At 45.7% G+C, this 139,172-nt stretch overlaps 5 protein-coding genes across 5 annotated transcripts; 2 read left to right on the top strand and 3 right to left on the bottom strand.

The window, feature by feature from the left end:
• The first annotated feature begins 3,121 nt into the window (after window positions 1-3,121).
• Window positions 3,122-4,069, top strand: LOC146341442 (olfactory receptor 11A1-like). The gene has a single exon (XM_084807451.1). It carries the CDS (start codon window positions 3,122-3,124, stop codon window positions 4,067-4,069), a length of 948 nt encoding a protein of 315 aa, XP_084663577.1.
• Window positions 4,070-19,097: 15,028 nt separating this feature from the next.
• LOC146341441 (olfactory receptor 6B1-like) lies at window positions 19,098-20,063 on the top strand. Its single transcript, XM_084807449.1, has one exon. It carries the CDS (start codon window positions 19,098-19,100, stop codon window positions 20,061-20,063), a length of 966 nt encoding a protein of 321 aa, XP_084663575.1.
• Window positions 20,064-42,067: 22,004 nt separating this feature from the next.
• Window positions 42,068-46,421, bottom strand: LOC146341440 (vomeronasal type-2 receptor 26-like). Its single transcript, XM_084808350.1, has 3 exons — window positions 46,295-46,421; window positions 44,820-44,946; window positions 42,068-43,192 (listed from the first exon to the last, which is right to left on the bottom strand). Exons 2-3 carry the CDS (start codon window positions 44,836-44,838, stop codon window positions 42,291-42,293), a joined length of 921 nt encoding a protein of 306 aa, XP_084664476.1. The 5' UTR covers window positions 44,839-44,946; window positions 46,295-46,421; the 3' UTR covers window positions 42,068-42,290.
• Window positions 46,422-83,176: 36,755 nt separating this feature from the next.
• Window positions 83,177-112,832, bottom strand: LOC146341439 (vomeronasal type-2 receptor 26-like). Its single transcript, XM_084807448.1, has 8 exons — window positions 112,755-112,832; window positions 112,384-112,539; window positions 94,817-94,962; window positions 92,656-92,947; window positions 88,877-89,737; window positions 85,957-86,184; window positions 85,403-85,529; window positions 83,177-84,078 (listed from the first exon to the last, which is right to left on the bottom strand). The coding sequence occupies exons 1-8, from the start codon at window positions 112,830-112,832 to the stop codon at window positions 83,177-83,179; spliced, it is 2,790 nt and encodes a 929-aa protein (XP_084663574.1).
• A 26-nt stretch (window positions 112,833-112,858) lies between these two features.
• Window positions 112,859-138,199, bottom strand: LOC146341438 (vomeronasal type-2 receptor 26-like). Its single transcript, XM_084807447.1, has 9 exons — window positions 138,156-138,199; window positions 133,302-133,593; window positions 128,708-129,568; window positions 124,294-124,521; window positions 123,744-123,870; window positions 120,728-121,613; window positions 117,244-117,271; window positions 116,182-116,205; window positions 112,859-112,993 (listed from the first exon to the last, which is right to left on the bottom strand). The coding sequence occupies exons 1-9, from the start codon at window positions 138,197-138,199 to the stop codon at window positions 112,859-112,861; spliced, it is 2,625 nt and encodes an 874-aa protein (XP_084663573.1).
• Between the last annotated feature and the right edge of the window lie 973 nt (window positions 138,200-139,172).

Genomic DNA, 139,172 nt, shown 5'->3' with positions numbered 1-139,172 from the left:
TGGGCAGCTTCTTATTTTCTTAGATTTCTATGGTTATTTTTGTCAAATATTATCTGCCCTCCCTATACCAGGTGAAAAACCACTTTGGATATCTGCACTTAGGGGTGGTGAACTAGCAACATTCGAGAGACCCAGGTTTCTCTGAATATCATCTCATAGCTTGTCTCATGCCTGATTCCCATTCTCATTTTGGATTGCTGGAACAGGGAAAATTGTGTGAATCGAGTGGAGATGAATGTGAAATTTTCCCCAATTTGCACAAATTTCCTTCAGAGACTAAAGCAGGGCTGAGGCAGTCTATGGGGGGAAATTGTGCCAATCAGGAAAGTTGTGCAAATTCATAGAATCATAGAATAGTAAGGTTGGAAGGGGCCTATAAGACCATTGCGTTCAACCCCTGGGGAACTGTGGAAGTTATGCAAATCAAAAGCGAGCTCATGTTTGGCAATTTATGAATATTTTTGGTGGACATGTGCTCACAATCTCATTTGGGGCTTTGAACAGGGCATGCTCACATGTTTTGCAAGCAAAAATGAAACTATCATACATCCCTATTTGTGATTTTTTTGCATCCATTTCTATGAGGAGTATCTTCAGGTGATAGTTATTTATTTATGTATTTACAATATTTGTATACTGCTCCATATCTAAAACAGATTTTGAAGCAGTGAACATAAAATATAAAATAGTAAAAGAATAAAAAGATTAAAACACCATATTGAAATTATGCTTTTTTAAAAAGACAGAATGCCAACAGAAACCATGGCTGGTCATTTAAGAAATGTTTCCTGGAACAGTGGTGTTTTCAGGAGGTGCTGGAAACAACATAGTGTTGGTGTCTGCCTGACCTCCAGGGGCAGGGAGTTCCAAAGAAAGGCGACCACATCCAACTGAGATGGATGACTAGAGCAGCCTTGACTAAAAGCAAACAAAAATATTCAGTTTTATGTTGTATATTTCTTCTTATAAGACTAAGAAGCCTCTTAGAATCTAGATGTCTGGCTTTCCTTTTATAACTAATTCTACAACTCAAGCCCACACCACACTCAACAAATGCATCCTACGTGACCTAATTAATAATTTAAAAACAACATTGTATTTCTATTTTACATTGTGTTTTATGCCTTAACTTGAAAACATAAGACATGACAGAGACATCACTGTCTTCATTTTCAAAATTATGTCTGCAAACATTTCATAACTTATAGTGAAATCCAGTTCACATCTACTCAGAAGTAAGTTCCATGGGGTTCAAAGGGACTTACTCCTAGGTAAGTATGTATAGGATTACAGCCTAAATGTTCTTTGATCCAATTGTTACCAAGGAGCTTTGTCCCTCCGGCATTTTCAAGGTATGTATCACACACTTTAATTCTAAGATATCCAGGCGGTCTGCAAATGCTATACAAACTAGGGGTTGGAGTTAGCCAGGAGAGAGAAGTCGTAGTTTGCATTATGCTAATCTTTAACTTAAATCACCAGGAGTAAACTCCACTGGCATGCAAAGAATGGGGAGTCTTAATACTAGGCAAAAATCGCTCAGGCTGCCTTATCCAATATCCTAGCTTAGCTATTCAAGGTACTTCCTGTGAGGTAACACCGTCTGTGCAACCCCGGTGGCTTCACCCCGGGACATGGAAAGTGCAACATAGGCACTAATTATCATACAATCTTTCAAAATTGAAGGAGACATGTTGCTGTGCTTCCTTCAAAAGTGTGGAGACATAATAACACATCTATGATTCCCATTGACTTTTCAATATACATGGCAATAAATTCAGTATCTCAACCGTATTGAGATTTACATTGGGAATTTTGGATGGTACCTTTGGGATTTCAGGATTTTGCCATTACACCATAATTGAAACAAACAAAAAAAACATTGGCTTTAGAAAAAATACCCTAATTAGTTCCCTAGTGTTGAGTATAGATTGTAGAAAGTTTTGTGGCTGTCATTATACAAATGATATAAATTCCTTTCTGGTTAACATTCACTCTTTTATGAAGATAATTAGATCTGTTGTGTGCAGTATATTTTTAATCTTTTAATCCAGTTTTTGTTTTGTTTTTTAATCCTGGACAGAAGGAACTGAGGAGGTGAAGGTATTGTCATATCAGCATTTCCCAAATTTGAATGAGGGGAGGGAGGGAGGAGTGTATTTGCTTGAAGTTCTTTGTTCTCATCTCCATGTCAGCACAACTGGTTTGCAATCCACAAAAGGGCTTCTTGATGGTGTCCATCATATGAACAACAACCAGGTTTCACCTGCATCTCAAACTATGGTAACATCACATGCCAAAGAGGGGAAGGCAATCTTCTGAATCACTGCAAGGCAATGTGTTCTGTGCTCATAAAAGGATTGTGTAGAAAATTAGCCTCTAAAGCAGATATCTTCATATAGCAAGGAACACATAAGCCCGATTCCAGCATTCTACATCCCAGTACAGTAAACACATGAAGGGAAGCAGTGCGGTAACCCTGTCCCCCAGCCCACTCCTCCTTGTGCATTTCCACCTTCCCCACTCATGAAGGGCAGCTTTCTGGAGAGGGGAGCCTCCTGTATCCATGGATACTCGCCACATGATTTTGAATGCTGATTTTCCAGTGTTCTGGATTGCCTGGAGTGCCTTCATAGATAGATACAAGGGGTTCTCTTATGCAGAAAGTCACCCTCTATGTGTAGAAGGTGATGGAAACGTGAGAGGAGAGGAAGGTGTTAGGGCACTCCCTCACCTCATGTGTTTATTGTACCAATGTTGAATGCCTGAATAGGGGTATAGTATTCTGTAAATGTTTGTGTGTGAGTGCGCCTGTGTGTGTGCATGCGCACATGTGTGTAAATATATGGAATCAAGGTCCTAAGTTAATCAGATGAATGAAAGGAAGATCACAATTCATTCTGTTCATTTGCTGAACCAAGGAACTCCCTATTAAAAGCATAATTGGCTTTTAAAATACACACACACAGAGAGAGAGAGAGAGAGAGGTCATGACTGAAGAGTGTAGTCGAAATTCTGTATTAAAAAATGCTATTTAGGTGTTTTACTAGTCTTGCATAATGACACCCTTTTCTCTACTTATTGCATTTTCCTGTTCCTTAAATACCCTGAAGAGTAAGCCATGAATAATAAAGACTGGGAGAATCAAACCATGGTCAAAGAATTCATCCTCCTCGGATTTGGAAATATCCATGAGTTCCACATTCTTCTCTTCCTGGTGTTTCTAGCAATCTATCTTGTGACTATGGTAGGGAACCTGCTTATTGTTGTCTTAGTTGCAGCTGATCAGCACCTTCACACCCCTATGTACTTCTTCCTGGTGAATTTGTCTTGCTTAGAGTCATGCTATAGCTCAACCATTTTGCCCAGAATGCTAGACAGTTTTCTAACTGGGAACCAGTCTATGTTGATCCATTCATGTTTCACACAACTATATTTCTTTGGTGGCTTGGCGACAGCAGAATGTTATCTCCTTGCTGCCATGTCTTATGACCGATATTTAGCAATATGTAAACCATTGCATTATGTGACCATTATGGATGTCAGATCCTGTCTGCAGCTAGCAACTGGTTCCTGGGTCATTGGGTTCCTTGTTAACTCTATAACAATGTCTTTAATAACACATTTAGTATTCTGTGGACCTAATGAAATCGACCACTTTTTCTGTGATTTTACACCACTACTTCAACTGTCCTGCAGCAATACTGTAAAAATACAGCTATTGATATTCATTCTGTCTGCTCTATTTGGATTGCTTCCTTTTCTTTTAACCCTCATGTCTTATGGCTATATCATAAGAAACATTCTAAGGATCCCATCCACTGTAGGAAGAAAGAAAGCATTTTCCACCTGCTCTTCACATCTTATTGTGGTTACACTCTTTTATGGAACGATTGTCATTGTATATGTTTTGCCAAAAAACAGCACACTTAGGGATCTTAACAAGGCCTTCTCTGTCATCTACACTGTCTTGACTCCATTGGTGAATCCTTTTGTGTACAGCCTGAGAAATAAAGACATTAAAAATGCTCTGAGTAAAGCTGTCAGACATTTTATTGATTGCTCATAAAGCATCCCCAGACTCTTTTGCCTCCCCTTTGCTGCTAAAAAAAAGAAGAGGGGGGGACACACAAAAAACTTTCACAAACATTAAAATGATTTCAATGCATTGTAATGACTGGTTCATTTTAATTCTTTAATTTTTGTGGGTGAAACTGTCTGATTTGTGACTTCAATCATAAAGCATATTCAATACACTGATAAACAGTAGCTAACCTAGGCAATGGTATCTATGGCTGCAAACTCCGAGATGGCTATCACCATCCTACCTTGCTTTCAGGTGGGCACTGTGGTTTGGATCCAGATCTAGGCATGTCATGTGCAACTGGGATGATGGAAATGGACTTCCTCACCCTCAACTCCCCATGAAAGCCCCTGAATATGCTGCACAGAGGGTTCGTGGACCCTGCTGAATGGGGTGAGCAAGGGTGTGGGAAGATCCTTGATCTAACCCAGTATATCAGGTGTAGGGTACTTGTGGTGCTCTGGTTGTTTGGACTGCAACTACCATCATCCCTCAACACTGACTGACTATGTTGACTAGGGCTGATGGGAATTTATAATGCCTTTGACTTTGCCCAGGATTTCTATGAGATGGGATGTGTGGACAGTTAGATGAAAATGTCAATCCAGTGTGTGGAAACTGTGAAACAAGGCAAATTCCAGTGTAATTGGAAAAGGAATTGAAAATAAAACTGTCAATATTTTACTGCCTTTATGAGTTTACAAATCTATGGTGTGACCATACTTGGGATATTGTGTACAGTTCTGCTCACTCCACCGAGAAAAATATTTTGTAAGGATGGGGGGAAAAAAGTGCAGAAAGGAGCAACTACAATGATCAAGTGTCTGGAGCAACTCTCCTACGCGGAAAGGTTACAACATCCTGGACTGTTTAGCTTAGAAAAGAGCCGAGCAAGGGGAGATCTGATGGAGCTGTTCAAAATTAGGCATGGTGTGGAGAAAGTGGACAGGGAGACATTTTTTCTTCCCTCTCTCATAATATTCACAGGGGTCATCCCATGAACCTGATTGGTGGCAGATTCAGGGAAGATAAAAGGAAGGACTTCTTCACACAGCACATAGTTAAACAATGGAATTCACTCCCACAGGATGAAGATATGGCCACCAATTTGGATGGCTTTACAAATTCATGGAGGATAAGGCTATCAATGGTTCCTATTCCTGATGGCTGTATGTTACCTCTAGTATCACGGGCAGTATCAGGAATGTTGGGAAAATCTTCTGCCAGATTAAATAAGGCCAGATTCCCAAGAAACAGACCTGTGGGGTCTGCAGCGGACTGGGTCTCCTGGGTCTGCACCTGCCAGACTTCCAGTGGGATGGTTTCCAGGTTTTAAAAAGACAAGTTCAAAAATGGTGGCTTCCATTCATGGACCTTTGGAAAATTATGGCCATAAATGGCATATTTTATGCCATTTGTGGCCATAAAACACTTTGTTGTTGTTGTTCAGCCGTTAAGTTGTGTCCGACTCTTTGTGACCCCATGGACCATAGCACGCCAGGCCTTCCTGTCCTCCGCACTCTCCCGGAGAGTGCTCAAGTTCATATTTATTGCATCGGTGATGCTATCTAGCCATCTCATCCTCTGCCGTCCCCTTCTCCTTTTGCCTTCAATCTTCCCCAGCATCAGGGTCTTTTCCAGTGACCTTTCTCTTTGCATTAGGTGGCCAAAATATTTGAGCTTCAGCTTCAGTATCTGTCCTTGCAATGAACATTCAGGGTTGATTTCCTTTAGGATGGACTGATTTGACCTCCCTGCAGTCCAGGTGACTCATAAGAGTCTTCTCCAGCACCATAGCTTTGATTATATGAACCTTTGTCCATAAAACACTTACATCTATGTAAATTGCAGCTGTAAAACCAGTTTTTAAAACTTTTTTTTTTTAAGGTTTGCCTTTTTAAAACTGGAAAGTGCCACACAAAATCTGGCATGCACATGCAGGGCTTCTTGTAAACTGCCCTTGGTGCTCAGTTAGGCTGGAATAAAGGAAATCCAAACACTGCAAATCACCAACATGTTGAAGGTGATGAACTTGGCTTCACTGAAAGTGTCAGGTAATTTTCTGGCTAGAAAAGCTATAACAAATAGGGATGTACAAAACCACTTACCTGTTTCATAAGTGGCATCCGCGGTGGGGGGGAGGCGCTCCGTCCCTCCCTCCGGAATCCTCCCTGGCCAGCTCCGCTCTGCGGCAACTCTGCAGAGCCGCCGGCTGGGGGCATCCGCAGCTGGACATCCGGCTGCAGCAGGTCTGGGGACAAAAATGGCGGCTGGCGTAGCAGCCACCATTTGCGTCCCTTTGCTGAACCGTGATAGGCTACATAAATATTTATGTAGCCTATCACGGAAAAGAGCGGGGATTAGGGATGTACAAAAGTGACTTACCTTTACCAGATTATGTTGATGGAGGGGGAGAGGCGTTCCGTCCTTCCCCCCAGAATTCTGGCCGGGGGGGAGGCACTCCGTTCCTCCCCCCAGAATCCTCGAACAGCCAGCTGTGCTCTGTGGCAGCTCCACGGAGCAGCAGACCAGGCCCGGCCCAGTCAGGCCAGAGCTGTCTGCAGCCGGATTTCCGGCCGCGGAGGGCTCTGGGTAAAACAACAACAACAACAACAATGCGTACGCAAATGGCGGCGGCTACGGCCGCTGCCATTTGCGTTCCTTCTTTTTACCATCTTAATCTATGTAAATATTTACATAGAGTATAATGGCGAAAATCAAGGGGAATTCAAATAGCGTAGCGGGTGCCATTTGCGTCCCCTTTTGATTCCCCGTTTTAGCCTACGTAAAGATTTACGTAGGCTAAAACGGTGAATGAAAAAGGGATGCAAATAGCGCCCGCTATGCTATTTACGTTCCCCTTGATTTTCGCTGTCATAGTCCATGGCGTACACGTTTTTTTTTTTTAACCCACCCCCAACCATGACAGGCTACGTAAAGATTTACGTAGCCGATCATGCCTTTTTTTTCTTTTTTTTAAAAACCTAGCCATGATAGGCTACGTAAATCTTTATATAGCCTATCACGTCTTTTTTTTTTTTTTAACAAGCCTGGAAATGGTGTCTGCAGCAGCTGGTCAGAAGACCGGCTGCTGCCGCCGGAGCTGCTGCCAGAGCCGCTGCTGCCCGGAAGATCCACCCCAGGTAAGTCTCATCCCGGGGGGATCCGCGGGGGGGCCGGGGGGTGGCAGGCCATTCCACCACAGATTTCGGGGGGCCGAATGCACTGGCATTCGGCGTCACTGAGATCCATGGCGGAATTCTCTGACATCCCTAGCGGGGATGCAAATGCCTTAGCGGATGCCATTTGCATCCCCGCTCTTTGCCGTGATAGACTACATAAATATTTATGTAGCCTATCACAGCTCAGTGAAGGGATGCAAATGGCAGCTGGTGTAATGGCCGCCATTTGCGGCCACCGCCCGGCAGCAGCCAAAGCCGCCTCCACTGCCGGAGCTGCCGCCAGGTAGGCTCCATTCTGGGGGGCTTCTGCGGGGTGGTGGGGTGGGTTGCTCCATTCTGCCATGGATTCCAGGGGGCCAAATTCATTGGAATTCAGCCTCCCTGGGATCAGTGGCGGAATTCTCTGACATCCCTAATAATGAAGCTGATAATTGCCAGAACACCCATGTAGCCCAGAACACAGTAGAACATGGTGAGGGACACTTCATTACATTCTAATATGATCTGTCCAGTCCATAAGTGCATGTCAACATCTGGGAATGGAGGGGAGGTTGAGAGACATGCAGTACAAATGCACGCTTGAATGAGGGAGCAGGAAAAAACAATGGTGCTGGCTACTTTTTGCCCAGGGCAGTAGTGAAGGAGGGGGAATCTCATCAAACTCTAAACCACAACCCATTTTCAAAAGTGACAGGTGCCCCACCCCCTGTTGTGATGGGAAGTCCCAGCCTAGCCATATGTCCCACCTATGCGATAAGCTGACCCTCTCATATGACCTTCAGGGTCACCTGATGGGGGTCATGTGACCCTTCTACGAACCCGTCATGCCACCATGGACCAATAGGAAGAGGTTTTAGAGTCCTAGTTGGTACGGATGCGGAAATGGCCCACAGGGCCATTTCCAAACCCTCCCCGGATTGGCCCAGAGGGGTAATGTGTAACCCATAGGCTAAAACATTAAAATGCACATTTTGGGGGAATTTGCACATTTTCACAACTGTGAATTTGTGACGGAACAAAAGGCACCTAATAATTTGTGAAACATAGACAGAATGTATTTTAGACAATCTGTACATCTGTAGTCTAAATTTTTATTTTCATGGAGCTTGATTTGGAGAGACTACAACAAAGATAATAAATGGAATCTGTTAATCTGGTACGAATTTACAGAATCCATTTTCTCATGTCTTCTTAAAACAGTTTACTGTAAACATGAACAATACAGAAATAAGGCATAACAGATTGCCCTCAGCAACCTAACAGCTTATACAATGTGACTTACGAAGGCTACCTAGAAGTGTGTGTATGTGATTCTCTACCCTACATACTCTACACAGTTTCCTTACAACAATTTTGCTAAAGATGTTAAGGAAGCACATATTATTCCACCCATACAAAGAAGTTCATTTAGGATGCTGATTTCACCTGCCATGGCTGAACATCTGATCTGAATGCTCCAATTTGCCTTTATCCCACATGCTTATTTGTCTGAACAAGTATATGTTATGTAAGGTATGTGCAATAGAATAGACAGAATTGTAGATACTGTAGCTCTGACCAGACATAGCCACCTCAAACAAAGATGGAGGAAGTTTCTTTAGTTTTTCCTCTCCTCTACAGTTCATGTACTTTCAGTGCAAAGTGCCAAAACAAACAGAAGACATGCATTAATGTCTCATAGGATTTTATGTTATTAAGAAAGTCCTGGAATCCTAGCATGGCATTTGTGTGTGGACTAGGGATGTCAGAGAATTCTGCCATGGATCTCAGGGAGGCTGAATGCCAGCGCATTCGGCCCCCCGAAATTGGTGGTGGAACGGTCTGCCACCCCACCCCACCCCCTAGGACGAGACTTACCTGGGGCGGATCTTCCTGGCGGCGGCTGCTGCGGCGGCTGCGGCGGCGGTGCGGCAGTGGCGGCGGCAGCTGCAGTGGCCGGTCTTCTGACCGGCTGCTGCTGCCGCCATTTCCAGTTAAAAAAAAAAGATGTGATAGGCTACGTAAAGATTTACGTAGCCTATCATGGCTAGGTTTAAAAAAAAAAAACTGTGATAGGCTACGTAAATGTTTACGTAGCCTACCACGGCTGACTTAAAAAAAACAAAAAAAACCCAACGTGTGTATGCAAATGGCAGCGGCCATGGCCGCTGCCATTTGCATTCCTTATTTTGGCACGTCTTAGACTATGTCAAGATTTACGTAGACTAAGACGGCGAAAATAAGGGGAACGCAAATAGCGTAGCATCCGAGCATTCACAGTACCATAGTACAGAGATCCCCCTCACCAAATTTTCAGTTGTCCTATCACCTAGATCCCCCCAAATGTGCTCAAAGCAGTCTCCTTAGCTGTTTCCCTTGTCATTATTGCCACTGCCCCCACAGCTCTGGCTCCAAGGAAGAGGAGGACTCTGCAGGTCCATCTTCATGCCATTGATCGGGGCAGTGAGTAAATATCACATGACATCATCATGCAGGCAGACCATGTGAAAAAGACCAATCAGAATGGGGGGACATAACAAAGGGACACATGACGTGCTTCCAAAGTACAGCTCCCAAGATGCACCTTGATATTGCACATCTGCAAAAACTCATACATGGAATGAGATTTCGTAGTAAAGGAGAACTCTCGTCTGAACTCATATATATATATTTATTGCTTTCTGAGTAAAGAACAAATTCACCCAGGGTAAGATCACTAATTTTGAATGTATTTACTTTATTTTTCTACCAAAAATGGCACTCAATATGGCTTACAGAAACCATTAAAATGTATTTAAACAATAAAACGATACATTACAATATAATAAAAATATAACAATTACAGATAGACAGACAGATAGACAGACAGATAATCAGCACCCAACCCAACAGATCTACTTTCAGCCTAAGGGCCTTCCTAAATAAAGTGGTCTTTGCCTTACATTATCTGCCTGTTTCCTGGAAGTTTCCTGAACACATGGTCAGCACACATGGAATTTCCATGCCCTTTTGACAGCTAAAAGACTGATATCACAACACTGGAAGGATAAAAACTCACCTCCTATAATGCAATGGATTGACAATTGTACAGCACTTTCAACATTTGAACGGGTGGTATATAGATACCACTTGTGAATGGATACTTATATGGATATTTGGTCTGCTTTTGTTAAAGTTTATAATTCTTAGAAAGCTGCATTTTCACACACATACACACACACACTCACACACACACACTTCATATGCATGCACTGAAATTTCTATATTCAAATCTATGTAGCTACAATTTCTTTCCTCTTTTGTTTGTTGTTTTGTTGATATTTTACAATAAAAATTTCACACACACACACACACACACACAAACGTCACAATTCTAGAACCTCAGAACTAGTCCTTTAAAACCTCTATAAAGTCCCCTTAAAAAGACCACCCCAAAGCCTGAGAGAATAAGTTCTTCACCTCATGCCAAAAAGAATACAAAGAAGATGGCAGGCAATCCTCTCTGAGGAGGGTGCTACCACTGAGATGAGCCCCTGCCTGCTGGCCACATGTCAGATCTCAGTAGGAGGGGGAACCCAGAGAAATGGCCTTGAATGTTATCAAAGCCGAGGTAAAATCAAATGGGAGCATGGTCTTGATGTGATCAAAACAACTAGTCCCATTTAGCAATCCTGCATCCCTATTTGGACTAAATGAAGTTTCTGGACCATTTTTAATGGAAACCCATGTAGATGTCACAGTAATCCCACTGACAGATTACTAGAGCACAGAGAACTGTGGCCAAGCTATCTTAGTCCAGATAAGGTTTATTAGTGATGGAATGTCACCTCACAAGGTAAGAGTACATGTTACTACACAGATCAGGACCATAATGTGGGGTGGCATGGGCATGTAGAGAGACTTCATTCCCCTAGCTGTGGTCCCAAACTAGATCAGGCACCACATGCCTCCAATTTACATTGCCAAAAAGGAATCCAGTTGTAATGTAAAGCAGGCATAAGGCAAAGGGTTAAAGTTCTCTATCCCCCACTCTATGGTCATGTTCTACATTAGTTCTCAGGACTTGCTTTTGGGTAAAAAAAAAAAAAAAGTGGGGTGGGGGGAGCTACACCTTTAAAGTAAGCTGTAGTTTGCCCATGAATTCTTCTTAAAACCTCATTAGGTAGATCATCATGGATGCCAAGTTTCAAATTATTTGTGTAAGAGGTGTCATTTTTTATAAGAAATAGAATGATGAGGCTTATAATGGCAGAAGGGACCACTTTAATATATTTGGCTTTAATAAATTAGAATTAGTGATCAGTTTAATTTGATGTAATATAATTTTCCCAACTGGGGGGCAGGGGTGATATTTCAAGTTTACCCATTTGTCACTATTGCTGTTTCCTGTTAGCTAAAAGTATGTAATTAATTCCTTAGATACCTCAATTCAACTTAGAGGATACGTAACTACTGTGTGTGTGTGTGTGTGTGTGTGTTGTAAATATATAAAGTCATGGTTCCTAGTAGATACACCACAGTTTCTTCTAGTGCTGTAAGGATGTTGTACTCAAAAAAGTCATCAAGAACAGGTAGCAAGCTGAATGAGTCTTGATTCTGCAAACTGCAAAAGAAGAAGCTGTACCTGTATTGTAACTTGGACATAAAGACAGCATTCTTTCCAGTAAGGTATGTTAATACAGAAATAAGAAACAACATGATTATTTTATGCAGTATGTTTAGTCCAGCCTTCCCCAACCTGATATCATCCAGATGTTTTTGACTACCACTCCCACCAATGGCCAATAGCCATTCTAGCTGGGTTTGCTTTCGTGTTTTGTCCTTAAGCATAAGAGCAACCATGGAACATAGGTTTAATAAAAGAGCTATCTACTAATCTACAAATAGTGTTGGGAGAGTGTTTTATACCATGTAGACTCATTCATTAGAAGTGCTTCAACTCTTAGTTCTTCAGAACTTGTCCTTGCTCAGTTTGAAATGAGTAAAAACCAACTAAGGAATGGCTGATCTCTCAACCACTGGTGGTGGAGCACCCCTTGTTCATGCCTTTACCCACCAGTGGGGTGCAGGGCAGTATTCATGTGTGGAAGCTGCTGGCACATGTAGATCTTATGCTGCATTGACTTCTGGCAGACCGGCTGTAAGCAGGCTTTATTGGACACTCTCAGGGGTATGTTAAAAGCTAATGAGGGCTGAATTTTCTGTAGGGATGTACGAAAGTGACTTACCTTTCGCAGATTATGTTGATGGTGGGGGGGGAGGGTTCCGTCCCTCCCCCCAGAATCCTGGCCAGGGGGGAGGCGCTCCGTTCCTCCCCCCGGAATCCTCGAATGGCCGGCTGCGCTCCGCAGCAGCTCCATGGAGCAGCCGGCCAGGCCTGGCCCGGCCAGGCCAGAGCCGTCCACAGCCGGATTTCTGGCCGAGGGGGGCTCTGGGTAAAAACAACAACAACAACCACATACGGAAATGACGGCAGCTATAGCTGCCGCCATTTGCGTTCCTTCTTTTTGGCTGTCTTAATCTACGTAAATATTTACGTCGACCATGACGGCGAAAATAAAGAGGAACGCAAATAGCGTAGCGGGCGCTATTTGCATCCCTTTTTCATTCACTGTTTTAGCCTACGTAAATCTTTACATAGGTTAAAACGGCGAATCAAAAGGGGACGCAAATAGCGCCCGCTACGCTCTTTGTGTTCCCCTTTATTTTCGCCATCATAGTCTATGTAAATATTTACGTAGATTAAGACGGTAAAAAGAAGGAAAGCAAATGGCGGCGGCCGTAGCTGCCGCCAACTGCGTATGTGTTTTTTTTTAAAAAAAACCCACCCCCAACAATGATAGGCTACATAAAGATTTATGTAGCCTATCACGTCTTTTTTTTTTTTTAAACCGAGCCATGATAGGCTACGTAAATCTTTACGTAGCCTATCACGTCTTTTTTTTTTTCCCACAAGCCTGGAAATGGCGGCGGCAGCAGCCGATCAGAAGACCGGCCACCGCCGCCGCCGGAGCCACCACCGCCTGGAAGATCCGCCCCAGGTAAGTCTTGTCCCGGGGCGGATCCGCGGGGGGGCAGGGGGTGGCAGGCTGTACAGGCTGTTCCGCCACGGATTTCAGGGGGCCGAATGCACTGGCATTTGGCCTCACCGAGATCCGTGGTGGAATGCTCTGACATCCCTAATTTTCTGTGCACCAATGGAATTAACACAATGATTTGTATGCCATTTTGCAAGTTTGAATGCAATACAAACAGTGGCTATCCAGCTCAGTGGTAGGGCATATGCTGTGCATGCAGGAGATCCCAGACTGAATCCCTAGCATTACAATTTTTAAGAAATGGAAGGGCCCGTGGCTTACTGGTGGAGCACCTGCTTTGCATGCAGAAGGTGCCAGGTGTGATCCCCGGCTTCTCCAGGTAGGGCTGGAAAAATTCCTGCCTGGATCCCTTCCTGCAGAGCTGCTGTCAGTCAGTATCAACAATATTGGGCTAGATGGACCAATGGTCTGGCTCAGTATAAGGTAGCTTCCTATGTTCCTATGTAAGAAAAGTCTGGAAGCAGGTGCTAGAAAAGATGTCTGCCTGAGACACTGGAGAACAGTTCCCAGCCACAGTGGGCAATATTGGTCAAGGGATCAATGATATAACTCAGTAGGAGGCAACTTCATATGTCTGTAAATGCTGGAAAATCCAGCATTTGAGAGTCATACAGTATAACCTAAGGAGCGAGAAGCTCATAAATACTGTCGCCCAGTCAGCTAAGATCAGGGCTGGACAAAGACATTTTGCTGTCTGAGGTGAAGGACAGGATGGCATCTGGCATACTCCAATTCCCTGTACAGAAGTTAACCAGACAGACGATTGAATATTACTTCAAAATCGGCAATGATACACTGACTGTTGTCCACTGCTAGGGATGTCAGAGAATTCTGCCACGGATCTCGGTGAGGCCGAATGCCAGAGCATTCGGCCCCCTCAAATCTGTGGTGGAACGGCCTGCAACCCCCCGCCCCCCCACGGACCCTCCCTGGGATGAGACTTACCTGGGGCGGATCATCCAGGTGGTTGCGGCTCCGACGGTGGCTCCGGCAGCGGCTCCAGCTCCGGCGGTGGCCGGTCTTCCGACCGGCTGCCGCCGCAGCCATTTCCAGGCTTGCAGGGGAAAAAAAACATGATAGGCTATGTAATGATTTACGTAGCCTATCATGGCTAGGTTTTTTTTAAAAAGAAATAAAAGACGTGATAGGCTACGTAAATCTTTATGTAGCCTATCACGGTTGTTGTTGTTGTTGTTTTTAAATGCGTATGCAAATGGCGGTGGCTACAGCTGTCACCATTTGCGTTCCTTCTTTTTGGCCATCTTAATCTATGTAAATCTCTACGTAGACTATGATGGCTAAAATCAAGGGGAATGTAAGTAGCATAGCAGGTGCTATTTGCCTCCCTTTTTCATTCACCGTTTTAGCCTATGTAAATCTTTATGTAGGCTAAAACGGCGAATCAAAAGGGGACGCAAATGGCACCTGCTACGCTATTTGTGTTCCCCTTGATTTTTGCCGTCATAGTCTACATAAATATTTGGGTAGATTAAGATGGCCAAAAAGAAGGAATGCAAATGGCGGCGGCCATATCCGCTGCCATTTGCGTACGCGTTTTTTGTTTTTGTTTTACCCAGAGCCCTCCGTGGCTGGAAATCCGGCTGCAGATGGCTCTGGCCTGGCCAGGCCGGGCCTGGCTGGCTGCACCGCAGAGCTGCCGCAGAACACAGCCGGCCGTTCGAGGATTCCGGGGGGAGGAACGGAGCGCCTCCCCCCTGGCCAGGATTCCAGGGGGAGGGACAGAGCGCCTCCCCCCCACCATCAACATAATCTGTGACAGGTAAGTCACTTTCGTACATCCCTATCCACTTAGGGATGTACGAAAGTCCCTTACCTGATCCCGAAGCTTGATTCGCAGTGGGGAGGAGGTGCTCTGTCCCTCCCCCTGAAATTCTGGCTGGGGGGGAGGCGCCCCATCCCTCCTCCCCGAAATTCTGGCAGCGGGGGAGGCACCTCGTCCCTCCGGCCACGAATCCTCCTGTCCTGCCGGGATGCAAATGGCGGCGGCCGTAGCCGCCGCCGTTTGCGTCCCTGCAGTCAGCCGTGATAGGCTACGTAAATGTTTACGTAGCCTATCACGGCTGAGTGAAAAAAAAAACCCATGCGTATGCAAATGGCGGCACCCATGGGTGCCGCCATTTGTGTTCCTTATTTTGGCAAGTGTAGTCTACGTAAACATTTACGTAGACTACGGCGAAAATAAGGGCAACGCTATTTGCCTTGCCCTTATTTTTGCCGTACTCTACGTAAATGTTTACGTAGACTAGACATGATAAAATAAGGAACGCAAATGGCGGCGCCCATGGGCGTACGCGTGGCGTTTTGCGTACGCGCGGCTTTTTTTTTTCTTTTCTTTTTTTCACTCAGCCGTGATAGGCTACATAAACATTTACGTAGCTTAACACGGTGTTTTTTTAAAAATCTAGCCATGATAGGCTAAGTAAATCTTTACGTAGTCTATCACGTATGTTGTTTGCTTTTTTTACTTGGAAATGGTGGTGGCGGCAGCTGGTCAGAAGTAGGGATGGCGGAGAATTTCTCCCCGAATCTTCGGGGGGCCGAGCACCAATGCATTTGGGCCCCCGAAATTGGCGGTGAAATTCTCTGCCCCCCGCCCCCCCCCGGGATGGGACTTGCCTTTGGCGAATGTCCCTCCCGGCGGCGGGTCCCGGCGGCGGTTCGTCGGCCTTTCGTCGGGGGCAGGGGCGGTAGCTGGTCTTCCGACCGGCTGCCGCCACCGCCATTACAAAGTAAAGTGTAAAAAAATACAAAACCCCGTGATAGGCTACGTAACGATTAATGTAGCCTATCATGGCTAGATTTCCAAAGTCAGCCATGATAGGCTATGTAAATCATTACGTAGCCTATCACGGGTGACTTTGAAAAAAAAAAGCACGTACGCAAATGGAGTGTTGTTTTTTTTCCCAAGTCACCCGTGATAGGCTACGTAACGATTTACATAGCCTATGATGGCTGACTTTGGAAATCTAGCCGTGATAGGCTACGTTGATCGTTATGTAGCCTATCACGGGGTTTTTTGTTTTACTTTTTGTTTCGCGGCTGGGGCGCTTCTCCCCGGCATGAATTTCAGCCGGGCGAGGAGGGAAGCCTCGCCCCCCGGCCTGAATTTCAGCCGGGTGAGGTGAGACGCCTCCCCTCCTTCGCCTGAACTTCGGGAGGAGAAGCGAAGTGCCTTCCCCCCACCGCGAAGCACCCCTGCGAAAAGGTAAGTGACTTTCGTACATCCCTAGTCAGAAGACCGGCCACCACAGCTGCCGCCACCGAACTGCCACCGAACCGCCGCCAGAGCCACCGCCGCCAGGGACATTTGCACAAGGTAAGTCCCGTCCCGGGGGGGTGGGGGGGCAGACCGTTTCTCCACCAATTTCGGGGGGCCGAGTGCGCTGGCATTCAGCCTCCCCAAGATTCGTGGAGAAATTCTCTGACATCCCTATATCCACTGCACCTGATGGCAGCAGGGCAGGCTAGATTGGAGGAACAGAGTAGGTCATGTGGCACCCATACATTTGTTCTCCAGCAGCTCACCACTGCTTCCTGTCCACCTGATTCTGTCAACTGAGGCAGGTGCATCACTCTCTCTAATTGAACACAGTGGGACTTACTTCTGAGTAAACCTGCATTGGGTTGTACTGTAAGTTACTTTCATTTAGGTTCCATGGGGAAAAGTTGGATTGATTTGTTTGTTTATTTGATGTTAACATTTATAACCTGCTTTTCCTCTCAAAGGAGATGTCCAATGAGGCTATCAAAACAAAAGCAAAATCCTGACTAAGTTTCGACATTGGTTTCAATGAGATCGCAACATGACTAACTCAGTCTGAATCCAACCATATTTTGCTTTTCACTCCAAGGTGTGATGCCATTGGATTGTTCTCCTCTGCCACCTCAGGCTTTTTTGATCAACCATGATCTCCTCCACACTACTTGCTCAGCAACTGCCAGGGATATGTGACCCACTTTTCCGGACAAATTTTACTAGATTTATCAAAATGTATTTGGGTTTCATCAGAATTCCTCAGATGTTTTGCCTGAAGAGGAAGCTTCAAAATTTGCACTTAATTTTGTATTAGGCAAAATTTTGAGAACTGAGGAATATGTGGAATGCCCTGAAAATGTCTCTAACTATAGCAAAACATGTAGGGACCCCCTACAGTTTCCCAGCCATTTTGCCTAAGAAGGAGACCCCACATTCTCTTTGAATTTTTTTCCTTTAGGCAAAAGTTTATGGCAGCTGTAGCAATCAGCTTGTCTACAACACACACCAAATAAAATATGATATATAAAACATACATTCGAATAAGGGCCACAACTTAATCAATTAGCAGCTAATGCTTAATTTATAGGATATACAACAGAACATAACTAAGTTAACTCATTCTGATTTCTTCAGTTTAAGCACCTACTTTTAAAATAATAGGTAGTATTTGGTCTCCTTGTTTGGGTGATGACACTCTGACTCCATGTCTCAGATCAGTTCTGAAACTGATTCTTGCTCCTCATTTCCAGCCCACCTAAATGTGTGCTGAGGAGACTCCTAAAAGTGTCATAATTCTCCAAGCCAGTTAGTCTTTGATGTCAACGACTCCATCCGTGCACGGTTACATTTGAGTTGATCAGTTGGAAGTGATGATATCGATATGTTTCTTTTATGTGATGCCTCAGTGTTGACCAGTACACTCTCTATTTCTCATCCTTACCCTGCCTGCACTGTGTAACCTGCATTTGTGACACCAGTACAAATCTGAGAGGACCTTCCTCAGACACGTCATCACACTCGAACAATCCAGCAGGTCAGAGTAGGCAAAAAGAAAAGAATAGACAAAGGCAAAACCATAATCCAGGGAATAGAACAAAACATACCTACTTAGCCCCTAGGTAGCATGGTGAACCTCAGGCTTGCAGGCCAAATCTGGCCTGTCAGGGATCCCAGTCTAGCCCTCTGGGGCTTCACAGAAAGCCCCACCAGCTCCTGTGGCCATGTGCCCTTTCCCTAACCACTGATTGGTAGTTTCTCAGCTTTTCTGCTGTTGTTTTCCCATTCTAAATGGCTGAAATGCCTCTTCTAAGGCTTAGTTACTGTCAGGTAACAGCTTCAAGCTAGAATACGCCGGCATTTTGGTTCTTCCCTTTTTGTCTTTGACCCTGCTCCCTTTTGCTTTTGGCCCCACCCACTACTGGAATGCACAACTTGAGAGTTTTTCTATAATTCAGCCTTCATGCCAGAAGAGGTTCGACACCCCTGCCCTAAGGCAATCGGCTAATCCTATATTGCTAGAAATTGTGCGGGTGAGTTGCCACTTCCCCCAACTGAGGTGGATGTCGAGGCATGTTTATCCATGTATTTCTTTGTGATATTTATTTTTATGGCCCACCTTTTAGGAGACATTCTCCCTCTTCATCTCCCCATTGGCTGGCTGGCCCAGCTCAGTCTTCTGCTCCATGCACCATATGTGGTGCATTCTTCTATGGGGTGGAGGTAAAGTCAAACACACACCCTCACAAATGTCCTAGAACATTCTGACGGGAAACATTTCATGCACCATTCAAGACTCACCATTGCAGCATCTAAGAGGAATTCTGTTATCTGACCTCTTCATTTGTCATGTTTCTTACAGGTTTGAAACATTAAAGAGATAGATAGACCCAAGAATAAAGTAACTAAAAACCATGATATGGTGATCTCCGTATTTGAACTGCCTGTTCTGGCATTTACACATGGAAAATGCAGCAGGAATGCTGGAATGGAGTAACCAAACAGATTTCACAGAATTCATTCTCTTGGGATTTAGTGATGTTCCAGAACTGCAGACATTTCTCTTTGGGGTCTTTCTCCTTATCTACACTGTGACCATGGCTGGAAACCTTCTCATACTTGTACTTATTGCATGTGATCAGCATCTTCATACCCCCATGTACTTCTTCCTGGGAAACCTTTCGTGCTTGGAAACCTTCTACAGCTCAACGATCCTCCCTAGGATCCTCACCAGTTTCTTGACTGGAGAAAGGACCATTCCTATTTGGGGTTGTTTTTTGCAATATTATTTCTTTGGCTCCCTGGTGGGCTCAGAATGTTATCTGCTGGCTGCTATGTCTTATGATCGGTATTTAGCAATTTGCAAGCCTCTTCATTATCCAGCCTTAATGAATAATACACTTTGCATATGGATTATGACAGGCTCATGTCTGAGCTGTTTTCTACTTAACTCCATAACAACGTATTTGATCTCCCAATTATCATTTTGTGGTCCTCACATTCTTGACCATTTCTTTTGTGATTTCACTCCAGTGATAAAGCTTGCCTGTGGTGATACCCACCAGATGGAATTGATGGCTTTTGTCCTCTCTTCCCTAATAGCTCTTGTCCCATTCCTTTTGACCCTGATGTCTTACAGTTTGATCATTTCCACTATCCTGAGAATTCCATCAAACACTGGGAGACAAAAGGCCTTCTCTACTTGTTCATCCCATCTTAGTGTTGTGATGGTTTTTTATGGGACCCTTGTCATTGTCTACATGTTTCCTAAAACTAACACTCTGAAAGACCTGAACAAAGTGTTCTCTGTCTTTTATACCTTGTTAACCCCTATTGTCAATCCCATTGTATATTGTCTGAGAAACAGAGAAGTGAAAGAGGCTCTCAGCAAGCTTACTTGTCAATTGTTTACTTTAATAAGAGGAAGGGTGCAAAAGCACCTCTAGATTAGAATGAGAAAGGAGTGCTGCTGACAACATGATTTTATTATAAATCACTGGGCTGGATCCGTTTCTTCTACTACCACCTAGGGGTGGACGAAAGTCACTTACCTGTCCTCAAAGCTTTTCGTGGTGGGGGAGAGGCGCTTCGCTGCTCCCCCCGTGAAGTTCAGACTGGGGGGGGAGGCTTCCCGCCTCGCCCGGCCGAAATTCAGGCCGGGGAGGAGGCGCCTCGCCTTGCCCGGCCGCGAACTCAAAAGTTTTTTTTAAAAAAAACAAAAATGCCCCCGTGATAGGCTACGTGACGATTAACGTAGCCTATTACGGCTAGATCTGCAAAGTCAGCCGTGATAGGCTACGTTAATCATCACGTAGCCTATCACGGGTGACTTTAAAAAAAAAAAAAAGCGCGTACGCAAATGGCGGCCCCCATAGGGAGCCACCATTTGCCTTCCTTATTTGGTCGCTGTAGTCTACGTAAATCTTTACGTAGCCTACGGCGAAAATAAGGGCAATGCAAATAGCGTTGCCCTTATTTTCGCCGTAGTCTACGTAAAGATTTATGTAGACTACAGCGACCAAATAAGGAACGGGAATGGCGGCTCCCTATGGGGGCCGCCATTATCCGTATACGATTTTTTTTTTTTAAGTCACCCGTGATAGGCTACGTGACGATTTACGTAGCCTATCACGGCTGACTTTGCAAATCTAGCCATGATAGGCTACGTTAATTGTCATGTAGCCTATCACGGGGGCGTTTTTTGTTTTTTTCTTTTATTGGAATGGCGGCGGCGGCAGCCGGTCGAAAGACTGGCTGCCGCTCCCGCCCCGGATGAACACCCGCCGAACCGCCGGCCGGACCCGCCGCCAGGAGGGACATTCGGCAAAGGTAAGTCCCATCCTGGGAGGGGGTGCGGGGGGTGGGGGGGTGGAGAATTTCTCCCTGAAACTTCTTTGGGGGGCCGAACACATTGGCGCTCGGCCCCCCAAAGTTTCGAGGAGAAATTCTCCGCCATCCCTACTACCACCTCATATACCATCTGAGCTCACATGGACTATGAATGAAACATTGACAGGTCTTTAATAAAGCTTGACCAGCTATGAGAGGCTTGGATTATTTTAGTTCATGGACTAGGGATGGGGGAGAATTTCTCCCTGAAACTTCAGGGGGCCGAGTGCCAACGTATTCAGCCCCCCGAAGTAGTTTCGGGGAGATATTCTCCACCCCCCCGGGATGGGACTTACCTTTCACGAATGTCCCTCCCGGCGGCGGGTCCCGGCGGCGGTTCGGCAGGTCTTCGACAGGGGCAGGGGCGGCAGCTGATCTTTTGACCGGCTGCCGCCGCCGCCATTCCAAGAAAAGTTAAAAAAAAAAAACGCCCCCGTGATAGGCTACGTGATGATTAACATAGCCTATCATGGCTAGATTTGCAAAATCAGCCATGATAGGCTACGTAAATAGTCACGTAGCCTATCACAGGTGAATAAAATGGACCAGTTTCTTTGTTCCTTGGTCACTGGGGTCCCTGTCAACTGGGCATGCTGACACTCTGAATCCCCTGGCTCCCTTTTCCTTCCAAGGATGTCATCTGCCTTGGAAGTCTCTGTGACTTCTCCATGGGAATAAGTATTCTAAAAGTTTGGCATAGGATAGTAAGTTTTATTGTATGGCTTTATTTTCTTTGTAAAGTATCCTTTGCTTTCCCATCTTGCTTCTTATTATATTCCTTGAATTAACATCTTCTCTTAAGTTGGACTGGAGGTTTGGAATGGGGTTTTTTTCTGGCAAAGATCCAAAGGAGAGATATGGCTAGGGATGTACGAAAGTCACTTACCTTTCGCAGATTATGTTGATGGGGGGGAGGCGCTCCTTTCTTTCCCCCCAGAATCCTCCATGCCCGGCTGTGCTGAGCGGCAGCTCCGCGGAGCAGCTGGCCAGACCCAGCCAGGCCAGAGCCGTCCGCAGCCAGATTTCCGGCTGTGGTGGGCTCTGGGGAAAAAAGAAAAAAAAAACATGTACGCAAATGGCGGCGGCTACAGCCGCTGCCATTTGCGTTCCTTATTTTTGCCGTCTTAGTCTACGTAAATATTTACGTAGACTAAGACGGCGAAAATAAGGGGGAACGCAAATAGTGTCTGCTAAGCTATTTGCGTTCTCCTTATTTTCACTGTCTTAGTCTACGTAAATATTTAAATATTTACGTAGACTAAGATGGCCCAAAATAAGGAACGCAAATGGCGGCGGCCGTAGCCGCCACCATTTGTGTACATGCGTTGTTTTTTTTTAAGTCAGATGTGATAGGCTACGTAAAGATTTACGTAGCCTGTCATGGCTGACTACAGGGATGCAAACAGCAGTGGCTACGGCTGCCACCATTTGTGTCCCTGCTAGCCAGTGGACGGATGTCAGCGGAGCGGAGCTGGCTGCCCAGGATTCCGGGGGGAGGGACGGAGTGCCTGGTGGAGCCAGGTAAGGGCGATTTCGTACATCCCTACCGTAGCTGCTGCCATTTGCGTACGCCTTTTTTTTTTAACCAGAAGTTTTATGCTATGTAAAATCTTATGTAGACTATCACATCTCTGTAAAAAAACCCATAAAAACCTGCAAATGGCGACGGCGTCAGCCGGTCGGAAAACCAGCCTCTGCAGCCGCCGCTGCCGCCCGGAAGATCCGACCTAGGTAAGGCTCGTCCCGGGGGTTATCCACGGGGGGGGCGGGGGGGTACCATTCCGCCACAGATTTCGGGGGGCCAAATGCACTGGCATTCGGCCTCACGGAGGTCCATGGTGGAATTCTCTGCCATCCCTAGGTATGGCGATATGACCTAACCACTTAGCACTAGGGATGTACGAAAGTCACTTACTTTTTCAAAGGGTGACATTCGCGGTGGGGGGGAGATGCTGTATCCCTCCCCTTGAAATTCTCCCTTTCTGGCTCCGCTCCATGGCGACTCCACGGAGCCGCCAGCCGGGGCCGCCCACAGCAGGACATCCGGCCTCTGGGCTGCACAGGGATGCAAATGGCGGCCGCTGTAGCCGCCGCCCTTTGCGGCCCTGTATTTTGCCATGATAGGCTACTTATATATTTACGTAGCCTATCACGGCAAAAAAAGAAAGGGGGGGAACGCAAATGGCGGTGGCTATGGCCGCCACCATTTGCATTCCCCTTTTTTTTTTTTTTTTTGCCGTGATAGGCTACGTTAATATTTATGTAGCCTATTACAGCCTCTGCAGGGATGCAAATGGCATCCCTGCGTTAGCTGTGATAGGCTACCTGAGTATTTACGTAGGCTATCATGGCCACAATGAAGAAGCGAATGGTGGCCACAGACGCGGCCGCCATTCACAAAGCAGAGCGAACGGCACCAGGTAAGTGTCCTGTTTCACGTGCCTTTCGAGGGATGGGGGGGTGGGGGGCTTCGTTCCGCCACGGATTTCGGGGGGCCTAATGCACTGGCATTCGGCCTCACCGAGATCCATGGCGGACTTATCTGACATCCCTACTTAGCACTACTAGAGTACTCAGATCTATGCCTATGGGGAAGGAGGAGGAGAGAGGGCTGATGGCTCATAGTGATTGGTGCAGCTGGTCACTTCCCTCCATCCCAGTCAGATAACTGGCTCAGAGTGCTGGGATCCCCTTTCTCCAGGGTTAGAGGACAAGAAAAGGGGTGGTGGCAGTGACTACCACATGGTTAGAAGTGTATGCACCTGGCCTGGCCTGCAAAGCAGTGGTAGCACAGGAATTTCCAATGTATATTTACATTATACACAATGGCCTTCATAGAAATGATTTCCAAGCAATGCTTAGTTCCCATTTTCATGTACCCCATGCTGAGGTAGGGGCAGGGTGGAAGGAACACTGAGCATATGGTATCTGGGTGTCTCTGCCCTGTCAAGATGTGACCACTCTCCCTCTCTCCTCAGCAAATCAGGTGGCAGATGTAGGAAGGAGTTGTGTTTGGCCTGAGCAGACCAGAGAAGGAACTTCTCCCCTTTGGCCCACTCACTGCCTATATAGAAGACAGGACTTCCATGAGGAAAAGATCACTGAAAGATCACCTAGACTTACAGAGGGAGGAGGAAGAAAATGGAGGAAAAGGTTGCTGAATTAGGGCTGCTACTCAAGATTTAATAGGGATAAATGCCAAGTTCTGCACCTAGGAAAAAGAAACTAAATGCACAGTTACAAGATGGAAGATACATGGCCCAACAACACTACAAGCGAGAAGGATCTTGGAATTGTTGGCGATCACAAGCTGAATATGAGTCAACAATGTGATGTGGCTGCAAAAAAGGCCAATGCTATTTTGGGCTGCATTCACAGATCCCAGGAAGTACTAGTTCCCCAAATCCCAGGAAGTACTAGTTCCCCTCCACTCAGGAATGGTTAGGCCTCATCTGGAGTACTGTGTCCAATTCTGGGCACCACATTTTAAGAAGGATGCAGACAAACTGGAGAGGGTTGAGAGGAGGGCAACAAAGATCATCAGGGGACTGGAAACAAAGCCCTGTGAAGAGAGACTGAAAGAACTGGGCCTGTTTAGCCTTGAGAAGAGAAGACTGAGGGGAGATATGACAGCACTCTTCAAGTACTTGAAAGGTTGTCACAGAGAGGAAGGCCAGGATCTCTTCTCAATCATCCCAGAGTGCAGGACACGGAATAATGGATTCAAGTTACAGGAAGCCAGATTCCGGCTGAACATCAGGAAACACTTCCTGATTGTTAGAGCAATATGACAATGGAACCAATGACCTAGGGAGGTGGTGGGCTCTCCCACACTGGAGGTGTTCAAGATGAGGCTGGACAGCCATCTGTCAGGGATGCTCTGACTTAGGGATGGCGGAGAATTTCTCCACTAATCTCTGGGAGGCTGAATGCCAATGCATTTGGCCCCCTGAAATTGGTGGAGAAATTCTCTGCCAGCCCCCGCCCCCCCCCGGGATGGGACTTACCTCGTGCGAATGTCCCTCTCGGCGGCGGGTCCCGGCAGCGTTTTGGCAGCGTTTCGGCGGGGGCGGCGGCCGGTCTTCTGACTGGCCGCTGCCGCCGCCATTGCAAAATAAAAAAGTAAAGTAAAAAAACAACAACACACACCCGTGATAGGCTACGTAACGATTTACGTAGCCTATCATGGCTAGATTTCCAAAGTCAGCTGTGATAGGCTATGTAAATCATCACGTAGCCTATCACGGGTGACTTTGAAAAAAAAAAAGCGCGTACGCAAATGGCGGCACCCATGGGGCACCGCCATTTGCATTCCTTATTTTGGCACGTCTAGTCTCCGTAAAGATTTACGTAGACTACGGCGAAAATAAGGGCAACGCAAATAGTGTTCCCTTATTTTCGCCGTAGTCTACGTAAATCTTTACGTAGACTAGATGTGCCAAACTAAGGAACGCAAATGCGGCGCCCCATGGGCGCCGCCATTTGCGTACGCGCTTTTTTTTCCCCAAAGTCATCCGTAATAGGTACGTGACTATTTACATAGCGTATCACAGCTGACTTTGGAAATCTAGCCATGATAGGCTACGTAAATCGTTATGTAGCCTATCGCGGGTGTGTGTTTTGTTTTTTTACTTTACTTTTTTTTTCGCGGCTGGGTAGACGGGGCGCTCCTCCCTGGCCTGAATTTCGGCCGCAAGGGATGAGGCGCCTCCCCCCTGGCCTGAATTTTGGCCGGGCGAGGCGGGGCGCCTTCCCTCCCTCGCCTGAACTTCGGGGGGAGAACCGAAGCGCCTCCCCCCCACCGTGAATCAAGCTGCGGGATGAGGTAAGTCCCTTTCGTCCATCCCTACTCTGACTTGGATTCCTGCGTTGAGCAGGGGGTTGGACTCGATCGCCTTGTAGGCCCCTTCTCACTCTAATGTTCTATGATTCTATGCCATCAGGGATTGTTGGCCTGACATGCAGCCATCTCTCCACATGGTACTGTGGTCATTTTGGATCTACAGTCACCATTTTGGTAGTGCCACCCCATTGTTGTCATTGTTGTTGTCATTGTCATTGTTGTTGTTGTTGTTGTTTTTAAATAGCATTACTTATCATAGGACTCTAGGCCTTCAGTCGACACATGTGTTTCCAATTCTGGATACTGTTATGGTAGATAAAGGGGGCTTATGGATGCAAGCATGAGTTGCCTGAAGCATGCAGTTCAGCCATTTCACACCCAGCATGCAAAGAGAATTGGTGGGATGTTTCTTCATGGAGGAGCTCAACCCATGTTTCCCCAGTCTTGGAGCCCACTACTTGCAGAAGGACATCACATGATTATGTGGCATGGCAAAGGGGCTTCCCTTGGGAATCCTCCACCTCTGCCCCATTCTGTATTCTCTGAGAACTGCCACTCTGGGTACACAGCTGGAAAGCTTCGGAGGGGAAAACAATTTGCTGCTTCCATTGCACTCCATGCCCAGAAGCAATGACTTCTAATCAGACAGGTAGGCAACTCTGGAGGTTCCCAGAGTGAGTGTGTCAAATCCCTATATTCTAATGTGGCTCAAGAATGCCCCTGATGTTTCTGGTAAGTTGAGAACTTGCTGGGCAACCTGAATAGGTGGGGCTGGCCATGCCTAGATCAGAATTGGCACCCAGCTCTGCTAGCGGATGGCAGCATTAGATTCTGTCCCAAGACTGGACTTATGTAGGTAACATGTAAACAGCTAAGTTCGATTGACTTTTTTATTTTATTTGTGTGTGTGTGTGTGTGTGTGTGTGTGTCAGATTGTTGCCCTCCTTTGTTTTCTCCCTTTTTTCCTTACCCCCCTCCCATAAACTCTTTTTGTATATATATATGGACATTTGGCTGCATTTTTTTAAAAAATAATTCTCACTAACCCCTTTCCCATGCAAAGGACTCCACAGTTACAGAAGTATAATTTGTGTTCTTATAATTTTTGCAAGGCTTTGTTAAATTCTGTAATTCTGGGCTTTGGGAAAGAATATCCCAAATGCATTTCTTTTAATTCTTTTTCCTGGCGCTGTTGGGCTGAAGGGAAGGGTCCTTGACAGAAGGGCACAGAAACTGCCCAAGTAGCTGGATGGACTAGGGTGTGTCAGGAGGTTCATCTTGACTGGTCACACCCTATAAGTAATTCTTTTTTAGGGAGCCCTTGTAAATAAATTGGGAAAGTTATCCCCCTCCCCCCAGTACATAACAAATAGTCATTGAAATGGCATGTCTTATGGAGATGCAACAAGGAATAATGCACAGAAATTTATCACTTCTGCTCCGGGGATAGGACACGTATCTTGGATGGGATAGAATTCCCCTTGAAACCTCAGGTTCATAGCATGCAGTACTCCTGGATCTGGCCTTGAAACTGGATGCTCAGATGATGATTGTGGCTAGGACTTCTTTTGCCCAGCTCAGGTTGGTGTGCCAGCTATGCCCATTTCTAGAGTCCTCAGATCTAGTCATGGTGACATATGCTCAAATTACATTGTGATTGGAGAAATAGACATACCTTTGCTTATTAACATTACATAAACAAATAAAACGGTCAAGAAACATCAGTTAGTTCAGAAAGGTGTGGCCAGGCTGATGATGGGAACTAGGGATCAGGAACATGCTATTCCTCTATTACAGGCATAGTTTGATTGGTGCCCTGTCTGTTTCTAACTACAATTGATATTGTTGGTTTTGACCATAAAACCCCTACATGACTTGGGAGTTGGGACCAAGATATTTAAAAGACTATGCTCCTATGCCAAATCTGCTTGCCAACTAAGATTGTCTACAGAGGGCTTCCTCCACTTACCAATATATGTATTGTGTTTGGCTGGGATTTATCTGAGGGTGTGATCCTATACATATTGAGATAGAGAAAAGTCGCACAACTCCTAGAATTTGGACAAGGATATCCAAAAGATTTTTTAAAATGTCCCCCCCCCCGCAGGATGCTGGGACTTTTAGGACTTTTTTTTCCATCTAAACATGCATAGGATTGTGCCCTAAGATTCTATAGCTGTGTGTAGACCTGGAACTCTCTGCCAAGAGAAACCATTCTTGACCTCTTGCTGGCAAAGACCTTCCCCTGACCCCCAGCAAGTCTTTTGCTTGCCATGTTGGTAATTTGCAATGAAAAATATGATAAATCTTAATTTTCATATGAATTTAACACACAGTTGTATGAGAAGGAAGTAAACATTCTTTCCCATGATATATAAAATACCAAGGCCTCAGGGAATAATACAGGATGCATATATGTTAGCTGTTGTTAGTTAGGATGAGGAGAATGATGATTAGAATTTAATGTTAACACAGAATTTGCAATGCGCGCACACTTAAAAAAACAAAACAAAAAAACTAGATTCAATTTTCTATCTTGCCCAATGAGCAAATTTGGTTCTAATTAGCTGTATGGCCAACACCCAGCAATAGAGATAGAAAACACAATCTATTTATGGCCTGTGCCACCTTCACATGTGTTCACTTATAAGTTCATTCTGTCTTATTTCACCATGAATCTGCTTTCAGAAAATGTGTACAAAATACTGGATTTAAATACATACTGAAATACATGGGATTGGATCCAGGCTCTGTCTTTTGTGAAAGGAAAGGCTCTGCTTATGGAAGATTCCTTCACCTGATATTTGGGATATCACACACACACCCCCCACAGCTAACACTATTCAACAGGTTCTTCTGACTCTCTATATAGCATTTTGTGGGAGCTGGTGGGGCTGCTGTGGCAAGGAGGGGACAAGGATTTCCACTTCCAACAGCACTGTTGATTCAGCATAAATCTGGATCCAACTCATATCTCAAAACATATTTTCTCTCAAAATATAAATTTCTAAAGGTATCCAGATGCACACTGTTGAGTCAAAAACTGTGTCTGAACATTTAGGAAGTGTGAAAGCACTCAAACCCCTGGGCCTGGATGGATGAACCTGTCAGTTTTGGTTTCTCCCACATTCAGATCTGTTAAATATCATGTTCTTTTTGTCCCAATAGAATCATAGAATAGTAGAATTGGAAGGGCCCTACAAGGCCATCAAGACCATCTTCATGCTCAATGCAGGAATCAAAGTCAGAGGCATCCCTGACAGATGGCTGTCCAGCCTCGTCTCGAATACCTCCAGTGTGGGAGAGCCCACCACCTCCCTAGGTCATTGGTTCCATTGTCGTATTGCACTAACAGTCAGGAAGTGTTTCCTGATGTTCAGCCGGAATCTGGCTTCCTGTCACTTGAGCCCATTATTCTGTGTCCTGCACTCTGGGATGATCGAGAAGAGATTCTGGTCTTCCTCTCTGTGATAACCTTCCAAGTACTTGAAGAGTGCTATCCTATCTCCCCTCAGTCTTCTCTTCTCAAGGCTAAACATGCCCAGTTCTTTCAGTCTCTTTTCATACAGCTTTGTTAGAGACATTTGTGAATTCTGGTAAATTCTTATCAAAACCAAACTGAAAAGAACAATGTAATGGAACTACTTCTCATCCATCTCTACTTTGGACCCCATTTAAGAAATATCTGGCCCGCCATTTAAATTTCTCATCATCCCCTTGACATAGTGTTGCTGTAGTGAGACATTAAAAAAGTGGAAATAGCCAGCTAGCTAGCATTATTTGGGTTACTGCTGCCCATTAACAGGTAAGCCTTTTCTTATTTTTGGCCACTCACAGAGGGTGGAATTGGGGGGGGGGGGATGAATGGAGGCAAGGTTTAATCCTCCCCTCCCAGAGCATGCTGGTCCTGATCCAAATCAATGGAATAAACAAAACCTTCAGGCTCAGGTACATGCAATGTGTGTCATTTGGCACTAGGGATGGGCGAACTCCTTAGCTTACCATCCTAAGAGGTATTTCAAGTGTTAGGTTTATAGGCACATGATGAATATTGTCCAAGTTCCAAATGGTAAGGTTATTAAAACAACTGCAAATGGTGTAGTAAATAACAATCATAATAATCAACTACACTGGAAGCACAATGGGAAGCAAACATATTATCCCCAACCCCCACCCCATGGGTCACTGAAGCGTGATCCATTAAATATATTCAACTTCTGGCACCTGGAGAGCTGAACCAAGCAAACTCCTGATTCATTAATTTCAATTTTTTTTTTTTTTAGAGCTTCTAGAAAAGGCATGAGGCCCCAAACTGCCATCTTCCAATGTCAATAGTTTTGAGTTGAAGTACATTCTCATTTGGCCCAATCCTGGCATTAAAATCTCCATCTAAACTTATATCAACCAATGGAATAAATAATTTTGAGTTCAACAAATAATTTTCCACTTCTGCCCAGCAGGATCTCACCTTATGACTGTTTCCAACTGGGGGTCTATAGATGTTTTTAAAAACAATCTCACATTCTTGACATGCAGTAAAATCAACAAAACTAGATGTTTTCATGCAAATAGATCAGTAATAAAGACTTTAAGGGACAATGGAAATAGGAAAAGGAAGCTAGCACTTGGTGTCCCTTTTGTCTTAGCAAGATTAGCTGGCAAATATATTGCTTTAAACCAAAGGTAGATGGATGATAGAATGATGACTTGGTGCCATGTGGGGAATGAGGTTTTTCTTTTCTTTTCCCCATCATCATTCAACAGGAGTAAAATGAAAATACATGGGAACCACCTGCAGATCTTTTGTGAGGGTAAACAGAATGAAGAAAGAGACACAATGGCTAAGATTGGAGAATTATCATTTATTTTTTTCTGGGAATTCCTGCTGTGAAAATTGATCATAACCTTGGTTAAATTTTTACAGAACAACAACAACAACAACAACAACAACAACAACCCTTTGTGTGCCACTGGAGAAATTACCTGCCATTGTTGCATGTTCCAGGACTTCAGTCGGTCTCATTTCCCCAACTCTCTGTGTTTGGAACTAGAAGAATACATTTTATCGAAAGCTCTTGCCACAGCATGAACAGAATTGTAGGTACTTTAGCTCTGGCCATTCATGGTCATTTCAAACACTGCCCCTGGCAGGGACTCCATCTTTTCCTCCCCTGTACAGTTTATATGACCATTGGCAAAGCTTAGATCAGAATTTTGATAGCCACGATTGATTTGCGGTTGGGGGTAGGTGCTCCGTCCCTCCCCCCAAAATTCTGGCCGGGGGGAGATGCCCCGTCCCTCCCCCCTGAAATTCTGGCTGGGGGGGAGGTGCCCCGTCCCTACCCCCCAAAATTCTGGCCAGGGAGGGAGGCATTCCGTCCATCCCCCCTCGAATCCTGGCCGGCCGGGTGCGCAAAAGGCGGCGGCCATAGCCGCTGCTGTTTGCATCCCTGCAGTCAGCCGTGATAGGCTTCGTAAATGTTTACGTAGCCTATCACGGCTGAGTAAAAAAAAAAAAAAAAACAGCGCCCGTACGCAAAATAAGGGTTGCGTCTACGCTATTTGCATTCCCCTTATTTTCTCCATAGTCTACATAAATGTTTATGTAGACTAGACGTGCCAAAATAAGGAACACAAATGGCGGCACCCATGGGTGCCGGCATTTGCATACGCGCAGTGTTTTGTTTTGTTTTTTACTCAGCCGTGATAGGCTACGTAAACATTTACATAGCCTATCATGGTATTTTTTAAAAATCTAGCTGTGATAGGCTACGTAAATCTTTACGTAGCCTATCACTTTTTTGTGTGTGTGTTTTTTTTTTTTTTACTGGAAATGGCGGCGGTGGAAGCCGGTCAGAAGACCGGCCGCCGCAGCTGCCGCCGCCGCACCGCCGCTGCACCACCGCCACCAGGAAGATTCTCCCAAAGTAAGTCCCATCCAAGGGGGGCGGGGGGGCAGACCATTTTGCCACTGATTTCGGGGGGCCGAATGTGCTGGCATTCGGCCTCCCCGAGATTCATGGCGAAATTCTCTGACATCACTAATGCACGCTGGCAAAATTCCTGGATAAAATATATCACCATTGGGTTGCAGAGGATTTAGGGAGTGAAGAAATTCCAGGAATCCTGGGACATCATTTTTGTGAATTGTGAAAGACAAAGCACTGTGGAAAGTAGTTAGAAACCAGAGTCCCCGAGAGTCTACAGCTGTAAAATGCCACTATGTGTGCAGTCATAATCCAAACTTTCCCTATAAGAGCCATCTCTTTATATTGGTAATTACAATCCATCCATATTGTGAACAGAAGCAGGGCCTGGGAATCCCCACATACAACAGCCACATTGGCATTGCTTTGAGAGAAGGTATTGTCAATTTTTTGCAATTCCATTGGGATTTCTCTTACACTGGCAGGGGCTTTTGTCAAGATCCTTTGAGTAAATGTAACACAAATGCCATACTTGGGGAACAATGCCATCAGAGTCTGCACAAACATTTCTCCTCCATCATCATCTGGGGCAACCAAACCTGTCTACTTCCAGGAGAAATGAAGGAGTAATTGGACACTTCCTTTATATTGTAACAATAGCAAGGAGAGACAAGAAGGCCTTCTTAAATGAACAATGCAAAGAAATCAAGGAAAACAACGGAATGGGAAAGACTAGAGATCTCTTCAAGAAAATTGGAGATCTCAAGGGAACGTTTTGTGCAAAGACAGGCATGGTAAAGGACAAAGAAGGCAGGGACCTAACAGAAGCAGATGAGATTAAGAAGAGGTGGAAAGAATACACAGAAGAACTATACAGGAAAGATCTGAATGTCCCTGATAGCCATGATAGTGCGGTCACTGAACTTGAGCCAGACATCCTAGAGAGTGAAGTCAAGTGGGCCTTAGGAAGCATTAGTAACAACAAAGCTAGTGGAGATGACAGTATTCCAGGTGAGCTATTTAAAATCCTAAAAGGTGATGCTGTTAAAGTGCTGCATTCAATATGCCAACAAATTTGGAACACTCAACAATGGCCACAAGACTGGAAAAGGTCAGTTTACATTCCAATTCCAAAGAAGGGCAACGCCAAAGAGTGTTCAAACTACCGCACAATTGCGCTCTTTTCACATGCCAGCAAGGTGATGCTCAAAATCCTACAAGCTAGGCTTCAGCAGTATGCGAACCAAGAACTACCGGAAGTACAAGCTGGGTTTCGAAGAGGCAGAGGAACTAGAGATCAAATCGCCAACATTCGCTGCATCATGGAGAAAGCAAGAGAATTCCAGAAAAACGTCTATTTCTGCTTCATTGACTATGCTAAAGCCTTTGATTGTGTGGATCACAACAAACTGTGGCAAATTCTTAAAGTGATGGGAGTCCCAGACCACCTTACCTGTCTCCTGAGAAACCTGTACGAGGGTCAAGAAGCAACAGTAAGAACCAGACATGGAACAACCGAGTGGTTTAAAATTGGGAAAGGAGTACGACAAGGCTGCATATTGTCACCCTGCTTATTTAACTTATATGCAGAGTACATCATGAGAAACGCCGGGTTGGATGAATCACAGGTCGGAATTAAGATTGCTGAGAGAATTATCAACAACCTCCGATATGCAGACGATACCACCCTAATGGCAGAAAGCGAAGAGGATCTCAAGAGCCTCTTGTTGAGGGTGAAAGAGGAGAGTGCAAAAGCTGGTTTGAAACTCAACATTAAAAAAACGAAGATCATGGCATCTGGCCCCATCACTTCCTGGCATATAGAAGGGGAAGAAATGGAAGCAGTGACAGATTTTACTTTTTTGGGCTCCAAGATCACCGCAGACGGTGACAGTAGCCATGAAATTAAAAGACGCTTGCTCCTTTTAAATGGAAAGCTATGGCAAACCTAGACAGCATAGTAAGAAGCAGAGACATCACCTTGCCGACAAAGGTCCGTCTAATCAAAGCTATGGTTTTCCCAGTAGTAATATATGGCTGTGAGAGCTGGACTATAAGGAAGGCTGAGCACCGAAGAATTGATGCTTTCGAACTGTGGTGCCTGAGAAGACTCTTACAAGTCCCCTGGACTGCAAGGAGGTCAAATCAGTCCATCCTAAAGGAAATCAACCCTGACTGCTCATTGGAATGACAGATACTGAAGCTGAAGCTCCAATATTTTGGCCACCTAATGCGAAGAGAAAACTCTCTGGAAAAGACCCTGATGCTGGGAAAGACTGAAGGCAAAAGGAGAAGGGGACGGCAGAGGATGAGATGGCTAGATAGCATCACCGATGCAGTGAATATGAACTTGAGCACACTCTGGGAGAGGGCGTAGGACAGGAAGGCCTGGCGTGCTATGGTCCATGGGGTCACGAAGAGTCGGACACGACTGAACGACTGAACAACAATCTGAGAAATCACTTCGACATTCTCCGCTGCAGTCTTTACTTGAAACGGTGACACTGATCCTGAGCAACATTCTCATACTTCCTTTTCAGTTAGTTAGGGCGAGTTTGTTCTGTCATTTTCAAGGATACATAGATGAGCTTGGGTTACATCTTCGGCATTGGACCATAAGGAGTTATGGTATTACTTGTAAACAAGAGGACTTACTAGTAAGAAGAATCCACATATTTCAATCATCAGAGCTTTGCAAAATATGGAGTACTATAGTAACGGCAGCCATGTTGAGCCGCCTGTTTTCTGAGAAAAGTTCTAAGATTATTCCTTTCCTCACCACTCTAGAAAAGGATTCTGTAACATTTGTTGTATTGACCACTATCCCTCCCATCTCTCTCTCTCTCACACATACACACAAATACACAGGGCTCTGGAACAACACAATGGAGTATGCAAATAAAGGGCCAGGGTTCTGACACAGTTGCTGCTACTTTTTTTTTAAGAAAAAAAGTTGTGAAACTGTCATTGCTAATGGTGATCCTAAATATAGTTGAAACACATTTTCCAGAAAGAAAAGTCCCTGTATTTCCTGCAAACTGTCTCAGGTGTTGTGAACTAGGGATGTATGAAAGTCACTTACCTTTTCGCAGATTCTGTTCATGGTAGGGGGGGAGGCGTTCCATCCCTCCCCCTGGAATTCATGATGCCGGGGAGGTGATCCGGTCCTCCCCCCGGAATCCTCGACGGCCGGCTGTGCTCTGTGGCAGCTCCGTGGAGCATCTGGCCAGGCCCAGGCCAGGGCCATCTGCAGCTGGATTTCTGGCTGCGGAGGGCTCTGGGTAAAAACACGCACACACACACACACACATACGCAAATGGCAGCGGCTACGGGTGCCGCCATTTGTGTTCCTTCTTTTTTGCCGTCTTAGTCTACGTAAATATTTATGTAGACTAAGACGAAGACAAGAAAGGGAAACGCAAATAGAAAACTGGGCGTTATTTGCGTTCCCTTTTCTTTTCTTCGTCTTAGTTTACGTAAATATATACGTAGACTAAGACGGTGAAAAATAAGGAACGCAAATGGCGGCGGCCGTAGCTGCCGCCTTTTGCGTACGCTTTATTTATTTATTTATTTATTTTCCCCAGACATGATAGGCTATGTAAGTCTTTACATAGCCTATCACTTCTATGGGGGAAAAAAAGAAAAAAAAACACAGACTGCAAATGGCGGCGGTGACAGCCAGTCGGAAGACCAGCCGCCGCCGCCGAAGGGCCCCTGGAGCCACCGCCGTCCGAAACATCTGCCCCAGGTAAGTCTCATCCCGGGGGGGATCCGGGGGGGTGGAGGGAGTGGCAGGCCATTCCGTGATGGATTTCAGGGGGCCGAATGTACTGGCATTTGGCCTCACCAAGATCCGTCGCAGAATTCTCTGACATCCCTATTGTGAACTTCAGCCCCTGTCTACAAGACCTATACTGCCAACATTTACAGAATACCTTGCTAAGTAAGGGACCGATATTCAGCTAAAACAGCATTCATTTTATGCAGGGTGTGATCCCAGGTGTATGCCTATGGAAGCTGACAATCCAAGCATCATCACATTCCTCCCTGTGGTACCTTGTAGATGCCTACAATATTTGAGATTTGGATGGATGTTTCACAGCCAAGTCCCCCAACAATGGCCAAGAGATGCTCCTGAATGTCACATATGTAATTATGGGCACTTCTCCATCATGTAGTGAGCAATTCTAGTGTGCACAAATAGGTCAGTATTCCTGGGCAATAGTTATCAGATATGCGAAAACCCAGAGTGATGTTGAGTAAGAGCTTTGGATTCTAGTTGATCTCACTAACAGCAAACACAAAGGTCAATATATGCTGGTAGCTCTTCAGTTGCATCCTGGAATGTGAATTGTATTAAGATTTTTTAAAATAAATACAATAATCTGAACTATTTATTTAAGTGGAATAGACCTTCTCCTAAAATAGGAAATAAGTTCCTATTTTATACTTGGTAACTAGATGTCCCCCAGTAGTAATGTATGGCTGTGAGAGCTGGACTATAAGTAAGGCTGAGCGCCGAAGAACTGATGCTTTCAAACTGTGGTGCTGGAGAAGACTCTTACGAGTCCCCTAGACTGCAAGGAGTCAATCCTAAAGGAAATAAACCCTGACTGCTCACTGGAAGGACAGATACTGAAGCTGAAGCTCAAATATTTTGGCCACCTAATGTGAAGAGAAAACTCACTGGAAAAGACCCTGATGCTGGGGAAGATTGAAGGCAAAAGGCAAAGGGGACAGCAGAGGATGAGATGACTAGATAGCATCACCGATGCAATGAATATGAACTTGAGCACACCCCTGGAGAGATCAGAGGACAGGAAGACCTGGCATGCTATGGTCTGGATTAGGGATGTCAGAGAATTTTGCCACGAATCTCGGGGAGGATGAATGCCAGCGCAATTGGCCCCCCGAAATTGGTGGCCGAACAGTCTGCCCCCCCACCCCCCGGGACGGGACTTACCTTGGGCAGATCTTCCTGGCGGCAGCGGCTCCATTGGTGGTTCGGCGGCGGCAGCTGCGGCGGCCGGTCTTCCGACCGGCTGCCGCCACTCCCATTTCCAGTTAAAAGAACAAAAACAAAATGTGATAGGCTACTTAAAGATTTACGTAGCCTATCACAGCTAGATTTTTAAAAAACACTGTGATAGGCTACGTAAATGTTTACGTAGCCTATCACGGCTGATTTAAAAGAAAAAAAACACACGCGCGTACGCAAATGGCGGCTCCCATGGGCGCCGCCATTTGCGTTCCTTATTTTGGTACGTTTTAGTCTATGTAAACATTTATGTAGACTATGACGGCGAAAATAAGGGGAACACAAATAGCGTAGCGTCTCCGCTATTTGCGTTCCCCTTATTTTCATCGTCTTAGCCTACGTAAATGTTTACGTAAACTAAGACGTGTCAAAATAAGAAATGCAAATGGCAGCGCCCATGGGAGCCGCCATTCGCGTATGCGCATTTTTTTTTCTTTTAAATCAGCCGTGATAGGCTACGTATATACTTACATAGCCTATCATGGCTAATGCAGGGATGTCATTTGCATCCCTGCGGAAGCCGTGATAGGCTACGTAGGGATGTCAGAGAATTCCGCCACGGATCTTGGTGAGGCTGAATGCCAGTGCATTCAGCCCCCCGAACTCCATGGCGGAATGGCCTGCCACCCCCTCGACCCCCCTGCAGATCCCCCCCGGGACGAGACTTACCTGGGGCAGATCTTCCAGTAGCTTTGGTGGCAGCAGCTGTGGCGGCTGGTCTTCCAACCAGTTGCCACCACCGCCATTTCCAGACTTGGTAAAAAAAGAAAAAAAGACGTGAAAGGCTATGTAAAGATTTACGTAGCCTATCATGGCTGGGTAGGTTTAAAAAAACAAAGAAACCCGCGTACGCAAATGGCGGCGGCTATGGCCGCCGCCATTTGCGTTCCTCATTTTTGGCCGTCTTAGTCTATGTAAATATTTACATAGACTATGACGGTGAAAATAAAGGGGAATGCAAGTAGCGTAGCGGCTGCTATTTGCGTCCCCTTTTTAGTCGCCGTTTTAGCCTACATAAACATTTACGTAGGCTAAAACGGTGAATCAAAAAGGGATGCAGATAGCACCTGCTATGCTATTTGCGTTCCCCTTTATTTTTGCCATCATAATCTACGTAAATATTTACGTAGATTCAGACGGCCAAAAATATGGAACGCAAATGGCGGCAGCCATAGCCGCTTCCATTTGCGTACGCGGGTGTTTTTTGTTTTTTTCCCCAGAGTCCTCCGCAGCTGGAAATCCGGCTGTGGACAGCTCTGGCCTGGCTGGGCCTGGCCAGCTGCTCTGCGTAGCTGCCGCAGAGCACAGCTGGCCATTCGAGGATTCCAGGGGGGAGGAACGGAGGATGGAATGCCTCCACCCAACCATCAACATAATCCGTGACAGGTAAGTCACTTTCATACATCCCTAAGGCTACGTGAGTATTTACGTAACATATCATGGCAAAACTAAGGGAATGCAAATAGCGGCAACTATGGTGGCTGCCATTTGCGTTCCTTTTTTTTGCCATTTTAGCCTACATAAATATTTACATTGGCTATTAGGGCAAAAAAAAAAAAAAGGAATGCAAATGGCAGCCATTACCGTAGCCACCGTGGCCACTGCCATAGCCGCTGCCATTTGCCTTTGCTGTTTTTTGTGGGTTTTTCGCTGTGATAGGCTACGTAAATATTTATGTAGCCTATTACGGCAAAATACAGGGACGCAAATGGCGGTGGCTACAGCTACCACCATTTGTGTCCCTGCAGGCTGCCCAGCGGCCGCATGTCTGGCTGCGGGCGGCCCCAGCCAGCGGCTCCACGGAATCTCCACGGAGTAGAGCCAGCCGGAGAGAATTTCTCCGGCCGGCTCTGTTGGAGGGGGGCTTCTTAGATGCTCGACGCAGATGCAAAGAGCAATGAGTGATGGAGGGCGCAGAAAGGAGGCGTAGCGCCCGTTTGGCATGCAAGCAATGGCCGCCTCCCATGGACCCAAGGGAAAGAGGGAGGATCTCTCCCTAGCCCATAAGTTCTGGGTTTTCAAGTGACTCTCTTTCAAATGGGGATCAACTGACTACTTGAAACTTGGGCTACCCTGTTCCTTGCTTTAGTCGCTGGTGATTAGCATCTGAAAGAGTCATTAAGTTGTAAAAGGATTAAAGCTTTGAAAAGAAATCCTTTTGTCTGTGTCTTGAGTTGGCTATTGGGGATCTACTGGGAGAAGCTGCCGGAGCGCTCCTGATAGCAAGTGACTTTTGTACATCCCTACATTTGGACTACTGTAATGTTCTGCATATGGGTCTGCCTGTGAAAACTGTTCAGAAATGTCAGTGAGTCCAGAATGCTGTGGCCACACCAATGCATGACTCCTTTGTTACAACTTGGGATGGGTGGATTCCCTACCTGCTGGTCCAGGTGGGAATCCGCCCTTTGAAGGAAGGCAATCCGTCCCTCCCCCTGGAATCTGTCCGGACCGGCTGCACTCCGCAACAATCCTGCAGTGCCGGCTGCCATTGCCGTGCCATATCGCTGGGCTAACTCCGGACGCAAATGGCATCCACTATGCCATTTGTGGCTGTAAAACCACAATGCAGCCATTTATGTAGAGGTGTACGAAACACCACTTTCCCGGCTCCACCGGGTTCTGCAGGTGGGGGGAGGCGATCCGTTCCTCCCCCCTTGAATTCTGCCTGGCCGGCTCTGCTCCATGGCCAGGCCACAGAGTCACCAGCTGGGCCAACCCACAGTGGGGCCTCCAGCCGCTGCTGGGCTGGTGTGGATGCAAATGGCGTCCTGCATAGGGGATGCCATTTGCCTCCCTACACAAGCCCGTGATAGGCTATGTAAATATTTACGTAGCCTATCACGACTAAAGCAGGGATGAAAATGGCGTCCCCTACACCATTTGCGTCCCTGCTTTAGCTGTGATAGGCTATGTAAATATATACGTAGCCTATCACGGGCCAGCATAGGGACTCAAATGGCGGCTGCTACGATGGATGCCATTTGCAGCCGCAGCAGCCTGGCAGTGTCCGGAGCCAGAGCCGCGGCCAGGTAGGCTCCATTTCATGGGACTTTCATGGGGTGGTGGGGCAGGGGGCTCCATTTTGCCACAGATTCCAGGGGGCCAAATTCACTGGAATTCGGCCCCCCTGGGATCCATGGTGGAATTCTCTAACATCCCTACATTACGGCTGCATTTAGGTTAATCTAACAGCTTTATGGCCGCAAATGGCATCCACTACATCATTTGCATCCCTGTTTTTTCACACCATAGGCTTCCCAAATATCTACGTAAATATAATTTCCATAGCCTATCACATCAAAAAACAGGGACGCAAATGGCGTAGTGGATGCCATTTGTGGCTGTAAAGCTGTTAAATTAACCTAAATGCAGCCGTAGTGGACACCATTTGTGTCTGGAGTTAGCCCAGTGATATGGCACGGCAATGGCGGCCAGCTGTATTGCCAGCGATGCAGACCCAGCGGCCAGGACACTGCATGGTGGAGCTGGCCAGGACGGATTCCAGAGGGAGGTGGAGGTGAGTGCCCCATTCCGCCACAGACTCACTGGGTCCAGGGCAGAATTCTCTGCCATCCTTAGTTACAACAGCTTCACTGGCTACTGGTTTGTTTGTGAGAACAATTCAAAGTGCTGGTCATGATGTAAGACTTGGAACCAGGGTACCTGGAAGGGTGCATTCACCAATGCAAGCCTGTCTGAGTTTTAAGATCTTTGTGGAAAGCTCTTATCTCTGTCCCACTGCCACTAGGGGCTTCTTTTGTGGGGTCAGGAGAGATGGTGGACACAGGGAGGTGATCCATACAGAACAGCCTACCCACTACAGATATTGTTTTATTCTTACCATGTTATTCACCACTCCGAAATCTTCTGATGAGGAGCAGTATATAAATTAGGGATGGCGGAGAATTCCACCACGGATTTCAGGGAAGCTGAATGCACTGGCATTCAGCCTCCCGAAATCCATGGCAGAATGGCCTGCCTCTGCCCCCCCCCATGGATTCCCCCCGGGATGGCACTTACCTGGGGTGGATGCTGCAGATTCTGCGGTGGCGGCGGCAGTGCTTCCGGTGGCGGCGGCGGCAGCAGCAGCTCCGGCGGCTGGTCTCCTGGCTGGCTGCAGCCAGGCTGCTGCCTCCGCCATTGCCATCCTTGCAGCCGTGATAGGCTATGTAAGAATTTACATAGCTCATCATGGCTAACCCCCCCCCCAAAAAAACCCAGCATATGCAAATGGCGGCAGCTATGGCGGCCACCATTTGCGTTCCCTATTTTTCGCCGATTTATCTTACGTAAATATTTACGTAACATAAAACGGCAAAAAAAAGGGGAACGCAAATAGCGTAGTGGGTGCTATTTGCATCCCTTTATTTTTCACCGTTCTAGCCTACGTAAATATTTACGTAGGCTAGAATGGCAAAAAATAGAGGAACGCAAATAGCACCCACTACGCTATTTGCGTTCCCCCTTTTTTTGCCGTTTTATCTTACATAAATATTTACCTAAGATAAATCGGCGAAAAATAGGGAATGCAAATGGCGGCTGCCATAGCTGCCGCCATTTGCATATGCTGGGATTGGGGGGGGGGGTTAGCCATGATAAGCTATGTAAATTCTTACGTAGCCTATCAGAGCTGCCTGGCTGGATGCAAATGGCAGCTGCTACGGTGGCCGCCATTTGCGTCCGCAGCAGCCCGTCCATGGCTGGAAATCCATCTGTGGACAGCCCGGGCCGGCTTCTCCACAGCCTGGCTGTGGAGCGGAGCCGGCTGTCGAGGATTCCGGGGGGGGGGGAGGACTGGATCGTCTCCCCCCATCCCCCCCACCACGAAAGATTCCACGGAAAGGTAAGTGAGTTTCATGCATCCCTAATATAAATATTGCAAATAAATAAATAAATAAATATTGATGGAGAGGAGGACGGTGATAGAGGTTCCAGGTCTAACAGATATGTGCCAACTATCTATCATGGAATTCTAAATGCATGTAGGGGGGTAGGTAGGATTTGAATACCTGAATAAGTCTTTCCTCAAATCAGAGTCTGATGGCATTTCACTTACATATAACTGTTTCTTAGGACAAACTGAAGAAAAGGGGGAGGGCAGGAAAGAAGCAGCAGTAATCAGTCTTTCTTTCACAAGCAACTGTGCTGCATCCTTTTATCATATTTCTACCAGTTTCTGTTTCTTGGTACAGTTCAGTTTGGTTGAAAATTGAAAGATGAAGAGTAGAACAAACAAAAATATGTTTCAAGGATGGTGGTTTATTTTTTAACCCTTTGAAATATATTTATGGAGTTTTCTGTTCATATTTCTTTTACACTTTAAAATTTACATGCTTAATAGAGAGCTTACCATCAATAAACAATAGGGAATGGTGATCAGCTGGAAAAAGAGGCAGAAACATGTTTCCTTGGCTAAAGGGTGAGTAGTTATGGTGTGTGTGTGTGGGGGGGGGGATGCCAAGTTGTATATTAATCCAGTTTCCGTATGAGATTCCCTTTAGCATTAAGGTCAGGCCTTATAAGTAAAATATAACATTTTGGAAAGAAGATACAACCAAGTAACCCTGAGCCAGAGGCCAAGATGCAGAAGATCTCCACAGCTACCATGTGTTTCCCTTTGGTGCTCAGGTGAGTGGGAACGAAGCAAACCCAAACACTGCAAAAGACCAGCATGCTGAAAGTGATAAATTTGGCTTCATTAAAGCTATCGGGCAGATTCCTTGCCAGGAAAGCTACCATAAAACTGACAAAGGCTAAAAGCCCCATGTAACTGAGGACACAATAAAACATGAGAGCTGATCCTTCATCACACTGAACTATGATCAGTACACTTTGGGATGTCATGTCTAAGCTTGGGGTGGGAGGATTTGTTGCTAACCAGACAGCACAGATGGCAAGTTGGCCAAGGGAACAGAAAAGGACAATGGAGGTGGCTACTCTTTTTCTCAGCCATTTCCTCATCTTGCTTCCTGGTTGCGTGGCCTTGAAAACCAGAACCACTGTGATGGTTTTGGCCAGTACACAAGAAACTGCAATAGAGAAGATGAGTCCAAAACATATTTGCTGGAGAAGGCAGGTCACTCTCCTGGGCCGGCCAATGAAGAGCAAGGAAGAGAGAAAACAAAGCAGGAGGGAAAGAAGGAGGATGTAGGTGAGATCCCGGTTGTTGGCTTTGACAATTGGAGTGTCTTGATGCTTAATAAAGGTTGCCAGTATCAAAGCTGTGAGGAAAGTCAAGAGAAGGGAAGAAAAAGTTAAACCTGACCCCAACATTTCAGTATAAGAGAGGAAGTCTATTGGTTTTGAAATGCATCGATCCCGTTCTGCGTTGGAATACTTCTCATCTGGGCATTTGTCACAGTGATCTGCATCTTTAAAGAAAGGAGAACATAGAAGATTGTCTATTTTTTAACTTTAGTACTTCACTTCTTAATATAATACAGTATAAAATATTCCTTCATATGCAATTAAGAGTGCAATCCTATGCATGTTTAGACAAAAACACAAATGTCCTATAACTGCCTAGCATTGCTCAGCCAGCCATACTGGCTGGGGTATGCTGGGAGTTGTAGGATATTTTTTTCTGTCTAACCATGCATGGACTGCACCCTAAATAACTAAATGATACAAAAAAGGAGTGCTTCCTACCCCCCAGCAATCTGATAAGAAAATTAATTCTCAATTTCAAATTGGAATTCATGACTTTACCCCCTTTACATTTCAATTTCTAGGGAACTCTCAGACTGCAACGAATCAGCTAATCCACAAATCTACAAATATCAATAGAGGATATGGAGTGGAAGTTAGGAAAGTTGCCAGCAGTTTGGGCAAGAACTTCATGGCCAGACTAGCTTTGCAGGGATGCCTCTCCATTAGTGTGGCTCCATCCTACATTGGCTATCGCAAGTGGCCAACCTGGTGCAGTGTCTTAACTCTGCCCCTAACTTTTCCGGCTTCACTCTGCGATGGAGTTACATGTCCCTCAAGTCATGCTTTTGTCCCTCCTCCTCTTCCTCCTCCTCAATTTGCATTCTCATGGCGGAGGAATGTGGGAGCCATTCACCCTGTGCCATCTGTGTGTCAAGGACCTGGGAAGAAAGTCTTTCTGTATCTGGGCTCACTGGGGAGGTTACCTCCCCCTGTTCTGGCTGTTCCAATTCTGAATCTAAGCTGCCAGATATCGCCACATGCTCAGATTCATTCCTGACAATTTTATCTATTGTTCACCACTCTGGAATGTGTTTCAGTGTGAAGTGGTACACAAATAAATAAATAAATAAATAAATACATACATACATACATACATACATACATAAATAAATGTGCCTGTGTTTTTATGGCAGCTCCCAGCTCAAAATATTGTGAACAAAAAATGTGTTTTAGGGGAAATTTTACATATAATGGTCTTAATGATTTTTTCCCCCTGATACAGACCTCTGTGGATATTGGACAGAGCAGATGTATGATTGAATGCATGAAAAACTGACATGGACTTCAAAGAAATGGGAATCTGGTACTAAATCTGTTCCTGCAGAGCTGATAAAACTTTAAATGTGGTCCTGAATTACTAGTATCTGCCTACAAAAATGCTATATTATGTTTCCCCGATTCTGACAAAGCTCTGTTTGGGCACTGGATCAAGGAAAAGATCGACTATGTTCCCCTTTCCTGAACAGCGGATAAATGAGCCATTAGTTTGTATAAACAAGTTCCAATGTGTATTGCATTGGTGAAATACAAAACGTTTTTTACAAAAGGCATCACAGTTCTGAAAACCTATCGGCGGAATTACGGTTTCTGACCTACATTGTGAATCCAGGCAGCAGTCATGTAAAAACAAACACACATGCATACACGCACAGAGAGAGAGAGAGAGAGAGAGAGAGGTGCACACATATGCTTTGTGTCAAAGCTCATACAAACCACTGTAAATGTAAATATCGTATTATTTTAATGGAAAAAGGAGAAGCACCCTTTCTGTGCTCCTGTCTTGTCTACCTGACCACTCAGAAATCATGCCTTCTGGACATGGGGAGCAATCATAGCAGCAAACTGCTTCTCCCTCCCGAAGTCGCCTGTTGTATCCAGAGCGGCAGCTTTCAGTACATACAGAATGAGGCTGTGTCTAAACAAAAAAGGCGATTATCATGTATAACATTCCAAAATCCTCCTCACCCTGAATATATCAGGACATTTCAGGTCTGAACTGCCTTGTTTTCTTTGCCTGACTTGAACCAAAAAGGTATTAACTGTGGAGGAAAACTAAGGGGGGCAGGGGGGAGAGACACGTTACATTGGTCTCATTCCGGGAATTATTTTAGTATGTCTCCTATTGAAGATGGAAGATTCAGCAACTTCCAAGGACAGTACACAAGCAGAACAGATTAAAAAAAAATCCCCACTCATCACTATTTTTCTTTAGCGATGTATGAATCTCACTTACCTTTTCGCGGAATCTTTCCTAGTTGGGGGGGAGGCGCTCCGTCCCTCCCCCCGGAATCATTGATGGGGGGGAGGCAATCCAGTCCTCCCCCCTGGAATCCTCAACGGCTGGATCCGCTCTGCGGTCAGGCCGCAGAGCAGCCAGCCAGGGCAATCCGCAGCCGGATTTCCGGCCGTGGACGGGCTGGTGAAGACACAAATGGCGGCCACCGTAGCGGCCGCCATTTGCATCCAGCCAGGCAGCCGTGATAGGCTACGTAAGACTTTTACGTAGCCTATCATGGCTACCCCCCAAAAAAACCCAGTGTATGCAAATGGCGGCGGCTACGGCAGCCGTCATTTGCATTCCCTATTTTTCGCTGTTTTATCCTACGTAAATATTTATGTAGGCAATTACGGTGAAAAAAAGGGAACTGCAAATAGCGTAGTGGGCACTATTTGCGTTCCTTTATTTTTCGCCATTCTAGCCTATGAAAATATTATGTAGGCTAGAACAGCTGGAAAAAAAGGAACGCAAATAGCACCCACTACACTATTTGCGTTCCCCTTTTTTTCGCCATAATTGCCTACGTAAATATTTATGTAGGCTAGAACGGCAAAAAATAGGGAATGCAAATGGCAGCCACCGTTGCCGCCACCATTTGCATATGCTTGGTTTTTTTTGGGGGGGGTTAGCTGTGATAGGCTACATAAATTCTTATGTAGCCTATCACGGCTGCAAGGACAGCAATGGCAGCCGCAGCAGCCTGGCCGCAGCCAGCCAAGAGACCAGCCGCTGCCGCCGGAGCCGCCGCTGCTGGAACCGCTGCCACCGCCACCAAATCTGCTGCATCCGCCCCAGGTAAGTGCCGCCCCGGGGGGATTCCGCGGGGGCGGGGGGGGCAGGAGGCTGTTCTGCCACCGATACCGGGGGGCTGGATTCTAAAGAATCTGGCCTCACTGGAATCCGTGGTGGAATTTTCTGCCATCCCTATTTTTCTTACCTTTTGTTCATCACTGGGCAAAACTAGGGGTGAACGAAAGTCGCTTACCTTTTCTCGCAGCTTTTTTGCGGTGGGGGGGAGCGCTTTGCTGCTCCCCCCGCGAAGTTCAGGCCGGAGGGGGAGGCTTCCCGCCTCGCCCGGCCGAAATTCAGGCTGGGGGGGGAGGCTTCCCGCCTCGCCTGGCCGAAATTCAGGCCGGGGAGGAGGCTTCCCGCCTTGCCCGGCCGCGAACACGAAACTTAAAAAAAAAAAAAAACAACGTCCCCTGATAGGCTACGTGACGATTCACGTAGCCTATCACGGCTAGATCTGGAAAGTCAGCCGTGATAGGCTACGTGAATCGTCACGTAGCCTATCACGGGTGACTTTAAAAAAAAAAAGCATGTACGCGAATGGCGGCCCCCATAGGGAGCCGCCATTCGCATTCCTTATTTAGTTGCTGTAGTCTACGTCAATGTTTACGTAGACTACGGCGAAAATAAGGGCAACGCAATAGCGTTGCCCTTATTTTCGCCGTAGTCTACGTAAACATTGATGTAGACTACAGCAACTAAATAAGGAACGCGAATGGCGGCTCCCTATGGGGGCCGCCATTCGTGTACGCGCTTTTTTTTTTTTTAAAGTCACCCGTGATAGGCTACGTGACGATTCACGTAGCCTATCACGGCTGACTTTGCAAATCTTGCCGTGATAGGCTACGTGAATCGTCACGTAGCCTATCAGGGGATGTTTTGTTTTTTTTTCTTTCATTGCAATGGCGGCGGCGGCAGCCGGTCGAAAGACCGGCTGCCGCTCCCGCCCCGCTCGAACACCGGACGAACCGCCAGCCGGACCCGCCGCCGGGAGGGACATTCAGGGAAGGTAAGTCCCGTCCTGGGGGGGGGAGCGGGGGGCGGGGGGGGCGGAGGATTTCTCCCCGAAACTTGTTCAGGGGGCCGAACACGTTGGCGCTCGGCCCCCCGAAGTTTCGGGGAGAAATTCTCCGCCATCCCTAGGCAAAACCACTGATGAGCAATAGCTGTGTAGTGTAAATGCAGCCATGACATTGGCAGGTAATTATTGTACTGCCTGTTTACCTCTGCATGAGACAACTGCTTTTTTGATCAAAAACACTATGATAAATATTTTGGGCTGGAGTAAGATTCCAGCTGCAGCATAAGGAAAGAGGTGTTCTTATCCTGATACTGTTGGTTTCTATATGCATGATGCCTTTTTCTTCCCATTTTGCTGTAGCCTTACTGCAGTAGGTCATAGGACTGAAGTATGACTTTTCACTGGACTTACGACCCAAGGGCTTTTGATTTTGAAAAATAACCATGTTTGTAGCTTGAGAAGAATATTGCAAAAGAGAATTTTCCAACCTCTGTAGAGGAAGAAAATGGCCTTTGTTCTGTCTACAATATATAGATTTAAAATGAATTCAGAATTGAAATGATCCACCTCTCTGAACCAGCTGTTCCACGTGATTGTATCATCCTTAATGGTGAACTCCTGGCTTTCCTGAGTTTGGATGCCCATCCTTCCAACTTTCACCCGAATAAAAGACCCATTGGGAAAGACGATGCAATTCACAATATCATATCCAGTTGCAGACTCTTGGTTCTCATTTAAAAAGACCTCATCCCCAGCACTGTTGTTAAACCTGATGGACCTCAAAAGATGATGAAGCTAGATGAAAAGAGGTGGCCTCAGAGTTAGTCAAAGAGTAGTATGGTAAAACAACAACTGCATTAGCCATCTTGTGGAATCATATGAAACAAAAATCCCTGTTTTGTGTGTGTGTGTGTGTGTGTGTGTGAGAGAGAGAGAGAGGGAGAGGGAGAGGGAGAGATGAATGAATTAGGATATGAATTAAGTCCATCAATCTCTGCTATGGTGCAGTGGCACCATCCCAGGAACAAGAAGCCCTAGGAAACATTGTTTTCTATGGCAGCATAGCTTGTGTTATGGATTTAGGTGCCCAAAAGAATGATATTTTTCAGTATCCCTAGCATAAGGGACTCTGCAGTGCAACATTCTAGGCATCACTGACAGAATCTTCTGAGAGGCCTCCAGAGAATTTTTTTCAGTGCCACAACTACCTGCAACTACTGCTTCCCTACCAAATAGTATGGGGATCTTAGCACATTTGGGAGCAGTTCCTTGGGTCCCATCAAGTTCCCAGTAGGGCTGTGTACCACCTTGGACCTAAGCCTGAATAATGAGGCAAAGCAGCTGATTTGGAGGTGCCTTGTTGTGATCAGAAGCAGATCACAATAGCAACTAGGCACCTCCAAAGTAAAGCGGCTTGTCGACGAGTCACCTTGTCCACCTTGGAGATTCGTAGCTCTTCTTAAGACTTCTGAGCAGCCCAGACAGGCTGTCTCCAAAATATATCAAGTTGTGAAAGATCACAGGGAGGGAGAGGAGGAGGAGGGCAGGTGGAAGGGGAGAGGAAGTAGAGGCACCAAATGTATCATTCTGAGAGAGATCCAGCTACCGGGAGAGGCAGAAGATGAGGAGGGAGGAGGAAGTGGAGAGGAGGCAGAGGAGGGGGAGAAGGGAGGGAGGGAGGGAGGGAGGGAGGGAGGGAGCTTTGCTGTGAATCAGTCTCCACTTGCTCATTATGAGAGAGGAGATGTTACTGGAGAGGAGAGGACCATATGAACATTATTTGGCTAGAGCAATGGTCTCCAAGTGGTGTGCAAGACAACCCATTGAAGTGTGCAAGCTGCCTGATAATTGAGGACCCTCCTGCTGCCCTGACAAGTTGCCATTGTCTGGTGGCAGTGGTGGCAGCAGGGTGGGATGGGAGATGAGAGGGAAGCTCCATGGCATTTCTCTCTTGGCTCCAGTCCTATCCTGCCTCTGCTGCGGCCACCGAGAGCAACTGCGCCAGTCTCTGCCACACATAGCAGAACAAGCTGCAGCACTGGAGCACCTCGCATCCTGCCAAAGGAGAACGGGAAGGAGAATAACCCTTCCCACTCTGCTCTGGCAGAATGAAGCTGAGAAAGCGCATGCTACGCCAGCTATGTCAGTAGGGATGTACGAAAGTGACTTACCTTTTGCAGATTATGTTGATTGTGGTGGGGGGAGGCGTTCCGTCCCTCAGCCTGGAATCCTGGACGGGGGGAGGGAGGTGATCCGTTCCTCCCCCCCGGAATCCTCGATGGCTGGCTGTGCTCTGCAGCAGCTCCGCGGAGCAGCTGGCCAGGCCCAGCCCAGCCCAGAGCCGTCCGCAGCCGGATTTCTGGCCACGGAGGGCTCTGGGGAAAAAACAACCACCCGCATATGCAAATGGTGGCAGCTACGGCCACCGCCATTTGCATTCCTTATTTTTGGCCATCTGAATCTACGTAAATATTTACGTAGACTATGACGGCAAAAATAAAGGGGAACGCAAATAGCGTAGTGGGAGCTATTTGCGTCCCTTTTTGATTCACTGTTTTAGCCTACGTAAATCTTTACGTAGGCTAAAACGGCAAATCAAAAAGGGATGCAAATAGCACCCGCTATGCTATTTGCGTTCCCCTTTATTTTTGCTGTCATAGTCTACATAAATATTTACGTAGACTAAGATGGGCAAAAATAAGGAATGCAAATGGCGGCGCCCATAGCCACTGCCATTTGCGTACGTCTGTTTGTTTTTTTTTAAACTCACCCAGCCATGATAGGCTACGTAAAGATTTATGTAGCCTATCATGTCATTTTTTTTTAAAACCTAGCCATGATAGGCTACGTAAATCTTTACATAGCCTATCACATCTTTTTCTGCCACCCAGAAGATCCGCCCCAGGTGAGTCTCGTCAGAGGGGGGTTCCGTGGGGTGGCGGGGGGGTGGCAGGCCATTCCGCCACAGAGTTTGGGGGGCCGAATGCACTGGAATTCGGCCTCACCAAGATCCGTGGCGGAATTCTCTAACATCCCTAGCAGAATGAAGCTGAGAAAGCGCATGCTATGACAGCTATGTCAGTCTCTCCCCACTTCACCCACCCTTCTGTAATAAGTTTACCATTCATTCCTCTTGTTTGTTCATTTAAAAATCCAGAAGAATTCACTGTAGTTACTTATCCCACCCACCCCGCACACACAGACACGTTTTCAATTCTCTCTCAACCATTAGTATGCCCTTAATTTGATTATGTCTAGATAGATAGATAGATAGATAGACAGATAGACAGATGCACACACATGTGCGCGTGCACACACACACACACACACACACACAGAACACTTTCCTTTCCTTGTTCTTGGATCCCCTCCACCTCCCCTTCTCAGTTCCTGTATTCCTTCCCTTCCCATGTTTGATGTCTTTCCCCTAAATAATAAATAAATAAAACATTACAGAGAATTAAAAGTCCTTTCTCTTCTGTTAGGATTGTAGTTAGCATCCTGTCCCATCTCATCCTTGTTGCTTGTAGTTTAATGTTTGCTTTTTTTTAGCTCTTGTGTGTGCGTGTGTGTGTGTGTGTGTGCGCGCGTGCTTGTGCTGTGTGGACATGCATGCAGTGTTTGTGAAAGTACTACACACAGTCCACATTTCCAAAAACAGTGGGCAAAGCACTACACACAATAGCAGCTATTATTTAAATAGTATAATACGACACTGTGTGTTACATAGCAAGCAAGTCCAATATGAGGCATCTTCTGGGTCTTGGCAGGGGCAGAAGTGGGCATGGTGCTGTTGTGCCCTTCTGTCAGGCTTGCTGTGTTGCTTCCTGCCTCTGTCAGTCCAACAGACAACTGTCATTGCTCTTTGTTCAAGTCAATGTGTCCACCTTGCAGGGTTGCTGTCTTGGCTTCCTGCCTACCAGCCAGTGTTTTCCCAGGCAATTCAGCCAAAGAGACTCTGAGGTTATTGACTATGAATAGGGAAGTCGTACTAGGGAAAAGGAGTTATTTGCACTTCAAAGAAACCTACAGCTAGGGATGTACGAAAGTCACTTACCGTTTCACGGACCTGCTTTGCAATGGAGGGGAAGGTGCTCCGTCCCTCCCCCCGGAATCCTCGATGGTGGGGGAGGTGCTCCGTCCTTCCCCCCAGAATCCTGTCCGGCCGGCTCCGCTCTGCGGGGATTCTGTGGAGCCGCCTGCCGGCTCCGCCCACAGCCGGAAATCCATCCGCTGGGCAGCAGGGACGCAAACGGCGGCGGCTGTAGCCGCCGCCGTTTGCGTCCCTGTACTTAACCGTGATAGGCTACGTAAATATTTACGTAGCCTATCACGGCAAAGTAAAAAAAAACGTGTAAGCAAATGGGGGCGGTTACAATGGCTGCCATTTGCGTTCGCTATTTTTAGCCGTTCTAGCCTATGTAAATATTTACGTAGGCTAGAACGGCTATAAATAGTGAACGCAAATGGCGGCCACCAAATGTGCACAGCCAGGAGACCAGCCACCGCCGCTCCAGCCCCTGCAACTGCCGCCACCACCACCACCACCGCCACTGCCGCCCCCACGGCCACAACTGCCGCCATTTGCGTCTGCTGTTTTTTGGGGGGGGCTTGCCATTATAGGCAACATAAATATTTACGTAGCCTATCATGGCAAAATACAGGGACGCAAATGGCAGTGGCTACGGCTGCCGCCATTTGCGTCCCTGCAGGCTGCCCAGCAGCCAGATGTCCAGCTGCGGGCGGCCCTGGCCAGTGGCTCTGTGGAATCTTCATGGAGCAGAGGCGGCTGGACAGAATTTTGGGGAGAGGGAAGGAGCACCTCCCCCCCCACTGCGAATGTCACCCCTCGAAAAGGTAAGTGACTTTCGTACATCCCTAAAGAATATTGAAAAATGCTTATTTTCACTTTATTTTTTGTAGGAATTTTTTTGTGGAAATTGATCACATCCTTGATTGTCTCTTTACAAAACAAAAACAGCACCAGCAACAACAACGTGTACCGTTCAAGGAATTACCTGCCATTGTTGCATGATCTGGAACTTCAGCCTGTCTCCCTTCCCCAACTGTCTGTGTTTGGAACTAGAAGAATACATTTTATCGAAAGCCCGTGCCACAGCATGAACAGAATTGTAGGTACTGTAGCTCTGGCCAGTCATGATCATTTCAAACACTGCCCCTGGCAAGGACTCCATCTTTTCCTCCCCTGTACACTTTATACGACCACTGGCAAAGCTGAGATCAGAATTTTGATACCCACGATTGAATGCGTGCTCACAAAATTCCTGGATAAAAATATCACCATTGGGATGCAGAGGATTTAGGGAGTGAAGAAATTCCTGGAATCCTGGAACATCATTTGTGTGAATAGTGAAAGACAAAGCACCATGGAATGTAGTTAGAAACCAGAGTCCCCGAGAGTCTACAGCTGTAAAATCCCACTGTGAGGTCATAATCCAAACTTTCCCTATAAAAGCCATTTTTTTATATTGGTAATTACAATCCATCCATATTGTGAATAGAAGCAGGGCCTGGGAATTCCCAGATACAACAGCCACATTGGCATTGCTTTGAGAGAAGGTATTGTCAATTTTTTGCAATTCCATCGGGATTTCTCTTATATTAAAAGTGACTGTTGTCAAGATCCTTTGAGCAAATGCAACACAAATGCCATACTCAGGGAGCAATGAGATCAGAGTCTGGACAAACTTTTCCCCTCCATCATCATCTGGGGCAACCAGACCTATCCACTTCCAGGAGAAATGAAGGAGTAACTGCATTATTCCTTTATATTGTAACAATTCATTTGGGACCATCCGATAGAAGAAAGGGAACTGAGTTTTATCACTTAGCACAGGGTCAAATGAACCATAACTGACCTACAGGAAAAGCAAACAAACAAACATGACCCATTTTAGGATTCACTTTGAGATTGTCATCTGCCATTTTTACCAGAAAGGGTGTTCCCATTCTGAGGAACATTCTCATACTTCCTTTTACGTTAATGGCCACTAACTTGTTCTATCAAATTCAATGATGCATACAGAAGTTTGGGTTACATCCTCTGCATCAGGGCCATGAAGAGTTTTGGTGTTACTTGTTGACTTAGTAGTAAGAAGAATTCACATAATTTAATCATCAGAGCTTTGCAGAATATTGAGTGCTATAGTAACCCCAGTCTTGAGTTGAGCCACCCTGAGCCAATTTTTTTTCTGAGAAAATTTCTTAGATTATTCTTTTTCTCACCACCCTAGAAAAAGATTCTGCAATGTTTGTTGTGATGACACTATCTCCCCCTTCTCTGCCCTGCTCTCTCACTGTCTGACACAGTGCTCCAAAACAACAGTGTTCATTTTACTTTATTGTATTTATTTCTTCCATTCATACACTGCTCAATAGCTGAAGTTCTACATGGAGGATGCAAATAGATGGCCAGGCTTATGGCACAGTTGCTGCTGCCTCATTTAGAGAAAAAGGTGGTGCAACTGTCATTACTGATGGTGAGCCCAACTACAGTTGAAACACATATTGCAGAAAGAAAGGTCCCATCATATTCTGCAAACTGTCTCAGCTGTTGTGACTTTCAGCTCCTGACGAGAAGACCTATAATGCTAAAAATTTACATAATGCATTCCTGATTTAAGGGACCAATGTTCTGCTAAACCAGTATTGATTTTTTTTTTTTTTTTTAAAAATACAACTTGGGATCCCAGGTGTATGCCTATGGAAGCTTAGAGTCCAAACATCATCACGTCCCTACCTGTGGTACTTTGTAAGTGCTGAGAACATTTGAGATTTGGATGGATGTTTCAGAGCCAAGTCCCCCAACAATAGCCAAGAGATGCTCCTGGCTGTCACACTTGTAATTTTGGGCACTTCTCCATCTTGCAGTGAGCAATTGTAGTGTGAACAAATAGGTCAGGATTCCTGTACAATAGTTGTCACTTAAGCGAAAACCCAGAGTGATGTTGGGTAAGAGCTTCGGATTCTTGTTGATCTCACTAATGGCAAACACAAAAGCCAATATATGCTGGTAGTTCTTAGGCTCCATGCTACAATGTGAATTGTATTAAGATTTTTTTTAAAAAAAAAATCATCATCATCATCTGAACTATTTATTTAAAGAGGACAAGCAGACCTGTCTATCTTCCTATTTTATACTTGCTAACTAAATATCCAGATATAACAATGAAGATGATATTACATTTCCCATACAACTTTAGTTGCATTTCTATGGAAACACATATATTAATGGTTAAGAATTCATAGCCTTTAGACTTATGATGTGCAACTCCAGTAAATGCTATAGAATGGGGGGGGGGGTGTTTTTACTGGTCATGCCTCTCTCTATAGGAATTCACAAAAATGGAATCTGTATCTTGATTGCAGTAACCACTGATACTAGAGCCCTGTAAATATGTAACCTGACAGGATTTTTTAAAAATTAAATATATACAGTACTTACCTAAACTATAACAAAATCCAGTATTGAGCCTATGTAAAATCATATATTATTTCTAAGATAATTTCAATGAATAAACACCACATTTCCATACCTAAGCACATTATTCTCAGAAATTGGTTGAAAGATTCAAAAAGAAGACACCCCATTACTCATCATTAGATAAAAAGACGAGCTATATAATTTTGCATAGGGAATGTGATTTCGAGTGTTTCCACACATGAATAATATTCTCCAGAAAAGCTACATTGATGAAGTTACCTATTTATTTATTTATTTATTTATTTATTTATATAGGAAGACATATCTTGTCTTTAAGACCTACAATATATGTTCACACACACACACACACACACACACACACACACACACTTGGTGTTCATGGGAAGTTCCTATCTATTTACAGGAGGAGGAGGAGGAATAATCCTTACCGGGTGCTGATTATACTAAAGTGATCAGGAAATTTTTGAAAGGTTGCCAAGTCAAGAACAGTAGAATGCATAGAGAAAATGCCACCAATCAAATGGTCCCCCATCTTATCATACTCACTGAGGACAGTAAAGTGAGGGTGTGCAGCACAGCTAGTTGTGAAAACACTGCAAACTGTGGCAGGTTGTAAGAATATCAGCAAAAGGAAAAACATATTTATTACCTAAGCAAGCCAGATATCATTCTTATCCAACTACAGCTAACAAGCAATTTTTACTCCCTGGAAGATTGTGCCTTGAGGTAGAGCATGAAGATGCTCTTGCTACACTCGGTTTTTCACAGTGCACTTTTCATAGCTATCTTTGTTAGGTAGAACCAGAAGTTGATTGAACCTATCACTGACAGCTCTGGTGTGCAGTATATGTTACGCACAATCCTTCACATTATCTGGAATGCCAATCCATTTACTGGAACTGACAATACCTGGATCAAAGCTCTAATGCGTGCAAAATGTCTGTTGCCATATATGTTCTTTCCCAGAATGTCAAAATAACTAGGCAATATCACACAGACAACATCCTTCCTGACATCTGCTGCAGTCCTCCTGACCTTTTTAGAAGAAAGTTTGGCAGATTAATTTAAAACAATGAATCTAATTGCTCAAGTAACCATCCATAGGGGCTTTGCTGGAAAACAGAGAATCAATCACAGTTATTTCAAAAATTGCAGGGATTATATTATTACCATGTGTGCACGGTAGGGGAGGGGATGCTTCAGGGAAATGGACAGGGGGAAGGTAACTTTTCTGAGTTCTCATATTGACTCAGAGTCATTACCAATGTTTTGTTTTTCCATTTCCATTGAGAAAAGGCTGGTCTACTTCTGATTTAATCTGATATGAGCTTCCTGGAGTTTGCCTATCTCTAGTGAGTGGCAGTCAAGTTGTAGAAGTGGCGTACTGTTCAAATGGCAGAATATCCACAGTGTGGCTTGGATAGTTCCTTTTAACAGCTTGGATGACAAGACAGGAAGCTGTACAAACAGCTTGTCTGGCAGGAAGCCACAGAAGCACTTTCCTACAAGGATGATTTTTTCATAAATTGTCTCCATGGTCATCTCTGAATTCAATGTGATATTCCTAGATATAGTTTTAGTGCAGTCACCCAATTGCATAATTCTGTGTTTCCAATTTTGAGTTTGTCCTCCTCATGATGCTGAGGCATATTAAAGTTCTTCTCTCCTTGATACACAAGACTATCTTTCTATATTGCGATGATAAGCTTAGTGAGCTCCCCAGGAACCATAGGAGGGCTTGTCAAATCTCTTACGGGGTCAGACATAGCTCTCCGAACTCAAAAAGGGGAGTGGGGAACTGACACCCAGCCCCACCCGCTTGCAGCCAGTATGGAGAGAACCTCACTAGCTGCCTCTCCAAGGTTGGAAAATAGACACTGGAGAGGGGGAAAGAGGGGCATGCCCATGGTTAGGAAGGTGAGGAGACCAGAGTGGCCAGGATACAATTTCTTCTGAGCCTCCTCACTCTCTTTCCCTCCCCTTCTGAAGCCCACTGAGTTAAAAGAAAGGGGATTAGAGCCTGGGGAGGCAAAGATCACCTCCACACTCCCTCTCCCCCCCCCTGCTAGGGATGGATGGACTCACCTCTGTCCAAGCTCATCGGTTGCTCACAGAGCCACTGTCATCGCCACCCATGCTTGCTTGTCTGGTGGTGTGAGCCTCCGACAGCATGGTGAGTGATCAGCAAGCAGAGCAGGGAGGCCCTTTCCTTTCCCAAGCTGCTATTTTGCATAGAAATGGTCTCTTGCGTCTTTCTGGAACAGCGATTTTATGCAGATTGCAGCTGTAAAGAGGCGATCTACCCAACATTACAGGCATGAATGGCCCATTCACACCTTTAATGTTGCATAGATCCCCTCTTAACAGCTGCGATCTGTGTAAAGTTCCAGGAAGACCTGAGCCACCATTTTATGCAAAATGGCAGCTCAAGGAAGGAGTGGGTGGCTGTTGGATTCCAAGAGCAGTGTGTCAATGTAAGCAGGTCATCTTTCCAGGCTTTCTGATGAACAACAAAGAGCAGGGAACACAGCATGAGAGGAATGAGAAGAAAGTGGGACAAGCCCCCAGAGTCTCAAGCAAACATTAAGTGCCCTTGGCCCCCAGCAATGAAGTGATGAGATATTGGTTTGGGTTTCAAATGGGTAACAACTTTCCTTATTTACAATTCAAAAGGATCTGTGAAATTACTAACCACCTTTTCACCAGTATGTGCTCATATTAATATGGGGCATTGAAGCATTGTCCTTACACCTCAAATATTCTGGGTGAGCTCCCAGGACTTGGGACATGTCTCCCTTCTCCTAGCTCCTCCTTTCTGGCACTTAGGTGAGCTCCCATTGCTTGAAATTGTTGTTTGATATATCTTCCTCTTCCTAGTTCACACTTGACTGTATGAAACCATTTCAGACCTAATTACCCCCATCCCAACCTTGTGTCTTTGAATGAGTCAGATAGACCTCGAGTAGAGCTTCAATCCCCAGCCATAAATCTCATGGCCTTGAAGGAGGTCTGAGGATGCTCCCCTTCACTTCATAAGAATGCTCACCAAGGTGTTTCCCTCCTTTTTCCTCCTGCCTGCCCTGAACTTGTTTCCACGCATTTATGAATAGTTTAATTATGGATGGATGCATCTATCAGTTTGTTTGTTTGTTTCACTTCATTTGGTTTTTGTAAACTTGATGTTCTTTCCACCCTGAACATGAAGAAAATTGTGAATTTTGGTAAAGTCTTACCAAAACAAACCAAAATAAATTTATCTCACCCATCTGTGGTGGCCAAATTCAACAGGTACATTGAGCAGTCCATGTTATAATACTTGATTCCCAAATAATGGTTAAAAAATGAGGAGCCTGTCAGAAAAAAAAGGGGTGCCAATCCTAACTCAGTACCAAAAACATGCAGGGATTCAAATCCAGACCTTCATCAGCAGATCACTCAAAGCCCTGGGTATGGATGGATACATCTGTCTATTTCTGTTTCTGCAACATTCATGCAAACAAATAATAATCTCAAGTTCTTTCCATCCTGAACATGAAGAAAATGTGAATTTTGGTACTTTCTTTTTCAAAAAATGAATGGAATGGAAAAACTCATGCCTTCTGGCCAGTGTGACTTAGGTGAAATAACCTTATCAGAACCTACAATAGGCCAATATGGAGAGCAGATAGAAATAGATAGGTGATTAGGTGACCAGAAAAATCCCACAGCGTACCCAGAGAAAGCAGGTCGGTGATGGTCTAAACACAACTGAAGGAAGGTGATGGCCTTCGGGGGGCCCTCCCCCAATATTATGCAGCTTTCAGCTGGCCTCTGTCACTCTTCCCAGCTGGAAGCTGGGCACAAACCCCATCCACTCCTACCCATTGTGCAGGAGGGTGGAAAAGGACCAGATTTGTGTTGAACAGTTACATTTAGTCTTCTCTAAGTTCTATTTTTTATATCCACCCATTTATTATACAAAAAGAACAACAACCAACAGATAGAAGCTGCAAGAACCAGTCAACCCAGTGTTAGGTGGGTGACCCTTGCGTCTCCCTCGAAGCATCTCCCCCCAAAGGGGCAACCCCGCCTTTGGCATCACTCCTGCTGGGGCAATGCTGCCCTGCATCAGAGCTGGACAGATAAGAGTCTTCCCAGGGAGCTTGGGCACAGCCGGCTCGAATCAGCCATAATTCACCCAGGGGAGTTTTTTTTTTCTTTCCCTCTTCAGCTCCATCCAGGGGGTGGCTTCTCACTGGCAGCAACACAGTCCCAGGCAGGGTCAATAAGGTGGTAAGTTGGCCCACCTGCCTCTGTTTGATGTCCTGGCTGCCTTCCCCTGCCTGGTCCAGGCTTCGAAGTACTCCAAGGTTTTCAGAGAAAGTCCATTACAGAGGGCTTCTAAGTGCAAAGCCTATCCCAAGGTGAGACTACATGTTACTACATGGATTAGGACCCCAAAATGGAAGGATAGCAAGACTTTAATCCTCCCATCCACCCCCACTGCGCAGTGGAACCAATCTAGATCATGACTCCATGCCTCTATTTCCCAACAGGCATTCATTTGTAATGCAAATTGTAGACATAGGACACAGACTTCAAGCATCCTAGCCACCACTTTAGGGTCCTGATCCATATGAATCTCCATGAGCTTACTTTTGAGTAAAAGCAACAATTAGCTAGCTACCTCTTTAAGAAGTAACACATATGTTTGATGCTCAGACAATTTGGGAGCACTGGGAATGGAATGCACAGGTGTGGGGAGCAGAAGCATCAGGACCTCATTGCACAGCAGGAAGGCAGCACAATCCTTGTCCTTACTTTCTGAATTGTAGGAAAGGATCTGTACGGATCATGTGTCACACTAAGGGCATATTCATAGGACCAGGACAACATGCGGCACCATTGCTTGATGCAGGCTTTCCAATCTGGATTTGGGCTTGAAAGAAAACCTACCCCACCCTTCTCTCAGAGGTTGCAGCATGGGAGAGCCAGCTGCTGAAATGAAATTAGTTTACTTCTGACTTTGGGGGAAATGCATCAGTGTTCTAAGCCTCTTCTGTATGATACTTAGGAAAATCCACATGTGCCCAGTGCATAGAGGAATGTTGGGCTACAGATGATATAGGTACATTTTGGGAGATGCAGCTGTACTCAGCCCTGAATAACGGTTGATGCTATGTAGCTTACATGACCTTTATTGGACAGCATTTGATAACAATCCAAGAATCATAGAGTTCCAAGAAACTTAAATCACATCAAATGCAATAATTTAATGTAAAGCTCTTGAAACCTCCCATACCAGTTCCATTAATCTGACCATGATTAACTCTCGTGTTCCTCAAGCATAGAGTATATGCATGGCTGAATGGCATATGGAAAGGAAACATCTCCACATTTACTTTGGAGCATGAGTAAAATTAGACAACTCAGTAATGGTGTATGCATGCATATGTCTGTGATGGGGAGTCATAGATAAGATAGTCAGTGTAACCACAATGAAAATTTGATAGATATTAGAGAGGGAAAACTTGGTGCCATGTGATAAACCAGTTTCTTTTTTTTCACATCTTAACTCCCATTGTGTGAAATGAAAATACAAGGGAACCATGTTTTAATAAATTTTAATAAATTTCTTAGGCCAGATCTACACCGTGTGTCATATCATTACGATCCCATCATAGTAATGCTATATCCTTCTTGCACATTTACACCTATTAGGGCACCCAATTACATTTGTTGTGGCATATTGGATATTGTGAAATAAAAAGCAGGAAATAACACTACAAAAGTGGTATATTGAATCTGTTACATGCCCCAACAGTTATCACTGCACTTCAGTACTGCTATAAAGCAGTAGTGTAGATCTAGCCTTAGTTTTTCAGGTAGTATGAAATTTATTTTGTTCTTGGCTAGAATAGAGTAACACAATTACTCCTCTGGAATTTTTTAAATTTTTTAAGAGGTTCTATTGGGGAAATTGATCACTAGCATTGCTTATCTCTTCCATAAACAACAACAACAACAACATGTACCATTCGAGGAATTACCTGCCATTGTTGCATGATCCGGAACGTCAGCCTGTCTCCCTTCCCCAACTGTCTGTCTTTGGAATTAAAAGAATGTATTTTGCGGAAAGCCCATGCCACAGCATGAACAGAATTGTAAGCACTATAGCTCTGGCCAGTCATGATCATTTCAAACACTGCCCCTGGCAGGGACTCTATTTTTTCCTCTCCTGTACAGTTTATTTGACCACTGACATAGCTCAGATGAGAATTCTGATACCCAGGGTTGAATGCATACTTGCAGAAATCCAGGATGAAAATGTCACCATTGGCAGTTAGAGTATTCAGGGAGTGAAGAAAGTCCTGGAATCCTGGGACATCATTTGTGTGAATTGTGAAAGAGTAGACAAAGCACCATGGAAAGTAGTTAGAAACCAGAGTCCCCGAGAATCTATCGCACTAAAATCCCACTGTGCTGTCATAATCCAAACTTTCCCTATAAGAGCCATTACTTTATATTGGTAGTGTCAGTCCATCCATATTGTCAGCACAAGTAGAGCCTGGGAATCTCCACACACAACGACCACATTGGCATTGCTTTGAGAGAAGGTATTCTCCATCTTTCCCAATTCCGTGTGGATTTCTGTTGTTGTGGCAGTGAATGTCACCAAAAATCCTTTGAGTAAATGCAGTACAAATTCCATACTCAGGGAGCAATGCCAACAGATTGTGCACAAACCTTTCTCTACCATCATCATCAGGTACAACCAGTCCTACAACCATTTCCATGTGAAATGAAGGAGTAACTGGATTATTCCATTGTATTGTAACAATTCATTTGGGACAATTCGATAGAAGAAAGGGAACTGAGTTTTATCACTTAGCACAGAGTAAAATGAACCATGACTGAGCTAGAGGAACACATGAAATGTCTGAGAAATCACTTTCAGATTCCTTTCCACAAGCTTTTTGAGAAAGAGTGCTTCACATCCTGAAAAAAATTATTATACATTCTACAAATATTAGAGTCTTACGATTGTGGTGACTAATGTGTTCTGTCAATTTCAACTCTACATACACAGTTGTATCAATATTATGCGATTATCTGCTCAGGGTGATAAGCAATGAAGGTATGGTGAACTTGATGAGATGTTACTAAGAACAATCCACCAAATGTAGGATGTGTGTTACTGCTATTGCTAATGGCAAATTAGAAACTGAGAAACTGTTCAACACTTGAGTCTCCTTTTGTAGAAATTCAGTGAAATGCTCCTCCCACTTTCTCCACCTATGTGGAGTGGACAATTTCGAGAAGCCATTTGTGCTCTGCTCAACATCTAATCCATCTTGCATATTATCAGTATCACTGTCAATCTGGTTTCTGGCCTATTATTTCACAAAAGCTGCTTTGGTCAGTCTATAGGTCAGGGTGGGTGGGGGTGGAATCCTGTTGCTTCTCCTAGATTTCTTAGCAGCTTTTGGTACTATTAGCATGATATTGAAATGGTATTTTATTTATTTATTTATTTATTTCTATACCGCCCAATAGCCGAATGGTATTGGGAGATATTTGTGTCTGACACCATGGGGAGCAGTTCCTGTAGAAATTACTATGATATTAATAAAGGTCGGGGGGGGCAAAGACGTACAGGCCACCCTACATCATTTTAGATTTATTGATACAATTCTAGAACATATTATTAAGCAGTCAGCTTTTCAGCATCTAGAGAATAATGCCTGGATTCACAGGAGCCAGCATGGATTTATGAAGAGAAATAATCCTAGACAGTTATCTTCTCCCTGCCTCTGCCACTCACACTCTCACAAGTGTGTGCACATGCACACAAATACACGTGCGTGTGTGCATGTGTGCGTGTGTGAGGGACAGAGAGACTACTCTGGAAGATCATAGGAATGTGATGAATAATGTATAACTATAATATCATCTAAGTTGATTTCAGCAAAGCCTTTACAAAGTCATGCCTCATCTCTCTTTCTCTCTCCCCTCCCCCCTCCCCTCCCCCCCAATCTCTCCCTCTTCCCTTAAGAGTGTTCCTAATTTTCTCGAGTTCCTAGTTTGGATATATTATATCTTGATTTCAGATAAGTATTTGGCAAAGTTTCTTTCAAATGTTTGTTGATATAATGGTAAAATGGAGTCTGGACATTTCTTTAGGAGAATCTACTGCTTGCTGAGAAACCATCCATATTGAATGCTAGTTAATTACTCAGCCTAGAGGGAGTTTTCAAGTGGAGTGCCCTGTTCTAGGCCCTGTGCTGTTCAATATTTTTAGAAATGAATTAGGTGATGTGTAAAGGGGATAATATCAAATTTGCCAGTGGCACATAGCTGAGAGGAATAGCAGTCAGAAAACAAAATCAAGACTCAAACTGTTTTGACGAGATGGAATGCAGAGCCAAAGATAACAGCAGAGGTAAATGTAAAGTCTTGTTTTTCAGTAAAGAAAGAAAAAAAAATCAAAGCAATCTATATAGGATGGGGAAGACTTGAGAGCAGCAGCACATGTGAAAAGTATCTAGTTGTTTTAGGACGCAATCCTAGGGGATAGGTGGCCACCTCCGAACTTGGAGGCAACAGCCTATCAAATGCATGAAAGGAGAAGAACAGAGGGGATCATTCCCCACGCACTTCCCCTGCCCTGCATTTGCTGCTAGATATTGGATTTTGGCTGTCTAGAGGTGGGAAGGTGGAGAGGGGGAGGAGGCTGCCGGACAACACATAGGATGTGTTGTACTGGCATTTCCACCTTCGCCACCCTGGAATGCCCCCAGGAACACCCCATTTTGGCCACCCTGCACTCTTCTTCCAACACAGAGAATGGGGCCATTCCCCACTGCCTGCAAGGCAGCACTGAAGGGAGTGGAGGTCGGTTTTCCAGAGCTGACCTCAGAGCATGAGCTGCAAGGTCAGTTCCTGGAAAACCACACATCCTATGGCCATCTAGCTGCGGACTAGTGGCCATAGGATTGCTCCCTCCATTGATCACAACCTGAGTATAGACCAGCAGGGCAACACAGCTACTAAAAATTTGAACTTAGGCTGCATTAATAAAACTATACTGTCCTGATCATGGGAACTTATCATTTCATCCTAGTCTGCATTCCTCAAGTCACATTGGGGGTACTGTGTCCAGACCTTTTCTGGGTGCCATATTTGAAGGAGGACATTGACAAACTGGAGTGCATCCAGAAAAGGGCAAATGCCCAGGATGGTCAGTGATGTTGGAAGCTATGAGTAAGGGTTCCATGAACAGGATATGTTTCAGCCAGAGAAGAGAAGACTGCACAAGACATTATATCAAATATCTGAAGGGTTGTGTTGCTAAAGATGGAATGTAGTTCTTCCCTGATTCCAGAGGGGTGAACAAAACTGAACAAAACATTTTGTAGAGCACAGGTCCCTGAATATTCTGAAAACCTTTGTGGGTTTTCTCTTTATGGGAGCCTCAGCTGTGGCAGACTTCAGAAGACCTATTATAAGAATGCCTTGCTGAGAAACTCCATGATTCAGCCGACCCAGCAATAAGTTAGTGGAAGCTTACAGCCCATTCCTACCTGTGGTACCTTGTAGATGCCTAAAGTGTTTGCCATTTGGATAGACGTTTCAGAGCCAAGTCCCCCAACAATGGCCAATAGACCCTCCTGTCTGCCACACTTGAAATTCTGCGCATTTCTCCATTGCTTACTGAGTAACTGCAGAGTCAACAAATAGGTCAGGATTCCTGTACAGCTGTTGTCAGTTATGCGTAAACCCAGAGTGATGTTGGGTAAGAGAGTAGGGTTCTTGTTGATCTCATTAATGGCAAACACAAAAGCCAGTGTATGCAGGTAGTTCTTAGGATGCACTCTGCAATATCAATTGCAATGATAATTTCAAAAAATCATCTGAAATGTAAGTGCATTTCCTTAAAGAGAAAGGCAGAATCTACTTTTTATTTGTAACTAGACGGCCAGATAAAACAATGAGGAAACATACAGCTTTAATTTCATTTGAATGTAAAGACATTTTAATGCCTATTACTTCACAGCCCTTGGACTGGTGATGGAATCCTCAAGTCAGTGCAATTACCTCTGTTCCAGGAGGACTGGAGGTGGAATGGCACTCGGCTGCTTCTTGCCAGCCAGAGACGTTCTCCTCCTCCATGTCTTAAGGAAAAAAAATGGTGATCGGGTCTATACACATAGACTTTCATATAAGTCTATGTGTCCATAGACTTATACGCAAGATTCATGACTCTATTTTTGTATAAGTCTATGGGAACATCCTCCCAATCACATTTTTTTTTTTTTTAAGACATAGCAATCTGCAGGGACAGGGAGATAGGGATGGCAGAGAATTCCGCCAAGGTTTCCAGTGATGCTGGATTCTTTAGAATCCAGCCCCCCGGAATCTGTGGCAGAACGGCCTCCTGCCCCCCCCCCGCAGGAATCCCCCCGGGACAGCAGTTACCTGGGGCGGATGTGGTGGCTCTGGCGGCGGCAGTGGCTCCAGCGGCTGGTCTCCTGGCCGGCCGCGGCCGGGCTGCTGCCACCGCCATTGCCATCCTTGCAGTCTTGATAGGCTACATAAGAATTTACGTAGCCTATCACGCCTAACCCCCCCCACAAAAAAACCCAGCATACGCAAATGGCAGCGGCTACAGCGGCCACCATTTCCGTTCCCTATTTTTCGCCAACTTATCTTACGTAAATATTTATGTAAGATAAAACAGCGAAAAAAAGGGAACACAAATAGCACCCACTATGCTATTTGCATTCCCCTTTTTTTTGCCGTTTTATCTTACGTAAATATTTACGTAAGATAAGTCGGCGAAAAATAGGGAACGCAAATGGCGGCCATCGTAGCCGCTGACATTTGCGTACGCTGGGTTTTTTTTGGGGGGGTAGCTGTGACAGGCTAAGTAAATTCTTACGTAGCCTATCACGGCTGCCTGACTGGACGCAAATGGCGGCCGCTACAGCGGCCACCATTTGCATCCGCAGCAGCCTGTCCGTGGCCGGAAATCTGGCTGCAGATGGCCCTGGCCGGCTGCTCCACGGCCTGGCCATGGAGCAGACCCGGCCATTGAGGATTCCAGGGGGGGAGGACCGAATCGCCTCCCCCCCATCACCCCCACCGCAAAAGATTCTGCAAAAAGGTGAGTATCGTACATCCCTACAGGGAGGAGGTGAACGGCTGTGGCTGGCAGGAGGGAAGGAAGCACCCCCAAGCCAGTCCCCCCACCCAGAATCCGAGGGAAGTGGAACTGCTCTGGAGGATTCTGGGGGGGAGGAACAGATCACCTCCCCCCATGGATTCCGCACCAGAACAGGTGGAACGGAATCTGTACACCCCTAGGTGGTGGTACCAAGAGAAGGCCTTCCCCCCAAAAGTCCAGGGGTACACCCAAACTGTGATCCTTCACATCTTCAGGTCTTCATGGGGAGTGTAACTCCATCCAACACACAATAGGAATTCACCAAAAGGGAAATCTGGATTCTGTATTGTGGTGACTGTTGATACCAGAGCCTAGGAAATATGTAGCCTGGCAGTAGGGATGGGTAGAAATCCACCACGGGCCCTAATGAGGCCGGATTCCAAGAATCCAGCCCCATTGGGGCCCGTGGCAGAATGGAGCACTCACCTCCACCTCTGTGTGGAATCCATACAGGTCAGATCCGGAGCCGGCCTGGATGGATTCCGGGGGGGAGGAATGGATCACCTCCCCCCTATGGACCCCCCCACCTGGAACAGGGTAAGTGATCCACCCATCCCTACCTGGCAGTATACACACACACACACACACACACACACACACACTAATACATATGTATATGTATATGTATATGTATATGTATATGTATATGTATATGTATATGTATCTCAATGAGTAAATTCCAAGAGTCTTATTAAATGGTTAAGCCATGTTTCCAACCCCCTCCCAATTATATTCAGAAGATGATAGTGAAACTGCAGCACACCCTATCCTTCTACTCATCCTTAGAGGGAAAGAAATGACATAAATAATTTCATTTTGCATTTGAAATGTGACATCCAGCATTCCCACATATGGCTGGAGCATATTCTCCATGTAATGGGTAAGAAGCAGGATTTGCCTTCAGTTGACAAAATGGCGCTCATGGACGGTGCCTCTGCCTTATTTTCACACACCCCACCCTCCAATAAGCCACTCAGCCGGGTCCCCTGAGTATCTCTATAGCCTGCCATAGGCAGGGAATGGCAGGACATCTTCTTTCACTTGCCTAGTTTCATGAACCTAAATCTAGATCCCACCCAAGCCATAGTACAAAAGCCTGCTAGGGCTCACCAGATCAAGTCATCCTCCTTCTCTTGCTGAGAACACCCAGGCAGAGACAGCAGGCATCTGGGGCTGAATATAAAGTCATAAGGGAGCAGTGCCTGTGCATTCCTTGAGCCAATAGGGGGAGCATGCTACAGCTGTAGGAGAGTGAAACCTCCGCAGCAACAGCTGGACCTCATGAAGCTGCTGTTATAAAGCTCTGGGAAGGAGCAAGAACAGGAGGGAGGTGGGAAGAGCCAAAGAGGGTAAGACAGGCTGGTGAAAGTAGGGATGTCAGAGAATTCCGCCACAGATCACAGTAGGGTTGGCGGAGAATTTCTCCCCGAAACTTCGGGGGGCCGAGCGCCAACGTGTTCGGCCCCCTTAACAAGTTTTGGGGAGAAATTCTCCACCCCCCCGCCCCCCGCACCCCCCCCGGGATGGGACTTACCTTTGCCGAATGTCCCTCCCGGCAGTGGGTCCGGCCGGCTGTTCGGCGGGTCTTCGTCTGGGGCGGGAGCGGCAGCTGGTCTTTCGACCTGCTGCCGCCGCCGCCATTCCAATAAAAGAAAAAAAACAAAAACGCCCCCATGATAGGCTACGTGACGATTAACGTAGCCTATCATGGCTAGATTTGCAAAGTCAGCCGTGATAGGCTACGTAAATCGTCACGTAGCCTATCACGGGTGACTTTAAAAAAAAAAAAAGCATGTACGGATAATGGCGGCCCCCATAGGGAGCCGCCATTCGCGTTCCTTATTTGGTCGCTGTAGTCTACGTAAATCTTTACGTAGACTATGGCGAAAATAAGGGCAACGCTATTTGCGGATCGCCTAATGTGCAATCACCACCCAGGGTTCCCTTTGCTGGGGCACATGGAAATTCCCAGTTGTCAGGCAGAGGAAGATCTCAGATATATCAAAGCATGTCTTTAGCATCTCTTTTAACTGAAGTAAGCTAGAGGAAGACAAAATATCCCCTTGTTAGCATGACCCAAAATGGAGAAGTATAGGGAAGTATTTTCTTATTTAGTAAACAATTTGTGTGTTGTTTGGTTTTAGTTTTTGTGAATCGCCCAGAGAGCTTCGGCTATTGGGCGGTATAGAAATGAAATAAATAAATAATAAATAAATAAAAACAATTTATCTGAATAAATAGAACTGAAATGGACTGGAATGGACCACTTCACATCAAATGACCACCAGATCTACTACTGTGGACAAGAGGACCACAGAGGAAATGGAGTAGCCTTCATAATTAATAATCAAGTGGCTCAAGCAGTGCTTGGATACAATCCAAAAAATGACAGAATGATCTCAATTTGAATTCAAGGTAAGCCATTTAACATCACAGTGATCCAGATATATGCCCAACCACAGATGCTGAAGAAGCAGAAGTAGATCAGTTCTATGAGGATCTGCAGCACCTACTGGATAGTACGACAAAAAAAGGTGTTATTTTCATTACAGGAGACTGGAATGCTAAGGTGGGTAGTCAAACAACACCTGGAATTACAGGCAAACATGGTCTGGGAGAACAAAATGAAGCAGGAGAAAGGCTGATAGAATTTTGCCAAGATAACTCACTGTGCGTAACAAACACTCTCTTCCAACAACCTAAGAGACGACTTTATAGATGGACTTCACCAGATGGTCAACACTGAAATCAGATTGACTACATCCTTTGTAGCCAAAGGTGGCGGACATCTATGCAGTTGGTATAGATGACCTGGAGCTGATTGTAGTTCAGATCAAGAACTTCTTATTACACAATTTAGAATCAGACTAAAGAGAATAGGGAAGACCCACAGATCAGTTAGATATGAGCTCACTAATATTCCTCATGAATATGCAGTGGAGGTGAAGAATAGATTTAAGGGACTAGATTTAGTAGATAGGGTCCCAGAAGAACTATGGACAGAAGTTCGCAACATTGTTCAGGAGGCGGCAACAAAAAACGTCCCAAAGAAAAAGAAAACCAAGAAGGCAAGATGGCAAGATGGCTGTCTGCTGAGACACTGGAAGCAGCCCAAGGAAGAAGGAAAGCAAAAGGCAACAGTGATCGGGGGAGGTATACCCAATTAAATGCAAAATTCCAGAGGTTAGCCAGAAGAGATAAGGAATTATTTTTAAGCAAGCAATGCGTAGAAGCAGAAGAAGATAATAGAAAAGGAAGGACAAGAGACCTTCCAGAAAATTAGAAACATCGGAGGTAAATTCCAGGCAAAAATGGGTTAGGGATGCACGAATGTCACTTACCTGGTCTCGCAGCTTGCTTCGCGGTGGGGGGGAGGTGCTTCCCTCCTCACCCAGCCGAAGTTCAGGCCAGGGGGGAGGCTTCTTGCCTCGCCCGGCCGAAATTCAGGCCGGGGAGAAGCGCCCCGTCTCCCCGGCCGCGAACTTCAAAAGAAAAAAAAAAAACGCCCCTGTGATAGGCTACGTAACGATTAACGTAGCCTATCATGGCTAGATTTGCAAAGTCAGCTGTGATAGGCTACGTTAATTGTCATGTAGCCTATCACGGGTGACTTAAAAAAAAAGAAAAAAGCACGTACGCAAATGACGGTCCCCATAGGGAGCCGCCATTCGCATTCCTTATTTGGTCCCTGTAGTCTACGTAAAGATTTACGTAGACTACAGCGAAAATAAGGGCAATGCTATTTGCATTGTCCTTATTTTTGCCATAGTCTATGTAAATCTTTACGTAGACTACAGGGACCAAATAAGGAACATGAATGGCGGCTCCCTATGGGGGCTGCCATTAGCCGTAAGTGCTTTTTTTTTTTTTTAAGTCACCGGTGATAGGCTACGTGATGATTAACGTAGCCTATCATGGCTGACTTTGCAAATCTAGCCGTGATAGGCTACGTTAATCGTTACGTAGCCTATCACAGGGGCATTTGTTTGTTTTTTACTTTTCTTGTAATGGCGGTGGCGGCAGCCGGTCAAAAGACCGGCTGCCGCCCCCGCCCCTGACGAAGACCTGCTGAACTGCTGCCGGGACCCGCTGCCGGGAGGGACATTCGTGAAAGTTAAGTCCCATCCCGGGGGGGGGGTGTGGGGGGGCGGAGAATTTCTCCCTGAACAACCTTTGGAGGACCGAATGCGTTGGCACTCGGCCCCCCGAAGTTTCGGGGAGAAATTCTCCCCCATCCCTAAAATGGGTATGATCAAAAACCAAGATGGCAAGGACCTAACAGAAGCAGAAGAGATCAAGAAAAGGTGGCAAGAATATACGGAAGATCTGTATAGGAAGGACAATAATATCGGGGATAGATTTGATGGTGTGGCCAGTGAGCTAGAGCCAGACATCCTGAAGAGTGAGGTGGAATGGGCCTTAAGAAGCATTGCTAATAACAAGGCAGCAGGAGATGACGGTATCCCAGCTGAACTGTTTAAAATCTTGCAAGATGATGCTGTTAAGGTGATGCATGCCATATGCCAGCAACTTTGGAAAACACAAGAATGGCCAACAGATTGGAAAAAATCAACTTGTATCCCCATACCAAAAAAAAGGAAGCACCAAAGAATGTTCAAACTATCGAACAGTGGCACTTATTTCACATGCCAGTAAGGTAATGCTCAAGATCTTGCAAGGTAGACTCCAGCAATTCATGGAACGAGAATTGCCATATGTACAAGCTGGTTGTAGAAAAGGCAGAGGAAGTAGAGACCAAATTGCCAATATCTGCTGGATAATGGAGAAAGCCAGGGAGTTTCAGAAAAACATCTATTTCTGTTTTATTGACTATTCTAAAGCCTTTGACTGTGTGGATAATCACAAATTGTGGCAAGTTCTTGGTGGGATGGGGATACCAAGTCATCTTGTCTGCCTCCTGAGGAATCTGTATAACAACCAAGTAGCAACGGTAAGAACAGACCACGGAACAAGGGACTGGTTTAAGATTGGGAAAGGAGTATGGCAGGTTGGTATACTCTCACCCTACCTATTCAACCTGTATGCAGAACACATCATGCGACATGCTGGGCTTGCTGAAGCCAAGGCTGGAGTTAAAATCACTGGAAGAAACATTAACAATCTCCGATATGCAGATGATACCACTTTGATGGCTGAAGCGAGGAGGAGCTGAGGAACCTGATGATGAAGGTGAAAGAAGAAAATGCAAAAGCTGGGTTGCAGTTAAACCTCAAAAAAACCAAGATTATGGCAACCAGCTGGATTGATAACTGGCAAATAGAGGGAGAAAATGTGGAGGCAGTGACAGACTTTGTCTTTCTAGGCGCAAAGATTACTGCAGATGCTGACTGCAGCCAGGAAATCAGAAGACATTTACTTCTTGCGGGGAGAGCAATGACAAATCTTGATAAAATAGTGAAGATCAGAGACATCACACTGACAACAAAGGTCTGCATAGTGAAAGCAATGGTATTCCCCGTAGTAACCTATGGCTGCGAGAGCTGGACCATAAGGAAGGCTGAGCGAAGGAAGATAGATGCTTTTGAACTGTGGTGCTGGAGGAAAATTCTGAGAGTGCCTTGGACTGCAAGAAAATCAATCCAGTCCATACTCCAGGAAATAAAGCCAGACTGCTCACTTGAGGGAATGATATGAAAGGCAAAACTGAAGTACTTTGGCCACATCATGAGAAGACAGGATACCCTGGAGAAGATGCTGATGCTAGGGAAAGTGGAAGGCAAAAGGAAGAGGGGCTGACCAAGGGCAAGATGGATGGATGATATTCTGGAGGTGATGGACTCGCCCTTGGGAGAGCTGGGGGTTGCGACAGCCGACAGGAAGCTCTGGTGTGGGCTGGTCCATGGGGTCACGAAGAGTTGGAGGCGACTGACCGAATAAACAGCAGCAGCAGCCTCTCTCATCATATTACAGAAACCTCCATGCCAGAAGGTCCGTATCCCTGCCCTAGCACATTTGAGTGCATTTCTCAACACTGGTTCATGTTATCCAAGGGCTTAATCTCTGAAGAAAGAAATGTGTCTACAGACATGTGCCCACCCAAAGTATGGGAACATCTTCTTACTGAAAGATTTCTCATGTTATTGAGCTGCATTTATTTTTACTTTTGTCTCAGTTCAATTTTTTCAGCTCTTTCTGGTTTGGTTTTGCTTTTTTATTACAGACAACAGTCATCTTTATGTCATTTTTGACACTTCTTTGTCTTTGCCATTGAAGCTTTAAACCATTACAATCTCAAATCTTTATCAACAGTAATCTGCTTAATATTTCTAAAATACATGTGTTCTCTCTCAGAATAGCACTAAAACCCTTGTTCATTCTCTCCCCCCACCCCACCCACTGGTTGCCCTATATAATACTACCAAAACAATTACTGATACCAATATGAAGTACATTTTTTAAAGATGGATCTTAGTCCTATTTCCATCCAAGATACCCCTTAAGATTAGGTCTCAGAATTATAATATAACATTTCGGAGAAAAGATACAGCCAAGTAAGCCTGCACCAGAGGCCACAGCTACCCTTGATGCTCAGATAAGTAGGAACAAAGCAGACCCAAACACCGCAAAACACCAACAAAGTGAAAGTGATAAACTTGAATTCATGAAAGCTATCCAGCAGGTTCCTTGCTAGGAAAGCTACAATAAATTTGGCAATGGCCAAAAGGCCCATGTAAGTGAGGACACAATAAAATATAGTGACTGACCACTCCTCACGCTGAACTATGATCTCTGCAGTTTGTGTCTGGATGTCTAAGCCTAGTAAAGGAGGGTTTGATGATAACCATACAGTACAGATGGCATCCCCTTCATGGATCACTGCCTTGTTGTGGCAAAGGGGCTTGCATAACTCAGTGAAGCCATAAGCTATGCCGTGCAGGGCCACCGAAGACGGACAGGTCATGGCAGAGAGTTCTGACAAAATGTGGTCCACTGGAGAAGGAAATGGCAACCCACTCCAGTATTCTTGACGGAGGACGGAGGTCCGTAACATTGTTCAGGAGCCAGCAACTCAATCCATCCCAAAGAAAAAGAAATGCAAGAAAGCCAAGTGGCTGTCTGATGAGGCTTTACAAGTAGCTGAGGAAAGAAGGGAAGTGAAAAGCAAGGGAGAAAGGGGAAGATATACCCAACTGAATGCAGAGTTCCAGAGAATAGCAAGGAGAGACAAGAAGGCCTTCTTAAATGAACAATGCAAAGAAATCGAGGAAAACAACAGAATGGGAAAGACTAGAGATCTAGGAGTGCACGAAAGCCACTTACCTGGTCTCGCAGCTTTTTGCAGTGGGGGGGAGGCACTTCGCTGCTCTTCCCCCAAAGTTCAGGCCGGGGGGGGGAGGCTTCCCGCCTCGCCCGGCCAAAATTCAGGCCGGGGAGGAGGCGCCTCACCTGGCCGCGAAATAAAAAGTTAAAAAAAATACACGCCCCCGTGACACAAATAAAAACGCAAATAGCGTTGCCGTTATTTTCGCCGTAGTCTACGTAATCTTTACGTAGACTACAGTGACCAAATAAGGAATGTGAATGGCGGCTCCCTATGGGGGCCGCCATTAGCCGTACGCGCTTTTTTTTTTTTTTAAAGTCACCCGCGATAGGCTGCATGACGATTTACATAGCCTATCACGGCTGACTTTGCAAATCAGTCAGATAGGCTATGTTTCGACCGGGTGCTGCCACCGCCCCTGACGAAGCCCCGACGAACCGCCGCCAGGACCCGCCGCCGGGAGGGACATTCGGGAAAGGTAAGTCCCGTACTGGGGTGGGTGCGGGGGGCAGGGGGGTGCGGAAAATTTCTCCCTGAAACTTCTTCGGGGGACCAAACACGTTGGTGCTCGGCCCCCCGAAGTTTCGGGGAGAAATTCTCGGCCATCCCTATAGAGATCTCTTCAAGAAAATGGGAGATATCAAGGGAACGTTTTGTGCAAAGATGGGCATGATAAAGGACAAAGAAGGCAGGGATTGTATCAGAAGCAGATGAGATTAAGAAGAGGTGGAAAGAATACACAGAAGAACTATACAGGAAAGATCTTAATGTCCCTGATAGCCATGATAGTGCACTCGCTGAACTTGAGCTGGACATCCTCGAGAGTGAAGTCAAGTGGGCCTTAGGAAGCATTCCTAACAACAAAGCTAGCAGAGATGACAGTATTCCAGCTGAGCTATTTAAAATCCTAAAAGATGATGCTGTTAAAGTGCTGCATTCAATATGCCAACAAACCTGGGACACTCAACAATGGCCGCAAGACTGGAAAATGTCAGGTTACATTCCAATTCCAAAGAAGGGCAACGCCAAAGAGTGTTCAAACTACCGCACAATTGCGCTCTTTTCACATGCCAGCAAGGTGATGCTCAAAATCCTACAAGCTAGGCTTCAGCAGTATGCGAACCGAGAACTACCAGAAGTACAAGCTGGGTTTCGAAGAGGCAGAGGAACTAGAGATCAAATCATCAGCATTTGCCGGATCATGGAGAAAGCAAGAGAATTCCAGAAAAACGTCTATTTCTGCTTCATTTACTACACTATATCCTTTGATTGTGTGGATCACAACAAACTGTGGCAAATTCTTAAAGTGATGGGAGTACCAGACCACCTTACCTGTCTCCTGAGACACCTATACGAGGGTCAAGAAACAACAGTAAGAACCAGACATGGAACAACTGAGTGGTTCAAAATTGGGAAAGGAGTATGACAAGGCTGCATATTGTCACCCTGCTTATTTAACTTATATGCAGAGTACATCATGAGAAACGCCGGGTTGGATGAATCACAGGTCGGAATTAAGATTGCCAGGAGAATTATCAACAACCTCCGATATGCAGACGATACCACCCTAATGGCAGAAAGCGAAGAGGATCTAAAGAGCCTCTTGTTGTGGGTGAAAGAGGAGAGTGCAAAAGCTTGTTTGAAACTCAACATTAAAAAAACTAAGATCATGGCATCTGGCCCCATCACTTCCTGGCATATAGAAGGGGAAGAAATGGAATCGGTGACAGATTTTACTTTTTTGTGCTCCAAGATCACCGCAGACAGTGACTGTAGCCATGAAATTAAAAGACGCTTGGTCCTTGGGAGGAAAGCTATGGCCAACCTAGACAGCATAGTAAGAAGCAGAGACATCATCTTGCCGACAAAGGTCCGTCTAATCAAAGCTACGGTTTTCCCAGTAGTAATTAGGGTTGGAGGAGAATTTCTCCCCGAAACTTCGGGAGGCCGAGCGCCAACGTGTTCGGCCCCCCGAACAAGATTCGTGGAGAAATTCTCTGACCCCCCGCCCCCCCGGGACGGGACTTACCGTTCCCGAATGTCCCTCCCAGCGGCGGGTCCCGGCGGCGGTTCGTCGGGTCTTCGTCAGGGGCAGGGGTGGCAGCCGATCTTTCGACCAGCTGCCGCCGCCGCCATTCCAGTAAAACTAAAAAAAAACAAACGCCCCCGTGATAGGCTACGTGACGATTAACGTAGCGTATCACGGCTAGATCTGGAAAGTCAGCCGTGATAGGCTACGTAAATCGTCACGTAGCCTATCACGGGTGACTTAAAAAAAAAAAGTGCGTACGGCTAATTGCGGCTCCCATAGGGAGCCGCCATTCACGTTCCTTATTTGGTCGCTGTAGTCTACGTAAAGATTACGTAGACTACCGCGAAAATAAGGGCAACGTTATTTGCGTTGCCCTTATTTTCGCCATAGTCTACGTAAAGTTTTACGTAGACTACAGTCACCAAATAAGGAACGCGAATGGCAGCTCTCTATGGGAGCCGCCATTTGCGTACATGCTTTTTTTTTTTTTAAATTCACCCGTGATAGGCTACGTGACGATTTACGTAGCCTATCATGGCTGACTTTGCAAATCTAGCTGTGATAGGCTACGTTAATCATCACGTAGCCTATCATGGAGGCGTTTTTGTTTTTTGTTTTACTTTTAATTTCGTGGCCGGGCGAGGCGAGGCGCCTCCTCCCCGGCCTGAATTTCGGCCGGACGAGGTGGGAAGCCTCCCCCCCCGGCCTGAACTTTGGGGGGAGAGCAGCGAAGCGCCTCCCCCTCACCATGAAAAGCTGCGAGACCAGGTAAGTGACTTTCGTGCACCCCTAGTAGTAATGTATGGCTGTGAGAACTGGACTATAAGGAAGGCTGAGTACCAAAGAATTGATGCTTTCGAACTGTGGTGCTGGAGAAGACTCTTACGAGTCCCCTGGACTGCAAGGAGGTCAAATCAGTCCATCCTAAAGGAAATCAACCCTGAGTGCTCATTGGAAGGACAGATACTGAAGCTGAAGCTCCAATATTTTGGCCATCTAATGCGAAGAGAAAACTCCCTGGAAAAGACCCTGATGCTGGGAAAGACTGAAGGCAAAAGGAGAAGGGGACGGCAGAGAATGAGATGACTAGATAGCATCACCGATGCAATGAATATGAACTTGAGCACACTCTGGGAGAGAGCGCAGGACAGGAAGGCCTGGCATGCTATGGTCTATGGGGTCACGAAGAGTCGGACACGGCTGAATGACTGAACAACAACAACAACAACAGATGGCAAGTTGGCCAAGGGAAAAGGAAAGGGCAACGGAGTTGCCTGCTCTTTACCTTAGCCATTCCTCATCTTACTTCCTGGTTGGGTGGCCTTGAAAGTAGGGATGTCAGAGAATTCCACCACAGATCGTGGTGAGGCCGAATGCCAGTGCATTTGGCCCCCCGAAATCCATGGTGGAACGATGCCCCTGCTCCCCCAACCCACGAAAGGCGCGCGAAACAGAGCACTTACCTGCTGCCATCCGCGCTGACTTGCGAATGGCGGCCGCCCTGTGGCCACCATTTGCTTCTTCATCATAGCCGTGATAGGCTATGTAAATACTTAGGTAGCCTATCACGGCTTACACAGGGACACCTTTTGCATCCCTGTGGAGGCAGTGATAGGCTACGTTAAGTATTTACGTAGCCTATCATGGCAAGCCAAAAAAAATGGAACACAAATGGTGCCCACTATGCTATTTGTGTTCCCCTTGTTTTTCACCGTAATAGCCTACGTAAACATTTACGTAGGCTAAAACAGCTAAAAATAGGGAACACAAATGGCGGCCGCTGTAGCCACCGCCATTTGCATACACTGTTGTTGTTTTGTGTATTTTTGGCTTGCCGTGATAGGCTATGTAAATACTTACATAGCCTAACACAGCAGCTTCGCAGGACGCAAATGGCAGCTGCTATGGCAGCCACCATTTGTGTCCGCAGCAGCCGATCCGTGGCCGGAACTCCGGCTGCGGACAGCCCTGTCCGGCGGCTCCGCAGAGCTGCCATGGAGCAGAGCTGACCCAGAGAGGATTCCGGGGGGAGGGACTGAGTGCCTCCCCCCCACCGCAAATCCAAGATCCGCAAAGTAAGTGACTTTCTTACTCCCCTACTTGAAAGCCAGAACCATTGTGATGGTTTTGGCCAGTACAGAAGCAACTGCAATGGAGAAGACGAGCCCAAAAGTTGTTTGTTGGAGTAGGCAGGTCACTTTCTTCGCCCAGCCAATGAAGAGCAAGGAGTAGAGGAAATAAAGCAGGAGGGAGAGAAGGAGAATATAAGTGAGATCCTGCTTGTTGGCTTTGACAATTGGAGTTTCTTGATGCTTAATACAGGTTGTCAATATAAAAGCTGTGGTGAGAGACAAAACAAGGGAACAGACTGCTGAAGCAATTCCCAAAGGCTCTTCATAAGTGATGAAGTGAATTTATTTTGGGTATGCATTGATCCTCTCTTGGAGTACTGCTCATCTGGGCATTTGTCACAATGATCTGCAGAAAGAAAGAAAGAAAGAAAGAAAGAAAGAAAGAAAGAAAGAAAGAAAGAAAGAAAGAGGAAAAGTCATGCTTGTGAAGTTTTCTGAGATCAGGCCTCTAAGGAGAGGTGGACTTTCGAACTTCCACTCCTTGCATCTTAAGTTAAAAATGAACTCCAAGGTGGAGAAGAAGTAGAGCAGTAGAAGTAGAAATGTATTCTCAATTTTTGGCAGTGCCAGTTCCATCAGGAATTCTCTTACACCGGCAATGAATGTTGGCAAGATCCTTTGAGTCAATGCAACACAAATGCCATATTCAGCGAGCAATGTGATGAGAGTCTGCACAAAAACTTTTCTCTTCCATCATCGCCTGGTGCAACCAGACCTGTCCACTTCCAGGAGAAATGAAGGAGTAACTGAATTAATCTTTTATATTGTAACAGTTCATCCAATCCAATAGAAAAAAGGGAACTATATGTTATCACTTAGCAGAGGATCAAATGAACCATAACTGAGCTGGAGGAAAACACATAAAATATCTGAGGAATCACTTTGACATTCTCAGTTGCAATCTTTGCTAGATAGGGTGAACCCCATCTTGAGAAAAATTCTCATACCTCCTTTTAAAGTTAGTAGGGGCTAATTGGTTCTAAGGATGGACAAAAGTCCCTTACCTGGTCCCGCAGCTTTATTCGCAGTGGGGGGGAGGCGCTTCGGTTCTCCCCCTGAAATTCTTGGCGGGGGGGAGCTGCCCCGACCCTCCCGGCCAAAATTCAGGCTGGGGGGGAGGCGCCCCATCCCTCACTGCCGAAATTCTGGCCAGGGTGGAGCGCCCTGTCTCCCCGGCCATGAAATAAAAAAGTAATGGGGGAAAAGAAAACACGTGATAGGCTACGTAACGATTTACGTAGCCTATCACGGCTAGATTTTCAAAGTCAGCTGTGATAGGCTATGGAAATCATTACGTAGCCTATCACGGGTGACTTTGGGGAAAAAAAAGCGTGTACGGAAATGGCGGAACCCATGGGTGCCACCATTTGCATTCCTTATTTAGGCACGGGTAGTCTACGTAAAGCTTTACATAGAGTACAGCGAAAATAAGGGCCGTGCCCAAATAAGGAACGCAAATGGCGGCGCCCATGGGCGCCGCCATTTGCGTACATGCTTTTTTTTTTCAAAGTCACCTGTGATAGGCTACGTAACGATTTACATAGCCTGTCATGGCTGACTTTGAAAATCTAGCCGTGATAGGCTACGTAAATCGTTACGTAGCCTATCATGTGTTTTGTTTTGTTTTTTAACTTTACGGGGAAATGGCAGCGGCGGCAGCCGGTCGTAAGACTGGCCGCCGCCCCCGCCCCCACAGAAATGCCACCGGGACCCGCTGCCGAGAGGGACATTCGACAGAGGTAATTCCCATCCCGGGGGGGCGCAGGGGGGTGGTGGAGAATTTCTCCACCAATTTCGGGGGGCCGAATGCATTGGCATTCGGCCTCCAGGAGATTCGTGGAGAAATTCTCCGCCATCCCTAATTGGTTCTCTCAATTTCAATGAAGCATAGATGGGCTTGGGTTACATCTGCTGCATCAAGGCCATACAAAGTTATGGTATTACTTGTAAATAAGTTGACTTACTAATAAGAAGAATCCACATAATTTTAGTCCTCAGAGGAAAAAAAAGGGGAACGCAAATAGCGTAGTGGATGCTATTTGTGTTCCCCTTTTTTTCACCGTAATAGCTTACGTAAATATTTACGTAGGCTAAAACGGCAAAAAAAGGGAACGCCATAGCCGCCGCCATTTGCGTACATTTTTTTTTTTTTACGTTGCCGTGATAGGCTACGTAAATACTTACGTAGCCTATCACGGACTCCATAGGGATGCAAAAGGCATCCCTGCATTAGCCATGATAGGCTACGTAAGTGTTTATGTAGCCTATCACGTCTATGAAGAAGAAGCGAATGGTGGCCGTGGAGGCGGCCTCCATTCACTAGTCGGTGCGGACGGAGCAGCAGCAGGTAAGTCCTCCATTTTGCGCACGTGTAGTGAGTTGGGGGCTCCGTTCCGGGCCCATTTCATGGGGCGGGGGTGGGGGGCTTCGTTCTGCCATGGATTTCGGGGGGCCGAATGCACTGGCATTCGGACTCACCAAGATCCGTGGCGGAATTGTCCGCCATCCCTAGGTTGATTGTTCTACCCATATAGGCTCCCTGTGTAAACTCAGGCTCCTGAATCGCACAGTTGCCCTTTGAGGTAACAGCAGGCTCCCAACTGCAGCAGACATTTTCAACCTGTGGAGAGTTATGTGGAGGGCAGCAGAGGTGGCAGAGCTGTCGACCAGGAACCCACAAGCAGGGCATGAGCTCAACAGCACCGTCCCACCCATGGTCCCCAGCAACTGGTGTACACAGACATATTTCCTCTGATACCAGAGGTGGCATAGAGCCATCAGGACTAGTAGTCTTTGATGGTTTTCTCCTCCAGATACAATTCTAACGCGTGGGGGCGGGGGGATTAGAGCACTTGAACAGGACACATGAATTGTTCCAACTCAAAATGCATAATGACAAATAAGCAAGAATGGGTGTTCCCCCGCTCCTCATTACATTTTGGAATCAGTATCACTGATAAGCATCTCTTGCATGATTTGTAACCATTGGCATCACTTGGATATTTATCTGAATTCACATCTGAACTAGAATGTACATCATGAACGTTGTTAATTTTGACTGGCATATATTGGGCATTCTCTTTAACATAAAGCAAGAGAGGCTTGTGTTTTTTTATTTTTTTCAAATTCATGTCAAAGCCTCTTTTCATTCTGGACAATCTAATATTCCCTACCAAAACAAATATGGAAAGGAAATAGTAGAAGGTAAAAGAAGGGAGGAAGTGTCAAGGCAAAGGTGGAAGGTAGAAAGGTGTGGAGGGTAGCATGAAAGGAAAGGTAATTATAGTCAGGTTTTAAAGATACGGTTGGAGAAAGCGTGGTCCAAATCTTACAGGGAGGGAGGTTTCTGTAATATGATGAGAGAGGCTGCTGCTGCTGCTGTTTATTCGGTCAGTCACCTCCGACTTTTCGTGACCCCATGGACCAGCCCACGCCAGAGCTTCCTGTCAGCCGTCGCCACCCCCAGCTCCCCCAAGGTCGAGTCTGTCACCTCCAGAATATCATCCATCCATCTTGCCCTTGGTCGGCCCCTCTTCTTTTTGCCTTCCACTTTCCCTAGCATCAGCATCTTCTCCAGGGTGTCCTGTCTTCTCATGATGTGGCCAAAGTACTTCAGTTTTGCCTTTCATATCATTCCCTCAAGTGAGCAGTCTGGCTTTCTTTCCTGGAGTATAGACTAGGGATGTACGAAAGTTCTGCCACAGATCTCGGGGAGGCCGAATGCCAGCGCAATCAGCCCCCCGCAATCAGTGGCGGAACAGCCCGCCACACCCTCGCCACCCCCCTGGGATGGGACTTACCTGGGGCGGATCTTCCTGGTGGCGGCAGCTGCGGCGGCGGCAGCGGCAGCTGTGGCGGCCGGTCTTCTGACCGGCTGCTTCCGCTGCCATTTCCAGGTTTAAAAACAAAACAAAACGTGATAGGCTACGTAAAGATTTACGTAGCCTATCATGGCTGACTTAAAAAACAACAACATCGCGCGTACGCAAATGGCGGCGCCCATGGCCGCCGCCATTTACGTTCCTTATTTTGGCACGTATTAGTCTACGTAAACATTTACGTAGACTAAGACAGTGAAAATAAGGGGAACGCAAATAGCATAGATGCTACGCTATTTGCGTTCCCCTTATTTTCGCCGTCTTAGTCTACATAAATGTTTACTTAGACTAAGACGTGCCAAAATAAGGAATGCAAATGGCGGCGGCCATGGGTGCTGCCATTTGCGTATGCGCGTGTTTTGTTTTATCAGCCGTGATAGGCTACGTAAAGATTTACGTAAAGACGGGCTGCTGTGGACGCAAATGGCAGCTGCTGTAGCGGCTGCCATTTCCGTCCTTCCAGGCTGCTGTGATAGGCTACATAAGTATTTACGTAGCCTATCACGGCATGCCCCCCCCCAAAAAAGGGCATACACAAATGGAGGCTGCTATGGCGGCCGCCATTTGTGTTCCCTTTCTTTCGCCGTTCTAGCCTATGTAAATGTTTACATAGGCAATTACGGCAAAAAAAAAGGGGGACCGCAAATAGCGTAGTAAACACTATTTGCATTTCTTTCTCTTTTTTTCGCTGTAAAAGCCTACGTAAATATTTATGCAGGCTAGATTGGCGAAAAATAGGGAACGCAAATGGTGGCCGCCGTAGCTGCCGCCATTTGCGTACGCTGGTTTTTTTTGGGGGGGTTAGCTGTGATAGGCTATGTAAATTCTTACGTAGCCTATCACAGCTTGAAGGACGGCAATGGCGGTCACAGCAGCCCGGCCGCGGCCGGCCAGGAGACCAGCTGCCGCTGCTGCCGCCAGAACCGGCGAATCCACCACATCCGCCCCAGGTAAGTTCGATCCCAGGGGATTCCGTGTGGGGGGGCGGGGGGCAGGAGGTTGGATTTTTAGAATCCGGCCACAGTAGGGATGGCGGAGAATTTCTCCCCGAAACTTCGGGGGGCCGAGCGCCAACGTGTTCGGCCCCCCGAACAAGTTTCGGGGAGAAATCCTCCGCCCCCCGCCCCCCCCGGGACGGGACTTACCTTCCCTGAATGTCCCTCCCGGCGGCGGGTCCGGCTGGCGGTTCGTTGGGTGTTCGAGCAGGGCGGGAGCGGCAGCCGGTCTTTCAACCGGCTGCCTCCCCCGCCATTGCAATTAAAAAAAAAAAGTCCCCTGATAGGCTACGTGACGATTCACGTAGCCTATCACAGCTAGATTTGCAAAGTCAGCCGTGATAGGCTACGTGACGATTCACGTAGCCTATCACGGCTGACTTTGCAGATCTAGCCGTGATAGGCTACGTGAATCGTCATGTAGCCTATCAGGGGGCTTTTTTTTTTTTACTTCCGCGTTCGCGGCCGGGCGAGGCGAGGTGCCTCCTCCCCGGCCTGAATTTCGGCCGGGCGAGGCGGGAAGCCTCCTCCCCGGCCTGAATTTCGGCCGGGCGAGGTGGGAAGCCTCCCCCCCCGGCCTGAACTTCGCGGGGGGAGCAGCGAAGCGCTCCCCCCCACCGCGAACAAGCTGCGAGAAAAGGTAAGTGACTTTCGTCCACCCCTAGGCCTCAGTCGAATCCGTGGCAGAATTCTCTGAAATCCCTACCTACAACCAGCTTAGGTTAGTACGCTAACTGTGCCCATTCCTAGAAGAGGATAGTCTGGCTACTGTGATCCATGTGATACGTAACCTCAAGATTGGATAACTGTTACACACTCCATGTAGGGTTGCAATGAAGGCTGGTTCAGAGGTCGCAGCTAGTGCAGAATGCAGAGTGTAGAATACCGCCCAGGATGGCTCACCATGCACATATTATCCCTGTGCTAAAATATCAACTCCGGCTGCTTCTCTGGTGCTACCAAGTTTAAAGGTAAGTAATTCATACACTCCTACTTCTGGGTGACTAATGATTGTGTGTGTGTTTGTGGGGAGTGGGGTGCTGATGGCATGAGAAAAGATCCCCAAATTAATCTAGTTTCCGTATGAGATTCCCTTTAGCATTAAGGTCAGGCCTTATAAGTAAAATATAGCATTTTGGAAAGAAGATACAACCAAGTAACCCTGAGCCAGAAGCCAAGATGCAGAAGATCTCCACAGCTACCATGTGTTTCCCTTTGGTGCTCAGGTAAGTGGGGACAAAGCAGACCCAAACACTGCAAAAGACCAGCATGCTGAAAGTGATAAATTTGGCTTCATTAAAGCTATCAGGCAGATTCCTTGCCAGGAAAGCTACCATAAAACTGACAAAGGCTAAAAGCCCCATGTAACTGAGGACACAATAAAACATGAGAGCTGATCCTTCATCACACTGAACTATGATCAGTACGCTTTGGGATGTCATGTCTAAGTTTGGGGTGGGAGGATTTGTTGCTAACCAGACAGCACAGATGGCAAGTTGGCCAAGGGAACAGAAAAGGACAATGGAGGTGGCTACTCTTTTTCTCAGCCATTTCCTCATCTTGCTTCCTGGTTGCGTGGCCTTGAAAACCAGAACCACTGTGATGGTTTTGGCCAGTACACAAGAAACTGCAATAGAGAAGATGAGTCCAAAACATATTTGCTGGAGAAGGCAGGTCACTCTCCTGGGCCGGCCAATGAAGAGCAAGGAAGAGAGAAAACAAAGCAGGAGGGAAAGAAGGAGGATGTAGGTGAGATCCCGGTTGTTGGCTTTGACAATTGGAGTGTCTTGATGCTTAATAAAGGTTGCCAGTATCAAAGCTGTGAGGAAAGTCAAGAGAAGGGAAGAAAAAGTTAAACCTGACCCCAACATTTCAGTATAAGAGAGGAAGTCTATTGGTTTTGAAATGCATCGATCCCGTTCTGTGTTGGAATACTTCTCATCTGGGCATTTGTCACAATCACCTGCATCTTCAAACAAACAAACAAACAAATACAATAAGAAAAGGAAATATTTACTTTGAAGCTTTTTATCAAACTATTTAAAATGATACAACATACTATATGGTGTACACACACACACACACATTAAAATGACTAAATAATGGGAAGTTTTCTATGACACTTTTTTTGGGTAAAAGTGTAATTCATCATCAACCTCATGGCTGAAATATTGTGTTGCTGGGTCCCCCCCCCTTTCCTTTCTAATGTGAGGTCTTTCATGAATTTAAACTTCAAAATTTCAGGATTTGTTGCTAACCCTGCTGCAGCCAGACATGGGGAAAATTGTCTGTTTCTCGTCTATGCCACGTCGTGTTTTAACCTTACTTCTGTCTTATTCCATTTTCATATCAGTCTGTCATTCCTTTATTTATTTCAACTCATTTCTAACTTGGTATTTAAATTTGTATTTAATATGTGATTAAATCTATATTTTCTTTCTTAATATATATTGAAATGCTTACCTTGGTATGAGAACTGGACTGCAACATTCACAGAATTGCAAAATCTGGTGGCAATTCAAGCCTTTTTTCCCCATAGGAATTTCCAAAGGCTGAATTTCTGAAACATCCTTACATACTTCAGTGATTGTTGAACTTGAATGTGGTGTTGGATGGATACCTATATAGATGCCGGATTCATAGTTCCAGTCTCTGATTCAATAATTATGACTATGCACATTTTTAAAAAAAAATGCAGCAGAAGAAAAGCTAAAGCTTATGGAATTGGCTACTTGGGATTTGGATCAAGGGGATGGATTGTACCAGTGCTGGGCGCCTTTCCTCAACAACCAGCTGATAAGAGACACATTATCTTTCCATCTAATGGCTCCATACAGTGTTGGGACAAACTTTCATTTGATCTTCCTTTTGAAGTGACTCAGCCTAACTCAAACTTCCTGGATTATTACACTGATTACAACTGTTATCCTTTTCAATGCAGTTCATGGCTCAAAAATGCATATGGAGTTGCATTAAAATGTATCTTATTAGGCCATTTACATCCACAGTTTTGCACAAATTGGGCTCTTTACAGCCGCAATTTTGCATGATTCTTGATTTCTGTAGTTATATCCATGATTTTGCACAAATCATGAGTCATGCATAATTTAAAAAAAATGTGGAAAATTTCCTGAATTTTTCGAACTGACCTCCTTCTCAGCTTGCAAATGTGCACCAAGTTGGGGACATTGCGGTAATCTATCGAGCCAAAAGCGAGCAGGATTTCCCAGCAACAGCCATCCCTACTTTGAAGGAACTAGTGAACACCCCAGTTGTGCTCCTGTCTTGCTTACCTGACTTCTCAGAAATCATGCCTTCTGGGCATGGGATACACTCATAGCAGCAAACTTGTTCCCCCTCCCGAAGTCGCTTGCTGTATCCAGAGCGGCAGCTCTCAGTGCATACAGAATGAGGCTGTGCCTAAACATGAACAGGGGATTTTTATTTTGTTTATTTTAGTTAAAGATGCTTTGAAATTTCTCGCCATCCGAAATATCTCTCAGGAGTTGTGAGTTCTGAATTGCCTGGTTTTCTTTTTCTGAACCAAAGCTTAGTAACTGACCATTGCATTTTTGGTGTTTTGCAGAGAACAGACTGTAGGCACAGTTGGCAACAGGATTCAGTTCTTTCCAATCATTCCTGAATTTCCACCTCTACTTTACCAAGGTATATTTTCATACGTACACATAGCTTTAATAACAACCATTGCAATTACTACTATCACAACTACTACTGCTATTACGAGACTAAAGCATGCCTCTCTGCTAGATTACTGAGTCAAAAGACTAGTGAGTTTGAACAGTAACATAGAGTTTTAAAAGAAAGGCAGAATTTTTTAAAAAACCACCTTGTTGAACCAGCTGTTCCATATGATAGTGTCATCTTTAATGGTGAACTCCTGGCCTCCCTGTGTTTGATGGTCCATTCTTCCAACTTTCATCCGAATAAAAGACCCGTTCGGAAAGCTGATGCAATTCACAATGTCATATCCATCCGCAGACTCTTGGTTCTCGTGAAAATAAAACTCATCCCCAGCACTGTTGTTAAACCTGATTGTTCTCAAAACATGATGAAGCTATATTTAAAAAGACAGCATCAGACTGTCACAGCCAAACTGTGATGTAGGGGTGTACAGATTTCCCACTGTCTGTTCCAATGGGGAACCTGGGAGGGGGGAGGCAATCGATCTGGCATTGAAAAGCAGCATTCGGAGACCTGAAGGCAGGCTGATGATGCAACCACCATGCCTGTGGTTGCGGGGAGGGCCAGAATGTGGCACAGCTGTTACCTGTCTGGGCCATGTTCCTCTAAGCTGGCTAGCCCTCCTCCCAATGCCATATCTCCCTTGACCCATAACCACACTAATTGGGGCCCCCTCAAGTGCCCCGACTTGGCCATATATTGTCTCACCCAGGCAGATAACAGGATCCTAAGCAAAACAAGGACAAAAACAAACCAAAAGAACAACAACCAACCCACACATATAGAAACCACAAGAACCAGTGTTGGGGGGTGGTGGCCCTTGCCCTTGCATCTTCCCCAAAGCATCTCCCCCCAAAGGTGTGACCCCCTTCGGTGATGCCACCAGGTCGCTACTGCCCCGTGCCAGAGCTGAGCAGATAAGAGTCTTCCAAGGCTGCTTGGGCCCAGCCAGCTCGAATCAGCCGTAATTCACCCAGGGGAGTTTTTTCTTTCCCTCATCAGCTCCAGCAAGGGTGGCTCACTGGTAGCAACACAGTCCCAGACAGTGTCAGTAAGGTGGTAAGTTGGCCCACCTGCCTCTGTTCCATGTCCTGGCTGCCTTCCCCTGCCTGCTCCAGGCTTCAAAGTACTGCCAGGGTTTCGAAGAAATTCTGTTTCAGAGGGCTTCTAAGTGCAAAGCCTACCCGAAGGTGAGACTACATGTTACCACATAGATTAGGACCCTAGCATGGAAGGATAGGGGGGACTTTAATCCCCCACCCTCTCCCTGTGCAGGGGACCCAATCTAGATCATGACCCCATGCTGCCATTGCCCAAAAGGCATTCAGCTGTAATGCAAATTGTAGACATAGGACACAGACTTCAAGCCTCCTAGACACTGCTCTAGGGTCCTGATTCATATGAGTTTCCATGAGCTTACTTTTGAGTAAAAACAACAATTAGCTACCTCTTTAAAGTAACACGCAGTTTGATCCTTGGAGAATTTGGGGGGGCTGGGAATGGAGTGCACAGGTGGGGGGAGCACAGCATCAGGGCGTCATAATTGTCAGGGTGGAAACTGAGCCCACAGAGCCCCCAAGCAGTTCTGAATCTGAGGAAGAACAACAACCTATGGGAGAGGAGTCTGCTCATCTCTCAGAGGCGCAGCTGCAGGGAGAGGTTCCTCCGGCCTGCATTCCTGAGAGAGATAGTGACCTTGGCAGTGAAAGAGCAGGGGATGGGGTGTTGGTGGACACTTGGCGCCGATGCAGGGAGAGGCGCCAAATGGAGTGTGCCTAGAGGAGGTGCTTTGCCCGCTTGGCGCTAAGACAACGGTCGCATCCCAAGGACCCACGAGTAAGAGGGAGGACCTCTTCATAGCCCATGAGTTCAGAGTTTTCCCACTCTACTCCTTCAAACAGGGACCAACTGCCTTACCTAGAGCTTAGACTACTCTGCTAACTACCCCAGTACAGTTCCTTGCTTAGTCGCTAGAAATTAGCATCTGAAAGAGTCATTAGGTTGTAAAGGAATAAAGCCTTGGAAAGAATCACTTTCCTCTGTGTCTTGAGATGGCTATTTATTGGAGGGGACTTTAAGAGGCAGCTAGGGCACTCCAGACAATAACAATCCAAGAATCACAGCATTCCAAGAGACTTAAATTGCATCTAATGCAATCATTTCATGTAAAGTTCTTGAAACCTCCCATACCAGTTCCATTAATCTGACCAGGCTTAATTATTGTGTTCCTCAAGTATAGAGTAAATGCATGGCTGAATGGCGCATGGAAAGCAAACGTCTCCAAATTTATTTCAGAGTATGAGTGAAATTTGTCAACTCAGTAACAGTATATGTACATGGCTGTGGTGGGGAGTCTTAGATAAGATAGTCAGTGTAACCACATCAATAAGTTGATGGATGTTAGAGAGGGGAAACTTGGTGCCATGTGATGAACACATTTATTTCTTTTTTTTCACATCTTAACTTGCCATGTGTGAAAAGAACATACAAAGGAAACATGTCCAGTTCTGTTCCCTGAGCAAACAGAATTAAGAGAGGAACGCAGTGATTAAGAATAATGTCATTTGCTTGAAGTCAGTTCATTGCTGTTGTTGGGGGGGGGGAGTCTTGTAGAATCTTAAAAACCAGTGCATTTAAATTTAATAAACTTCTTAGGCTAGATCTATACCTTGTGCCATATCATTAAGATCCCATCATTGTAACAGTATATCCTTCTTGCACATTCATATCGCTTAGGACACACAATGACATTTGTTGTAGTATATTGGATATGGTGAAATAAAAATCAAAAAATAACACTTCAGAAGCAGTATATTGAATGTGTTACGAGCCCCAACAGTTATCACTGCACTTCAGTGCTGCTATAAAAGCAGTAGTGTAGATCTAGCCTTAGTCTTTCAGGTAGTATGAGACTTATTTTGTTTTTGGCTAGAATAGAGTGACACAACTATTGCCCTGGGAATATTTTCTTTAAGACATTCTATCGGGGTAATTGATCATAACCATTGGCTATCTCTGTAATAAACAACAACAACAACAACAATGTGTACCATTCAAAGAATTACCTGCCATTGTTGCATGATTCGGAACTTCAGCCTGTCTCCCTTCCCCAACTGTCTGTCTTTGGAATTAGAAGAATGTATTTTGTGGAAAGCCCGTGCCACAGCATGAACAGAATTGTAGGCACTATAGCTCTGGCCAGTCATGATCATTTCAAACACTGCCCCTGGCAAGGACTCCATTTTTTCCTCTCCTGTACATTTTATTTGACCACTGACATAGCTCAGATGAGAATTCTGATACCCAGGGTTGAATGCATACTTGCAGAAATCCTGGATGAAGATGTCACCAATGGCATTTAGAGAATTCAAGGAGTAAAGAAAGTCCTGGAATCCTGGGACATCATTTGTGTGAATTGTGAAAGACAAAGCACCATGGAAAGTAGTTAGAAACCAGAGTCCCCGAGAATCTATCGCACTAAAATCCCACTGCGCGGTCATAATCCAAACTTTTCCTATAAGAGCCATTTCTTTATATTGGTAGTGACAGTCCATCCATATTGTCAGCACAAGTAGAGCCTGGGAACCTCCACACACAACAACCACATTGGCATTGCTTTGAGAGAAGGTATTCTCCATCTTTCCCAATTCCGTCTGGATTTCTGTTGTTGTGGCAGTGAAAGTCGCCAAAATCCTTTGAGTAAATGCAATACAAATTCCATACTCAGGGAGCAATGCCAACAGATTCTGCACAAACCTTTCTCCACCATCATCATCAGGTGCAACCAGGCCTATCCACTTCCACATGAAATGAAGGAGTAACTGGATTATTCCATTGTATTGTAATGATTCATTTGGGACCATCCGATAGAAGAAAGGGAACTGCGTTTTATCACTTAGCACAGGGTCAAATGAACCATGACTGAGCTAGAGGAACACATGAAATGTCTGAGAAATCACTTTCAGGTTCTTATCTGCAACCTTTTTGAGAAAGAGTGCTCCACATCCTGACAAACTTTACTATACATTCTAAAAATATAAGAGAGTCTTAGGAAGGTGGTGACTAATGTGTTCTGTCAATTTCAACACTACATATACAGCTGTTGCATGGATTAGATTATCTGCTCAGGGTCATGAGGAATGAAGGTATGGTGAACATGATGACATATTACTAAGAACAATCCAACAAACGTATGATAACTTATAAGACAATAATAAGTCTGGTGTCTGTCTGAGCCAAATTTTCTCAGAGATGAATACATACATACATACATTCATCACAACCCTAAAAAAAGAAAACAAAGACCACTTTGCAGAATATTCTCCAAATCTTCTCCACCATTTTGGTTCAGTGGCTACAATTACCAGAATGCCTTGGAATAGTGTTCTGTTCAGGCCATTAGAAACGATACAAAATTATGGCTGGACTGCCAATACAGTTGCTGTTGCAGCTTGCAGGGGAAGGGGGGCGGGAGAAAACAGCTGTGTTACTGCTATTGCTAATGGTAAGGTGGAAACTGAGATACTGTTCAACAATTGACTCTCCTTTTGTAGAAATTCAGTGAAATGCTCCTCCCACTTTCTCTACCGGCAAACAGAGTGGACAATTTCGAGAAGCCATTTGTGCTCTGCTCAACATCTAATCCATCTTGCATATTATCAGTATCACTGTCAATCTGGTTTCTGGCCTATTATTTCACAAAAGCTGCTTTGGTCAGTCTAAAGGTTGGGTGTGTGTGGAATCCTGCCACTTCTACTAGATGTCTTGGCAGCTTTTAGTACTATCAGCATGATATCGAAACGGTATTGTGTCTGACACCATGGGGAACAGTTCTGGTAGAAATCAGTATGATACTAATAAAGGGGGGGGAGGCAAAGAAATGCAGACCACCCTACATCATTTTAGATGTGTTGGTACATTTCCAGAACAGATTATTAAGCAGTCAGTTCTTGAGCATCTAGAGAATAATGCTTGGATTAACAGGAGCCAGCATGGATTTATCAGGAACAATAATGCTAGACAATTATCTTCTCTCTGCCTTTGCCTCTCACACTCTCGTATATGTGTGCTCTCCCGCACGCTTGTGCACTATTTCACATGTGCACACGTGTGCACGTGCACATGCACAATGTCACACAAACACACACACATGTGTGTGTGTGAGAGAGAGGGAGAGGCAGAGAGAGAGAGAGAGTTACTTCTCTGGAAGATTATGGGAATGCCATGAATAACATATAAATATAGTATCTTCTAAGTTGATTTCAGCAAAGCATTTTACCAATTCATGCCAGTCATGTCTCGTCTCTCTCCCTTCCCCTGCCCCCCTCAATCTCCCCCTTTTCCATTAAGAGTGCTCCTAGTTTTGTAGAGTGTGAATATATTATACCTAGATTCCAGCTAAGCATTTGGCAAAGTTTCTTTCATATGCTTCTTGACATAGTGCAGTAAAATGGAGACTGGACACTTCTTTAGGAGAATCTACTGCTTGCTGAGAAACCATCCATAGTGACTGCTAGTTAATCACTTGGCCTGGAGGGAGTTTTCAAGTGGAGTGCTGGAGGGCTTTGTCCTAGGCCCTATGCTGTTCAATATTTTTAGAAATGAATTAGGTGATGTGTAAAGGGGATAATATCAAATTTTCCAATGGCTCATAGCTGAGAGACATAGAAATCTGAAAACAATATCAAGACTCAAAGTATCTTGATTGGCTGGAACACTGACCCAAAGTTAATAAGATGAAATTCAGCAGAGGTAAATATAAAGTCTTGTGTTCCAGTACAGGGGGAAAACAAATCAAAGCAATGTATATAGGATGGGGAAAACTTGAGAGCAGCAGCACATGTGAAAAGTATCTAGGTGTCTTAGGGCACAATCCTAGGGGATAGGTGGTCACCTCCGAACTTGGAGACAACAGCCTATCGAATGCATGGAAGGAGAAGCATGGAAGGGATCATTCCCTCCATACTTCTCCTGCTCTGCATTTGTGGCTGGACAGCCAATTTCGGCTGTCTAACTGCGGGAAGGTGGAGCAGGAGAGGAGGCTGCTGAATGACACATAGGATGTGTCTTACCAGAATTTCTGCCTTCCCTGCCCTGGAATGCCCCCCTCCCTGCAGAATGCCCCATTTTGGCCGCTCCATGCTCCTCTTCTGAGCACAGAGCACAGGCCCCTTCTATGCTTCCTGGAAGGCAGTGTGGAAGGGGGCAAAGGCCAGTTCCTGGAAAACCACATATCGTATGGCCCTCTAGCCACTGACTAGCAGCCATAGGATTGCCACCCCCCCCCCATCAGTCACAAACTGAGCATGGACCAGCAGGGTAATGCAGCTGCTAACAAATCTGAACTTAGGCTGCATTAATAGAACTATAGTGTCCGGATCAGGGGAACTTTATCTTTCCATCCTAGTCTGCATTCCTCAAGTCACATTGGGGGTACTGTGTCCAGACCTTTTCTGGGTGCCATATTTGAAGGAGGACATTGACAAACTGGAGTGCATCCAGAAAAGGGTAAATGCCCAGTATGGTAATGATGTTGAAACCTATGAGCAGTGGTTCCATGAATTCTGTATATGTCTCACCCAGAGAAAAGAAGGTTACACAAGACATGATCTCAAATATCTGAAGGGTTGTGATGCTGAAGATGGAATGTAGTTCTTCCAGAGGGGTGAACAAAACTGAACAAAACATTTTGTAGAGCAAAGGTCCCTGAATATTCTGAAAACCTTTGTGGGAGCCTCAGCTGTGGCAGACTTCAGAAGACCTATTATAAGAATGCCTTGCTGAGAAAGTCCATGATTCAGCTGACCCAGCAATAAGTTAGTGGAAGCTTACAGCCCATTCCTACCTGTGGTACCTTGTAGATGCCTAAAGTGTTTGCTATTTGGATAGACGTTTCAGAGCCAAGCCCCCCAACAATGGCCAATAGGTCCTCCTGTGTAGCACACTTGAAATTCTGCACACTACTCCGTTGTGTACTGAGTAACTGCAGCGTCAACAAATAAGTCAGGATTCCTGTACAACTGTTGTCAGTTATGCGAAAACCCAGAGTGATGTTGGGTAAGAGAGCAGGGTTCTTGTTGATCTCATTAATGGCAAACACAAAAGCCAATGTATGCTGGTAGTTCTTAGGATGCACCCTGCAATGTCAATTGCAATGATATTTTTTTTAAAAATCATCTGAAACGTAAGTGCATTTCCTTAAAGAGAATGGCAGAATCTATTTTCTATTTGTAACTAGACAGCTAGTGATGTACGAAAGTCACTTACCTGGTCCCGCAGCTTGCTTCGCGGTGGGGAGGAGGCGCTTCGGTTCTCCCCCCAAAATTCAGGCCGGGGGGGAGGCGCCCCACCTCACCCGGCCGAAATTCAGGCCGGGGGGGAGGCGCCCCACCTCACCCGGCCGAAATTCAGGCCGGGGAGAAGCGCCCCATCTCCCCGGCCGCGAAATAAAACGTGAATGAAAAAAAAACAAAACACTCGTGATAGGCTACGTAACAATTAACGTAGCCTATCACATGGCTAGATTTCCAAAGTCAGCCGTGATAGGCTACGTTAATCGTTACGTAGCCTATCAAGGGTGACTTTGAAAAAAAAAAAGTGCGTACGCAAATGGCGGCACCCATGGGCGCCGCCATTTGCGTTTCTTATTTGGTCCCGGGTAGTCTACATAAAGATTTACGTAGACTACGGTGAAAATAAGGGCAACGCTATTTGCCCTTATTTTTTTTTGGGGGGGGGGATAATTTATTTTTTTTACTTTAATTTGTAATGGTGGCGGCGGCAGCCGGTCAGAAGACCGGCCGCTGCCCCTGCCCCTGCCCCTGAGGAAATGCTGCCAAAATGCCCCCGGGACCCGCCGCCGAGAGGGACATTCTTATGAGGTAAGTCCCATCCAGGGGGGGCGGGGGGGCAGAGAATTTCACCAACAATTTCAGGGGGCCGAATGTGTTGGCATTCGGCCTCCCGGAGATTCGTGGAGAAATTCACTGCCATCCCTATAGACAGCCAGATAAAACAATGAGGAAACATACTTCTTCAATTTCACTTGAATGTAGACAAGTGAACCTTTGGACTGTTGATGGAATCCTCAAGTCTGTGCAATGAAAAGGCTACATTTTTAAATGGTCCTACATTTATCAATTCGTACCCCACTTTTCCACCAAATACACACACACACACACTACATATAAACGCACTATATATATAGTGTGTGTGTGTGTGCGTGCCTGTGTGTGTGTGTGTGTGTGTACGTGTGTGTGTGTGTGTATTAATCCATTTCTCTGACCCCCTCCCTATTATATTCAGAAAAATGATAGTGAGACTCCAGCACATGTTCTGCTCATCATTAGAGAAAAAGAAGTGACATAAATATTTTCATTTGCATATGAAATGTGACATCCAGCATTCCCACATATGGCTGGGAGCATATTCTCCATGGAATATTCTGCCTTCAGTGGACGAAATGGTGCTCATGGCAGTGCCTCTGCCTCTTTTTCACCCCCCTTCTCTCCAATATGCCATTCAGCATGGTCCCTCGAGTATCTATATCTCTTTCCCATGGGACAGGAGGGGCTGCCATGGGAGGAAGTGGCAGGAAATCTTCTTTCACTTGCCCAGTTGCATGAACCTAAATCTAGATCCCCCCCAAGCCATAGCATAACAGCCTGCTAGGACTCACTGGATCAAGTCATCCTCCTTCTCTTACTGTGAATACCCAGGCAAAGACCGCAGGGATCTGGGGATGAATATACAGTTAAAAGGGAGTCCTGCCTGGGTGTGGCTTGAGCCAATAAGGCAAGGTGCTACAGCTGTAGGAGAGTGAAACCTCAGCAGCAACAGCTGGGCCTCATGAAGTTGCTGTTACAATGCTCTGGGAAGGAGCAAGAACAGGAGGGTCATGGGAAGAGCAAATATGGGAAGACAGGCTGGTGGAAGCTGCTTGCAAAAGGGAAGATAGACACTCAGTGCCAAGGCAGATGCTGGCAGAGCGCCTCATGTGCAGTTACCACCCAGGGCTTCTTTGCTGGGACAGAAGGAAATTCCCAGTTGTCAGGCAGAGGAAGACCACAGACATATCAGAGCCTGTCTTTAGCATCTCTCTCTGAGGCACCTGAAGGGTCCCACCCACTCTTTGGTCTGGGGAGCTACTTCCCTAGGAATGGACAACTGCCACAGACGAAAAACTGTGAAGTGTTGCCACCTGAAAGGCCAGTCTATCTAAAGGGACAGAGTTAGACATGTTTCTAATTTAAACCAGGCAGGGGGGCAGGAAGGTGTAATTCCTTACTGTGAGTTGTAAATCTGTATGCTTACTAGTTCACATTGGTGTAACTAGAGGAAAACACTTCTAATAAAAAGCTGACCACACTTACTGGTGGACTCCTGGAATTACTTAGACTATGGAAGAGGATGGCTTTAATGTGCCCTTCCTGGGGATCCTTGCACACCTAGGAGTCAAGTGATATTTTATCCAATGTAAGCTTTTGGAGGACAAAATATCGTCTTGTTAGAAAGACATAATACTGAGAAGTATAGGGAAGTATTTTCTTGTTTAGTAAACTATTTATCATGCAGTTTTACACTATGCATTTATAGAGAAGTTCTTTCTCTTTACACCAAAAAAGTGGAAGGCAAAATCACATTGGTTTTCATAAAACATAGAAGAAGAAAAAGAAATTCTTACCGGAACCTGGCAATGTTGAAATTATCAGGAAATTCCTGAAAGGATGCCAAGTCAAGGACAGCAGTATACATAGAAAAAATGCTTCCAATGATTTGTTCCCCCATCATATAATAGTCAGGGAAGACAATAAAGCTATTCCTTGAAGAACAGGTAGTGGTCACACTCCTACAAACTGTGCCAGATTCTATGAGTATCAACAGAAGAAGACTCATGTTCGTTATGGGAGCAAGCCAGGTATTTTATCCAGCTACAACTAATGTCTGGTGTTTGACTGCCTGACAGATTTCAGCTTGACCTAAAGCATTGGTGTGATAAGTAAAGATGCTGTTGCTACACTTTGGTTTCCATGTCAAACTTTTCACATTGTACAATAGGACCCAAGGTTCATTCAACCTAACATTAAGATCTTTGCTCTCCAGTTGATTTCATGCACATCCTCCAGGTTAGCTGGCATGCCTGTCTGATTACTGGGCATGAAAATACTGGAATCAAAGCTCTAACAGTTAAAAAAAAAAAAAGTACTGTATTCTGTGTTCCTCCCCAGATAGTCAATCTCACCAGGCAATATCAGACAGCATTTCCTCCAGTCCTCCTCAGCCTGAATTGCATAGGGCTTATATGTAGAAGCAAAGGGTCAACTGTTATTCTGATGAATCGAATCCATTTAAAACTCTTGATTTTGCAAGAGATCTCTGCTAATCCCAATGGCATTGGCAAAAGCAAGAATCAATCACAGTGGTTTCAGTAATTGCAGGGCTGTTAATTTCCACTCCATAGATCACTGTGATGTGTGCATGAACCAAGTATTTTTTTAGGGGGGGGGGTATTTTGATGAGAGTAGAAAATAGCTATGGGAGCAAATCCAGGAAAGGTTGGGGGTGCCACATTAATTCTTTGGCACAATGGGAATTGGGGTCAGCTCCTCCACCTTCTGAATTTGTCCCTTCAGCCATTTTATTCCCCTCCTGCCAAAAACAGTGCAGTACAATGTTCTCATTGGCTTCTGAAGCATGTAGCCTTGCTAGTAGAACAGGGCTCCCTCTTGCTGTTGAGTTTAACCCAGCCATCCAGCTACTGATATAAGCAGTGGCGGGTGGTGGCTCAGACATTGGTGGGAGTGTAAATCCATTCCAGGTTTCAGTCAGAGCCAGCCAGAACTCCAAAGGAGCTATCCAAAGTGCTGAGCCAAGTTGGGGGATAGGGTTCAGTACTTTGGATAGCTCCTTTGGAGTTCCAGGTGGTGCTGCCTGAAACCCAGAATGGATCCATAGCCCACTAAAATCAGAACCACCAGCATCCACTGGATATACACCAGAAGATGACAAGGGTCAACACACAGCAGGATTTCCTCTAGCAAAACAGATTCAGTTGCTCCGGAAAGCAATATAGGGCCAGGACAATGTGAGACAGCTTTCCTGCTCCCCCAGCCACTCCATCCTCCACATCTGAAAACCCCAGGCAAAATTGTGGGTGCATGATAGGTTGAAGGAAAGAACAAGTTGTGACATTCTGCAACAACTGAACTAATCACAGGGCGTGCAACTTAAAGCATCAGCCTCTGATTTCCTGGCTTTTTGGAGCTTGAGCCAACATGAGATAACTTTAACTCCGATCTTAAACCAGCAGGTTTTTAAATAATTGAACAGAGCTTTTTGTTGTCTCATCTGTCCTTCATATTGATCCCTGTTGGATCACATGGGATATTTCCTAGTGGGGGAAAGCACAATCCCTCTGAACTAGGGATGGGACAACCAGGGATACTAGTGTGGTGCTTGCTGAAATCCTCTAAAATCAACTTCAAAGCACAGTTTTGGTTGCTCCCACTCTTCTTTGTGACTTATTTTTTTTTGGTTCGTTCAAAAGGAAATAGTGAACATTTTTCAAAAGTTGTGCATTCTTAATGGTTTTATTTAAATTTCAAAAGCTAAACATTTTTAAAGTTGTGCATATTTTAAAATGCACACTTTGTGAATGTCAATGCAAGTTCTTTGTGAACATTTTTTAAGAACAGGCTCCTGTTCACACTCACGATTGGTAACAGAACCTTTTCAAGTGATTTGTGAACTGAACTGAAAGTCATATATATAAAGTCATATATCCCTACTCAGAAGAACTAACTTCTGTAGTCGACATTCTAAGTAAGTGCAAGCTACTGCAATTCAGTGCCCATAATTCCCAGCCCATGAACAGATACAGAATGATGCCACATCAGATGGTTTTGACAATGAGCAAGCAAAGGAAGTGTTTCTGTTTGCTCCTTGAAAGAACAGCCCTGGTCTATCACTCACCTGCTAACTCTGGCTAACCCAGCTGAGCCCAGTCCTTGCCACACAGGCCAGAAGGAAAGTGTGAGTGACCAGTTAGAGACTCCAGCAGGGGGAAGACAGGTGTGCAAAGGTCATCATGGAGAACTGACAAGAGGAGGAGTTACTTCATAGTAAATGCATATACATGTTCCTGTTTGACCTTTCCTTACACACAAAACTTGATCTTCCTTCAGGCCTTTCTTCAGGGCAAAATAATACAAGCTGACCTTTATTTCAGCCCTTCCCAATATCCCAGACTAGGGCCTGATATAGTGTCACATTATTCACAGGAGACTTCTTGCAAGTAGAGAACCTGGTCTTTCCAATAGAAAGTAGTCCAGAGGATCTAGCCTCCACCTTCAAGATTCCAGTCTTCAGTTGGAGTTAGCTAGCCATGGACTCAGAAATCCCTGAATGCTTTTCATCTGCACAGAGGATGGAGCAACATTTCTCTTCCCATGCCCCCTTGCTCTCTACCTCTCATGCTCTCTCCTCTGCAGCACAATGAAGAGCCCCCAGTAAGTGGAAACCAATGGTTTTCCTCCAGAGCAGGGGTGAGCAAAAAACAGCCAGTGGGTTGCATATCACCCCTCCCCATGGCAATTTTTAGGTGTGTGTGTGGGGGGGGGCTGTCACTACCAAATGTGTCACAGCAGCTGTGGCAAATATCATGGCAATTTTGGAAGGAAACAAAGCATGCAGGGAACCCACACTTTATTTGCACTCCTGGAAGCCTCCCTGAAATGTGATTTGGAAATGAAACAAGTTATGAACTCATCACGTGCTTTGTTCCCCTGCAACTATTTTGCTGCTGCCACTGCAGTGGTGAAGTCACTGGTAATGGCAAATGTGGTGGCAGTGGGGGTAGGGTGCAGCCCCCTGCAGATTCCATGGCACCAGTCCAGCCCCCTGGTCCCTGGAGGTGGCCTAGTTGTGCTGTACAGCATAGACATGGGACAAAAAAAGTTAGAATTTCTGCTGGAGCAGGAAAGGTGGGTGGAGTGGGTTGGACGCCACTTCTACAAGATCATCAAAACACCTTCAAGTAGTGGTGCCCACCCATTGTACTCTCTAGTGGCCCTTGTCAGGAAAGACCAGCAGGGCAGGAGGGTTTCGTTGCCACTGCTGGAAGATGCATGGATCTAGGGATGTCAGAGAATTTCGCCACGAATCTCGGGGAGGCCGAATTCCAGCGCATTTGGCCCCCCGAAATCAGTGGCAAAACAGTTCGCCCCCCCGCCCCCCCGGGACGGGACTTACCTTGGGCGAATCTTCCTGGCGGTGGCGGCTCCGGCGGCGGTTCGGTGGCGGTTCGGCGGCGGCGGCTGCGGCTGCAGCGGCCGGTCTTCCGACCGGCTGCTGCCACCACCATTTTCAGTAAAAAAAAAAAAAATGATAGGCTACGTAAAGATTTACGTAGCCCATCACAGCTAGATTTTTAAAAAATACCATGATAGGCTACGTAAATTTTTACGTAGCCTATCACGGCTGATTTAAAAGAAGAAGAAAAACCCGCGTGTATGCTACGCTAGTTGCGTTCCCCTTATTTTCGCCTTAGTCTATGTAAATGTTTACGTAGACTAAGACGTGTCAAAATAAGGAACGCAAATGGCGGCGCCCATGGGTCCTGCCATTTGCATACGCGCGGTTTTTTTTCTCTTTTAAATCAGCCATGATAGGCTACGTAAACATTTATGTAGCCTATCACGGCTGACTGGAGGGACGCAAACGGCAGCGGCTATGGCCGTCGCCATTTGCTGACCCAGCTGGCCAGGATTCGGGGGGGGAGATGGAGCGCCTCCCCCCTGGCCAGAATTTTTTGGGGGAGGGACGGGGCACCTCCCCCCCACCGCGAATCAATTTCATAAGAAGGTAAGTGACTTTTGTACATCCCTACATGGATCACTTTCCAGTGGCAGCACCCAGCCTGACACAGTCCTTGCCAGAACTTCCTCCAGAAACGCTATGGGTGGGGTGTTCCCGGCCCTTTCCAGTTGGGTGGGGGAAAAAAAGCTCCCTGGAAATTCCCAGTAGTGTGTAGATGAACTTGACCTGGGGACCACCTGACCTCTATCCCAGAAGTTCCATATCCCTGCCCTAGCAATTTGAGTTCATTTCTCTCCACTGGTTCATGTTTTCCTAGTAGGGAAGTGCGAAAGTCACTTACCTTTTTAAAGGGGGTGATTCGTGGTGGGAGGAGGCCCTCCGCACCTTCCCCCCGAAATCCTAAAGGCATGTGGAGCCTGCGGACACAATTGGCGGCGGCTACGGCAGCCACCATTTGCATTCCTGTTTTTTTGCTGTGATAGGCTACGTAAATATTTATGTAGCCTATCACGGCCTCCGCAGGGACGCTAATGGCAGATGCGGCCACCATTCTCAAAGCAGCGCAAACAGCACCAGGTAAGTGTTCCATTTCGTGCTCCTTTTGCGGGGTGGTGGGGCGGGGGGCTTTGTTCCGCCACCGATTTCGGGGATCCGTGGCAGAATTCTCTGACATCCCTATCTCCAAGGGCTTAATCTCAGAAGAAAGAAATGTGTCTACAGACATGTGCCCCAAACATGTATGGGAACATCTCCTTACTGAAAGATTTCTCATGGTATTAAGTTGCATTTTTCTGCGGGTTTTACTTTTTCCTCGTTTCAATTTTTTAAGTTCTTTCTGGGTGTTTTTCTTTTTTTTACTACAGACAACAGTCATCTTTGTGTCATTTTTAACACTTCTTTGTCTTTTCCATTGAAGCTTTAAGCCATTTCAACATCATATCTTTATGAACACTCATTTGTTTAATTTGACTAAAATACAAGTGTTCTCTCTGACAATAGCACTCAAAGTGTTGTTCAGTCCCCCCACCCCTTGGCTGCTCTATAATACTACCAAGACAATTACTGATACCAATATGAGGTACATTTTTAAAAAAGATGTAGCTTAGTCCTATTTCTGTCCAAGGTACCCCTTCGAGTTAAGATCAGGCCTCAGAATTATAATAAACATTTTGGAGAAAAGATACTGCCAAGTAAGCCTGCACCATTGGCCAAGATAGAAAAGATCTCCACAGCTACCATGTGTTTACCATTGGTGCTCAGATAAGTAGGAACAAAGCAGACCCAAACCCTGCAAAACACCAACATACTAAAAGAGGTAAACTTGGCTTCATTAAAGCTATCCAGCAGGTTCCTTGCTTGGAAAGCTACAGTAAAACTGACAAATGCAAAAAGGCCCACGTAGCTGAGGACACAATAAAACATGGTGACTGACCCCTCATCATACTGAACTATGACCTCTCCAGTGTGTGTCTGCATGTCTAAGTCTGGGAAATGATAATTTGTTGATATACAGTACAGATGACTCATCTGTACTGTATATCAACAAATCGTCATTTCCCAGACTTAGACATGCAGACCTAGGGATGGCGGAGAATTTCTCCACGAATCTTCGGGAGGCCGAGTGCCGATGCATTCGGCCCCCCGAATGTGTTGGGGAAATTCTCCGCTGCCCCCCGCCCCCCCCCCAGGATGGGACTTACATTCGGCGAATGTCCCTCTCGGCAGCGGGTCCCGGCGGCTGTTCGGCGGTGGTTCGGTGGGGGCGGCGGCTGGTCTCCCGACCGGCTGCCACCGCCGCCATTACAAAATAAAAAAGTACAGTAAAAAAAAAAAAAAAAACACCCGTGATAGGCTACGTGACGATTTACATAACCTATCATGGCTAGATTTCCAAAGTCAGCCGTGATAGGCTACGTAAATCGTTACGTAGCCTATCACGGGTGACTTTGTGTGTGGGGGGAACCGCGTACGCAAATGGCGGCGCCTCATGGGCACCGCCATTTGCGTTCCTTATTTTGGCACGTCTAGTCTACATAAAGATTTACGTAGACTACGGCGAAAATAAGGGCAACGCAAATAGCGTCCCCTTATTTTCGCCGTAGTCTACGTAAATCTTTACGTAGACTAGACGTGCCAAAATAAGGAATGCAAATGATGGCGCCCATGGGCCGCCGCCATTTGCGTACACGCTTTTTTTTTTTTCCAAAGTCACCCATGATAGGCTACGTGACGATTTATGTAGCCTATCACGGCTGACTTTGGAAATCTAGCCATGATAGGCTACGCAAATCGTTACGTAGCCTATCACGGGGTGTGTGTGTGTGTGTGTGTTTTTACTTTTTTTTTCGCAGCCGGGGAGACAGGGCGCTCCTCCCCGGCCTGAATTTCACTGGCAAGGAATGGGGAGCCTCCCCCCCCCGGCCTGAATTTCGGCTGGGTGAGGCAGGGCGCCTCCCCCCCTCGCCTGAACTTCGGGGGGAGAACCGAAGCGCCTCCCCCCCACCGCGAAGCAAGCTGCGGGACAAGTAAGTCCCTTTCGTCCATTCCTACGATGATGACAAGTTGGCCAGGGGAACAGAAAAGGACAATGGAGTTGGCTACTCTTTTCCTCAGCCATTTCCTCATCTTGCTTCCTGGTTGGGTGGCCTTGAAAGCCAGAACCATTGTGATGGTTTTGGCCAGTACAGAAGCAACTGCAACAGAGAAGACGAGCCCAAAAGTTGTTTGCTGGAGTAGGCAGGTCACTTTCTTGGCCCAGCCAATGAAGAGCAAGGAGCAGAGGAAGCAAAGCAGGAGAGAGAGAAGGAGACTATAAGTGAGATCATGGCTGTTGCCTTTGACAAGTGGAGTGTCTTGATGCTTAATAAAGGTTGTCAATATTAAAGCTTTGGTGAGAGACAAAACAAGGGAACAGATTGATGAAGCAATTCCCAAAGGTTCTTTATGAGAGAGGAAGTGAATTTCTTTTGGAATGCATTGACCCCTTTCTTGGTTGGAGTACTGTTCATCTGGGCATTTGTCACAATAGTCTCAATCAATCAATCAATCAATCATTCAATCAATCAGTTGGGAAATTCATGCTGGTGAAGTTGTCTGAGATCAGGCCTCAAAAGGGAGATGGACTTTAGAACCTCCACTCCCTGCATCTTAAGCTAAAAATGAACTCCAAGCTGAGAAGGAGCAGAGAAGTAGAAGTAGAGATGTATTCTCAATTTTTGGCAATTCCATCAGGATTTCTCTTACACTGGCAATGAATGTTGTTAAGATCCTTTGAGTCAATGCAACACAAATACCATACTCAGAGAGCAATGTGATCAGAATCTGCACAAACTTTTCTCCTCCATCATCATCTAGTGCAACCAAACCTGTCCGCTTCCAGGAGAAATGATGGAGTAAATGGATTATTCCTTTATATTGTAACAATGCATTTGGGATCATCCAACAGAAAAAAAGGGAACTGAATTTTATCACTTAGCGGAGAATCAAATGAACCAGAACTGAGCTGGAGGAAAACACATAAAATATCTGAGGAATCACTTTGACATTCTCAGCTGCAATCTTTGCTCGAAAGGGTGACCCCCATCTTGAGAAACATTCTCATACCTCCTTTTTGAGTTATTAAGAGATTGAGAGAACAACTAATTTGTTCTCTCAATTTCAGTGATGCAGAGATGGGCTTGGGTTACATCTTCTTCTTCAAGGCCATTAAAAGTTATGATATTACTTGTAAACAAGTTGATTTATTAGTAAGAAGAATCCACATAATTTACTCATCAGAGTTTGCAGAATGTGGAGTGCTCTAGTAACTGCAGCCAAGTTGAGCTGCCTATTTTCTGAGAAAAGTTCTAAAATTATTCCTTTTCTCACCACTCTAGAAAAAGATTCTGTAGCATTTGTTGTGGTGACCATTATTTCTCTCTCTCTCTCTCTCTTTCTCTTTCTCTCTCTCTCATACACATACAGAGAGAGAGAGAGAGAGAGAGAGAGAGAGCGCTCTGGGACAACACAATGGAGGATGCAACGAGATGGCCAGTCTTCTGACACAGTTGCTGCTACTTTTTTAAGAAAGAAAGAAAAAAGTGCTGTGACAGTCATAGTCATGGCTAATGGTGAGCCCAAATATAGTTGATACACATTTTGCAGAAAGAAAAGTCCCTGTACTTTCTGCAAACTCTCTCAGCTGCTGTGAACTTCCGCCCCTGTCTACACGACCTATACTGCCAAAGTTGTGCAATACCTTGCTGAGTAAGGGACCAATGTTCAGCTAAAACAGCTTTCACTTTATGCAGCTTGTGATCCCAGGTGCATGCCTATGGAAGCTTACCATCCAAGCATCATCACATTCCTACCTGTGGTACCTTGTCGATGCCTACTATGTTTGCTATTTGGATGGATGTTTCAGAGCCAAGTCCCCTAACAATGGCCAAGGGATGCTCCTGAATGTCACACTTGTAATTGTGGACACTTCTCCATCTTGTAGTGAGCAATTGTAGTCTGAATATTCCTGTGTAATAGTTGTCAGTTATGCAAAAACCCAGAGTGATGTTGGGAAAGAGCTTCAGATTTTGGTTGATCTTACTAACGGCAAACAAAAAGGCCACTATATGCTGGTGGTTCTTAGGTTGCGTCCTAGAATGTATTATGATTTTTTAAAAGAAAAATAATAATCTGAACTATTTATTTAAACAGGAGCAGATTTTTCTATCTTCCTATTTTATACTTGCTAACTAGATATCCAGATTCTACAATGACAATGAGATTATATTTCCCATACAACTTCAATTTCATTTATATGGAAACACATACCTTAATGGCTATTATTCATAGCCTCTGGGTTGGTGATGGACAACTCCAGTAAATACACTGAAAATAGTACAGTTTCGTTTGTTTTGTTTTTGAATGGCCATGCCTCTCTCTGCAGGAATTCCCAGAAAGGAAACCTGGCTCTTGCGTATAGTATCAACTGATACTACTGCTCTGGAAATAAGTTGTCTGGCACCATTTTTGAATTAAATACATACTTACCTAAATTATAACTAAATCCAAACTGAGCCCTTTCCAAGAGCCGTTTATTTGTTAAACACACCAGATTTCCATTCCCCAGCCCAGTATTTGCAGAAATTTGTTGAAAGACTGGAACAGAACACACCCCGGTAGTCAGTATTAGAGAATAAGTAAAGGTATACAATATTTTAATTTTTCATTTGGAATATGACTTTTAGTGTTTCCATACATGGCTTGAAGAATATGCTCCAGATAAGCGACAATGCTGAAATTACCTACGTATTTGAAACAACAGGAACATAGTGTAGCATCTGTCAGCAAGACGGAAAACTGTATAGGTAAGAGATATGTTAGGGGCGGGTTCTGATTTTCTTCTTTAGTGTTATTATGGTTGTTTCTTGTTTGTTTGTTTGTTTTCTGCTTTTGGTCCTGGCAGGGTTCCATAAGGGTGTACGCCTCACCATTCAAAGTGACTTCACAGACAGAACATACTACCGGGTAAGGAGGGCGGGAGTCAGAGTGAATGTCATCTGAGTGGTAGGGGCTGCTCAGCTAATAAGTGAGGCTTCCCCCCTCTCCAGACTCCATAAGGAAAGTGTGAAGTAGTTACTTCCCCTTTGCACATTTGTAAGACAAGCCTCACAGTGAGCCCCTTTTGTAGATCCATTGCTGTGCTTGATCATGGTAATGGAGGGGCAAAAGAAACACTACGCCCCATGTGCACATTTGTAAGACAAGCCTTCCAACGAGCCACGAGCCTCATTGAACACAATGGGTGTTACTTCTGAGGAGACACTATTTAGTTTGTGCTGGGAAACACAGGGATGGGAGACAGGATACACTGCTTGACTGGGACCATGTTGAAAGGCACACCTCTAGGCAGGGCTAGCATACCAGAGCTAAATGCAGGTGTTGGGGCATACAACAATTATACCAGGGAGAACCCAACTGAAGGTTAAGAATCAGACTTCATGCAGGCTCAGAAAATGTGGTGTTTCCCAGATAAACTCCGGTGGGGCGGGCTGCTGGATGGCCACAACTTCATCTATACCTAATGACCTCAACATGCAGCTGGCTCGGAGTAAATCACTGGTGGAAACAGCCACCGCCCCAGTCTATTTCTGATTTAATCTGATATGAGCATCCTGGAGCTCACCTATCTCCAGAGACTGGTAATCAAGTTGTAGTAATGGTGGCAAGAGTACTATTAAACTATGATTATTAAAGAGTACTATTAAGCAGAATATGCACAATTTGCCTTGATTGTCCCTTTTAATTAGGGGTGTATGAACCCCCCACTTACCAGGGTCTGCTGGGGTTCCGCAGGGCAGGGAGGCAATCTGGTCCTCCCCCAGAATCCTCCCTGGCTGGCTCCACAGCCAGCAAAGATTTACGTAGCCTATCACGGTAAAAAGTAGGGACACAATTGGCATCTGCTACGCCATTTGCGTCCACAGTCTGGCGATACAGCCATGGCGGCCATATCGCTGGGTCTTCAGAGCTGGAGGCAGGGAGGATCCACCAGCGAGGACTTCACACTGGAAGAAAAGGTAGGAGAGCCAATCCTCCACGGAATTTGGGAGGCTGGATTCAATAGAATCCGGCCTCACGGGGATCCATGGAGGATTTCTCCAACATCCCTACTTTTAATAGCATGGATGAAAAGGTCACATCTGGAGGCAAACCACACAACTAGCTTCCTACAAGGATTACCTTTTTAGTAAGTCACATCCATGTTCATCTCTGAATTCAATCTGATATATATGTATGTATGTGTGTGTGTGTGTGTGTGTGTACACACACACACGTTTAGTGGAATCACCCAATTGCATAATTCTGTGTTTCCAATTGTGAGTTTGTCCTCATAATAATGCTGAGATGTATTGCAGTTGTTCTCTCCATCATACACAAGACCATCTTTCTATACTGCAATTAAAAGCTCAGTGAGCAATCGTAGGGTCCCTGGGCAAGCATCCCAGGAACCATAGGATGGATCGTAAAATTGCTTGCACAGTCAGAGAATGCACACCAACCTCTAAAGGGGGAGGTGGAAATCTGAACCCTGGCCCCACCTCCTTACAGCCAGTGCGGAGAGAACTTTTCCAGCTGTGTCTCCAAGGTTGGAAAATCAGCCCTGGAGAGGAGGGAAAGGGGACATGCCTGTGGTGAGGAAGGTGAGGAGACCAGAGTGGCCAGGATACAGTTTCTGCTGAACCCCCTCTAGCCCCTTTCCCTCCCCTCCTGAAGCCTGTCCAGTTAAAATACTGGGGATCTGAGGCTGGGGAGGCAAAGATCACCTCCGCAATCTCCCAATGCCCCCAACCCCACCAGCCTGGCAGGGCATAGCAATCTCAAAAGCCTTCATGTTCCATAGGATTGTGCCCTGAGTTAAATTCTTGTTCTCTGCAGTTCCATCTCCCCCTTGAGATTAATTAATTTACGTGTCCACATTTTTCCTGAATAGGCAGTAAAACATCAGTGAGCCTTATGGTTTCTTTTTGGTTTACTGTGAGATTTGTCTGAAAAAGTATTTCGAGATGGCATGGAAGATTGTTTCTTGAAAGACTTAAATCAGGTTTAGATCCCTGCTGAAGCCTTCTCCATTTGCAAGTGCATTCACAGGAAGCAAATGTGATGTGAAATTTCATCAGTTTTCAGAGCTGGGTTCTTACATATTGTGAATGGCTTGGGGCAATATGTTTATTAATAGCAGAAATAACTGAGATGGAAATCATAGTTGTTTCCTTTTTTCCTTTCTTTTTTTATATCCCTTCCAGCTCTTATCATTATATTTGGACTGTATTGGTAGCCAGCTGACCAGTTGCAACATAGAATGGTAGCTTCTGTTGCACGATAGCTTCAATTTTATACACTCCATGTAACTGTTCTGATGAACAGACAAAGCTGGGATTTAGGTTCACCACTCTGCCATTGCCAAAACCATTGAGCTTCAAGATAGTGGTGAAGCTAGGGATGTACGAAAATCACTTACCTTTCATGGATTATGTTGATGATGGGGGGAGGCGTTCCATCCCTCCCCCCAGAATCCTTGATGGGGGGGGAGGCGCTCTGTTCCTCCCCCCCCCGAAATCCTCCATGGCTGGCTGTGCTCCGTGGCAGCCCTGTCGAGCAGCCGGCCAGGTCCAGCCAGGCCAGAGCCGTCCGCAGCTGGAGTTCCGGCCGCGGAGGGTTCTGGGTAAAAAAAGAAGAAAAAAACCGCATATGCAAATGGCAGCAGCTATGGCCGCCACCATTTGCGTTCCTTATTTTTGCCCTCTTAATCTACGTAAATATTTACGTAGACTATGACGGCGAAAATCAAGGGGAACGCAAATAGCATAGCGGGCGCTATTTGTGTCCCTTTTTGATTCCCCGTTTTAGCCTACATAAATATTTAAGGAGCCAAGGACTAGAGATTCAGAGACTCTGAAGAGGCATGAGTTAAACCATTCAAGTATAACGGTTGCCCTTTCTTTTCAGTCAAGACATTGCTCCTTCCTTGACTGGGTGGCAGGCATCTTCAGAGTTTACCAGATTTCACCAGCTCCAACAAAAGCATTTCTTAGCTGTTTCTAATGCTAAATGCTAAACTCTATTTCAAAGACATTTCTTCTTCCCTTGGATGGGATCAGATTTTATCAAATGTCACCAGCTCTGACAGATGCCCATTGTGATGGTTTCCAAAACTTTCCCATGTGAGAGGCCCAGAGTCCAAATTTGTTGCTATGCAGAGGTGTACTGGGCATGTGTGATGATCCACACACACACACACACACACACTACAGCCGTGGATGTGTGTCTCCTCATAGATTACAATGGGCTGACAATTTGCCTTTTTAATAAAAATTACAGCTAAGGTATGTTACTACTAGGGCAAGAGGTTTACTAGACCTTCCCCTTGAACTAAAACAACTAATTGTTGCCCAAATGACCCACTACAAACAGAAAAATCAGCTGATGAAGTCTAACGGCTGGAAGTCTTTCATCAGTTTCCAGATTCCTACATATAAGCCATTTCTTAGCCTTTCTAATAGGGATGTACGAAATTGGCCTTACCTGGCTCCGCCGGGTTCCGCTGTGGGGGGGAGGTGCTCTGTCCCTCCCCCCAGAATTCTCACCGGAATCCTGGCCGGCCGGCACCGCTCCGCGGGGAGTCCACAGAGCCACCGTCCGGCTCCACCAGCAGCTGGACATCCGGCTGCTGGCTAGCAGGGATGCAAATGACGGCGGCCGTAGCCGCTGCCGTTTGCGTTCCTGTAGTCAGCTGTGATAGGCTACATAAATCTTTATGTAGCCTATCACATCTGACTTAAAAAAAAAAGCGTGCGTATGCAAATTTTGCATTCCTTATTTTGGCCATCTTACTCTAGGTAAATATTTACATAGACTAAGACGGCGAAAATAAAGGGGAACGCAAATAGCGTAGCAGACGCTATTTGCGTTCCCCTTTATTTTCGCCGTCTTAGTCTACGTAAATATTTACCTAGACTAAGACGGCACAAAATAAGGAACGCAAATGGCGGCGGCCGTAGCTGCCGCCATTTGCGTATGCACGTTGTTGTTTTTTAAAGTCAGACGTGATAGGCTACGTAAAGATTTACGTAGCCTATCACGTCATTTTTTTCTCTTTTTTTTAACCTAGCCATGATAGGCTACGTAAATCTTTACGTAGCCTATCATGTCTTTTTTTTTTAACACTGGAAATGGCGGCGGAGGCAGCCGGTCGGAAGACCGGGCACTGCTGCCACCCCCACCGCCACTGCCGCTGCCACTGCCTGGAAGATCCGCCCCAGGTAAGTCTCGTCCCGGGGGGGATCCGTGGGGGGGCAGGGGGGGGCAGGCCATTCCGCCACGGAGTTCGGGGGGCCGAATGCACTGGCATTTGGCCTCACTGAGATCCATGGCAGAATTCTCTGCCATCCCTACTCTCTACTTCAAAATCAGCATGGACTTTTCTCAATCTTTTCTCTCCTACACTGTGATGTTTCAGATCAATTTGTTATGCCATTTTTCCCTGTAAACCATATCACTACTAGGGATGGGGGAGAATTTCTCCCCGAAACTTCGGGGGGCTGAGTGCCAACGCATTTGGTCCTCCAAAGGTTGTTTGGGGAGAAATTCTCCCCCAGCCCCCCGCCCCCCCATCCCCCCCGGGATGGGACTTGCCTTTTACGAATGTCACTCCCGGCGGCGGGTCCCGGCGGCGGTTCGGCAGGTCTTCGTCAGGGGCGGGGGCAGCCGCCGGTCTTTTGACTGGCTGCCGCTGCCGCCATTACAAGAAAAGTAAAAAAAACCCAAAAACGCTCCTGTAATAGGCTACGTAACGATTAACGTAGCCTATCACGGCTAGATTTGCAAAGTCACCCGTGATAGGCTACGTGACAATTAACGTAGCCTATCACGGCTGACTTTGCAGATCTAGCCGTGATAGGCTACGTAAATCGTTCCGTAGCCTATCACGGGGCTTTTTTTTTTTACTTTTCTTTTGAAGTTCACGGCCGGGGAGACGGGGCGCTTCTCCCCGGCCTGAATTTTGGCTGGGCGAGGTGGGAAGCCTCCCCCCCGGCCTGAATTTCGGCCGGGCGAGGCAGGAAGACACCCCCCCCTTGCATGAACTTCGGGGGGGGAAGCGAAGCGCCTCCCCCCCACCGCGAAAAAAGCTGCGGGACAAGGTATGTCCCTTTCGTACATCCCTACTGCTCCAAGATGACTGATTATAATGACAGAATGGAATTCATCTTACTCAGCCTTAATATAGAGCCACAACGGTGGTCCTATAATGTAAGAGGGTAATTACAAAGAACATCCAACACAGACACATTTTAGCTCAGGCACCACCATGGTACAAAATACCACAATGTGAAAGGGAACACATTAGGCCTCATTAACGATATCAAGCAGTAAAACCCAGTAAAATAGAAACTTGTCAGGGTCAACATTTATGTATGTATGTATGTATGTATGTATGTATGTATTTGTATACTGCCCAATGGCTGAGGCTCATGACAAAACACAAGATAAAAATTTGAGAGTGCCATGTTAAACCAAAGTAAAATTTCAGCCCAGGGAAAGCTGGGGCAAAAGGGTGCATTTCCAGGAGGCACTTAAAAGATGTCACATTTTCTGCCTTTCAGACTGCACAAGGGACGGTTTTCCAGAGGTTGGGTGGCACTACAGAGAAGGCCCGCTGGTGGGGTTCTTCAAGGCAACATTCCATTTGTTTTGGAATGACCAGCAGGCCTTAAGTTGTTAAATGTTGTCAGGGTAGATATAAGGAACAGTGGTCTGCTAGGTCTCCTGGTCCCAAATTGTTTAGGGCTTTATATGATAATAACATAGCCTTGTATGATGCTCAGTAGCTAATACTTCCTTGTTTGGAGGCCTTCCCGATTATGTTTTCCATTCCTTCTCAGCGTTGCCCATAGTATTCTGGTCTTGGGGATGATAACACATTCCTAGCACTAAATTAGTTTTGGAGCCCAGTGTTGTCACCTATAGTGCTTCTGCGGAAGAGTCTACCCCTTTAAGGTGTTCTAGTCTGCTCCACACTAGGCCCTCTTTGATGTACGTAGCAACACCTCCCCCAGTACACCCTTTCCCTGTCCCTCCTGTAGAGTTTCTATCCAGAGATGACCATATCCCAATGGCTCTCTCTGCTCCTCCAGGTTTGAGTAATGCCCACTATATCCAGGTTCTCCTTTAAAACAAAGCACTCCAACTCTCCCATGTTGGCTTGGAGGCTTCTTACATTTGCGGAGAAACACCAATACGCGATGTATCTTCCCAGATGTCTCTGTCATGTGCATCTTTCACTATGGCACTTAGGCCTCTTTGATTGCCTATCATGCTCTACCATATACTCATGGCCTATTTCCTCCCTTTCTACATTTGGTGAATCAAAAACTTTTTCATCTTCATCCCCTTGGATGATTTAACCCAAACCAGATGTGTCCTAGCTTCCCCCCAGGGTTTCGTTTACAAGCTGCTCTGCCACCCTTTTTATGTTTAGTGCCAGCAGTCTGGTTCCATTTTGGTTCATAGACATAGACATCGACTCATAGGGTTGGAAGGGGCCTACAAGACATCGGGTCCAACCCCCTGCTCAATGAAGGAAGCCTGATTCCCAGGCGGTCTGCCATCCAAATACTAACCAGGGCTGACCCTGCTTAGCTTACGAGATCAGATGAGATCAGTGGAACCCATCCCTCTTGTACAGGCCTGGCTTATCCCAAAATATTCCCCAATGCCTAGCAAATATGAACCCCTCCTCTCTGCTCCACTGTCCCATCTATGCATTGAGACTCCTGAGCTTCATCTGTCTACCTGGACCTGCACATGGAACAGGTAGCATTTCCGAGAAAGCCACCTTGGTGGTCCTGGATTTCAACCTCCTACCTAGCTACCTCAATTTGGCTTCCAGGACCTCATGACTACATTCCCCAGCTTCATTGGTTCCAACATGAACCATGACAACTGACTCCTTCCTGGCACTATCTACTCTGCTATGGAGACAGCGTGTGATATCTGCAACCTTCACACCAGGTGGGCAATTCAAAATGCAGTCTACACACCCATCACAAACCCAGCTGTCTGGTTGTCTAATGACTGACTCTCCCACGACCACCAGTCCCCCTCTCCCCGGAGGCACATCCTTGGTGTGAGAGGCTATTTTCTCATCTTCCAAGGAATGGGTCTCTTCTAAGGGATCATTTCCCTCTTCCTCAGAATGATGCCCTCCATCCCCGAGACTCACATTCTTTGTGACCACAGAGGAGCTGTCACCCATGGAGTGGGACCCTGCTATTAGGTCCATGAAGGTCTCATCCACCAATCTCTCTACCTCTCTTAGACTGTCCAGGTCAGCAACCTTGGCTTCAAGGGAATGAACATGTTCCCTGAGATCCAAGAGCTGATGACACCAAACACACCCATGACTTCTGTCCAGCAGGCAGATAATCATACATGTGGCACTCAGTGCAATACCCTGGATAGCCCCCACACCCCTGCTGGCTGTTGAGCTTTACAACTGGAATTGTATTGGAGTGTGTTTTAGCTGGATAACATAGTTGTTCACTATGAGAATGTGAGGAATTTAGTTATAGTTACTTACTTACAGTTACGTACTATGAGTGGGGGGGGGAAGAGTTGGAGCACACATGTTAGATCTGCAGCCTCTGTGCCCATCTTCTTCTCCAAATGCATCTGTAGTGGGGTGGAATGTTCTACCCTTATAGGCTCCCTGTGTAAACTTGGGCTTCTGAATCATATAGTGAGCCTTCGAGGTTACAGCAGGCTCCCAACTGCAGCAGACATTCACCGTTCAACCTGTGGAGAGTTAAGTGGAGGGCAGCAGAGTGCCAGAGCTGTTGACCAGGAACCCACAAGCAGGGCATGAGCGCAACAGCACACTCCCACCCATGTTCGCCAGCAACTGGTGTACATAGGCATATTGCCTCTGATACTAGGGGTGGCATAGAGCCATCAGGACTAATAGTCTTTGATGGTCTTCTCCTCCAGAAACAATTCCAATGGGGGGGGGGATTAGAGCGCTTGAACAGGACAAATGAATTGTTCCAACTCAAAATGCATAACGACAAATAAGCAGGAATGGGTATCCCACACACACACACTCATTACATTTTGGAATCAGTATCACTGATGAGGATCTCTTGCACAATTTGTAACCATTGGCATCACTTGGACATTTATCTGAATTCACATCTGAACGAGAATGTACATCATGAATGTTGTTAATTTTGACTGGCATATATTGGACATGCTTTTAGAACATAAAGAAAGAGAGGCTTGTATTTTTTTTTTTTTCAAATTCATGTCAGAACTTCTTTTCATTCTGAACAATCTAATATTCCCTACCAAAACAAATGAAGAAAGGAAATAGTAGAAGGGAAAAGAAGGGAGGAATTGTCAAGGCAAAGGTGGAAGGTAGAAAGGTGTGGAGGGTAGCATGAAAGGAAAGGTAAGTATAGGCAGGGTTTAAAGATACTGTTGGAGATAGAGTGGTCTTCCGACTGGCTGCCACCACCATTTCCAGTAAAAAAAAACACGTGATAGGCTACGTAAATCTTTATGTAGCCTATCACGGCTGAGTAAAACAAAAAACAAAAAACCTTGCATATGCAAATGGCGGACCCCATGGGTGCAGCCATTTGTGTTCCTTATTTTGGTACGTCTAGTCTACGTAAACATTTACGTAGACTACGGCGAAAATAAGGGGAACACAAATAGCATAGCGTCTACGCTATTTGCATTCCCCTTATTTTCGCTGTAGTCTACGTAAATGTTTACGTAGACTAGACGTGCCAAAATAAGGAACGCAAATGGCAGCGCCCATGGGCGCCGCCATTTGTGTATGCGCGGTTTTTTTTTTTTACTCAGCCGTGATAGGCTACATAAACATTTACTTAGCCTATCATGGCTGACTGCAGGGACGCAAATGGCGGCGGCTACGGCCGCCGCCATTTGCGGCCCAGCCAGCCAGGATTCGGCCAGCCAGGATTCGGCCAGCCAGGATTCAGGGGTGGAGGGACGGAGCGCCTCCCCCCCTGGCCAGAATTTTGGGAGGGAGGGACGGAGTGCCTCCCCCCCACTGCAAATCAAATTTTGTTAAAGGTAAGTGACTTTTGTACATCCCTACATATAGGGATGTATGAATCACTTACCTGTTCCACCGTAAATATTTACATAGACTAAGACGGCCAAAAATAAGGAACGCAGATGGCAGTGGCAGTAGATGCCGCCCTTTGCGTTGGCATTTTTTTTTTTTTTTACCCAGACGTGATAGGCTACGTAAGTCTTTACGTAAACTATCACATCTATGTAAAAAAAAAAGAAAACACGAGACTGCAAATGGCGGCGTTGGCAGCTCTTCGGAAGACCAGCTGCCACTGCTGAAGCAGCCGCTGGAGCCGCTGCCATCCATAACATCTGCCCCAGTTATGTCTCATCCCGGGAGGGATCCGTGGGGGTCAGGGGGGTGGCAGGCCATTCTGCCATGGATTTTGGGGGGCCAAATGCACTAGCATTCGGCCTCACCGAGATCCGTGGCGGAATTCTCTGACATCGCTACACTTATGTCCCCACCAAACATGCCTCCGATAACAATGAGAAAGAGAAAATTCCCCTCCACAAAAACATTAAAACCCACTCAGGCTTGGATGGGAAATTGTACTCTTTCAGGTAGCCAGCACCTAAGTCTTATACAGCTTTGTATGTAGGGATGGCAGAGAATTCGGTCACGGATTCCAGTGAGAATTCTGCCCTCCGGAATCCATGGCAGTACGGCCTCCTGCCCCCCCCCGCAGAATTTCCCCAAGACGGAACTTACCTGGGGCGGATGAGGCGGCGGATGCGGCGGCGGCTCTGGTGGCAGCAGCTGGTCTCCTGGCCGTCCGCGGCCGGGCTACTGTGGCCACCATTTGCGTCCTTGCAACTGTGATAGGCTATGTAAATATTCACGTAGCCTATCATGGCTGGGCAAAACAAAAACAACACAGCGTACGCAAATGGCAGTGGCTACGGCGGCCACCATTTGCATTCCCTATTTCTCGCCGTTTTATCTTATGTAAATATTTATCTAGGCTATTACGGCAAAAAAAAGGGAACGCAAATAGCATAATGGGCGCCATTTGAGTTCCCTTCCCCCCCGCTGTTTTAGCCTACATAAATATTTACATAGTCTGTTATGGCAGGGGGGGGGAAAGGAACGCCAGGCAGGATTCTAGGGGGGACGATCGGATCGCCCCCCTGTCAAGGATTCCGGGGGAGGGATGGAGCGCCTCCCCCCCACTGTGAATCAATTCCGCGAAAAGGTAAGTGACTTTCGTACATCCCTATTTGTATGTCATGACCAGTACTTTGAATTGTGCCCAGAAACAAACCCGTAGCCAGTGAAATTGTTGTAACAAGGGAGTCATGTGTTCCCTTGAACCAGCCCTGGTCTTATACAGCTTTGTATGTCATGACCAGCACCTTGAATTGTGCCCAGAAACAAACCCGTAGCCAGTGAAATTGTTGTAACAAGGGAGTCATGTGTTCCCTGTAACCAGCCCTGGTCACCATTTTGGCCACAGCATTCTGGAGCAGCCAATGTTTTCAGAGGCAACCCCATGTAGAGTACATTACAGTGGTCCAAATGAGATGGAACTAAGACATGCATGAGGGGTGGGGTAGGAGGTTGGGGTTCTGGCAATGTCAGGACCTAAGGCAGCCCATCCAGGCAGCAGCACTCACAGCCTTCCTGGGGAGGTGGTCTCTACTGCTCCCTCTCTTACCAATGAGGTTGCACTATGTACAAAAAAGGGCAAAGGAGGAAGACATCATCAAAAGTTTGTGAGTTTAAAGGACCCGATATGTTCCAAAAAGTTTTTTTTTCCCCCTTCCTAAGGACATATCTTAGAGGCTAGACTGATTGGCTCTAGGTCATTTCTGCTGAAAAGGACTGCCATTTTTCTGTGCAGAGAAAAGCAGGAACAGGACTTCAGCTCTGAAGAATACCCTAGACAAAGTTTGAACAAACTATTGTTCCACACACCTCGCTTGGGATGTATGAAAGTCCCTTACCTGATCCCAAAAGTTGATTCGCGGTGGGGGGGAGGTGCTCCGTCCCTCCCCCTAAAATTCTGGCTGGGGGGGAGGTGCCCCGTCCCTCCCCCCTGAAATTCTGGCCAGGGGGGAGGCGCTCCGTCCCTCCCCCCCAAGATTCTGGCCGGGAGGGAGGCACCCCGTCCCTCCCGCTGCGAATCTTGTCCTGCTGGGACGCAAATGACGGCGGCCGTAGCCGCCGCCATTTGCGTCCCTGCAGTCAGCCATGATAGGCTACATAAATGTTTACGTAGCCTATCATGGCTGAGTGGAAAAAAAAAACCGCGCGTACGCAAATGGCAGCGCCCATGGGTGCCGCCATTTGCGTTCCTTATTTTGGCATGTGTAGTCTACGTAAACATTTACGTAGACTACGGAGAAAATAAGGGGAACGCTATTTGCGTTCCCCTTATTTTCGCCGTAGTCTACGTAAATGTTTACGTAGACTAGACGTACCAAAATAAGGAACGCAAATGGCGGCACCCATGGGCGCCGCCATTTGCGTACGCGCGGTTTTTTGTTTTTTGTTTTCACTCAGCCTTGATAGGCTATGTAAAGATTTACATAGCCTATCACGGTGTTTTTTAAAAAAATCTAGCCGTGATAGGCTACGTAAATCTTTATGTAGCCTATCACGTTTGTTTTTGTTTTTGTTTTCAACTTGGAAATGGCGGCAGTGGCAGCCGGTCGGAAGACCGGCCGCCGCCGGAGCTGCCGCCGCCAGGGACATTCGCATAAGGTAAGTCCCGTCCCGGGGGGGCGGGCGAGGCAGACCGTTTCTCCACCAATTTCGGGGGGCTGAATGCGCTGACATTCGGCCTCCCCGAGATTCGTGGAGAAATTCTCTGACATCCCTACTTCTCTCTGCATGGAGACTGGGACACTTATGACATCATCTGAACCCCAGGCTCGAGCTAGAAGGCAATCCATCCCCCAGAGTTGAAACTGTTCCCCTCTCCTGCAGGGGACCATGCTGGGATTGGACATTGTTGGCTGATTTCTCCGTTTCTACCGCATGTTTTCTACTATGTGTTCTGTGTGTGTGTCCATGCGTTAGGTCAAGCGGAACATCCAGTATGCACTTTGGCCAAATTATAATGCAATGTGTTTGAACCTTTTATTAAAAACACAAACTTTCAGTCTATTTTAGCTTGTGGCTGGTGATAAGGTTTGTTGTGGCACAATCTCCACAGGAACTTGGCTTGCCTAGCAACAGCATAAGCCAGGGAAGCTGGGCCAAAGCAGACATTATTTTAAAATGCTATACTGTCGGTGCAAGCGGCCTAATCCATATTGGGACACTAATATGAGGTGGGTGTTTAACCCTTTCCCCACTATCATCTCAATCTTGAACCCCCCCCCCCGCAATATTTACTGGTAAACAGAGAACCATAAAGCCAATGCCCCCCCCCATTTCTTTCCCTATTTTCTATAGGGATAGAAGCTGGATAGAGGATACTTTTGCAGAGGGTACATGAAACAAATGCACAACTAACCATGTGAGTGATTAAAAGTGGGAAACACATCAGAGAATGTGCAGAGCCTCTTTTCAAAAAATCTACCCAGCCACTTTTCCCTTTCAGCTGTTTCCATTGCTGGCGGGAGGGGGATGGATAGGTTCCCCCTTAGGTTACTTTACATAGTCAGTTTATGTAGCCTGGGATAATAACTAACGTGCAATAATACAAGAAATATATTCAACAATAAAGGAATTCAAAAACAGAAGCCATCTGTGCATTTTTTCAGATTACGTATTTATACATAATTTTATTGAATATTTATCATGCAGTTTGTTGAATACTATTTTTAGTCTTCCTTCAAAAGTGGAACCCTCTCATACAAAATTGGATCCAATAAAACTCAACATGAGCATATTGGATAAAAGTTCCTCAAAAACAGTGATAATCAATAAAACCAGCCACCCAAGAGCACCTATAACCAGCTTAGGTTGGTACTAGGGATGGTGGAGAATTCCGCCTCGGACCCCAATGAATCCGGTTTCTAAAGAATTCTGCCCCCTGGAGTCCATAGCAGAATGGAGCACTTGCCTCCACCTCCCTCCGGAATCTTCTTTGGCCGGATCCTGCTTGAGGTGATCCTGCAGAGCTGCCAGTTGGATCCAGAGCGACAGCAATAAGGCCACCATTGACTTATCACTGGCTGGGGGGAACTGTCTCTGGATGCAAGTGGCATCCAGTATGCCATTTGCGCCATAAAGATCTTAGTTTAAGGTGAATGCAGCTGTAAATGGCTGCATTTCGCTGAAACTAAGACCTTTATGGCTTCAAACGGCGTAGTGGAAGCCATTTTTGTCCCTGTTTTTTTTTCTCCATGTGATTGGCTACCCATATATTCAGCGTCCACTACACCATTCGTGGCCCTGTTTTTTCACGCAATAGGCTACGCAAATATTTGGGTAGCCTATCACGTGAAAAAGAAGCAGGGATGCAAATGGCATCCAGTACGGCATTTGCAGCCATAAAGGCCTTAGTTTAAGCTAAATGCAGCCATTTGCGGCTGCACTTACATTAAACTAAGACCTTTATGGCTGCAAATGCCATACTGGATGCCATTTGCATCCACAGCCAATCTTCCTCAGCCAGCAATACAGCAATGGCGGCTGTATCGCTTGCACTCTGGGGCAGTCCAGCGGCTCTGTGGAATTGCCAAGGAGTGGAGCCGGACGAAGAGGATTCCGGGGGGAGGAACAGATCGCCTCCCCCCAATGGCAGATTCCCGGCCGGAACGACAGGTAGGGAATCCGCCCATCCCTAGTTGGTACGCTAACTGTGCCTATTCCTGGAAAAGGATAGTCTGGCTACTGTGATCCATGGGATATGTAACCCCAAGATTGGATTACTGTTACACATTCTATGTAGGGCTGCAATGAGGGCTGGTTCAGAGGCTACAGCTAGAGCAGAATGCAGAGCGTGCAGGGATGGCTCACCATGCACATATTATGCTGTGCTAAAGATCAACTCCGGCTGCCAGTCTGATACCAAGTTAGCTTTAAGGTGCTGGCATTAGTGAACAAAGGTATATGCAACTTGCACCCAGGTTACCACAAGGAAAATTCCCTCTGTATCATCCTTCCGGACCACTATGCTCTTTAGGAGAGGTCCGGTAACTGTGCCATGGTCTACAGAGTGCAGTGTGGTGGAAACAGGAAGATGAGCCTTCTCTGCAGTGGCACCCAACCTGTGTGATCATATTTGCTCTGTGGTATTTCAGGCCTCAATTCTGGAATGGTTTAAGCATTAATTCAAAACATGTTTTTTAAAAAAACTTTTGCATTGCCCTATCACTGAACTACCTGGAACAATCTCTAATATTGTAATTGTAATAGATGGAGTTTGTACGTTTGGAAAGAGTTAACAGGAGTTAATTGGGAGTTAATCTGGGTGTGCTCATTCTGACTAGGTGTGCAGTTAAGTGAAACACCAGAGGTCGAAGGGAGTTCGGGGTGGAGGAGGTGTTCGTCGTGATTTCTTGTTCTGCAGAGAGAGATACACACACATACACACACACACACATTGTGGGGTTGCTACGAGACTCTGAGGTTGTAACGTTGGAATTAATCTGCCTACAGAGACAAGAGGACCTGGGCTATGCCTCATAGTCACATTTTGCTCTCCTCTTAAGGGCATTTGGGAATGGGCTTTGATGTCTGTTGGGAATGCAGTAATTGTCTAGAATGTATGTATAAATCCCTTTGTTAATTGGTTTGCCATCGTCTGGGTGTGTGAGCAAACTTGACTGCCTGGGGTCAAATGCTAATACTCAGGTTCCATAATATTGTGAAGCTCTTGTAGTGTTTTATGTATCACTGTAAAACACTTCAGGATTTGTGAAACTGAGAAGTGGTCTGGACATATGGCTAAGAAAGAAAGATCAGCAGTGTGCGAGATACATGTTGAAAAATGACAGAGCACCATTGGTTCATCAGCTTCTGGCTAGGGATGTTAGAGAATTCTGCCACGTACTCCAGTGAGTCCCTCAGAGTCCTTGGCAGAATGGAGCAATCCCGCCTGCCACCTTGCGAAATTGTCCCGGGATGGACCCTACCTGGTGTCAGCCATCTAGTCCGTCCGATGCCCCTGGTTTGCGGCCATGAATGGCTGCCCCGGTCTGCTGCCGCCATTTGCATCCCTGCTCTTTGCCGTGATAGGCTATGTAAATATACATGTAGCCTATCACAGCTAACCATTAACATGTTATGGTGGCCGCCATTTGTGTCCACAGCCTGGCAGCAGATGGAAGCCCGGCTGCGGGTGGGCCTGGCTGGCGGCTCCCCGGCCCGCCACAGAGCAGAGCCAGGCGGGGAGGATTCTGGGGGGAGGGACAGATCACCTCCCCCCCCACAGATGCCCCAGATCAGAACAAGGTAAGTAATTCATACACTCCTACTTCTGGGTGACTAATGATTGTGTGTGTGTTTGTGGGCAGCGGGGTGCTGATGGCATGAGGAAGGATCCCCTAATTAATCTAGTTTCTATCTGAGATTCCCTTTAGCATTAAGGTCAGGCCTTATAAGTAAAATATAACATTTTGGAAAGAAGATACAACCAAGTAACCCTGAGCCAGAGGCCAAGATGCAGAAGATCTCCACAGCTACCATGTGTTTCCCTTTGGTGCTCAGGTAAGTGGGGACAAAGCAGACCCAAACACTGCAAAAGACCAGCATGCTGAAAGTGATAAATTTGGCTTCATTAAAGCTATCGGGCAGATTCCTTGCCAGGAAAGCTACCATAAAACTGACAGAGGCTAAAAGACCCATGTACCTGAGGACACAATAAAACATGAGACCTGATCCTTCGTCACACTGAACTATGATCAGTACACTTTGGGATGTCATGTCTAAGCTTGGGGTGGGAGGATTTGTTGCTAACCAGACAGTACAGATGGCAAGTTGGCCAAGGGAACAGAAAAGGACAATGGAGGTGGCTACTCTTTTTCTCAGCCATTTCCTCATCTTGCTTCCTGGTTGTGTGGCCTTGAAAACCAGAACCACTGTGATGGTTTTGGCAAGTACAGAAGAAACTGCAATAGAGAAGATGAGTCCAAAACATATTTGCTGGAGAAGGCAGGTCACTCTTCTGGGCTGGCCAATGAAGAGCAAGGAAGAGAGAAAACAAAGCAGGAGGGAAAGAAGAAGAATGTAGGTGAGATCCCGGTTGTTGGCTTTGACAATTGGAGTGTCTTGATGCTTAATAAAGGTTGCCAATATCAAAGCTGTGAGGAAAGTCAAGAAAAGGGAAGAAAAAGCTAAAACTGACCCCAACGTTTCAGTATAAGAGAGGAAGTCTATAGCTTTTGAAATGCATTGATCCCGTTCTGTGTTGGAATACTTATCATCTGGGCATTTGTCACAATGACCTGCATCTTAAAATAAACAAACAAATAAATAAATAAGAAAACGAAAGGAAATATTTACTTTGAACCTTTTTACCAAACTATTTAAAATGATACAACATACAATATGATGTACACACACACACACACACACACACTCATTAAAATAACTAAATAATGGGAAGTTTTCTATGACACTTTTTTTGGTAATTTTTTTGGTAATTTTTTGGTAGGTGTAATTCAGCATAAACTTCATAGCTGAAATATTGTGTTGCTGGTTTTTTCTTTTTTTCTTTTCCCTTTCCTTTCTAATGTGAGGTCTTTCATGAATTTGAACTTCCAAATTTCAGGATTTATTGCTAACCCTACTGCTGCCAGACATGGGGAAAATTTTCTGTTTCTCATAGGGATGTCAGAGAATTATGTGATGGATCTCGGTGAGGCCGAATGCCAGTGCATTCGGCCCCCTGAAAACCATTGTGGAATGAAGCCCCCGCCCCCCAACCCACGAAAGGCACATGGGACGAAGTGCCCGCCGCCCCCACCCCACGGAAAGCACACAAAACGGAGCACTTACCTGCTCCCATCAGCGCTGCTGTGAGAATGGCGACCGTCCTGCAGCCGCCATTCGCTTCCTCCTTCTTCAGCCATGATAGGCTACGTAAATACTTATGTAGCCTATCACAGCTAATGCAGGGATGCCATTTGCGTTCCTGCAGAGGCCATGATAGGCTACATAAGTATTTACGTAGCCTATCAAGGTGGGGGGGAACCCCAGCGTACGCAAATGGCGGCGGCTACCGCCATTTGCGTACAGTGGGGTATTCCCCCTGCCGTGATAAGCTACGTAAATATTTACATAGCCTATCACGGCTCACTACAGTGAAGCAAATGACGGCAGCTATGACAGCCACCATTTGCATCTCTGCAGGGCTGCCCAGCAGCCAGATGTCTGGCTGTGGGCGGCCGGAGCCGGCTGGCAGCTCCGCAGCTTGGCCGCGGAGCAGAGCCAGCCAGCCAGGATTCTGGGGGGAGGCATGGAGCGCCTCCTCCTCAGCGAGGATTCTGGGGGGAGGGACGGAGTGCCTCCCCCCACCTGCGGAACCCGGCAGAGCCAGGTAAGGGGGGTTTCGTACACCCCTAATTTCTCATCTCTGCCACTTGGTGTTTTAACTATAATTCTATCTTATTCCATTTTCACATCAGTCTGTCATTCCTTTATTTATTTAAACTCATCTCTAACTGGGTACTTAAATTTAGTATTTAAAATGCTTTAAATCCATATTTTCTTTCAAAATACATATTGAAATGCTTACCTTGGTATGAGAACTGCACTGCAACATTCACAGAATTGCAAAATCTGGTGGCTTTGAGAAACAATTTAAGCCTTTCCCCCCCCCCATAGGAATTTCCAAAGGCTGAATTTCTCAAACATTCCTACATACTTCAGTGATTGTTGAATTTGAATGTGGTGTTGGATGGATACCTATATAGATGCTGGATTCATAGTTCCGATCTCTGATTCAATAATTACGACTATGCACATTTTTTTTAATGTAACAGAAGAAAAACTAAATCTTATGTAAGTGGTTATTTGGGATTTGTAACAAGGGGATGGATTCAATCAGTCCTGGGCCCCTTTCCTCAACAACCAGCTGATAACAGAGCTTTTATCTTTCCATCTAATGGCTCCATACAGTGTTGGGACAATTTTTCATTTGATCTTCATTTTGAAGTGCCTCAGCCTAACTCAAACTTCATGGATTATTACAATGATTACAGCTGTTATCCTTTTCAGTGCAGTTCATGGCTCAAAAATGCATTTGAAGTTGCCTTAAAATGTATCTTATTAGGTCATTTACACCCACAGTTTTGCACAAATTGGGCTCTTTACAGCCGCAATTTTGCACGATCCTTGATATCCATAGTTATATCCATGATTTTGCACAAATCATGACTCATGCATGTTTAAAAAAAAAAAAATTGTGGAAAATTTCCTGAATTTTTCGAACTGACCTCCTTCTTGGCTTGCAAATGTGCACCGAGTCGGGGACATTGCAGGAATCTATCAAGCCAAAAGCGAACAGGATTTCCCAGTGACACCCATCCCTACTTTGAAGGAACTAGGGAACACCCCAGTTGTGCTCCTGTCTTGCTTACCTGACTTCTCAGAAATCGTGCCTTCTGGGCATGGGGTGCAATCATAGCAGCAAACTTGTTTCCCCTCCCGAAGTCGCTTGCTGTATCCAGAGTGGCAGCTCTCAGTGCATACAGAATGAGGCTGCGCCTAAACATGAACAGGAGATTTTTATTTTGTTTATTTTAGTTAAAGATGCTTTGAAATTTCTCGCCATCCGAAATATCTCTCAGGAGTTGTGAGTTCTGAATTGCCTGGTTTTCTTTTTCTGAGCCAAAGCTTAGTAACTGACCATTGTGTTTTTGGTGTTTTGCACAGAACAGACTGTAGGCACAGTTGGCAACAGGATTCAGTTCTTTCTAATCATTCCTGAATTTCCACCTCTACTTTACCAAGGTATATTTTCATACATGCACATTGCTTCAATAACAACTACTCCAATTATTACTATCACAACTACTACTACTGTTATGAGACTAAAGCATGCCTGTCTGCTAGATTACTGAGTCAAAAGACTTGTGATTTTGAACAGTAACAGAGTTTTAAAAGAAAGGCAGAATTAAATTAACCCACCTTGTTGAACCAGCTGTTCCATATGATAGTGTCATTTTTAATGGTGAACTCCTGGCCTTCCTGTGTTTGGCGGTCCATTCTTCCAACTTTCATCCGAATAAAAGACCCGTTCGGAAAGCTGATGCAATTCACAATGTCATATCCATCCGCAGACTCTTGGTTCTCGTGAAAATAAAACTCATCCCCAGCACTGTTGTTAAACCTGATTGTTCTCAAAACATGATGAAGCTATATTTAAAAAGACAGCATCAGACTTAGCCAAACTGTGATGTAGGGGTGTACGGATTCCCCACTGTTTGTTCCGGTGGGGAATCCATGGGGGGGATCTTTCCCCCCTCCCAGAATCCTCCAGAGCAGTTCCGCCCTGCTCAGATTTGGGGGGGGGGCTGGCTTGGGGGCGCTTACATTCCCTCCTGCCAGCCAGAGCCATTCTCATCCTCCCTGTCCCTGCCGATTGCCTTTTAAAAAAGTCTTTAAAAAAAAGGAGATTGGGAGGATGCACCCATAGACTTATACGCAAATAGAGTCATGAATCTTGCATATAAGTCTATGTTTCCATAGGTTTATACACAAGATCCATGGCTCTATTTTGCATATAAGTCTATGGGCACATCCTGCTGATCGAATGTGCCCATAGACGTATACGCAAAATAGAGCTGTGAATCTTGCATACAAGCCTATGGACACATAGACTTATATGCAAGATTCATGACTCTATTGTGTATAAGTCTATCGGCACATCCTCCTGATCACCTTTTTTTTTTAAGACTTTTTTTTTTTTAAGGCAATCTGCAGGGACAGGGAGGAGGCGAACGTCTCTGGCTGGAAGAAGCAGCCAAGTGCCGTTCCGCCTCCAGTCCTCCTTGAGCAGACGTAAGTGGACCCGATCTGCAGCGGATTTCTCTGACATCCCTACTGTGATGCTAGCCATAAGTATATTTGAGAATTTGTAATAACATATGCAAGCTAAGGTCTTTGCTATTAGATACCCTAAACGAAGTGTTAACAATTTCTTACACTGCAGCATCAAGGAGACACTCAGCAAGTTATGTAGAGCATACTCAATTTCACTTTGAAGCTAGAATGCTGCCAGCATTATTATTGTTGTTGTTGTTGTTGTTGTTGTTGTTAACATTTCTATACTGCCCAATAGCTGAAGCTTTCTGGGCGTTTTACAAATATCAAAAATGTTACAAATACAATATACAGAGATTAAAAAACATGTACATAAAAAAACTCACACAAAAACAATATACACAAAAGGAGCATATATCTATAACAACTTCAAACAAACAATCTCAAACACAAACAGCCATAACCATAAGACATTCCAAGATCGATTAAATCTTATCATATGCTGTCGTATACCAGGGAGAAGAGAAAGGTCTTAACCTGGTGCTGAAAAGATAACAATGTTGTAGGGATGGCGGAGAATTCCACCACGGATTTCAGTGAGGCCGAAAGCCAGTGTATAAAGGCCGAATGCCAGTGCATAACACTGGATGCCAGTGTTAACACTTTGTGCCAGTGCATTCGGCCCCCCGAAATCCATGATGGAATGGCCTCCTGCCCCCCTGCCCCCCCGTGGAATCCCCCCGGGATGGCACTTACCTGGGGTGGATGAGGTGGATACAGATCGCCTCCCCCCCATCGAGGATTCCGGGGGGAGGGATGGAGCGCCTCCCCCCCACTGCAAAAGATTCCACGAAAAGCTAAGTGACTTTTGTACATCCCTACAATGTTGTCACCAGGTGGGCCTCATTGGGGAAATCATTCCAAAATTGGGGGGCCACCACTGAAAAGGCCATCTCTCTTGTCTAGAAATGTACAAAAGTCACTTACCTGTTCATGGACTATGTTGATGGTGGGGGGGGCGTTCCATCCCTCCCCCTGGAATCCTCACCAGGGGGGAGGTGCTCCGTTCCTCCCGCCCAGAATTCTCTGAGGCCGGCTGTGCTCCACGGCAGCTCCGTGGACCAGCCGGATTTCTGCCTGCTACACTATTTGCGTTCCCCTTGAATTTTGCTGTCACAGTCTACATAAATATTTATGTAGATTAAGATGATAAAAAGAAGGAATGCAAATGGCGGCGGCCGAAGCCGCCGCCATTTGCGTACGCGTTTTTTTTTTTAAACCCACCCTCAACTATGATAGGCTACGTAAAGATTTATGTATCCTATCATGTCTTTTTTTCCTTTTTTTTAAAAACCTAGCCATGATAGTCTACATAAATCTTTACGTAGCCTATCAGGTCTTTTTTTTTTTTTCATAAGCCTGGAAATGGCTACGGCGGCAGCCAGTCAGAAGACTGCCCGCCACCACCGCTGGAGCCGCCGCTGCCCGGAAGATCCGCCCCAGGTAAGTCTCATCCCGGGGGGGATCTGCGGGGGGGTGGGGGGTGGCAGGCCATTCCACCACAGATTTCGGGGGCCGAATGCACTGGCATTCGGCCTCACCAAGATCCATGGTGGAATTCTCTGACATCCCTAGCAAGAACATGGCCAGCTGTTTTCTGTCTGGGCCATGTTCTCCTAACCTGGCTAGCCCTCCTCCTAAAGCCATGTCTCTCTTGACCCATAACCACAGTAATTGGGGCCCCTTCAAGTACCCCAACATGGCCATATATCATCTCACCCAGGCAGATAATAGGATCCTAAGCAAAACAAGGACAAAAACAAACCAAAAGAACAACAACCAACCCGCACACATAGAAGCCACAAGAACCAGTGTTGGGGGGGGGGGCTTGCCCTTGCATCTTCCCTGAAGCATCTCCCCCCAAAGGGGTGACCTGCCTTTGGCGTTGCCACCAGGACGCTGCTGCCCCATGTCAGAGCTGAACAGATAAGAGTCTTCCAAGGGTGCTTGGGCCCAGCTAGCTCGGATCAGCGGTAATTCGCGCAGGGGAGTTTTTTCTTTCCCTCTTCAGCTCCAGCAAGGGGTGGCTTCTCACTGGCAGCAACACAGTCCCAGAAAGGGCCAATGAGGTGGTAAGTTGGCCCACCTGCCTCTGTTCCATGTCCTGGCTGCCTTCCCCTGCCTGCTCCAGGCTTCCAAATACTGCCAGGGTTTCGAAGAAATTCTGTTACAGAGGGCTTCAAAGTGCAAAGCCTATCCCAAGGTGAGACTACATGTTACTACATGGATTAGAACCCTAGCATGGAAGGATACGGAGACTTTAATCCCCCACCCCGCTCTCCCGTGCAGCGGACACAGTCTAGATCATGACCCCATGCTGCCATTGCTGAAAAGGCATTCAGTTGTACTGTGTATTGTAGACATAGGACACAGACTTCAAGCCTCCTAGACACTGGTCTAGGGTCCTGATCCATATGAATCCCATAAGCTTACTTTTAAGTAAAAGCAACAATTAGCTACCTCTTTAAAATAACATGCAGTTTGATCCTTGGAGAATTTGGGAGGGCTGGGAATGGAGTGCACAGGTGGGGGGAGGACAAGCATCAGGACCTCATAACAATCCAAGAATCAGAGATGTCCAAGAGAAATCACATCTAATGCAATCATTTCATGTAAAGCTCTTTATACCCCCATACCAGTTCCATTAATCTGACCATGCTGAATTCTTGTGTTCCTCAAGTAGAGTATGTGCATGGCTGAATGGCACATGGAAAGCAAACGTCTCCAAATTTACTTCAGAGTAGGAGTGAAATTAGTCAGCTCAGTAACGGTATCTGTATATGTCTGTGGTGGGGAGTCTTAGATAAGATAGTCAGTTGATGTATGTTAGAGAGGGGAAACTTGGTGCCATGTGATGAACACATTTATTTCTTTTTTTTTTTTTGACATGTTAACTTGCCATGTGTGAAAAGCAAATACAAAGGAAACATGTCCAGTTCTGTTCCCTGAGCAAACAGAAGTAAGAGAGCAACGCAGTGATTAAGAATAATGTCATTTGCTTGAAGTCAGTTCATTGCTGTTGTTGGGGGGGGGGGAGTCTTGTAGCATCTTAAAAACCAGTGCATTTAATTTTAATAAACTTCTTAGGCTAGATCTACACCTTGTGCCATATCATTATGATCCCTTCATTGTAACAGTATATCCTTCTTGCACATTCATACCGCACAGGACACACAATGACATTTGTTGTGGTATATTGGATATGGTGGAATAAAAAGCAGGAAATAACACTTCAAAAGTGGTATATTGAATGTGTTACGAGCCCCAACAGTTATCACTGCACTTCAGTGCTGCTATAAAGCAGTACTGTAGATCTAGCCTTAGTCTTTCAGGTAGTATGAGACATATTTTGTTTTTGGCTAGAATAGAGTGCCACAACTACTGCCCTGGGAATATTTTCTTTAAGAGGTTCTATCGGGGTAATTGATCATAACCATTGGCTATCTCTTTAATAAACAACAACAACAACATCAACAATGTGTACCATTCGAGGAATTACCTGCCATTGTTGCATGATTCGGAACTTCAGCCTGTCTCCCTTCCCCAACTGTCTGTCTTTGGAATTAGAAGAATGTATTTTGTGGAAAGCCCGTGCCACAGCATGAACAGAATTGTAGGCACTATAGCTCTGGCCAGTCATGATCATTTCAAACACTGCCCCTGGCAAGGACTCCATTTTTTCCTCTCCTGTACATTTTATTTGACCACTGACATAGCTCAGATGAGGATTTTGATACCCAGGGTTGAATGCATACTTGCAGAAATCCTGCATGAAGATGTCACCATTGGCAGTTAGAGGATTCAAGGAGTGAAGGAAGTCCTGGAATCCTGGGACATCATTTGTGTGAATTGTGAAAGACAAAGCACCATGAAAAGTAGTTAGAAACCAGAGTCCCCGAGAATCTATCGCACTAAAGTCCCACTGCGCGGTCATAATCCAAACTTTCCCTATAAGAGCCATTGCTTTATATTGGTAGTTACAGTCCATCCATATTGTCAGCACAAGTAGAGCCTGGGAATCTCCACACACAACAACCACATTGGCACTGCTTTGAGAGAAGGTATTCTCCATCTTTCCCAATTCCGTCTGGATTTCTGTTGTTGTGGCAGTGAATGTCGCCAAAATCCTTTGAGTAAATGCAGTACAAATTCCATACTCAGGGAGCAACGCCAACAGATTCTGCACAAACCTTTCTCCACCATCATCATCAGGTGCAACCAGGCCTATCCACTTCCACGTGAAATGAAGGAGTAACTGGATTATTCCACTGTATTGTAATGATTCATTTGGGACCATCCGATAGAAGAAAGGGAACTGCATTTTATCACTTAGCACAGGGTCAAATGAACCATGACTGAGCTAGAGGAACACATGAAATGTCTGAGAAATCACTTTCAGGTTCTTATCTGCAACCTTTTTGAGAAAGAGTGCTCCACATCCTGACAAACTTTACTATACATTCTAAAAATATAAGAGAGTCTTAGGATTGTGGTGACTAATGTGTTCTGTCAATTTCAACACTACATATACAGCTATCGCATGGATTAGAATATCTGCTCAGGGTCATGAGGAATGAAGGTATGGTGAACATGATGACATACTGCTAAGAACAATCCAACAAATGTATGATAACTTATAAGACGATAATAAGTCTGGTATACGTCTGAGCCAAATTTTCTCAGAGATGAATACATACATACATACATACATTCATCACAACCCTAAAAAAAGAAAACAAAGACCACTTTGCAGAATATTCTCCAAATCTTCTCCACCATTTTGGTTCAGTGGCTACAATTACCAGAATGTATTGGAATAATGTTCTGTCCAGGCCATTAGAAACGATACAAAATTATGGCTGGACTGCCAATACAGTTGCTGTTGCAGCTTGCAGGGGAAGGGGTGGGGGAAACAGCTGTGTTTCTGCTATTGCTAATGGTAAGGTAGAAACTGAGATACTGTTCAACACTTGAGTCTCCTTTTGTAGAAATTCAGTGAAATGCTCCTCCCACTTTCTCCACCTATGTGGAGTGGACAATTTCGAGAAGCCATTTGTGCTCTGCTCAACATCTAATCCATCTTGCATATTATCTGTATCAGTGTCAATCTGGTTTCTGGCCTATTATTTCACAAATGCTGCTTTGGTCAGTCTAAAGGTTCTTGTAGAAATCAGTATGATACTAATAAAGGGGGGGGGGAGGCAAAGAAATACAGACCACCCTACATCATTTTAGATGTGTTGGTACATTTCCAGAATAGATTATTAAGCAGTCAGTTCTTGAGCATCTAGAGAATAATGCTTGGATTAACAGGAGCCAGCATGGATTTATCAAGAAAAATGATGCTAGACAATTATCTTCTCTCTGCCTTTGCCACACACACTCTTGTATATGTGTGCTGTCCCGCACACAAGCGCACTATTTCACATGGGAACATGTGTGCACGTGCACATGCACATGCACAATGTCACACAGACACACACATGTGCGTGTGTGTGTGAGAGAGAGACAGAGAGTCAGAGAGAGAGAGAGAGAGAGACAGAGAGAGAGAGACAGCGAGTTACTTCTCTGGAAGATTATGGGAATGCCCTGAGTAACATATACATATAGTATCTTCTAAGTTGATTTCAGCAAAGCATTTTACCAATTCATGCCAGTCATGTCTCATCTCTCTCCCTTCCCCTGCCCCTCTCAACCTCCCTCACTTCCATTAAGAGTGTTCCTAGTTTTGTAGAGTGCGGACATATTATACCTTGATTCCAGCTAAGCATTTATTTCATATGCTTCTTGATATAGTGGTAAAATGGAGTCTGGACACTTCTCTAGGAGAATCTACTGCTTGTTGAAAAACCATCCATAGTGAATGCTAGTTAATCATTCGGCCTGGAGGGAGTTTTCAAATGGAGTGCTGGAGGGCTTGTTCCTAGGCCCTGTGCTGTTCAATATTTTTAGAAATGAATTAGGTGATGTGTAAAGGGGCTAATATCAAATTTGCCAATGGCTCATAGCTGAGAGACATAGAAATCCGAAAACAATATCAAGACTCAAAGTATCTTGATTGGCTGGAACACTGACCCTCAGTTAATAGGATGAAATTCAGCAGAGGTAAATATAAAGTCTTGTGTTTCAGTACAGGGGGGAAAAAACTATACATTCTAAAAATATAAGAGAGTCTTAGGAATGTGGTGACTAATGTGTTCTGTCAATTTCAACACAAGATATACAGCTGTCGTATGGATTAGAATATCTGCTCAGAGTCATAAGGAATGAAGGTATGGTGAACATGATGACATATTACTAAGAAGAACCCAACAAATGAATGATAAGGCAATAATAAGTCTGGTGTACGTCGGAGCCAAATTTTCTCAGAGGTATATACATATACATATATATTCCTCACAACCATAAAAAAAAGGAAAAAAAGACCACTTTGCAGAATCTTCTCAAAATCTTCTCCACCATTTTGGTGCAGTGGCTACAATTACCAGAATACCTTGGAATAATGTTCTGTCCAGGCCATTAAAAATGATACAAAATTCTGGCTGGACAGCCAATACAGTTGCTGTTGCAGCTTGCACAGGAAGGGGAAGGGGAGGAGCGGGGGAGAAAACAGCTGTGTTATTGCTAATGGTGAGGTAGAAACTGAGATACTGTTTGACAATGGACTCTCCTTTTGGAGAAATTCACTGAAATGCTCCTCCCACTTTTCCCACCTACAAACAGAGTGGATACTTTCGAGAAGCCATTTGTGCTCTGCTCAACATCTAATCAATCTTGGATATTATCTGTGTCAGTGTCAATCTGGTTTCTGGCCTATTATTTCACAAAAGCTGCTTTGGTCAGTCTAAAGGTTGGGTGTGTGTGGAATCCTGCCACTTCTACTAGATGTCTTGGCAGCTTTTGATCCTATCAGCATGATATCGAAACAGTATTGTGTCTGACACCATGGGGAGCAGTTGCAAGCAGAGATGGGTCAAAGAAGAGTCCGATAACAAGACTTGCGTTGAAAATTGGGCCACATTTATTGAAAATATCTGCAAAGGGGTACCTAGGACAGGCAGCTGACTGTGCCAGCGACTAGCTGGCACTTCTCAGGTGAAAACACACAAAGCCTGAGGGGTGGCATCGATCTCGCCACCCATCCAAACTGCCCCTTCTGGGGGAGGTAGACCTTCCCCTGTCACCCCCAACCCGGTGCCGCACAACACCTGGGTGAGTGAGGAGGGTTGGTCTCCCAGGCAACACTTAGTTATCCCCCCACTGAGCCACCCAACCCATTTGGGGGGCCTCAGGCATCACCTGTCACCATAAGATGCCTCTGCATGCACACCATCCCTACTTTCCTGTTTTTGCCCATCCTAGCCGCCAACGGGAATGTGACCCAGGAGAGATTAGACCGTATTCACCTACAGGACGCACCCCACCCCAATAACAGTGTGAAGTAGGCAAAAAGACTCAGAGAAGAAGACCAATTGAACTGTGAGCCAAAAATTTCTACATGGTTCCCCAAAGGGCAACCGGTACTAAACCCACACTGCTTATGGGAGGGTGGGAGGGAGCAAGAGAGCTTCTGTTGGGAGGGGCACAGAGCTTAAGAGGGCTCTGCCGGCCCCTCCTCTGCTTGGTGGTGACACTGGGGGATACCTAATGGCATAGAGCCACCCCTTCTCTCCCGACCCACCCGCAATCCCCCCCCCTTTTGCCAGACAAACTGGCACCGGGCTTAGGGCATTTCTTGTAGAAATCACTATGATACTAATAAAGGGGGGGGGGAAGAAAAGAAGTGCAGACCACCCTTTTAGATGTGTTGGTACATTTCCAGAACAGATTATTAAGCAGTCAGTTCTTGAGCATCTAGAGAATAATGCTTGGATTAACAGGAGCCAGCATGGATTTATCAAGAAAAATAATGCTAGACAATTATCTTCTCTCTGCCTTTGCCTCTCACACTCTCATAAATGTGTGGTTTCAAAGTATCTTGACTGGCTGGAACACTGAGCCAAAGTTAACAGGATGACATTCAGCAGATGTAAATTTAATGTCTTGTGTTTCAGTACAGGAAAAAAAAATCAATAGCTTACAGACATTCCTACCTGTGGTACCTTGTAGATGCCTAAAGTGTTTGCTATTTGGATAGACGTTTCAGAGCCAAGCCCCCCAACAATGGCCAATAGATCCTCCTGTCTGTCACACTTGAAATTCTGCACATTTCTCCATTGTGTACTGAGTAACTGCAGAGTCAACAAATAGGTCAGGATTCCTGTACAGCTGTTTTCAGTTATGCGGAAACCCAGAGTGATGTTGGGTAAGAGAGTAGGGTTTTTGTTGATCTCATTAATGGCAAACACAAAGGCCAATGTATGCTGGTAGTTCTTAGGATGCACCCTGCAATGTCAATTGCAATGATAATTTCAAAAAATCATCTGAAATGTAAATGCATTTCCTTAAAGAGAAAGGAAGAATCTATTTTCTATTGTAACTAGACAGACAGATAAAACAATGAGGAAACATACAGCTTTAATTTCACTGTAATGTAGACACATTTTAATGGCTATTACTGCATAACCTTTGGACTTTTGATGGAATCCTCAAGTCCGTGCAATGAAAGGCTACTTTTTTAAATGGTCCTACATTTATCAATTTGTGCCCCACTTTTCCATCAATAAATATACACACATGCACACACACACACTACATATAAACACACTAGATAGATAGAAAGATAGATAGATAGATAGATAGTGTTTGTGTGTATGTCTATCTATTAGTTAATCCATTCCTCTGATCCCCTCCCTATTATATTCAGAAAAATGAAGTGAGACTCCAGCACAAACCTTCTACTCATCATTAGAGAAAAAGAAGTGACATAAATATTTTCATTTTGCATATGAAATGTGACATCCAGCATTCCCACATATGGCTGGGAACATATTGTCCATGGAATATTCTGCCTTCAGTGGACGAAATGGTGCTCATGGCAGTGCTTCTGCCTCTTTTTCACCCCACCTTCTCTCCAATATGCCATTCAGCATGGTCCCTTGAGTATGTATATCGCTTTCCCATGGGACAAGAGGGGCTGCCATGGGAGGAAGTGGCAGGAAATCTTCTTTCACTTGCCCAGTTGCATGAACCTAAATCTAGATCCCCCCCAAGCCATAGCATAACAGCCTGCCAGGATGCACTGGATCAAGTCATCCTCCGCCTCTTGCTGTGAATACCCAGGCAGAGACCGCAGGGATCTGGGGATGAATATACAGTTAAAAGGGAGCCCTGCCTGGGGGTGGCTTGAGCCAATAAGGGAAGGTGCTACAGCTGTAGGAGAGTGAAACCTCAGCAGCAACAGCTGGGCCTCATGAAGCTGCTGTTATAATGCTCTCCGAAGGAGCAAGAACAGGAGGGTCATGGGAAGAGCAAATATCGGAAGACAGACTGGTGGTGGAAGCTGCTTGCAAAAGGGAAGATAGACACTCAGGGCCAAGGCAGATGCTGGCAGAGTGCCTCACATGCAGTCACCACCCAGGGCTTCCTTTGCTGGGACAGATGGTAATTCCCAGTTGTCAGTTACAGGAAGACCTCAGACATATCAAAGCCTGTCTTTAGCATCTCTCTCTGAGGCACCTGAAGGGTCCCACCCACTCCTTGGTCTGGGGAACTACTTCCCTAGGAATGGACAACTGCCATAGAAGAAAAACTGTGAAGGGGTGCCACCTGAAAGGCCAGTCTATCTAAAGGGACAGAGTTAGACATGTTTGTAATTTAAACCAAGCAAGGGGGCAGGAAGGTGTAATTCCTTACTATGAGTTGTAAATCTATATGCTCACTAGTTCACATTGATATAACTAGAGGGAAACAGTTCTAATAAAAAAGCTAGGGGTGTATGAAACCCTGCTTACCTGGCACTGCTGGGATCCGCAAGGGGGGGAGGTGATGTGTTCCTCCCCCCAGAATCCTCAATGGGGGAGAGGTGATCCATTCCTCCCCTCCCCAGGAATCCTGCCTGGCTGGCTCAGCCCCACGGCCAGGATGCAGAGCCACCGGCCAGGCCAACCCGGAGCAGGGCCTCCAGCCGCTGTCGGGCTGCTGCGGACGCCAATGGCGTCCTGTGTAGGAGACGCCACTTGCGTCCCTACACCGGCCCGTGATAGGCTATGTAAATATTTACATAGTCTATCACAGCTAAAGCAGGGACACAAATGGCATCCCCTACGCCATTTGCATTCCTGCTTTAGCTGTGATAGGCTATGTAAATATTTACGTAGCCTATCACAGCAAAAAAAAAAGGAAATGCAAATGGCGGCTATGGCGGCAGCCATTTGCATTCCCTTTTTCTTTTTTAACTGTGATAGGCTACATAAATATTTACATAGCCTATCACAGCCTCCGCAGGGAGGCAAATGCCCCTGCATTAGCCGTGATAGGCTACTTAATTATTTACGTAGACTATCACGGCCATTCGAAAGACGCGAATGGCCACTGCAGACGCGGCCGCCATTCGAGGAGCAGCGGAACGGCTGACAAAGGTAGGCTCTGTTCCGGGCGCATTTCACGAGGGGCAGGGCGGGGGGCTTCGTTCCGCCATGGATTTCAGGGGGCCAAATGTGCTGGCATTCGGCCTCACTGAGATCCGTGGCGGAATTCCCCACCATGCCTATAAAAAGCTGACTGCACTTGATGGTGGGCTCTTGGAATTATAGAGGCTATGGAAGAGGGTGGGTTTAATGTGCCCTTTCTGGGGATCCTTGCACACCAAGGAGTCAAGTGATCTTTTATCCAAAGTAAGCTATTGGAGGACAAGATATCCTCTTGTTAGAAAGACCTAATACTGAGAAGTATAGGGAAGTATTTTCTTGTTTAGTAAACTATTTATCATGCAGTTTTACACTATGCATTTATAGAGAAGTTCTTTCTCTTTACACCAAAAAAGTGGAAGGCAAAATCACATTGGTTTTCATAAAACATAGAAGAAGAAATTCTTACCGGAACCTGGCAATGTTGAAATTATCAGGAAATTCCTGAAAGGATGCCAAGTCAAGGACAGCAGTATACATAGAAAAAATGCTTCCAATGATTTGTTCCCCCATCATATAATAGTCAGGGAAGACAATAAAGCTATTCCTTGAAGAACAGGTAGTGTTCACACTCCTACGAACTGTGCCAGATTCTATGAGTATCAACAGAAGAAGACTTATGTTCATTATGGGAGCAAGCCAGGTATTTTATCCAGCTACAACTAATGTCCGGTGTTTGACTGCCTGACAGATTTCAGCTTGATCTAAAGCATTGATGTGATAAGTAAAGATGCTGTTGCTACACTTTGGTTTCCATGTCAAACTTTTTCACATTGTACAATAGGACCCAAGGTTCATTCAACCTAACATTAAGATCTTTGCTCTCCAGTTGATTTCATGCACATCCTCCAGGTTAGCTGGCATGCCTGTCTGATTACTGGGTATGAAAATACTGGAATCAAAGCTCTAACAGTTAAAAAAAAAAAAAAGTACTGTACTCTGTGTTCCTCCCCAGATAGTCAATCTCACCAGGCAATATCAGACAGCATTTCCTCCAGTCCTCCTCAGCCTGAATTGCATAGGGCTTATATGTAGAAGCAAAGGGTCAACTGTTATTCTGAAGAAATCATTTAAAACCATGACTATGATTTTGCAAGGGAGCTCTGCTAATCCCGAAGGCATTGGCAAAAGCAAGAATCAATCACAGTGGTTTCAGTAATTGCAGGGCTGTTAATTTCCACTCCATAGATCACTGTAATGTGTCATGAACCAAATTGGGGGGGGGGGTATTTTGATGAGGGTAGAAAATGGCTATGGGAGCAAATCCAGGAAAGGTTGGGGGTGCCACATTAATTCTTTGGCACAATTAATGGGAACTGGGGTCAACTCCTCCACCTTCTGAATTTGTCCCTTCAGCCATTTTATTCCCCTCCTGTCAAAAACAGTGCAGTACTGTTCTCATTGGCTTCTGAAGCATGTAGCCTTGCTAGTAGAACAGGGCTCCCTCTTGCTGTTGAGTTTAACCCAGCCATCCAGCTACTGGCATAAGCAGTGGCGGGTGGTGGCTCAGACATTGGTGGGAGTGTAAATCCATTCCAGGTTTCAGTCAGAGCCAGCCAGAACTCCAAAGGAGCTATCCAAAGTGCTGAGCCAAGTTGGGGGATAGGGTTCAATACCTTGGATAGCTCCTTTGGAGTTCCGGGTGGTGCTGCCTGAAACCCAGAATGGATCCATAGCCCACTAAAATCAGAACCACCAGCATCCACTGGATATACACCAGAAGATGACAAGGGTCAACACACAGCAGGATTTCCTCTAGCAAAACAGTTAGATTCAGTTGCTCTGGAAAGCAACATAGGGCCAGGACAATGTGGGACATCTTTCCTGCTCCCAGCCGCTCCGTCCTCCACAACTGAAAAACCCAGGCAAAATTGTGGGTGCATAGAGGGTAGGTTGAAGGAAAGAACAAGTTGTGACATTCTGCAACAACTGAACTAATCACAGTTAGTGTGATCAAAGCTCCCTGGAAATTCCCATTAGTGTGTAGATGAACTTGAACTGGGGACCACCTGACCTCCATGCCAGAAGTTCCATATCCCTGCCGTAGCAATTTGAGTTCATTTCTCTCCACTGGTTCATGTTCTCCAAGGGCTTAATCTAGGAACAAAAAGAAATGTGTCTACAGAAATGCGCCCCAAACAAGTATGGGAATATCTCCTTACTGAAAGATTTCTCATAGTATTACATTGCATTTTTCTGAGGCTTTTACTTTTTCCTCGTTTCAATTTTTTAAGTTATTTCTGGGGGGGGGGGGGTTAGTACAGACAACAGTTATCTTTGTGTCATTTTTGACACTTCTTTGTCTTTTCAATTGAAGCTTTAAGCCATTTCAACATCATATCTTTATGAACACTCATTTGTTTAATATGTCTAAAATACCTGTGTTCTCTCTGACAATAGCACTCCAAGTTTTGTTCAGTCATCGACGTCCACCCCCCTGCCCTTGGTTGCCCTATAATACTACCAACACTATTACTGATACCAATATGAAGCACATTTTTTAAAAAAAGATGTAGCTTAGTCATATTTCCATCCAAGATACCCCTGAGAGTTAAGATCAGGCCTCAGAATTACAATATAACATTTTGGAAAAAAGATACAGCCAAGTAAGCCTGCATGACAGGCCAAGATAGAAAAGATCTCCACAGCTACCATGTGTTTACCATTGGTGCTCAGATAAGTAGGAACAAAACAGACCCAAACACTGCAAAACACCAACATACTGAAAGTGATAAACTTGGCTTCATTAAAGGTATCCAGCAGGCTCCTTGGTTGGAAAGCTACAGTAAAATGCCAAATGCCAAAAGGCCCATGTACCTGTGGACACAATAAAACATGGTGACTGACCCCTCATCACACTGAACTATGATCTCTCCAGTTTGTGTCTGCATGTCTAAGGCTGGGAAATGATGATTTGTTGATATACAGTACAGATGGCAGCTTGGCCAATGGAACAGAAAAGGACAATGGAGTTGGCTACTCTTTTCCTCAGCCATTTCCTCATCTTGCTTCCTGGTTGGGTGGCCTTGGAAACCAGAACCACTGTGATGGTTTTGGCCAGTACAGAAGCAACTGCAACAGAGAAGACGAGCCCAAAAGTTGTTTACCAGAGTAGGCAGGTCTAGGGATGTACAAAAGTCACTTAACTTTTGCGGATTATGTTTATGGTGGGGGGGAGGCGTTTCGTCCCTCCCCCTGGAATCCTCAGCAGGGGGGAGGCAATCCGTTCCTCCCCCCCGGAATCCTCCGTAGCTGGCTGTGCTCCGCGGCAGCTCCACAGAGCAGCCGGCCAGGCCCAGCTAGGCCACAGCCGTCCGCAGCTGCATTTCTGGTCGTGGAGGGCTCTGGGGAAAAAACAAAACGGCGTACGCAAATGGCGGCGGCTATGGCCGCCAC

Source organism: Heloderma suspectum, chromosome 6 (genome assembly GCF_057233095.1).
Source record: "Heloderma suspectum isolate Gila_16-S chromosome 6, 16-S_ref, whole genome shotgun sequence".
In the NCBI taxonomy this organism is placed as follows: Eukaryota; Metazoa; Chordata; class Lepidosauria; order Squamata; family Helodermatidae; genus Heloderma; species Heloderma suspectum.
Note: the sequence above shows the minus strand (reverse complement) of the source record. Positions and strands in the feature narration are given on the sequence as shown.

Coding starts and splice junctions, on each gene's coding strand:
- LOC146341442 (XM_084807451.1), top strand. CDS start 3,122: ATGAATAATAAAGACTGGGAGAATCAAACCATGGTCAAAGAATTCATC.
- LOC146341441 (XM_084807449.1), top strand. CDS start 19,098: ATGCTGGAATGGAGTAACCAAACAGATTTCACAGAATTCATTCTCTTG.
- LOC146341439 (XM_084807448.1), bottom strand. CDS start 112,832: ATGCATTTGGAGAAGAAGATGGGCACAGAGGCTGCAGATCTAACATGT. Junction 92,948..94,816: donor CAGCAAAGAAGCCCTGGGTG/GTAACTGCACAT, acceptor TTGACATTGCAG/GGTGCATCCTAAGAACTACC. Junction 85,530..85,956: donor GGAACAGCTGGTTCAACAAG/GTGGTTTTTTAA, acceptor GTTCATGTTTAG/GCACAGCCTCATTCTGTATG.
- LOC146341438 (XM_084807447.1), bottom strand. CDS start 138,199: ATGACTGAACAAAACTTGGAGTGCTATTGTCAGAGAGAACACAG. Junction 133,594..138,155: donor TATTGTCAGAGAGAACACAG/GTATTTTAGACA, acceptor TTGACATTGCAG/GGTGCATCCTAAGAACTACC. Junction 117,272..120,727: donor AATGCTAAAGGGAATCTCAG/ATAGAAACTAGA, acceptor GCATGGACACAC/ACACAGAACACATAGTAGAA.